The sequence below is a fragment of the Oncorhynchus masou genome, chromosome 13, assembly GCF_036934945.1.
Source record: "Oncorhynchus masou masou isolate Uvic2021 chromosome 13, UVic_Omas_1.1, whole genome shotgun sequence".
Taxonomy (NCBI): Eukaryota; Metazoa; Chordata; class Actinopteri; order Salmoniformes; family Salmonidae; genus Oncorhynchus; species Oncorhynchus masou.
Window position 1 is genome coordinate 56,823,817 of NC_088224.1, and position 143,338 is coordinate 56,967,154.

General features: G+C 44.0%; 7 protein-coding genes and 1 long non-coding RNA gene across 17 annotated transcripts; 6 read left to right on the forward strand and 2 right to left on the reverse strand.

Moving 5' to 3' along the window:
- The first annotated feature begins 4,472 nt into the window (after nt 1–4,472).
- On the forward strand, nt 4,473–43,869 carry LOC135552652 (tumor necrosis factor alpha-induced protein 2-like). Of its 2 annotated transcripts, none has more exons than XM_064984391.1 (13): nt 4,473–4,594; nt 15,265–15,739; nt 15,857–16,083; nt 32,751–33,426; nt 33,749–33,863; nt 34,542–34,652; nt 35,189–35,289; nt 36,172–36,285; nt 36,687–36,822; nt 37,966–38,088; nt 38,287–38,442; nt 39,338–39,459; nt 42,259–43,869. In XM_064984391.1, the coding sequence occupies exons 2-13, from the start codon at nt 15,285–15,287 to the stop codon at nt 42,539–42,541; spliced, it is 2,619 nt and encodes an 872-aa protein (XP_064840463.1). In that variant the 5' UTR covers nt 4,473–4,594; nt 15,265–15,284; the 3' UTR covers nt 42,542–43,869. The 2 variants fall into 2 exon arrangements, with proteins under 2 accessions (XP_064840463.1, XP_064840462.1); XM_064984390.1 differs by lacking the exon at nt 4,473–4,594 and adding an exon at nt 11,334–11,558.
- Nucleotides 43,870–45,641: 1,772 nt separating this feature from the next.
- LOC135552653 (tubulin-specific chaperone cofactor E-like protein) lies at nt 45,642–62,406 on the forward strand. Of its 3 annotated transcripts, none has more exons than XM_064984394.1 (10): nt 45,642–45,719; nt 52,196–52,314; nt 53,228–53,292; nt 56,168–56,405; nt 56,595–56,734; nt 56,930–57,111; nt 57,396–57,652; nt 57,971–58,097; nt 58,852–58,968; nt 59,232–62,406. In XM_064984394.1, the coding sequence occupies exons 4-10, from the start codon at nt 56,195–56,197 to the stop codon at nt 59,614–59,616; spliced, it is 1,419 nt and encodes a 472-aa protein (XP_064840466.1). In that variant the 5' UTR covers nt 45,642–45,719; nt 52,196–52,314; nt 53,228–53,292; nt 56,168–56,194; the 3' UTR covers nt 59,617–62,406. The 3 variants fall into 3 exon arrangements, with proteins under 3 accessions (XP_064840466.1, XP_064840464.1, XP_064840465.1); XM_064984392.1 differs by having other exon boundaries at nt 56,172–56,405; XM_064984393.1 differs by having other exon boundaries at nt 56,232–56,405.
- Nucleotides 46,900–55,182, reverse strand: LOC135552654 (uncharacterized). The gene is made up of 2 exons (XR_010457488.1): nt 54,941–55,182; nt 46,900–47,509 (listed from the first exon to the last, which is right to left on the reverse strand). It is a non-coding gene; the product is annotated as an uncharacterized LOC135552654 (long non-coding RNA).
- Nucleotides 62,407–63,465: 1,059 nt separating the features above from the next.
- LOC135552656 (ubiquitin carboxyl-terminal hydrolase 2-like) lies at nt 63,466–100,744 on the forward strand. 7 transcript variants are annotated; one of them, XM_064984396.1, is made up of 13 exons: nt 63,466–63,734; nt 65,834–65,951; nt 73,149–73,945; nt 95,382–95,432; nt 96,321–96,447; nt 96,579–96,690; nt 97,231–97,341; nt 97,572–97,636; nt 98,170–98,273; nt 98,397–98,556; nt 98,921–99,025; nt 99,125–99,245; nt 100,213–100,744. In XM_064984396.1, the coding sequence occupies exons 3-13, from the start codon at nt 73,193–73,195 to the stop codon at nt 100,295–100,297; spliced, it is 1,794 nt and encodes a 597-aa protein (XP_064840468.1). In that variant the 5' UTR covers nt 63,466–63,734; nt 65,834–65,951; nt 73,149–73,192; the 3' UTR covers nt 100,298–100,744. The 7 variants fall into 7 exon arrangements, with proteins under 7 accessions (XP_064840468.1, XP_064840470.1, XP_064840467.1 ...); XM_064984395.1 differs by lacking the exon at nt 63,466–63,734 and adding an exon at nt 64,745–64,897; XM_064984400.1 differs by lacking the exon at nt 63,466–63,734 and adding an exon at nt 64,745–64,897 and having other exon boundaries at nt 98,400–98,556.
- Nucleotides 100,745–103,357: 2,613 nt separating this feature from the next.
- LOC135552657 (GTPase IMAP family member 8-like) lies at nt 103,358–106,027 on the forward strand. Its single transcript, XM_064984403.1, has 3 exons — nt 103,358–103,621; nt 103,969–104,694; nt 104,862–106,027. The coding sequence occupies exons 1-3, from the start codon at nt 103,594–103,596 to the stop codon at nt 105,422–105,424; spliced, it is 1,317 nt and encodes a 438-aa protein (XP_064840475.1). The 5' UTR covers nt 103,358–103,593; the 3' UTR covers nt 105,425–106,027.
- An 11,386-nt stretch (nt 106,028–117,413) lies between these two features.
- Nucleotides 117,414–121,556, forward strand: LOC135552659 (TLC domain-containing protein 3A-like). Its single transcript, XM_064984405.1, has 5 exons — nt 117,414–117,625; nt 118,295–118,378; nt 120,070–120,286; nt 120,736–120,834; nt 120,961–121,556. The coding sequence occupies exons 1-5, from the start codon at nt 117,507–117,509 to the stop codon at nt 121,258–121,260; spliced, it is 819 nt and encodes a 272-aa protein (XP_064840477.1). The 5' UTR covers nt 117,414–117,506; the 3' UTR covers nt 121,261–121,556.
- A 3-nt stretch (nt 121,557–121,559) lies between these two features.
- Nucleotides 121,560–127,589, reverse strand: LOC135552658 (gem-associated protein 4-like). Its single transcript, XM_064984404.1, has 3 exons — nt 127,498–127,589; nt 127,312–127,402; nt 121,560–124,920 (listed from the first exon to the last, which is right to left on the reverse strand). Exons 2-3 carry the CDS (start codon nt 127,322–127,324, stop codon nt 121,679–121,681), a joined length of 3,255 nt encoding a protein of 1,084 aa, XP_064840476.1. The 5' UTR covers nt 127,325–127,402; nt 127,498–127,589; the 3' UTR covers nt 121,560–121,678.
- An 81-nt stretch (nt 127,590–127,670) lies between these two features.
- Nucleotides 127,671–134,161, forward strand: LOC135552660 (tapasin-related protein-like). Its single transcript, XM_064984406.1, has 8 exons — nt 127,671–127,966; nt 128,147–128,332; nt 128,439–128,717; nt 129,508–129,837; nt 130,120–130,455; nt 132,781–132,879; nt 133,031–133,047; nt 133,712–134,161. The coding sequence occupies exons 1-8, from the start codon at nt 127,921–127,923 to the stop codon at nt 133,724–133,726; spliced, it is 1,308 nt and encodes a 435-aa protein (XP_064840478.1). The 5' UTR covers nt 127,671–127,920; the 3' UTR covers nt 133,727–134,161.
- Nucleotides 134,162–143,338: the final 9,177 nt, after the last annotated feature.

Consider the following 143,338-nt stretch of genomic DNA (forward strand, 5'->3'; position numbering starts at 1 on the left):
TATATATATATATATACATACACTGCTCAAAAAAATAAAGGGAACACTAAAATAACACATCCTAGATCTGACCGAATGAAATATTCTTATTAAATACTTTTTTATTTACATAGTTGAATGTGCTGACAACAAAATCACACAAATTATCAATGGAAATCAAATTTATCAACCCATGGAGGTCTGGATTTGGAGTCACACTCAAAATTAAAGTGGAAAACCACACTACAGGCTGATCCAACTTTGATGTAATGTCCTTAAAGCAAGTCAAAATGAGGCTCAGTAGTGTGTGTGGCCTCCACGTGCCTGTATGACCTCCCTACAACGCCTGGGCATGCTCCTGATGAGGTGGCGGATGGTCTCCTGAGGGATCTCCTCCCAGACCTGGACTAAAGCATCCTCCAACTCCTGGACAGTCTGTGGTGCAACGTGGCTTCGGTGGATGGAGCGAGACATGATGTCCCAGATGTGCTCAATTGGATTCAGGTCTGGGGAACGGGCACGCCAGTCCATAGCATCAATGCCTTCCTCTTGGCGAGCACATGGAGGGCTGTGCGGCCCCCCAAAGAAATGCCACCTCACACCATGACTGACCCACCGCCAAACCGGTCATGCTGGAGGATGTTGCAGGCAGCAGAACGTTCTCCACGGCGTCTCCAGACTCTGTCACGTCTGTCACATGTGCTCAGTGTGAACCTGCTTTCATCTGTGAAGAGCACAGGGCGCCAGTGGCGAATTTGCCAATCTTGGTGTTCTCTGGCATATTTCAAACATCCTGCACGGTGTTGGGCTGTAAGCACAATCCCCACCTGTGGATGTCGGGCCCTCATACCACCCTCATGGAGTCTGTTTCTGACCGTTTGAGCTGACACATGCTCAAACGGGGCGGCAGGGTAGCCTAGTGGTTAGAGCATTCGACTAGTAACCGCAAGGTTGTAAGTTCAAACCCCCGAGCTGACAAGGTACAAATCTGTTGTTCTGCCCCTGAACAGGCAGTTAACCCACTGTTCCTAGGCTGTCATTGAAATTAAGAATTTGTTCTTAACTGACTTGCCTAGTTAAATAAAGGTAAAATAAATAAATAAAATTTGTGGCCTGCAGGGCTCTGGCAGTGCTCCTGCTCCTCCTTGCACAAAGGCGGAGGTAGTGTTCCTGCTGCTGGGTTGTTGCCCTCCTACGGCCTCCTCCACGTCTCCTGATGTACTGGCCTGTCTCCTGGTAGCGCCTCCATGCTCTGGACACTATGCTGACAGACACAGCAAACCTTGCCACAGCTCACATTGATGTGCCATCCTGGATGAGCTGCACTACCTGAGCCACTTGTGTGGGTTGTAGACTCCGTCTCATGCTACCACTAGCGTGAAAGCACCGCCAGCATTCAAAAGTGACCAAAACATCAGCCAGGAAGCATAGGAACTGAGAAGTGGTCTGTGGTCACCACCTGCAGAACCACTCCTTTATTGGGGGTGTCTTGCTAAATGCCTATAATTTCCACCTGTTGTCTATTCCATTTGCACAACAGCATGTGAAATTTATTGTCAATCAGTGTTGCTTCCTAAGTGGACAGTTTGATTCCACAGAAGTGTGATTGACTTGGGAGTTACATTGTGTTGTTTAAGTGTTCCCTTTATTTTTTTTGAGCAGTGTATAGATATATATTAAAAGGGGGAGACATATTGTTGTGATATTCCCAATGATTTTAATGACCATATAGATAAAGCTACAAAGGATATTTTTTATGAAGACCAAGCAGTATTGCTTGGTAGGTTGTCAACTGCCACTCAAAGATGGTTTAGAATAGCTATTAAGGATAATTTAAGGTAACATTTAAGCTGTCAGGAATACCAAGGCATTTTATTTCTTACCAAAATATTTGTATATCTGTAGAGGATTTTCAGTCAGCTAAAGGATAGAAACACAACTGCTTTACTGTACTCCTATGTGCCACCTCAGGTACACCATTAAAAAAAAAAATGTTTTTACACGAGTTTCAACACGGTTCGTAAATGTGTAGATCTCGGTTGGTTGAAATACATTTTGAATTCAATGTTTCCTAGAGTAACTTTGAATCATTATCAGCATAGTGTTTTATAGATTAGAGGCTGTATTTACATGCTGCTGTACCATAGAGAAGGCCCGTGTTTAAAATAAATTAAAAAATGCTATGAGTCGTATTGATAAACAGCGCCCTCTTCTGGCTAAATGTACTGAGTAATTTACAACAACATTACATTTTGGCATGACAGTCTACTCTTTTGACAAACCGGGTGTTTATTTAATTCCATAGGGGTCAACCAATTTACCATCATTGTAAATAGATTGCTATGGTGTGACTGAGTGTAGGTAGATAGATAGTAGCCTATATGATGCTAACTGAAGTGTCAGCCCGAGGATGCATGTAATATCAGAGACAGGTCAGATTTTTCAAGCACCCATAACTTTATCACAGCAATCCTACAGTATGAACTCTTGCTCAATCCAATAATATCGAATCTGACAGACTGTCATGGTTCATTGGAATAACCTGTAGATGGCAGGAGAACACAAGTCAACATTTCCTTTCTCATTATATTAAGGACACCATAGAGTCAGCTTCGGGAACGTCATTAGTAAGATACAACCGCTTACATAGCATTATGGGTACTGTAGTACATCATGCCACATCTCGTTTTAGCTCAGCATCATGCTACGGACGTTAGCCTCAATTTAACAATTTTCTGTTGCTCAAAAACAGCTCCGCTGTTCCAACAGACACAGACCAACCAGGCTCAACACACCTTTGTCTATGTTTGTGAAGTAAACATGACACATTCCACCCGGACATTAAGGACTTCTGGTCTGTAAGGTGCACATTTAGAAATGTCTTCGTGTGTCATGATCATGGAATTAGATGGACTTGTGAAGTGAACTTTCCCCGTTGACATGATGGTTTGGTTTGCATTTAGTCCTTGTAAGGGTTCCTTCCCACAAAATGATTGCCTTTTGTGTCCCTTTGATATTTGAAGTAGAAATTGTGCACAACTATTGCATTTTTAAAAGCCTGTTATATTAATAAATGTGCCCCTTTCATACGAACTACATACATTATTCCTATTTAAAATCAGATTTTTTTAAAATTAAGACTTGCTAAAGTGTCAAAATCCATCATTTTGCATTCTGACTTCTAGGAAGATTTTAACCCACTTAATCTGCAAATTTCTCCCAAGTTTTCACATCATTCTATTTTGTTGCTTTGACAAAAGTCAGTCATTTCTGAAACTGATGTTTTCTTTAATGTGATTAGTGAATAATTTATGTCTACCTCATTTTAAAGTCAACCCTGTAACGTGAACTGAACTCTCGTTTTTATGTGGTGAAACTATTCCTTTTCGAATATATATTTTTTTCTCAAAATAAACATTGACCATCTAACCAAACATTGAACATTTAGTCAAACCATAGAGTAAAAGCTGGTTTAACTATTTTTGTCTGTTCTGGTGTTTTGTGGTGGGGAAATGAGCGGGTCGAACATAAGATGTCAACCCTGTCACCCATAGTTAGACAGGCTGTAAATGTAAAAATAAATAATAAAATAAAAATTGTTAAGCTTAAATTCAATCGCCTCTCCCTGTTGCGCACAACAACCCCCCCCCCCCCCCCCCCCATCGCAAGGGGATTTACCTCTGTTTTATGGTGAAATCATCAACCCTGCTACTTAATAGGCATTTACTATAGTACTAAATGTAACCTCTTGAGATGGGAAAACACTTTTTATGAAGTTGAACATGTGCTCTTCATGACAGAATGCTCAAATGAGAGGAAATCCCCCCCCCCCACTTGACACTACTCAAAAGGTTGACAATTCATGCTCCAAAAGACTAAGGCTATTAAGTGGGCTGGACAAACAGTGTACAGTAAAGGGTTAGAATTCCAAGTGCTTTGTTCCACAGCATCAATACATCCCAAAGTCTCACAGATGCTCAAAGCACATAAACAAACATGGGCCTCAAACAAAGAGCTTTACACATGAACTCTATGACCACATCCGTGTGTAGGTGTGTTCATTGCAGAATACGTTCATAAACAAAGTTCAAAACAACTAGGTGACGGGAGAATACTCCAAAACAAATCCTAGATCCGGTGGATAGGGCATAGGGGGGTTGCCTATGGTAGATTACTTAAAATAGATAATCTCTATGAGGTAGGGGGATTCAATATACATATGGGTCTAAAACAAACAAACAAATTAATAAACTAAATGAAAGTCTAGCCACAATAACCCCCCCCCCCCTCTCCAAAGGCAATTAGTATAATCAGCCTCTCTCCCTGAGGGGCCTGTAGCTCGCTGTGGAGGAGGAGGCAGGGTTGTGGGGGCAAAAATGGGATGGCCCGCTTCCTCAGGAAAAAGCATCTTGCGCTATAGGCAGGAAATGGCCAACGCCAGCCCTGGAGTCCAGACGAGCCTCTGGAACGGAGAAGCAGGCATTACTTATGAGCTGTCGGACCTGCGAGGACACAGCCACTCACACACCCACTTCGACCAGCTACATTGCCTGTGTGGCCAGGGATGCCACTGCTGTGAGAATCACAGGGATCCTCTTTTTAACAGCATAACAAGGTAAGAGCTGGACTCTGGGCACCGGGTGATGCCATTTTAGACTTTTCATCTCAGTTTCATGTTGTCCAGGTGCCCTTGGTTTGGTTGGGCTCCAGTCAGAGCTCTCCTCAGAAGCATGTGTCCTCACCCACTCATAGAGCGCAGGGCTTGGGTTCCGTATTGGTCAGAGCGGAGACCAATGAGAGACCAGTGAGCGGCAGTATTCAGTGGATAACATTCTGTTTGCTTTCTTCAGAGTCATACAGTATATCACTGTTGTTTCATGTAGAGTCTTTATGGAATATTTATGTGTCTGCTGTTGTGTCTCTACTAGGGCCTATAGAATAACATAATTTAAATAGAACTTCCTCCAATATCAGTATTTTGTTATCATGTATTGCAGCACTTATAATACAGACAGGGCTCCAAAGCCTAGTGGATCAGGAAAAGCCATGCATCGATAACTACATGAATATACAGTGCATTTCGGAAAGTATTCAGACCCCTTCCCTTTTTCCACATTTTGTTATGTTACAGTATTATTCTAAAATGGATTAAATGAATAAAAAAATCCTCATCAATCTACACACAACACCCCATAAAGACAAATTGAAAACAGGTTTTTTGTAATGTTTGCTAATTTATACACCTTATATAAGGTCCCACAGTTTACAGTGCATGCCAGAGCAAAAACCAAGCCATGAGGTCGAAGGGATTGTCAGTAGAGCGCAGAGACAAGATTGTGTCAAGGTACAGATCTGGGGAAGGGTACCAAAAAATGTCTGCAGCATTGAAGGTCCCCAAGAACACAGTGGCCTCCATCATTCTTAAATTGAAGAAGTTTGGAACCACCAAAACTCTTCCAAGAGCTGGCCACTGTTAGAGTGTGATTTTGGTTTTGGCTACAAAACATATAGGAATTTAGAATTCCTCTATCTATTTCATGATAAGTTGTAAGTTTATCATTTTTACATTAAATAGATCGAGACCAGTCTTAAAAACAAGTTCAGCATTTATTCTTGATGAGTACTGACCCAAAATACAAAGAACATTACATTTTAAAGAGAGAACATAAAATGAAGTCATCAGTTTCTCACACTCTCTCCGATCCACACAATAGCGCAGTGTCTTCAGGTCTGGAGACTGTCTTCTACTCCCCTCATAAAACAAACATTCCAATCTGTCTAAAATATATCATTTATTCTCCACTAATGGAACATCAAACAAACATTATTATCTGTCTGAAAGGATATATGCCCTCCTTCTCCCTTTTGCAAGGTACAGACAATTAATTTGTTTTACCTACATTTTCGGTCCTAGTTTAACCAAGAACCCACACATTTCATACCATAACATAATAGTATTAAAACGTAATGGTTCTAAAAGAAATGTATACATAATTAATAATTTTAACTATAATTTCCTCCAACACCACCCGGCCAAACTGAGCAATTGGGGGAGAAACGCCTTGGTCAGGGAGGTGACCAAGAACCTGATGGTCACTCTGAAAAGATTCATGGAGTAAAGTACAGAGAGATCCTTGATGAAAACATGCTCCAGAGCGCTCAGGACCTCAGACTGGGGCTCTGGAACATCTAATAGGGTTCACCTTCCAATAGGACAACAACCCTAAGCACACAGCCAAATACAGGTGGGCCAAGCTTGTAGCGTCATACCTAAGCTGTAATCGCTGCCAAAGGTGCTTCAACAAAGTACTGAGTAATTGAGTACTTCAACAAAGTACAAAGTATTTTAATTAAATTTGCAATAAATTCTAAAAGTCTGTTTTTGCTTTGTCATTATGGGGTATTTTTGTGTAGATTGATTAGAAGGGGGGAAAAACAATTGAATCAGTTTTAGAATCCGGCTGTAACGTAACAAAATGTGTAAAAAGTCAAGGGGTCTGATGACCTTCTGAATGCACTGTACATACAGAGCAGATTTGCTTCACTTTAGTCCTAGAAACAGCCCACATAGTGGACTATCCACAGCTGTTCATCTGTTGGCTGTTTTTATCATGTTTTATGGATGAAATGTGAAGAGTGCATTGTGTAATTATTTTTTTACAGAATTTCGTGAGTGAAGCTTTAACTTCGGTGCCGTTTTAATCAATGTTTCAATGGCATGAAAGCCTTGTTTGATGCGGTGTAGCACATTTGAATTACACTGACCGCTGACCACATGTCCAGTGTTGAGGGAGTAGCTGTCTGATGAGTCATTGATGGTTATCTGAGTGTCCTTCAGGGAATCTCTGTTGTCTGTATTGTTTATCGCTGCATGTTCGTGACGCACGCACAGTCACGGGAAATTCTCAATAACCTTTTCTATAAACATTAGAGCGACAATGACAAAGTCTAAAGATGCAACATATGAACAGTAGCTTAATACAAGCCAATGTACAGTGGCCAGTATAAGCCTTCTTGTGAGATGTCTCACAGTGAGGAACCATGCAACCAAGGCCCCCATTAGTCACAGAGGTACACCTAGACAATTACAGTTAGGACAGTTCAAGGGAACAAGACCTGTTGCCACTAAGGTTTTCAACATTGAACGATCTCACCAGTACTTCAAAACTTACCATGTAAAACTTTCTGTCAAGCCTAAGTGATGGTACATGGTGTGATATAACATAATGCTGTAGTCAGTACAGTAACGCAGTAGATATAGCAGTCACAGTACCTTATGAGAGATAATACAATGTTTCCAGGCTATAAAGTGTGTTAAGTGGATAGCAACACCATTAAAATGAGTTGCTTTGTAACGGCAAAACTAGTGGCAACTGAGCTGCCACCAACTCTAAGGAGAATGCCAAGAGTGTGCAAAGCTGTCGTCAATGCAAAATGTGGCTTCTTTGAAGAATCTCAAATATTAAATAGATTTAGATTTGTTTCACACTTTTTTGGTTACTACATGATTCCATATGTGTTATTTCATAGTTTTGATGTCTTCACTATTATTCTACAATGTAGAAAATAGTAAAACAAATAAAGAAAAACCCTTGAATGAGTAGGTGTCCAAACTTTTGACTGGTACTGTTCATTGGGTTTACATTCCAACACAATCCGAACACCAGATCTCAGCTTAGAGGCATTACTTTTCATGGTTTCATTACACAATCATGGTGTTATGAGTCTTTCTATTTTCACGGTGTACTATGACCAGTAAACAAAAGCAAGCAATACAAACGTGACAAACAAAGAGCAACTTAATTGTCAACAACGAAGCCTGCCAAACTAAGGACATCATGGCCATGTTGCCAAGGTCAGCGGAACCAATGTCATGATTACAAAAGAGTTTAACTCAGGAAGGAAAAGCTGAGGCAGAAAGAGAAACATGGGATGTGTGGGAGTACACTGTACATGATTATGTTTGTCACCAAGCCATTACAGCGCACCCTTTGGTGACAAAAATTGTTCTGTGAGATCCTTTTTTATCCTCTTACTCCTACAGTCTACATTACAAATGACTCGCCTGTTGAGTGATAGGCTGGCTACCTTCCTCCTCCGTCCACCTGAATTAGCATTGAATTAGAACACTCTAAACCTCTTCAGGTCAGGGAAGCGAGTTTGACGTCTATCCTCTCCCCAGATGGGTGAATCGTGAAAGCACCAGGATGCTACTTACTGCAGTCAGCGCAAATAAAGGATAACCTTAATTCCTCCTGTGCTGTTGGCTGTGTGTGTTTGAGTGGGACAGGGGACAGATTGATGCACTGAGACTGATGAACCGAGGGCATTCAATAGGGGCCCTTCACTCAGTGAGGGGTGGTAGAGGTGCTCCGAGGGGGCTTCCTGTGGCCCGTGTGGGGCGATCAGCACAGGATGCAGGCAGGCTATGATTGGAGCGCCCCCTGTTGACCCCACACACAGGTGCTGCATTGGGGAATGTTACATAACCATGGCGACAAACAACAAAAATGTCCTGATTGGATTTGTTTTTAGCATCTTATAGCTTATCAGTAGCAAAATGCTACCTGCCCATTTCTGCAGAGTTTGAGAATGTGAAAGTTAACGCAAAAGATGGAACCCTTTTCTAATAACATCATACAATCTTGTTCGTTTAGAAATTCCTCAACCTCAGTGGTAGAACTTCTACAACAAAAAGTATTGAGCAACTCGAACTACCCTCATTCCGTTACTTATCTTCCGCAGTCAGGAATATGACCTGAAGATAACTCCCCATCTAAAACCAAAATAATAGTACATCTGGCCCTTTAGGATCCAACATGAACCAACAGGTCTGCTGGGGGCCGTTGCGAAACCGTTGAAACGCTGCCAAGGTGGACTGTGGTGACAGCTTGGGGAAAAGGATGGAGAGACAGAGAGAGAATGTTGCACTTAACAATGAAGAAGGCAATCTTATGCGTTGCTATTTCCTGTTCCCTAAAGCCTGAAATACACTCCAATTGCAGGCTCCTCCATATAGAAGCCAAGGCACACAGTGAAATAGCCACTCTGTATTCACGGCAGGCCTTAGATGTGCTGCCAGGAGCCATGTTTCCTGTCCCTCTCGCCACCCCCATGGCAATCAACAGGAACAGACCTGACTAGTGGTGTGCTCACAGTGCTTCCACTCAGACAGATCCAATCACTGCTCTGTAATTGATTAGTTCGGTCTGTTTGGGACAGGACGTGCGGGGACTAACTCAATGGAATGCTGAAAAGTGGCAAAGATGATATCTTTCATTCCAACTCTCATCCATGCAGTACTCTCAACCCGCAGACACCAGGCCCGCCATGGAATGAGTTTGACACCCCTGCTATAGTGTATCTTCATGCAACTCATTGGTTCTGACAAATAAGTTATCGTGCACAATGGTATTCCACCATGACTTGGCACTATGTGAGGTGGGGTAACTGAGTACACAACTGTCCAGAACTGCAGGCCAACTGCCTTAGCCAAGGTGACTGGTGGTGCCTCTCATTATACCGGTTCAGAGTCTGTGTCCAGCGGCAGCCCAAGTTAATCAGTATCGCCATCCATTTTCAAAGTCAAAATCCCTAAAAGGTTGTTTGGTGAGTGTTGTGCAAAAAACCACTTATAAGAAACTATTGCTATTCTAAGTGTCCACCAGCTATGGAGAGTAAATATTTGCGATGAATGTGTATTAGACTCTCTGACTTGCCCCCTTGACTTAACCTTGTAGAATGTTAAGATGATTTTCCAGGTCAGCCAGGCTGAAAGGGTTCTCTCTGGACCATCCTTTGTTTATGCATCAATACATCAGTGGCTAAGCTTTACCCAATTGTTTACCGTCCTCTCAGCCTCCCAGGCTCAAACTGATTTCTCAATGTTGATATTGAGTGCCTGAATTTCGAGGAAAACGGGAGTTTATGTCGTCTGGAGTGCTTCGTCCAACACGGCTCCAAACAATGGCGTCCATATTGGCTGCCACAAATGAAATGTATCCCGCCGAGACGCACTCGTACACAACTCCTATTGTCTTTTTGAGAGTGAACTGATTTGTATTTGAGGGACTTCCTCTCAGCGCGTGCTGAGGCCGTTTGTTCTGGACAACTTACAGGCCAGTGAGAGAAGGGCAGAGACAGGGCATTGACCTGTTGAGGAGTGTGCTCCATCCGTTCACAAGGCACAAGGTGAACTTTTACGTTCAATCTTAAAGGATCAGCCCTTTTTCTTTAAATTTTTGCCTAAAATGACATACCCAAATCTAACTGCCTGTAGCTCAGGACCTGAAGCAAGGGCATGCATATTCTTGATACCATTTGAAAGGAAACACTTTGATGTTTGTGGAATTGTTTGTAGGGGAATATAAAACATTAGATCTGGTAAGAGATAAGAGATAACTGCAGATAATACAAAGAAGAGAGATAATACAAAGAAAGAGATAATACAAAGAAAAAACATGCGTTTTTTGTATTTTTTGTACCATCCTCTTTGAAATGCAAAAGAAAGGCCATAATGTATTATTCCAGCCCAGACGCAGTTTAGATTTTGGCCACTAGATGGCAGCAGTGAATGTGCAAAGTTTTAGGCTGATCCAATGAACCATTGCATTGCATCAAGACTGCCCAAATGTGCCTTATTGGTTTATTAATTAATAAATACATAACTGTGCACTTTCCTCAAACAATTGCATGTTATTCTTTCACTGTAATAGCTACTGTAAATTGGACAGCCGCTGTTAGATTAACAAGAATTTAAGCTTTCTGACAATATCAGTCCTGGTAAATTTTCTTGTCACTTCCAATCTCATGCTAATCACATTAGCCTACGTTAGTTCAACTGTCCAGCGTGGGACCCACCAATCCTGTGGAGGTTTTAATGGACATGTTCTTTTGGAAAAATATGTGTAGGGAGCCTGTTAGGATTAAATTCTAACTCTATGGCAACACCTATCCTACAATATCCGTCATTGAATATTGCCATCAATGCTCATCATGATAGGTAGGCTTGCATAACACAATAATGTAATGCATAACACATAACATTTCATACTGCATCTCTTTCGTGAATAAACTATCTACATTCCTAATAAATCATCAGTTGGGATGGTTGCCAGAAGCTCATGATATTGGCTGATCCTGGGTTATAATGTGACAGGTGTAGTGTAGCACTGTAGCACCTAATTGGAAATTCAAGGGGAATCCCATCTGTTTTTTTCTTCCATTACGCGGATGTATACTATTTTAATGGAAACGCGCGGAAAAGACAGAGTGGCATTACAAGTCTGTAAGATAAAACTTAGGAACTTGACTATAACAGCAACTCTGGAGAACTCAGTCGCACAGTTGTCAATGCCTTTGCGTGATGCCAACGCGGCTGCTGCGAGTGACAGCGATAGGCGAGGAGTTTAGAAACCAGCCCACAGAAAATAAAGGGTGGAAGCTTTATTGAACTCTCCGCAGCGCACTGAGCGCAGCAGTCTCTCACCTGACGAGACGACCTTATCTTGGCTCAAGGATTTCACTTTTATTTTGTATTTTTGGTGCATGTTTTTAATAAGCGACTAATCATGAATCATGTAAGTAGATTCACCTGTTGTGTGTTTCTCAGATTGTTATTGGAAACCCATTATGATTTTGTTACTAATAGACTGACACTGATGACATTGACAAATGGCATTAACCTACAAACAGTAATGTCTAGGGAAATGTGATACATTTAGACGTTGTTATTGTATGAATTCGTTTTCAGTGTTGTTATGTTGTGTATGATGAAACATAAAGTGCTGTATTTTGGGGGGTCTTTAATTGAAAGGTTTTTGCAGAGATCATCTCCGATTTTTAGCATTTGTGTTATATTTTTGTGGCAGTAGGCTATGACAAACTCTGGTCTGGGATTAGCTACAGATTGTAATAGTCGACAGTTGAATAATTATTGCACATTATCTGGTGTTACAATCTGTAGCTAATTGAGGCATGTGACTCATTCCTGAATCTCTTGAAAATGCTTGAGTTTCTAAAGAGAGTCATGCTCAGGGTTCTGCGTTAGAGACTAACCTGAACAGTTAATAAGTCATATTTATTCTGAGACAACTCAGGCCGAACCTTTGTCGAATATATATGATTTATTAACTCTCTTTATAAACTCAAGTATTTTCAAGAGATTCATGATTTATTCCTCTGTACTCTCAGGAGAACTGAACTCTAAATGAGCTGACTGTGACATATTTTCTTCCTGCAGAAGAACCCCCCCCCTTTAGATCTGCCCCCCCCTACCCCCATTTAGCTCTGCTCACAGCCAGCCCTGTGTCAGTTAACAATTTACTGCCCTAAATATGTTGAAATAGGGGAAGTGTCATGGAAAAAACACAATCTTAGCAGAGGTCTTGTAGGGCACGCACAGCCGTTATGTGAACTGTTGCAGCTACTGACCAATGCTGATATGATAGTAAACTGCTTTGCTTCATCCTTTAACATTATCCTGATGATTGGCAAGGTATTAGAGCTCATTGTTCATAGCCAACACTGAGATTGGAAGCCTTGATTGAGAGGAAATCTGGTCAATCAAGGACGTTGAGGGGCGAAATCACATGTTGATACATTTTACTTCATAGATGAGGATATAATTGAGAGAAAAAAAAGCAGCCTTTCCAAACTAATCGTACTTAACTCATACAGGTATTTCCTTTGCTGCTAATATGTTTTATTGGATTCACTGACCCATGTTGCCAGTCTCCATAACACTGTCACTCTCAGAACAGCTTCTGTCCTCAAGGAAAGTTATACAAGACCGTATGTTTTTGGGGCCCTTCCAACAATATTGGGCCTGTCCTCTAACCGCTGCCTTCAGTGAGTGGCCTTAGGCCAGAATGGAGCCGCAGCGGAGCCCCTCATATCTGACACATCTTGACGGTAGGCCTGGCCTCTCTGCAGTAGCCTGATGCCCGCTCTCTCCCTTCTGAAGAGACAAGATGTCTGCAGAGAGGGGACTTTGGACCAAGTGAAGTCTTCAATTACACACTATTGTGTTCAGTTCGACAGTTCAAACGTATTCTAAAATGTTAAATAGCTGAAGGTCAAGCCTGAGTGTAGGCCTATTCAAGACATGAGATTAAATAGTGTTATTTGTTGATATGGCTATAAAAAAAGCACATTGGCATCATACATACCCAGCCAATCCAGAAGGACATGATGTACAAGCTTTTGAAGTTTATCTGTGTCAAGAGAGATGAGAACCTCGATAGTGTGTGTTAACGAAACAGAGATGTCTGGCCTGGCTGGTGGGTTGTGCTGTTGGCCTGTTGGAGAGGTGGAGAGGAGGGGACCAAAGGGAACCTGTCCCTTTTGTCTGCTACTTGGTCCTGGACGAGACAGGAAGTGGAGTTAGTCTGGGAAAGTGGTCCCCGTATCTCCCCCAGTGATCTAACCGCTGCTTTCATAATAGCAGCTCTGATTAGGTTATAATTAGAGCAGGAATTGCAGTGTGGCTTTAGTAGCTGAGTAGATGAGGAGGTGTGGGAGAGCACGGGATAAACAACAGGGAGGGCTGTCCACGGGACCACTTGTTACAGCCGCTCTCATAAGCTTATCAGACATCCGTGTCGCTGGTGTCACCGACTGTCTGCAATGCCACATGCTTACGTAACTCGGGTTGTCAACACCACGTTTCATGTTGATATCTGTGAATTTAGAAAGCCATTGTTCATGAGGCTTTGTGTTGACTACCAAAGGTCAAGGATAGGCCTGGCATTTGCTTTGCAGAACTATTCGGTATCTTTTTTGTTTCTTGTCGTTTGCTCACGTGGCGTTTCTGCAAGTCATGACATGGAACCAAATGGACAAGATCTAACTTCATTAGTAAGGGTGTGTAATAACACATTTATAACCCTATTCGGTCACATCTATTGGACTCATATAGCCATTGTATAGGCTAAGTTCATGTTGTGTAAACAAAAGTGAAAGGGTTCACTGTTATATAATATCCCTTGCCACAAACCAGTCATCAGTTGTACATTTCAGTTGTAGCAGTTTTCCTTTGCGCCATGGTTACTTCCCCTCTCTAGACAGGTGTGTCTTTTTCCAAGCCGGCAACCTGGTCTAAATAAGTTCAGCTGTGTATGAAGCTCCTATATAATATCACAATATTCTCAGTGTAGTTCCCCTGACGTTTGGCTCTCTGATTGTACATGGACACCTTGAATGCCCCAGCTACCCACATGGAAAAAGCATCCAGAAGCACTGTCATTCTAAAACACTTAGGGACGCTACAAAACAATAGGTCTTCTTTGGGAATTGAAAATGCCCTGGCCATAATAATTTGTGTAAAGCCATGCACGTTACTGTGAAACATCATAAATCAAGTCATTTTTAAAAATCTAATATGGAATGTGTTTTAGAATATGCTATAAACCAAGCGTACCATTCATAATGTTTGACTTAGATTATAGTTTACCCAGAATTCATCAAGGAATCTTTATTCATTAGAACAAAATCAATACTTTTTATGTTTGTATCGGGTATCAGGAGTAGGAAGGAGAACATTGTAAACTGGTGAGCAGAGGTCTCTAGAGCTTTCAAGTGATCAATTCAGGACTTTCCACTCAAATGTTCTCAGAGGTCACTTTCAATTTCCCCAAAGTAAGGGCACAGAAATAGCGGTCTCCATCATTTTCCCAAAGCTTGTTGAGCACACACATACACATAAGGAGGAAGTGATTCAGCGTTGTCCCTTCCCCTTGTCACCAGACGTAAATATCCCAGGGCTCTCGGTGTGGCAGGAAGACCATGAAGAGGAACAAACATGTTTTATTGAAAAGGGTCAAAGGGCATCAAAGACTGTAGCACATAAACAAGTAGAACACGGATCTGAAACCTAATGAAATAGGCCCAGATCCTGGACCTCAGCCACATGACCATGATAGCATAGCACATCTATTCACAACCGTCTTCCCACCCAAACGGAAGCAAGGTTGGTGTTTCCATGGTGATTCCTGTTTGGGTGGTAAAGGCAGAAGGTTACCTGTTAATGTTTTATCAGATAGACTCTCTCTTTAAAGATGATTAATGATTGCTGATAACCATCCTGTATCTGAACTATCCTATTACCCGGCACAAGGGTGGGGCAATAACTCTGGGTGAACAGATGACTGTTATAGTAAACTGTATATCAGAGTTACTTTAGTAACTATCCTCGTTAGCTGTATCAGACGAAATCTTATTAGGTAGCATCTCTTGGAAGAGGTCCTAAGTAATCATTCCACATCTCTTTCTCTCTCTGTTCCTTAGTTTAAACCCCAAGTGGAAGCATGCCCATCCTCAAGAACCTCCCAGCGCGGCTGAAGGGAGGCAGCAGGGTGAACGGGGAGTTGGAGAACACGCGTGGCGAGCTGATCCTTCGCAAAATGAGCCTGAACCTGAAATCCAGCGCCTTTGAGGAGCCCAGTGGCAATGAGAAATGGGCTCAGGCAAACTCACTCCTGGATGGGGGCGCGCCACGAGACCGTAACCCCTTCGAAGACGAGGAGGATGAGAACGAGGCGAACGAGGAGAGACGTGGCGGGAAGAGTTCGTTCAAGGGCACCCTGGACCGTATCCGAGGCGTCTCCCCGCTGAAGACTCTGGGCAAGCTGGGCAAGGGGCTCCGTATGTCAGGCCGCAGTAAGGGCACTGCCACCCCTTCCCCTCAGGGGTCCGTAGCAAGCACCCCCACCTCAGAGAAGAAGAAGAAGGGCCGACGGAGCTCAGAGGGAAGCTTACTCAGGTACGAGAGGTGTAGAGAAAAGCTGTTGAGGAGTGGTTTAGTAGCGGATGTTGAGCCCAGCCCACATCTCCTATAACATAACCCCTTAACCCTCAATTCCACCTCTTCTCGGCACAGATTTGCAGGGAAGTGCAGGGAGAGCCTTCGCAAGGAAAGCCTGCCCAACGGGGAGCTGTGCTCAGAGAGCGAGGGGGGCGACTCTTCCAGCCGCCGGCTCTCCTTCATGAAGATGGTGGGCCTGGGTAAGCTGAAGAGGGAGTCCGTGGCCGACCACTCGTCTCATGAAGAGGAGGTGGTGGAGGAGGAAGTGGTGGAGGAGGTGAAGCCAAGGGAGCCCCTCTCAGGTAAGGACAGCCCTCAGTGGAGCACTGGGTTACTAAGGGTCGGCCAGTATGCACTGTGATCCACTCTGAATGATTCCAACGGGGGTCTTATGATGACTGTTGATTGGTAACTGAACCAGTAAGGGTATGCTATCCCCCCATTGCATTTGAAGAGATAAGATACTGCTAAAATGCATGGAGATCATGGCCGATAATAACCCAAACAGTTCGTTGATAGTCATGGCCAAGGTTTACTGTACAGTTCAGCTGAGCATTCCATGTTTCACAGGTCTACCATAAAAAAGTGTCAGCCTCCCTTCCAGTAAACAATCAATCCCGCTTATATTCTTCGCAGTGTGCTACTATTTTCACAACAGAGATGATGCTATGAATGTCTCAATGTCTGGGGCTGTTTTTGGACACTTTGGAAACAATGGGAGAAAGATGTCACTGGGATAGAGGAGACCAGGTCCAACTAGGCCCCGGATGAGCGATGCGGTCATCCCCATGCAGGAGGACCAACCTAAGGGTTTCCCACAGAGATATTCGATGTAAGATGTGGCATAGAAAAAAAAGCATAGAACTTGATTCTGTGAGTCTGAATTGAATAATCCAGAGCTTAACGTTCGGGATAGCGTGAGTGCACTCGGTAATGGTGTACCACCATGTCAGCATGGCTAGAGATCAGCTTTCATGTTTAATACCAACAGGATGTGCCTGTCTCTCTGTGTGAAGAGTAAAGGTAAGGCTAAAAGTGGTAGCAACAGCCCCATTTAAACAAAAAAATGTATAAAGAATGTACAAGTCCTTTTAACCAGCTTCACCAACAGCACATAGAAACTGCTGAGAGCTCAGGATCAGACATGTTCACTCTTTATCCTGGCCTTTCACTAAGCAAGCAGTCAAAATACCATCGTATCACACTCAAAATATCACTGAGATGTGTTGTTTACCGGCTGTTGACTTCATGCCTCCATTGATGTGACCCAGAGGACATGTCACACATTCTGAGTCTTTAAATACAGTGGGGAGAACAAGTATTTGATACACTGCCGATTTTGCAGGTTTTCCTACTTACAAAGCATGTAGAGGTCTGTAATTTTTTATCATAGGTACACTTCAACTGTGAGAGATGGAATCTAAAACAAAAATCCAGAAAATCACATTGTATGATTTTTAAGTAATTCATTTGCATTTTATTGCATGACATAAGTATTTGATACATCAGAAAAGCAGAACTTAATATTTGGTACAGAAACCTTTGTTTGCAATTACAGAGATCATACGTTTCCTGTAGTTCTTGACCAGGTGTGCACACACTGCAGCAGGGATTTTGGCCCACTCCTCCATACAGACCTTCTCCAGTTCCTTCAGGTTTTGGGGCTGTTGCTGGGTAACACAGACTTTCAGATCCCTCCAAAGATGTTCTATTGGGTTCAGGTCTGGAGACTGGCTAGGCCACTCCAGGACCTTGAGATGCTTCTTACGGAGCCACTCCTTAGTTGCCCTGGTTGTGTGTTTCGGGTTGTTGTCATGCTGGAAGACCCAGCCACGACCCATCTTCAATGCTCTTACTCAGGGAAGGAGGTTTTTGGCCAAGATCTTGCGATACATGGCCCCATCCATCCTCCCCTCAATACGGTGCAGTCGTCCTGTCCCCTTTGCAGAAAAGCATACCCAAAGAATGATGTTTCCACCTCCATGCTTCACAGTTGGGATGGTGTTCTTGGGGTTGTACTCATCCTTCTTCTTCCTCCAAACATGGCGAGTGGAGTTTAGACCAAAAAGCTCTATTTTTGTCTCATCAGACCACATGACCTTCTCCCATTCCGCCTCTGGATCATCCAGATGGTCATTGGCAAACTTCAGACAGGCCTGGACATGCTCTGGCTTGAGTGCTCTGCAGGATTTTAATCCATGACGGCGTAGTGTGTTACTAATGGCTTTCTTTAAGACTGTGGTCCCAGCTCTTTTCAGGTCATTGACCAGGTCCTGCCGTGTAGTTCTGGGCTGATCCCTCACCTTCCTCATGATCATTGATGCCCCACGAGGTGAGATCTTGCATGGAGCCCCAGACCGAGGGTGATTGACCATCATCTTGAACTTCTTCCATTTTCTAATAATTGCTCCAACTGTTGTTGCCTTCTCACCAGGCTGCTTGCCTATTGTCCTGTAGCCCATCCCAGCCTTGTGCAGGTCTACAATTTTATCCCTGATGTCCTTACAGCCCTCTGGTCTTGGCCTTTGTGGAGAGGTTGGAGTCTGTTTGATTGAGTGTGTGGACAGGTGTCTTTTATACAGGTAACGAGTTCAAACAGGTGCAGTTAATACAGGTAATGAGTGGAGAACAGGAGGGTTTCTTAAAGAAAAACTAATAAGTCTGTGAGAGCCGGAATTCTTACTGGTTGGTAGGTGATCAAATACTTACGTCATGCAATAAAATGTAAATTAATTACTTAAAAATCATACAATGTTATTTTCTGGATTTTTTTTTTCAATTCCGTCTCTCACAGTTGAAGTGTACCTATGATACAAATTACAGATCTCTACATGCTTTGTAAGTAGGAAAACCTGCAAAATCGGCAGTGTATCAAATACTTGTTCTCCCCACTGTAGATGCTGCTTCTCCATGTTCATGCCATTCTACCTGCGCCACTGGGCCCCATGACATATCTGAGACTAGTGAAGCAGGACAGAATGGCCTTATCGCCTTAGAGATTCAGCCATACAGGCTGTCATATCAAAGCTTTACACCATTACACCTCGCCCCGGGGATCCATGCATGAGTGCCGTACGAAGAGAGTGATGAAAGAGGAATCCATGGAGGAGGAATGGGATGCGTGCTCCACTCTGTGTTTCAAACGTGTGTTATTTCATTTCTTGGTTGAAACCCCCCCTCCCCCCTCCCTCCCTCCAGCTGAACCACAGCGAAGAGGCGTTATATTTGTTTATTTGACCGTGTTTGTTAGGGGAAAACACAGCTCTTTCTGGCATTGTTCTCTCAGCTGTCAGCACAAACTGTTGTGCAGCAGAACAGTGACGGTGGTTGTTAGCCCCCTTAAATCACAAAGACATGACCAGTAGGGAACTCTTGTTTCTTTCAGTCATAGCTTGTTAGATTCATTTCCTCATTCTACAAAACTGAAACCTCTACTTTAAAGGTCTTTTCAGGGTTATGTTGAAGCTGGTAAATATTTAACACCATCATTGTCTTCATAAGAAAGGTTGCTGGATCGAATCACCGAGCTGACAAGGTAAAAATCTGCCGTTCTGCCCCTGAACAAGGCAGTTTACCCAATGAATTTCTTCTTAACTGACTTGCTTAGTTAAATAAAACAATTAGGAGAAGATGATTTAAGAGCAGTAGCAGTAACATTCTCACCAGGCCATCCCTCTGTAAAGAGTTGGGCCCTCCTTCAACATGGAACAAGCCTTTGTTCCTTGAGGCTGTTTGTTTCTAGACTGGTCCTTATTAAAAGAGCCAGGAGCTAAGGAAAACAGAACGGACAGTGTATGTTTGCGGACATCAGTACTGTGGCATTCATTCCAGAAAGAAAAACAGTCTGTGCTCGGCTAAGTAAACTGTGTGGCTGTGCTCAGGTATCAGGAAATACCTGAGTAATGGAGAGTGAGTGACTATTCAGACTATTTGCCAACTGTTTCAGACAAATTGAGAGCTACGTTTGAATGATCCCTCAATCAAAGATGCAGTGTGTTGATACCAAATCATTCAAGACAGAATAAAGAAAAGAGAACGCAGTCATGATAGGTATTGAAACTAAGGAAACACATATTCATGGGTGAAACCACAGCACATCTTGCAACCCATCTGTACCTTGAAAGTAAACCAGTTACATAAGTATAGTGTGAAAGGGCACAAAGCCACAGCAACCTCAACACTGCTCCCTGTACCTCCACATGGGATGTCCCCTTCAGTGTTCTTCCAATCAGATAAGTGTGGCAACCAACCTGGCCTCAGGTATTCAGAAAGCTAGAGTCAGATTACAACATATTCTGACCAAGCCCTCAGCCCACAGCCTCCTGTTCCAACCCACTTTCCCCATCATCATCAGCCCTCTCTGGTTACCCAGCTAACATGGCAGTCGTAATCTCTGTGTGTCATACTCCTCTGATTGGCCGGGTGCGTCCGCATTAGGTTGAGTTCACAGCGGTCCAGACGGCATCCGAGAGCGCCTTGATAACAGGGCCATATAGGAGGTGCAGGCCACAGCCTAGTGAATGATTTCCAGGCCTTGCCAAATGACAACCCCAAGGCCCCTGGACCATAAAACTGTAACTAGCTCTGGCTCATGTCCTGCAGTAACTGCTATGAAAACTGTGTCCAGCTCAGTATCCTAGCAACAAATGGCCATGTTAGCCATGATGGAATGCATGCTGCGTCCTCTCATATTCAATAGATGACCTTGAAACACACCAGCTGTAACACAGTCAGTTTCAAGTTTCCGTGTGCCAAAAGTAATATGTGTTTTCATACCTCACTATGGCAGCAAATAGAAAAACAGTATAACGAGCAATCAGTTGGTAAAAAAATAAATAATTAAAACTGGGCAGAGCTGCCTTTTCTGCCGGAGTGACAACCCAGGCAGTGCACTTTTCCTATGATCCGATTAGTGTTTGTTTTGTCAGTGTCAGTTGAATGTCCATAGCAATGAGGAGAAAGGGGAATTTGAGTACAGTGCACTATTGACTCCCAGGATGAGTTAATGTGATCAGTCCCAGCCCTGCCGGGGCATGTGCTGACGGGAGGGAGTGGCTGGGGAGGAGGCCTCTTTGTTTCTGGGCCGCAGCTCACTTCACATGGACGCCATGTCACTCTCCGACCGAGGCCTGGAGGGCTTGCCTGGGACCAAAGGCTTTCTCAGGACATGGCCGGGTCAGGGCCAGGTTTGCTTTGTTGTGGCTGAGTTTAGGATTGTGGAGAAAGGGATGGAAGGAGAGGATAGGAAGGAAAGGGGGGAACAGATTTGACCCAGCTGTGCCTGCAGGAATATGGGGGATTTTGGTGGAGCTTTGGTAAGGTTGTTGGATGCTCCTCTGCTTATTTGATTTTCTGCTTTTGGATCGCACGCACTTAGATGTGAAGGCAGGCAGGCTGCCTCTAGCTTGGTTCCATGTCTGTTTGGCATTGACAACAACCATAGCAGTTGGTTTCACGACAGCACAAACAGATCTGGGACCAGGCTAGGCTTCTTCTGTCTAGATAAAGGCTGAATGGGTACCAGAGAATGGGAGATGAGGTTCTAGAGCTCAGGTGTCCACCTACAGTACCCATAGAAAGCCTGCCTAGGACTGAGGAGGTGGTGGGCGTAGATGGGGGTCTTAGATCTTAGACATGCAGTTTAAGGGGAACATATGATGCTGCTTTGAATTCACTGCAAAGAGAACTGTGGTTTTGCTATCCAGGAAGGAGGCTCATATTTTACTTCATGCTTGACACCCCCGGACAATATAACCCTCTGTGCTGCTAGGCTCTGAGCAACATGACTGGAGATCGTCTCAATGGCAGTTCTGCAGGTGCGTTGATACCCTGCATAATTTGAAAAGAGAGTACACTACATATCCTGCTTCGTCAGTGCTTTTATTTGAGGGAAGAATTTATTTTACTCCCTTTGGGAATAAAAAAGGCCAACATTTCTCCCTAAATTCCTCAAGGTAAAGTTACATAATATGTAAGCCTTTATAGATCCCATAGGCGGCCCTCGCAACATTATACCCTTTGTGGTTTTCACTGAGGAAGGGTGGTGCCACTGCTATACATTAGCTGGGCCTGTTGCTTATGACCGGCTTAGAGGGCAAGTGCCTTGGAACAAAAGACAAGTGTTCCCCTGTTCTGTATAGCTTAGCTAAGCATCTGTGGAACTGCCCATTCCAGGCCAATTTGTGCTTTTAATGACTCCTGGATAGGCCGTCAAATCTCTGTGCAGAGCCCTCAAACATCTGGCAATCCAGTTTTGGTGCATTTTGGGTCTGACCTCTCACCTTAACGTGGTGATTGGGCGCAGGCGGAGCCACGGCGGACTAATCGTCCCAGTGGGTGACAGAGTTACACCCTGTGTGACACGTCACCACCAGCTCCATCATGTGACAGGTAACGCCCAGGCTGAGGGCTCTGTCTGGGGGGAGACACCCATCATGTGGAAGACGGGGTGTCCTCCTAAAGGGAGGAAGAACAGTCATTTTCCACCTCCCACTCTCTTTAAGGGAGATGTGCCTGGCTGCATTGTGTTTTATATTTAGATGTCCTTCCGCTGCGTTGGCAGGCAACTTTGGCCATAATGGAGTGTTGTTGGGGGAGGGGTATCGGCGGAGCCATGGCATCGCTGGGTGCAACTTCTCTTCCTCAAGCGGGACAGGGAAGGATGAGCAAGGCGGCAGGCCGGAAGCGGAGCGCCCCCGCATCCTATAAACGGGCAACTCAGCACTGCAAAGGCTCCTGGAAGCAGTGCGGTTCCCCGAACAGAGAAAGAGAGGGATGGTTATTTACACAGCTGATCTGTGACGCACCATAGCATTGGTGCGATGTGCTTCGTAGGCCTATAAGAGAGAGTCCCCAAAGTGGTGTCATGTCACCGCCCCAGCCCCACACCTCCCTGCCCCTTTTCCTGGGGTCGTTGTGTTCAGTTACCACACCACTGGACTGGAGGAGTAGGAAATTACATCATTTCCTGCCATGCTGCTGGGCTATGCAGGACAACAGCATATGAATTGCTATCCGGCTGCCCAGAGCCACAAATGAGCTATGCAAGCAGATCGGGAGCCTTATTGAGTTTGACACCTAATGCTGAGACACACAGCAGCCCAATCATTAGCAGACAGTAAGAGACATGGCTGACTCCTCCTGGTTCTCATCCGACAGTTTCCTTCTCCTCCAAGTACTATGCTCCAGTTACCTCACTTGGGCTGACCGGTATGCTGAGACAAGCATCTCCAAACACTCTAGGACACAGTGATTCACTACACTAACCCCTCTAATCACATTGTGTAATGACTGTAAATACCAGACCTACCCCCTAGCACTTATCACACAGAATGTGTAAACAACTCTTTGAGTTTTCTTTTGAGTACACTATTGTAACACAATAGCATTCCATGTACAGTTGAAGTCAGAAGTTTACATACACTTAGGTTGGAGTCATTACAACTATTTTTCAACCACCACAAATTTCTTGTTAACAAATTATAGTTTGGGAAAGTTGGTTAGGACATCTACTTTGTGCATGACAAGTATGTTTCTGACAGATTATTTCACTTATAATTCACTGTATCGCAATTCCAGTGGGTCAGAAGTTTACATACACTAAGTTGACTGTGCCTTTAAACAGCTTGGAAAATTCCAGAAAATTATGTCATGGCTTTAGAAGCTTCTGTCAGGCTAATTGACATAATTGGAGCCAATTGGAGGTGTACCTGTGGATGTATTTCAAGGCCTACCTTCAAACTCAGTGCCTCTTTGCTTGACATTATGGAAAATCAAAAGAAATCAACCTAGACCTCGGAAAAATAATTGTAGACCTCCATAAGTCTGGTTCATCCTTGGGAGCAATTTCCAAATGCCTGAAATTGCCACATTCATCTGTACAAACAATAGTACGCAAGTATAAACACCATTGGACCACGCAGCTGTCATTCCGCTCAGGAGATGAATGTACTTTGAGATGAATGTACTTTGGTGCGAAAAGTGCAAATCAATCCCAGAACAACAGCAAAGGACCTTGTGAAGATGCTGGAGGAAACAGGTATAAAAGTATCTATATCCACAGTAAAACGAGTCCTATATCGACATAACCTGAAAGGCCGCTCAGCAAGGAAGAAGCCACTGCTCCAAAACCACCATAAAAAAGCCAGACTACGGTTTGCAACTGCACATGGGGACAAAGATCGTACGTATTGGAGAAATGTCCTCTGGTCTGATGAAACAAAAACAGAACTGTTTGGCCATAATGACCATCATTATGTTTGGAGGAAAAAGGGGGAAGCTTGCAAGCCAAAGAACACCATTCCAACCGTGAAGCACGGGAGTGGCAGCATCATGTTGTGGGGGTGCTTTGCTGCAGGAGGGACTGGTGCACTTCACAAAATAGATGGCATCATGAGGAAGGAAAATGATGTGGATATATTGAAGCAACATCTCAAAACATCAGTCAGGAAGTTAAAGCTTGGTCGCAAATGGGTCTTCCAAATGGACAATGACCCCAAGCATACTTCCAAAGTTGTGTCAAAATGGCTTAAGGACAACAAAGTCTAAGTATTGGAGTGGCCATCACAAAGTACTGACCTCAATCCTATATCAAATTTGTGGGCAGAACAGAAAAAGCGTGTGCGAACAAGGGGGCCTACAAACCTGACTCAGTTACACCAGCTCTGTCAGGAGGAATGGGCTAAAATTCACCCAACTTATTGTTGGAAACCTGTGGAAGGCTACCCAAAATGTTTGACCCAAGTTAAACAATTTAAAGGCAATGCTACCAAATACTAATTGAGTGTATGTAAACTTCTGACCCATTGGGAATGTGATGAACGAAATTTAAGCTGAAATAAATCATTCTAGACTATTGTTCTGACATTTCACATTCTTGAAACAAAGTGGTGATCCTATCTGACCTAAGTCAGGGAATCTTTACTCAGATTAAAATGTCAGGAATTGTGAAAAACTGAGTTTAAATGTATTTGGCTAAGGTGTATCTAAACTTCCGACTTCAACTGTATGCAAGCAAGCATCCAATAGTTTTTTTCAAACTGTAGTTTGTTGCTTTGAATGGAGGGGTTGGCTTTATAAAGGTGTAGTTGTACTCTGATAGCTTGGACCCACAACTAGTTCTCTGTAAGTCATAAAACGGTTTGGTTTATTGGTGCGATAAAACCTGGTAATATATACCTTGACGTGTTCCTTGCCGTATAGAGCTTAGAAGCTTTAAATATGTCTGTATTGAAATATACATAGTGCTAGCTTTATTGCTTTGTAGGTATGATTGGAAAGCTTCCTCCATCCACCTGTTTCAGGTACTGGGAACACTGTCAATGGCTGATCTCTGGATTGGTCAGTTAATAAGCAACTTAGAATGTGAGACCGTTCCCCATTTGTCCTAATGTTCTCTTGAACTTCTGCTATGCTTTTGTTACCCGCCGGGTCCTACCATAGAGTCCCAAGTAGAGCAGCGGTGTAAGGCACTGCATCTCAGTGCTAGAGGTGACACTACAGACACCCTGGTTTGAATCCAGGCTGTATCACAACCGGCCATGTTTGGGAGTGCCGTAGGGCGGCGCACAATTGGCCCAGAGTCGTCTGTATTTGGCCGGTGTAGGCCATCATTGTAAATAAGTATTTGTTCTTACCTGACTTGCCTAGTTAAATAAAGGTTATAAAAATTAAAAAAATGTGGACAGAGGCACTTTTGCCAGCCAAATCTCATAACCGCCAATAAGTTAATCAACATGGGTACTTTGCCATCAGATAAAAACTGACTGAACTTTGGTCTGAAATGTTATCACAGTATACAGTTCATGGGGCCCAGACAAGAAGAGCATTTCAAAGCTCTCTGCTCTAGAAAAGCATCAGTACCTGAAGGGGTGTATTCCTGTAAAAGGATAGCACTTAAGACTGTTTATTGGAATGAACTATGTAAATGAGCCACAGTGTTTTGCACAATCTCCCTAAAAAAGGGTCTGTTCCATTTCACAGTTGCATTCAGTGTGTGAGGTCAAGTGAAAAGGACTCAAGGAGCCTGACAGTATATTAGCCAATTACATTAGGGCGGAAAAACCACAGATTGAATCAAAGCCATAAAGTAGGGCTTGATCTCAGGGGCATCATGCACCCATTGTTTTAGAGGTGTCAGGAAGTATGTGACAAAAGCTTTTTCCTGCAATCTACAGCCATAATCACTATGTAAAAAGAGTATATTTTTGTACATTTGTTATCGAAGCATACCTCTTTGCCCGTTACAATTTCATTTTAATGAGTGTTTTATTCTGACTGTTATAAATCACACATATTAATATACTGCACGAACATGCCTAGGATATTACATCGAAGTTACAACACAGTACATGGGATCATAGCACACATCATCAACACAGGCACATATCATCTCATCCTAATGAATACACAAACATCAAAATATTATCATAAGGTGCCAGATTACATTTAAACCAAGCATTTGTATATCTAAGCATACCTCTTGAGCTGTCTGTACACTTCCTCACTTCTCTCATCAACTCATCCCTGACCATATATATATATAGGGTTTTTCTTTATTTTATCAATACTATCAAAATAACACATATGGAATCATGTATTAACCAAAAAAGTACTAAACAAATCAAAGCCCTTTGCCTTCATGACAGCTTTGCACACGCTTGGCATTCTCTCAACCAGCTTCATGAGGTAGTCACCTAGAATGCATTTCAATTAACAAGTGTGCCTTGTTAAAAGTTCATTTGTGGAATTTCTCTCCTTCTTTAATGCCTTTGAACCAATCGGTTGTGTTGTGACAAGGTAGGGGTGGTTGTAGAGATGGTCGCCTCGCTTCGAGTCCATAGGAAATTATGCTGTATTTTTTTTAATGTATTATTTCTTACACTGTTACCCCAGGAAATCTTACGTTTTTTACATACAACCAGGAAGAACTATTGGATATATGCACATTGTCAACTTACCAACATTAAGACCAGGAATACAACTTTCCCGAAGCGGATCCTCTGTTTGGACCACCACCCAGGACAATAGATCTAATCCCAGAAGCCGACCCAAAACAACGGCGCTGCAGAAAGGGCAGATGGAGCGGACTCCTGGTCAGGCTCCGTAGACGTGCACATCACGTCTCCACTCCCGAATATAATGTCCAGTCTCTTGACAAGGTAGATGAAATTCGAGAAAGGGTTGCCTTCCAGAGAGACATCAGAGATTGTAACATTCTCTGTTTCAAGGAAACATGACTCACTCTGGATATGTTGTCGGAATCGGTTCAGCCACTGGGCTTCTCCATGTATTGCGCCAACAGAGATAAACACCTCTCTGGGAAGAGGAAGGTGCAGGGGTGTATGCTTCATGATTAACAACTCATGGTATAATCATAACATACAGGAACTCATGTCCTTCTGCTCACCCGACCAAGAATTCCTTACAATCAAATGCCGGCCATATTACCTCCCAAGAGAATTCTCGTCAGATATCATCACAGCTGTGTACATTCCCTCTCAATCAAACACCAAGACGGACCTCAAGGAACACTATGTAAACTGGATACCATATATCCTGAGGCTGCATTTATTTTAGCTGGGGATTTTAACAAAGCAAATTTGAGAACAAGGCTACCTAAATTCTATCAGCATATTGACTGCACTACGCGCGGGGGTAATACACTCGATCACTGCTACTCTAACTTCCGCGATGCATACAAAGCCCTCCCACGCCCTCCCGTTGGGCAAATCCGACCACGACGCCATCTTGCTCCTACCATCTTATAGGCAGAAACTCAAACAGGATGTACCAGTGACTAGAACCATTTAACGCTGGTCTGACTAATCGGAATCCACGCATCAAGATTGTTTTGATCACGCCGACTGGGATATGTTCCGGTCAGCTTCAGAGAACAACATTGATCTATACCCTGACTCTGTGAGTGAGTTCATAAAGAAGTGCATTGCAGATGATGCACCCACTGTGACTATTAAAACCTACCCTAACCAGAAACCGTGGATGGATGACGGCATTCGCGCAGAACTGAAAGCGTGAACTACCGCATTTAACCATGGAAAGAGGTCTGGGAATATGGCTGAATATAAACAGTGTAGTTATTCCCTCCGCAAGGCAATCAAACAAGCAAAATGCTGGTACAGGGACAAGGTGGAGTCACAATTCAATGGCTCAGATATGAGATGTATGTGGCAGGGTCTACAGGGAATCACGGACTACAAAATGAAAACCAGCTATGTCATGCTTCCAGACAAACTAAACGCCTTCTTTGCCCGCTTTGAGGATAATACAGTGCCACTGTTGTGGCCCACTAACAAGGACTGGGCCCCCCTCTCCTCCTCCGTGGCCAACCTGAGTAAAATACTTAAACGTGTTAACCCTCGTAAAGGCTGCTGTCCCAGACTGCATCCCTAGCCGCGTCCTCAGAGCATGCGCAGACCAGCTGCGTGGTGTGTTTAAGGACATATTCAATCACTCCCAATCCCAGTCTGCTGTCCCCACATGCTTCAAGATGGCCACCATTGTTCCTGTACCCAAGAAGACAAAGAGAACTGAACTAAATGACTACCGTCCCGTAGTACTCTGTCATCATGAAGTGCTTTGAGAGACTAGTCAAGGATCAAATCACCTCCACCTTACCGGCCACCCTAGACCCACCCAGTTTGCATACCGTCCAAACAGGTCAACAAACGATGCATTCGCCATTACACTGCACACTGCCCTATCCCATCTGGACCAGAGGAATACCTATGTAAGAATTCTGTTCGTTGACTACAGCTCAGCATTCAACACCATAGTACCCCGCCAAGCACATCATCAAGCTGGAGGTCCTGGGTCTCAAACCCGCTCTGTGCATTTGGGTCCTCGACTTTCTGATGGGCCGCTCCCAGCTGTTGAAGGTAGGAAACAACATCTCCACTTCGGTGACCATCAACACTGGGGCTCCACAAGGGTACGTGCTCAGCCCCCTCCTGTACTCCCTGTTCAGCCTACAGGGAGGAGGTGAGGGCACTCAGAATGTGGTGTCAGGAAAACAACCTCTCACTCAACGTTAACATAACAAAGGAGATAATTGTGGACTTCAGGAAACAGCAGAGGGAGTATCCCCCTATCCACATCGAAGGGACAGCAGTAGAGAAGGTGGAAAGTTTTAAGTTCCTTGGCGTACACATCACAGACAAACGGAAATGGTCCACCCATAAAGACAACCTCAGAAGGCTGACAAAATGTGGCTTGTCACCCAAATCCAAATCGCATCACCGGGGGCAAACTACCTGATCTCCATGACACCTACAGCACCCCATGTCACAGGAAGGCCAAAAAGATCATCAAGGACAACAACGACCCGAGCCACCCCCTGTTCATACTCCAGAAGGTGAGGTCAGTACAGATGCATCAAATCTGGGACCGAGAGACTGAAAAACAGCTTCTATCTCAATGCCATCAGACTGCTAAACAGCAATCACTAACTCAGAGAGGCTGCTGCCTACATTGAGACCCAATCACTGGCCACTTTAAGAAATGGATCACTAGTCACTTAAAACAACACCACGTTAAATAATGCCACTTTAATAATGTTTACATATCTTACATTACTCATATCATACGTATGTACTGTATTTTATACCATCTATTGCACCTTGCCTATGCCACTCGGCCATCACTCATCCATATATTTATATGTACATATTCTCATTCACCCCTTTAGATTTGTGTGTATTAGGTAGTTGTTGGGAAATTGTTAGATTACTTGTTAGATATTACTGGACTGTCGGAACTAGAAGCGCAAGCATTTCACTACACTCGCATTAACGTCTGCTAACCATGTGTATGTGACCAATACAATTAGATTTGGTTTGATATGATTTTGATTTGATACAGAAGATAGCCCTATTTGGTAAAAGACCAAGTCCATGTTATGGCAACAACAGCTCAAATAAGCAAAGAGAAATGACAGTCCATCATTACTTTAAGACATGAAGGTCAGTCAATACGGAAAAGATCAAGAACTTTGAAAGTGCAGTTGCAAAACAAATCAAGCGCTATGATTAAACTGGCTCTCATGAGCCAGAAAATGAAGACCCAGAGTTACTTCTGTTGCAGAGGACAAGTTCATTAGAGTTACAAGCCTCAGAAATTGCAGCCCAAATAAATGCTTCCCAGAGTTCAAGTAACAGACACATCTCAACATCAACTGTTCAGAGGAGACTGCGTGAATAAGACCTTCATGGTCGAATTGCTGCAAAGAAACCACTACTAAAGGACATCAATAAGATGGAGAGACTTGCTTGAGCCAAGAAACACGAGCAATGGTCATTAGACTGGTGGAAATCCAAATCTGAGATTTGTGGTTGCAACCGCCGTGTCTTTGTGAGACGCAGAGTATGTGAACGGATGATTTCCGCATGTGTGGTTCCCACCGTGAAGCATGGAGGCGGAGGTGTGATGGTGTGGGGGTGCTTTGCTGGTGACACTGTCAGTGATTTATTTCGAGTTCAAGGCACACTGATTCTGCAGTGATACGCCATTGCATCAGAGTGGCGCTTAGTGAGGCTGTCATTTATTTTTCAACAGGACAGCCAGTCTGTGTAAGGGCTATTTGATCAAGAAGGAGGGTGATGGAGTGCTGCACAACCAACCGACCTCAACGCTATTGAGATGGTTTGGGATGAGTTAGACTGCAGAGTGAAGGAAAAGCAGCCAACAAATGCTCAGCATATGTGGGAACTCCTTCAAGTCTGTTGGTAAAGCATTCCAGGTGGTTCCAAGCTGGTTGAGAGAATGCCAAGAGCGTGCAAAGCTGTCATCAAGGCAAAGGGTGGCTACTTTGGTTACTACATGATTCCATATGTGTTATTTCATAATGTTGATGTCTTCACTATTATTCTACCTTGTAGAAAATAGTAAAAGTAAAGAAAAACCCTAGAATGAGTAGGTGGTTCCAAAATGTTGACTGGTACTGAATGATATATATATATATATATATATATATAGGCCTTTCTTTGATGGCCTAGTTATACCCTAACACAGCAGCGTTAGGACACTCCTGATTTACAGGCCACATCAAGTCACATTAAGCTTCCTTGCAAAGTGTAATTCCTATTGGAATCCAGCCAGAGTTCGGATATCCAACAATTTTAACTTCTAATCACCCGCAACCTGCATTCAGAATGACTGCCAGGTTAGGGAAGATTGAATACTGAGACTATCTCAATCATCTAAACTGGAACAACCATCTCAGTAACGGATGCAATAAGCCCAACTTCTAACAAATTGGATTAGTTTAGAAAAATATATGTTATTTATCTTTGTGTAGCATACAATTATTCAACCAATCAATGCAAAAACACAGATTTTTAAACAAACAATTCTTAAATTCACCCTGCAATAGAGCATGCTGGGAAGATATGATGTACAGGTAGGGTTCTATGTACAACACTTAATGCCTTCCAAAGAACCCTTTTTGCCTTCCAAAGAAAATCATAAGAAATGTTTTGAAAAACTGGACAAATCTGAGCGCGCACATGCCCTTGTATGACGGCTCTACTTTGTTTTATCCTCTAGTTGAGGACCAAAGGGCTTCTTAACAGCTTCTACCCCCAAGCCAAAAGACTCCAGAACAGCTAATCAAAGGGTTACCCAGACCCTCTCTTTTACACTGCTGCTACGCTCTGTTCATTATCTATGCATAATCACTTTAACTCTTCCTACATGTACATATTACCTCAATAACCTCGACTAACTGGTGCCCCCGCACATTGACTCTGTACTGGTACCACCTGTATATCGCCTCGCTATTGTTATTTTACTGCTGCTGTTTAATTATTTGTTACTTTTATTTTTCAATTTTTTTACTTATCCATTTTTTACTTAACACTTTTTTTTCTTAAAACTTCTTAAATCATTGTTGGTTAAGGGCCTGTAAGTAAGCATTTCACTGTAAGGTGAAATGTACCTGTTGTATTCAGTGCATGTGACAAATACAATTGAATGTGATTTGATTTGATTTGACACACAGACTTTTCTGTGAACTGAATCAAAAAGGACTATTAGAGGTAAAGTACGGGCTTGGTCTTGACAGTCAGTCTTGTTGCTCCTCCCAGAGGGCGAGGGGTGATGTCAGAGAGGAGTGTCTGGTGACTTCGATGGGAAATGGTCGACTTCATCACTGGTTTTAGTACTTAATTTAAAAACTTTTTCTCAGACCACTTCAGAGTAAGAGAGGATGAGATCACCTCAATGGGTGAGACTGGACTCTAAAAGTCTGTGTACACTTAATGGATCTCTCTGAAGCCAAGATGGAGTTCCACAAGAAATACAATTTCTCCCACTTTAATGCAAAGCACTGTGTACTTTTATTAAATACTATTCCATAGCTATGCTAGCCGTTAAAGAGGCCTCAAACTGATAGGGAAGCGTCTAAGGAGAGGACAATGAGTGGACACACGATTAGCCATTCTGTGGGAATCTACTGTAGGATGATTTATGTTTGGCACCCACATGTCCCTGATGGGATCTTTTGAAGTGTGCAACTGAAGTCGAGATGAAACTAACCCACCTCCAGAGAGATCGGTCTAACCGTGTCCAATCTGCCCAAAAACAACACGCCAAAAAGGGACAAACAACATCTGTCTCTCAGGCCTGGAGCCTCTGATATGGATAGGACCTGATGTGGGAACCTGTGTAGGAAGTGACACTGTGGCTTAGACTTTAGCTTGACGCGAAAACAAACATAGCTCTTTGACACGTTCAAAGCAAAGAATAGTCATGTTTAATTGAGTGGGTCTTGGATTTCCATTTGACCAGGTCGTGGGTTGTGTACCATAACAGATAGACAGGTGAGAGCCCAGACCTTTCCATTAGGATCATCTCTCCATTATACCTTTTGACTTCATACAGCTGCATTGCCTACGCATGGTTTATCATGTGTTATGTGGAGTTGTATCACGCATTTTCCTCCTCTCTCCTTTAGTTCTAGAAATTCTGCAGCTGGTGACTAAGAGAGACCTGTTCCTGGCTGACACACACATCCTGGAGCTGGAGCAGGAGTGTAACGAGGCGGCCGCAGCGACCCTGCCCTCATCGCCAGCAGGTGGTGCTGTCCTAGAGGACCTCAACAGCCCCGGGAGCAAAGACGGCGGCAGGCGCAAAGCCAAAGACGTGGAGCTGCTGTACGAAGCCCTGCAGAAGGAGCTGTGGGCGGTGGTGCGTGAGTCACTCCGCTCCCCAACCGCGGGGCCCAACCTGGGGCTGGTGGTGCAGGTGCTGCAGCAGGAGGAGCAGGCGGACCGGGACTGGGCGCAGGGTGAGGGGGCGCTCCCCGGATGCCCCAGACCCAGGCAGCTGAAGCAGCAGTGGAAGGAGGCGTTGGCGGAGGCAGCAAACGGGAGCCTTCCCCAGAGGAACGAGGCCCGGGGCGGGGAGCTGGCGGACTACCTGGACAGGGTGCGGACCCGGGTGGTGGAGGACCTGGGGGCGGCCAAGAGGAACGTGGTGCCAGTGTACCCAGAGGAGTATGAACCCTTCCAGGTGTACCTACAGAGCTACCACCAGGCTGTAGCCCGCAGACTGCAGAGCATCACAGACGACCAGCTGCTGATTACTGATATCTACTCTCTGCTGGACTGGTTCTACAACATCTATAACAAGTGGGTATCCATCCATTCAATAATTGCGTATTGCAACATGTGGTTTTATGCATATCAGATTCTGGAAGTAGCAGAATTGCATGAAAAACAAGAATGCTAAATGTCAGGTTGTAAAGAACTTGCACAACTTGTCAGAAATGTTTAATTTCATTTTCACTGCATGCTTTCACTGTAACGCATGTTACAAGGTAGTGTAACGTTATTGTCCATAATACTGTACATAAATACTGTCAATTATACTTCACATAAACAATCGTTTATTAGTTAAGTGTTACTGTATGAGTATGCCACTGACTCTATCCTCCTACTGTAATCGCTCCAGGGATGTCCTAGGAACAGTCAGCATGACAATGCCCTTCAACAGGTCCAAGCTGGGGCCACTGTTGCCCTCGGAGACCGTGGACAAACTGGAGCTGGACTGCCTCAACTCCGTCAGGGTAAGGGCCGAACCATCCACCCCACAACCCCCACCTCCCCCTTCATTTGGTGCGCCCCGTGTCTCCCTACCGGCCTAAGGAAAGGGTGCACCTATGGTCCTTCCTGTCCACCTTAAGGGAGGGCTATCACTCCGACCAGTGCAGCCAATCAGTGCACGGCGTCTCAGGGTCAGCCCATGGGTTTTCCTGTCTGCAACGGCCACCACACAATAGAAGCCAGACAACAGGCCATTTAGCTTAGGTCATTATCAGGTCCAAGTAGGCTAGAACACTCTTGTATGTGTATTCCAGTCAGTGTTTGAGATGGAGGATCCACGTAGGTAGATATGATAGTCCACAAGTAAATCCTGCAGTGGAAAAAGTGAACAGGGGTTATTGGCAGCGTGGCCTGTCGGCTGGCAATCACTCAGCTGGGTCAAGCAACAATGGGAGGAAACCTTAACTTAAAATACAGGGGGGTATTTACAAGGGGTTAGCTATTACTGGTGATATACTATATATCATAACAAACGAAGTCAGATTTACAGTATTGTATTATCTGTGATTCTATACCTTTTTCCATCTTGATGTCTTGATGGCATCAATTGGAAATATTTTGATGGTTTGTGGCTGAAGAGCTCACAGTGGTTCAGTGCATGGTTGAGTTGTGTCTGACCGCACGGTCTGGTTGCGTTTCAGGAGAAGGTGACCACAGAGCTGTCTCAGGTGCTGGACGAGGAGGAGAAGCGTTGGATGGAGACGCTGCACATCGAGGAGTATCAGATCACACTAGCTCGCACCGTCATCCAGGTACGCACACGCACGCATACACACACAAACACCAGGAGCTTATGTAAATAACTGATTTCTTCCCCTGATTTTGATGAGGCCGATGGTTTTGTATTGCACGCTAAATGTGGTCACTTTGTATTTTGAGGATAAGCTCATCCATCTGGTGGAGCAGAGAAAACATTCCTCAAGCAGCAGCCAAAGTCAATACAGACACTTCCCTTAGAACTCCATCACAACTCACTGTTTTAGAGTCACTTCACTGGCCTCTAGTGGCCGTGATTGATACTAACACCTTCTCTACATCATCGTCATTCATGCGTCAGTTCATGTTTCACAGATGCGGTGGAAGAGAAAAAGAAAGCGTCTGTTAGCACTTCACACATAATACACATTTGCCAATGTAACATCGTGTGTGTGTGTGTGTGTGTGTGTGTGTGTGTGTGTGTGTGTGTGTGTGTGTGTGTGTGTGTGTGTGTGTGTGTGTGTGTGTGTGTGTGTGTGTGTGTGTGTGTGTGTGTGTGTGTGTGTGTGTGTGTGTGTGTGTGTGTTTGCAGAGGCTGCAGGTAGATCTTGAACAGTCGGCTGCCATCAACAGAAACCTGGGTTCCCGTGTGGCTCAGTGCAGTCTGAATGGTCTAGCTGACTTTCTGTACAGGTGAGAGGACCACACACTGTAGTAGGCCTAGGACACACTGTATCATTCCATATGACATACTAAGGCCTATAAAAAACTATATCATTCCATATGACATACTAAGGCCTAGAACACACTGTATCATTCTATATGGCATACTAAGGCCTAGAACACACTGTATCATTCCATATGGCATACTAAGGCCTAGAACACACTGTATCATTCCATATGACATACTAAGGCCTAGAACACACTGTATCATTCCATATGGCATACTAAGGCCTAGAACACACTGTATCATTCCATATGGCATACTAAGGCCTAGAACACACTGTATCATTCTATATGGCATACTAAGGCCTAGAACACACTGTATCATTCCATATGGCATACTAAGGCCTAGAACACACTGTATCATTCCATATGGCATACTAAGGCCTAGAACACACTGTATCATTCATTATATGGCATACTAAGGCCTAGAACACACTGTATCATTCCATATGGCATACTAAGGCCTAGAACACACTGTATCATTCCATATGGCATACTAAGGCCTAGAACACACTGTATCATTCTATATGGCATACTAAGGCCTAGAACACACTGTATCATTCCATATGGCATACTAAGGCCTAGAACACACTGTATCATTCCATATGGCATACTAAGGCCTAGAACACACTGTATCATTCTATATGGCATACTAAGGCCTAAAACAAAGTCTCTGTCATCCTTCATAGAATGACACAGGGCCAAACCTATAGTCTCCTCACTGCCAGCAACATTTTATTGTGGAATAATTCTAGAATATATCAACTGGAACCAACCAGTTCAGCTGGAATATGGAAAGGAACATCTCTATGAGACATTCTAATACTGTTAATACTGCTTAACTTTCAGCTTCCAAAGGAAAGTGGAGATGTTCCACGAGTGTCTGGTCAACATGGTTGGGGATAACGAGGACGGATATGTCTCCAAGACCATCGCCCTGGTCAACTGCTGTCCCCCTTTCAGGTAGGACTGTTGTAGCAGGAGTAGCCTGCATTGTGTTATAGTAGGTCTATGCTGCAAAACGCAGCATCGTTTCGATATTTTTTAAGTTATATATATTGAAAACTGGATTGCAGACATGCAACTTTATCAACAATGGACTAATAAAACAAATACCAACATTTTATTTTTGGGTGGAGTTTTTTTTAAACTACTCTACTCAAAAAAACAGATTTTAGTATTTTGTCCATTAGTCCACTGTTAATACAGTCGCCCAAAATGGTGCATATCAGCCATCAAGTTTTCAAGTACAGAGCAAAAACTGTCGCGATTATGTGTTTTGTATCATAGTATTCCTTAAAACATGCATAAATCATGTAAGTGTACAATGTACTCATTAGTCTGCTGTGACTGTGTGTGTGCAGGGGTTTTGTCCAGCGCTGTGTGCAGTGCGACCCTGCCATCAGTGAGGACTCAGCCAGGCGAGCAAACACTTCCCTGGACCGAATAGTCAACCAGGGAGTGAAGGTGCTGAGCGACAGACTGTATGAGCGCATAAGGGTAAGTGTTCTTAACACACACACGCACGCAGGCGAACACACACACCACACCACATACACACACTCACACAAAGGATCCATAAACACACCCATGATCACAGCTTTCCAAAAGAACATGTAAACAACCTCAAATGCGCACACACACACACACACACACACACACACACACACACACACACACACACACACACACACACACACACACACACACACACACACACACACACACACACACAGCTATGTCTTACTATACTTGTGAGGCCTTTTTGGGGACCAACAATTGATTCCTATTCAAAATCCTGTTTTCCCTAACCCCTAACCCTAAACCTCAACCCTAAAACGAACCCTTACCCTAACCTTAAACCTAACCTTAACCCCCAACCCTATTCCCTAAACCTAACCCCTAACCCTAATTCTAGCCCTAACCCTAATTCTTACCCTAACCCAAAACCTAACACACGAACCTAAAATAGCCTTCCTGTCCTCACTTCTCTGAATTGTAGTTGGTTTACTATTCTTATGATGACTCCTGGTACTCACAAAAATAGTGAAACGTTTGCACCCCCCCCACCCACAAACACACACACACACACAGACACACACCCTCAAGCGTCCCTCTGTCTGCCAAGTGTCCCAGAATATAAAGCACATCTTATCAGTGTTCTCCTCATGGCTTGCCCTCAAAGTTCTCAGGGATGTGCTGAGGAACTGAGGCCCTAAAATAGACGCTCCAATGTGACAAACATGGTTAAATAAGATTAGATTGGCAGCATGCCACATAGTTACTGGCAGGCTATGAAGTTCCACTCCTCTTCAGTAGCCGCCATAGAGACGGGCATTGCCAGTCCTCCAGAGGCACAGAGCCGCATGTCGCATCCTCTTGACCGAGCTGGGGCTTTTTATGCTGTTGTCGTCGGGTAGGAAGTCACAATCTATGGAATTCTTGGTCCAAATGGCCCACACATCCTGATAGGAAGACACAACTCCAGTCGGACAGTGTAGTTATGCATCAAACAAGGATCTGACTCAGGTAACGTGGCCGTCTCCACACCCACATCTCTCTGCCTCCTTGTCTTCTTCATTCTCTCACCATTTTCCTGTCTCTCTCGCTCCCTCACATTTTCCCTCTCCTGGCCATATTTAGCCCTTCTTTGACAAGCTGGTGAAGAGGAAGTGGCTGAACAACACAGAGACCTATGAGCAAATCGAGTCCCATATTAAGGAACACTTCAAGAAGTTCCGCAGGGTGGACAGCCCACCCTATCAGGTACATGGCAGAGACGCAGCAAGTAGGAGCCATGTAAACATGGAGAGGTGCTAAGGTCCTCTGGCACAATGTACACTAATAACTCAAAGTTCTGGTACTGTTTTTAATTCGAAGCAACATGTTTTTTTTTAATCAATTGACTGAATGGATGATTGGTTGATAGAATGGATGAATCAATCTTTATCCTTCTTCTCCCAGGTCCTGGTGGGAGAGGTGCATAGAAGGGTTCTGATGGAATACCTGCGCTCCATCATGAGGGGGAGGATCATCTGCACGTCACTCAGAATGAGGAAGAGGATGGCGGGGCGACTGCGCGACGAGGGCAAGCAGATCGAAGTGCTCTTCAAAGATCTGGTGAGCCATTCTAGAACAACTGTATTAGAGAAGCGTAGTCAGAGCAACAGTGCTGCCTGTGACATGATGCAACGAACAGTGTGTGTGTGTGTGAGTGTGTGTGTTTGCACTCACGAGTGTGTGCTCATTAATCACATTTGACTGGTATGTGGCCTGTCTGTGAGGGTTACTAAAACAACTCCGGATGAGTTCAAACAAAGGAGACAAGTGAAGAATGGATACTGTAGCCGAGATAGAGATGGATGATCAGACAGGCCATATGCACAAGTGGGCAATCACCTCACCCCAGCCCACTCCCTATCCTTCCCTGTGGCGTCCGCCCCTTGCTCTAGATAAAACATCCGTTTGTCACCTCTCTGGACAACAGGATAGCGTTGTTTACAGACGAGTGGTCTGGCATCCTGCCCTGAGCTTTAGAAGCCCTGACCGGGTCGAGTGGAGGACCAGGATGGACCTCTGGTCGACCACACGGTTTAGTCTTCTCAGTATAACAGGGTCCCTATGATGCTCAGGTAATTGAGTTTGCACGAAGAATACTGTCGCTGTACTTCTAACCTTTGGTGTTTTGGGTCTATGTTATCTGATGGTTCCCTCTAGTCAAACGAATGTGTGAACATCACCAATCTAGTTGTAACCATTAAGACTTGAAACCACGTAATCTAGTTCTGGGTTTAATCCGTTGCCAAGATTTTAGATTCAAAGGCTTTGAGTCAGAGAATAGCCAGTTGACCTGTCATGAGCTGCAGAGGTATTTGAACATGAATAGCCCTGTTTAGACGGTTGTATCCTCATCTGTGCTGTGTAGAGGATCTGTTCTGATCACATCTCTCAATTCAATTCAATTCTCTCTCTCTCTCTCTCTCTCTCTCTCTCTCTCTCTATCTCTCCCCTTTAGGAATCTCCCTCCTCCTGGCTGGACAGTGCTATCCCACACCTCTCTGAGATCATCCTCCTGGAAGACATCCCCTCCATCCAAATGGAGGTGGGGGTCCTGGTGAGGGAGTTCCCAGACATTCGGTAAGGAACACAGGAGGCAGCGATCATCTATGCGGAATGACAGTCATATTTTCAGGACTTCCATCGAGCCACACGATCACCAACATTTCCAAAAGCTCAGGTTGACTGAAACACCCCAAAACAAACATGGCTACTGTTCTGTCTTGATTGTGGATGGCAAATGAGGGACTTGTTAAAAGCAAACAAGAGCTGAGTCATTTCCTTATTTTTATGGGGAGCTGTTTGGCTGTCGCTGGCGCACATGAAAGGATGGGGGGGGGTCTTGTCCGTTTGTCCGTCTCGGGTCCTGGGCGAAGACGAAGCAAAAACACGGACTTCCTGCCCAGGCGTGACATGGTAGCTGTGTAGCATAACCTGGCGTTGGCAGCCGGCTACTAAAGAGTCCCGTAGGAACACACAGGCGTGAGGAGGCAGTCCTCAATGGAATCTTTTTCTAAATTAAGATTTGTCTCCATCCTTAACTCATAACAGACCCACATGTATTGTTTGGAATCTTGACTTGGATCTGGTGAATGCTAACCGTTGCCCTCTGGGTTCTCCCAGTTCCTTTTGAAAACAGGAACTGTAACGTACAATCCTTGACATATTGTAAGTATGTTAAATACCTCTGTAAAGTACACACCTGATGTTTGCAACTGTGCCAGGCATTGACCCTTCAGAGTCTCATACTATCCTGTATACTATGTAGAATAATACCCTCAGTGGGTTTATGGCATCATTCGCTCCAAAGACCAATTGCAATCAACTGGTTTCATGTAACTGCTAGTTAAGCCTCCGTAGTAGCTAACAGGAAAATAAAGTTTATATTCAGGTTTCCCGGAAGCCAAGAAGCCCACCACTTTATCGTTGTATTCTTTTGGGTGATAGTCACTGGTCATGGTGGGAATTGAGTTTAGGCTCCATCATCAAAATCAAATCAAGTGTTATTGGTCACATACACATATTTTGCAGATGCTATCGCTGTTGTAGAGAAATGATAATGTTCCTAGCTTCAACTGTGCAGTAATACCTAACAATACAAAAAGACACACGCAAATCCCCCCCAAAAAATTAAGTAAGGAATTGAGAAATATTAGACGAGCAATGTCGTTGTCCGGAATATAAATATAAATGTATATGATAGTGTTTGTAGACAATATGGACGGTATATGAATAGAAAAGGTGTGTACAGCAGTAGTTATATAGGATGAGCCTTGACTAGAATACAGTATATACATATGAAGTGGGTAAAACAGTATGTAAATATTGTTAAAGTGACCAATGTTCAATGACTATGTACATAGGGCAGCAGTGTCTAAGGTGCAGGGTTGAGTACGGGTGGTAGCCGATAAGTAGCAGTGACTAAAGTTCAGGGCAGGGTATTGGGCGGAGGCCGGCTAGTGGTGAATACTTAACAGTCTGATGATGGCCTGGAGATAGAAGATGGACTGTCTCCACCTTCTAGATGGTAGCAGGGGTGAACAGGCCATGGCTCGGGTGGCTGATGTCCTTGTTGATCTTCTTGGCCTTCCTGAGACACTGGGTGCTGTAGATGTCTTGGAAGGCAGGAAGTGTGCCCCCGGTAATGCGTTGGACTGACTTCACTACCCTCTGGAGAACTCTGTGGTTGTGGATGGTACAGTTGCCATACCAGGCGGTGATACAGCCCGACAGGATGCTCTCAATGGTGCATCTGTAGAATTTATTCAACCTCTTGAAGTTGAAGACGCACTGTTGCACCTTCTTCACCACACTTTCTGTGTGGATGGACAATTTCAGGTGGTCAGTGATGTGCCTGCCGAGGAACTTGAAGCGTTTCACCCTCTCCACTGCGGCCCTGTCAATGTGGATGGGGCCGTGCTCCCTCTGCTGTCTCCTGAAGTCCACGATTATCTCCTTCATTTTGCACCATTTCGCCAGGGCCCTCATTTCCTCCCTGTAGGCTGTCTCATCATTGTTGGAAATCAGGCTCAACACTTTTGTGTCGTCTGCAAACTTGATGGTTGACTTGGAGACATGCGCGACCACGCAGTCATGGGTGAACAGGAAGTACAGGAGGGGCTGAGCACGCACCCTTGTGGCGCCCCCGTGTTGAGGATCAGCGTAGCGGAGGTGTTGTTGCCTATTTTCACCACCTGGGGTCGGCCCGTCGGGAAGTCCAGGACCCAGTTGCACAGGGAGGGTTTCAGACCCAGGGCCCCAAACTTAGTGATTAGCTTGGAGGGCACTATGGTGTTGAAGGTAGTGGGTCTAGGGTGTCAGGTAAGGTGGAGTTACTACCGTCCTAGGGCTAGGGCTGCTTTTAGTCTTCAGAGCTGGTTGTCATTCAGCCTCGTGCTGCTGCTCAGCTTGTGTCGCCACAGACAGGAAGCGGCATCAGAGCAGCTCCTGTTTTCCTGCAGGGAGATTTCCAGAGGCCAAGGTGTCGAATCGAAGGACAGTCAGGCACCCTCGAACAGGGACAGATGTTTTATTCATTTTGTGTGTGTGTGTTTGTAAGTGTGTGAGCCAACCATTGGGAATGTTCTCTAACTAACTGTATTTTGTAAACTCTTTTGTCCAATTTTCCTTAGTGACTTGCCTCAGGGCCGACTGCCCTCTCTATAATGTATTTTCATGATTCTCTTTATTCCTACCCTTATCATGTCCTTGTGATGGTTGACTCTGCCATTGCAATGATGCAAGATACACTCTTCTCAATTCAACTCAATCTTTATTGGCTAGATGTGGCCTATATGACATCTTTGTTGCATATCAATTTTTTTTGGAAGATCAAAACATGAACTAGACTAAGCCGTCTTTCTCCTCCTCTGTTTGCAGGAAGAAACATGTGTCGGCCATCTTGAACATCCGGGGGATGACTCGGCAGACGGAGCGCCAGGAGATCCTGAATATCGTGAAGGACATTGAGAACAGTGACATACTGACACGGCTGTCCCGCGACCGTGCCCTCTTCTCCGAGGTGCCCGTCACATCCGAGGTGCACTGCCTGAACTTGGGCCTGAGCCGCATCGCCCTCACTGCCTCCTCCTGCTTCTCCAGCCTGAGACCACGCCGCACCAAGAGGGCCCCGGTCAGAGAGGCGTACGACGACATGCTCTAACGGCCCCAACCGCTCTGGAAACGTTCTGATGAATCAAGCAGACAGACAGCTGTTTAACAGCAAGTCACAATGGAGCTCGTTGTCAAGTTCTGCACATGGTGCCGATACCAGGGGCAGACAGCACAACACATTGAGGAAGTGGAACAACACATGGAAAGAATAGCCATGTTGTGACCTTTCACCTTTCACAGCCACCTAGATAAAGAAAGTGTGACGGCTGTTTCCCTTGTGAGCGATATGCCTCGTCCTTGCTCATCTAGAGAAAGACTGGGGAAGAGCTTTCATAAGTGCAAATTTAAAAAGTCCAATTTAAAAGAACTTTGTGGACTTGAATCTCTGTGGTTTGTTGGTATTGACTCCTTTTGACAAAGGGCAGTGGAAAGAGACACAAGCAACATATTGGGGAAGATTCTTAATGCTGCACATACTGTATGTGACTATGAGGGTTACATAGGAACTATGGTTTAAATCAGTACTACTGATAAAGAGCACTGTTTGGAAAAAATAAATCAAAATGTCACATATAATCCCATAACGTGCTGACATTGATATGGGTAAAGTTGGAGTCTGTTTTATAGTTGCACACGATAAAGGCTCGATCTAAGGTACTACATCATTTTTATTATCTATCATCTCTGTGCTGATTTTCATTGTATTTAAAATAGTTTATTTTCATTTTGTGATATACAGTATATGGGCTAATGTATGTTGAGCAACTCAAGAGATGATTGAAGCCTGTGTGAATGGATGACATCATAACAAGCCTATTTATGTACCAACCAATGAACGTATTTATTGACGTGTGGTTTGATTGTCTTGTAATCAATGTCAAACTCTAAATCCCAGTCAAACGAATGTATAGTCATTTCAAGCATGTGTTTTCTCCAGGTTTTGTCAAATGCTGAGACCCTGACTAAAATAATCTGACAGCCATCATTGAAGATTAAGACAAAGATTATTTTCAGATGTGTACTTTTACCTCTGTAAATGAAACAGTTAATAATTACTGTTATTCATGATTGTTGATCATTTAGATATTGTAATCCTCAGATAATTAGATTGATACTTAGATTGTTAGTCATGATTGATGCACCTTTTTATTTTATTTTAATTAGCCATATTATTATTCTTTTTTTTACCAACAAGCAGATATTGTAGACTGAGACTACTCCACCTGTTCTTTGGTCACACACTGATTTAAAACGTTTCATCGGTTCACCCTGCCTGTGATGTTCCATAATTGAACAGCTGGATGCAGTAATTGATCTACCTTGAAATTGTACATAAATCATTGAATTAAATGAGAATAAACGACAACAGAGATCAAATATTTTGGCTTTGTTTTAAATGACCATTAAGGATGGGATATTGATGGGACCTCACTCTCAAATCATCTCAGTGTTTTGAAGGACCTGCTGTTCACTTTCCTTTATTTCATTGATGAGAGAGGGTTAAACCAATCATGTAACGTTTTCATTGACAGAGCTGAGCTGACAACTTCTGGGTAACCAACCTGAATGGAAAACAAGGTTCACAGACAGATCTTACCATGCGCCGTCTGGATGGAGCCATCTGCTGTAGCTGTTTTCTGGCACCTAACTACAGGGTCAGAAAGCTACAGCACAACTGTTGTGTGTATGTCTGCATCTATTTGTGTTTTACAATGCAATTTCTTTCTGTTTTGTTTTCCACCCATCCACCCAAAGAGTCCCCAGGGGTGTTACAGAGACGAGACTCAGGCTTGGTTTCCGAAAGAAAACAGCAGGGAGGGTCATATGGGTATGTGGTGTATTTGGGCAACGTGGAAAAAGTGCTTGGTCGGTTCAGGAGTATAGGACTTCTAATAATGCTTACAGAGAAGCTATTTTTCAGTAAACAGAGCTTTCCTGTTGTCCAACTAGGTGGCAAAATCAAATGTTTAGTTGAGCCAAATGTACACCACTCAGTATGGAGAAAACTTCCTGTAGTCGTTTTTTCCCCAAGAAGCTTTTCTGTTACACTTTCATGTAAGGTAACAACATGAATTTCCCTTAACGAAAACAAAATCAACAGCAACCATTTGAGCCTGCAGTGTGTTTAGTACACAGTGGTGGCCCTCCAGGCCCTGGCTCTCTTCTACTCCACCAGGGTGTTCAATCTTCCCTCAGAGCATTTTGTATTATTCTTTACATAAATCCGAGACACTCCATTTAGTACGATATGCTACGTTTCACATGGGGTGTAGTAATTTGTGGAATTTCATCATCCATTTCGTATGATATGTTACAAATTACAATTCGTATATGTTACGATTTTGCTAAAGTTAAAAATGTTACGAATTTGCAAAACCTACAATATGTTACGAATAGTTAGGGGAAGGGTTAGCTAACATGTTAAGTAGGTGTAAAGTAGCTAAAAAGTATTAAAGAGTTGAAAAGTTGGTCAAATTTGAACATGCACCCTTTAGGTTGCTAGACGTTTGCGTTATACATCCACCCCGACCAACCATCCTCCTTTCAATTTTTACCTCAAGTAGCCATCTGCCTTATTTAACCATACCAAAAATAACATACAGTATCAAAACTAATATACTAATTTGAGTGCCGCGAATATACATTTACTATGTTACGTCTAGTATGAAACTAGGCTAGGATGTTCAGTACAGATGGCGCCAGTCCAGTGACAGTAGAGACAGCGCCTCTTCGGATTGAACCAAAACAACAAGCTTCTCTACCAGGAGAGTGCGGTGCAGGACAGGACAAGGTGATTGCCAGTCAGGGGAATTTCAGTCACACTTGTCATGAACAAGTGAATGTACTAGCTTTTGCCCAGTCAAAGTCATCAAACTTAATTCATAATTTGTATTTGTATGCAACAGCAAGAAGAGAAGGAAGTATATATCTGAACACATTTGTAGCAGACATAGATGCAACATATTTCGTCAGCAAACTGATTGTCAAGCCTTTCCATCATTACCAGTGTTAAATCTCGTCAGCTATAGTAGCATTACCTGACTGTAAATGGGTTATTATTACCAATTATGCATTCAAAGACATAGTATACTGTTCAAAGCTGCGCATCCACGATCTAAGGAAAATATCCAGACGTTTCATTAAGCCACGTCATTTCCGGGATGAGAGGGGGGGGCAATGACAGCTGGATCAACAACAAGACATTTACACAGAGTAGGTCAATAAAGGTGAGTTTGGAAATGCGAAAATATTACATGTATGTCAATTGCTTTTGGATTATATCTAGCTAATGCAATCGTATTATGACAATAGTATTTGTGTCATGTTGATGCATTGTCTTTACATTGGGTCATTCAATGATGCTGAGTGTGGAGTCTGGACCAGTCTGACCATTCGTAGAGGAGAAGATGCAATGTAACGTTTTGGTTAGCTGATCTAGTTTGCTAATCGTACTAGTGTAATCGTGATAAATTGTCAGATTGCAAACCACTGATCCTGCAGATAACTAGCAGATGAAAGCTACAGTCAAATTGTACAGAATGATTATGTGTAACGTTTATGAAATAACGTTGTAAACATCCTCGACGTTTATCCTAGCTATAAAACACGTTCACGCTTGACATCTTTATTTTCTAACGTAGCGTTTTCCGTTCACGGTTCTTGTTTCGTGTTCTTTTTCGTGCTCGAGTCCATTTGCACGTAATTGTCCCTGGTATGATTGGCATATTATTAGCTAGCTCTCTGCAGTACTCATTATGTACATTTGCTGTACTGTAGTACTAGCTAGTATATAAAATAATTAATTTGAGCAAAATATTAGCTAGATAGCTATTCTCACAGAATGAGTGACAGGTATTTGGCATGGATTGCACAAACATAATGTTTGGCTTGACAATGACAGAAATGTAATTGGCAATAGCACAAACAGATCTGAGACCAGACTAACTATTCTCCCAACCTATTTTATGACCATAGCTTTTTAACAGAGGTTCAGATATGTAATTTGGTCCTTCTATTCCCTCTATTCTGAAGCTAACAGCACCATATTATGGAGAGTTTATGTGCCACTTGATATTCAGAGCCAAGCTATTCATAAAACATGATCAAATGTCAGTGACATCACCGAGGCCAGGTTTCCCAATTGGTGGCCCGCTGGTCATTTTATTTGGCCCCTCAATTTTTCTGTGCAAAATGTCCAACAATTTTTTTCAATGTTGGACATAAAAGACTGAAAGTACCAGCAAATCAGCCCAGAGTGATTTTAATTTTGTAAATCTGTTCCAAAGTATTGCCACGCATAATAGAGAGATACAGCATGTGATTGTATGCAAGGTTTGAAACGATTATGTTTTAGTTGTGACGCACTTCGGCGTAGTGGGTGCGGAGTCAGGCGCAGGAGGCAGAAGGTACAGAACAATGCTTTAATCTCCGGAACAGAGAAAATAGTACACGCTAATACAGGGCGCACATTAATGACCGGCCCAAAACCAGGACCTAACCAGTCCGGAGAAAAACAAAACTGGTGTAACCAGGTGTAAGACAGGTGTAAACAGGTGTAAGACAAAACCAACAGAAAAGGGATGTAAACTGGCTAACGTAGTGCTTCAGCACAAAGTAGTACCTGACAATAACATACAGTATGCCTACAACTGAGTAAGAAGCATTCTAACTGGCAGCTAGTAGACCGGTGACGACGACCGCTGCCCGAACAGGAAGAGGAGCCACCTTCGGTGGGAGTCGTGACAGTACCCCACCCTGACAGGAGCCGCGCGCCGACACCGGCCTCGAGGGCGACCCGGAGGGCGAGGCGCAGGGTGATCCGGATGGAGGCGATGGAAATCCCTCAACAGTGACAGATCCAAGATGTCCCCCACCGGTACCCAGCACCTCTCCTCCGGACCGTACCCTTCCCAGTTCACGAGGTACTGCAGGCCCCTCACTCCACCCCTCGATGTCCAGAGAGGGCGGAGGGATCTCTGGCACCTCACCTTCCTGCAGGGGACCAGCTTCCACCGGCCTGAGGAGAGACATGAAACGAGGGGTTAATACGACAATAGGAAGGGAGTTGTAATCAATAACACACCTCGTTTATCCTCCTCAGGACATTGAAGGGCCCCATACACTGCGGCCCCAGCTTCCAGCAGGGAAAGCGGAGGGGCAGGTTTCGGGTCGAGAGCCAGACCCTGTCCCCCGGTGCGAACACGGGGGCCTCACTGCAGTGGCGGTCATCGCTCCTCTTCTGCCATCCACCGGCTTGCTTGAGGGATTCCTGGACGGCCCTCCAGGTCTCCTGAAAGCTGCACCCATTCCTCCCCCGCAGGAGCCTTGGTCTGACTCTGATGCCACGGTGCTAGGACCGGCTGGTAGCCCAACACGCATTGAAATGGTGACACGTTCGTGGAGGAGTGGCGGAGTGAGTTCTGGGCCAACTCCGCCCATGGGACGTACCTCGCCCATTCTCCTGGTCGGTCCTGGCAAAACGAGCGCAGAAACCTACCCACCTCCTGGTTCACTCTCTCCACCTGCCCATTACTCTCGGGGTGATAACCAGAGGTCAAGCTGACCGAGACCCCCAAAACGCTCCATAAACGCCCTCCACACTCGGGATGTGAACTGGGGACCCTGATCAGAGACGATGTCCTCCAGCACCTTGTAGTGCCGGAAGAAGTGGGTAAATAGGGCCTCCGCAGTCTGTAGGGCCGTAGGGAGACCGGGCAACAGGAGGAGACGGCAGGACAACTGTCCTCGCCACACCAGGATGACCCGAAGAGGGTAGTGTGTGAGCCCCCGAATCAATTGATCTCGAACACCAAGCGGCGCGTACTTACGACCTGTAGGACACTGTGGATGCGCTGGTTCCAACCGTAATGCCGGCTCAATGTCCGTGTCTACCTCCCATACCACCAGTGCCACCAGTTTAGAAGCTGGAAGGATGGGAGTAGAATCGATGGGCCGATCCTCCGTGTCATAGAGACGGAACAGCGCGTCAGCCTTCGTGTTCAGGGAACCTGGTCTGTACGAGATCCTAAACCTAAATCTGGTGAAAAACATAGCCCACCTTGCCTGACACGGATTCAGTCTCCTCGCTGACCGATATTCTCCAGATTACTGTGGTCAGTCCAGATGAGGAAAGGGTGCTTAGCCCCCTCAAGCCAGTGTCTCCACACCTTCAGGGCCTTTACCACAGCTAACAACTCCCGGTCCCCCACATCATAGTTTCGCTCCACCGGACCGAGCTTCTTCGAAAAGAAAGTGCAGGGGCGGAGCTTCGGTGGTGTACCCGAGCGCTGTGATAGCATGGCTCCAGCCTCGGACGCGTCCACCTCCACTATGAACGCTTAAGTGTGGTCCGGGTGCACCAACACGGGAGCATCAGTGAACAGCGCCTTCAACCGACTGAAGGCTCTGTGACAGGGGGATTGTGTGATAAACCTCCAGGTAAACGCTGTGCTTCCCAGGAGTCACGTGTACCCATTGTCACAGGAGACGTTGGCTATGAAGACCTATGTCACGGAATCTCTGGGACAGGGGAACATTCGGCCCTCCACGTCACCCGTGGCACCGATGGAAACTCCCATACACCTGCCCCCACTTCAGCAGTGAGGTAATGGGAGCCGCCACCTGGCCAAAACCCCGGATAAACCTCCTGTAGTAATTGGCAAACCCTAAAAACCGCTGCACCTCCTTTACCGTGGTTGGAGTCGGCCAATTACGCACGGCCTTAACGCAGTCACACTCCATCACCACCCCCAAGGTAGAAATGCGATAACCCAGGAAGGAGACGGTTCGTTTGGAGAACACACACTTCTCAGCCTTAACGTATAGGTCATGCTCCAGCAGTCGACCAAGCACCTTGCTCACCAGAGACACAAGCACGGCGCGTGTGGCGGAATTGATCAGGATATCATCGATATATACCACCACGCCCTGCCCGTGCAGGTCCCTGAGAATTTCGTCTACAAAGGATTAAAAGACGGCTGGAGCATTCTTTAACCCATACGTCATGACAAGGTACTCATAATGGCCAGATGTGGTACTAAACACGGTTTTCCACTCACCTCCCTCCCGAATACGCACCAGATTATACTTCTGAGGTCCAGTTTCGTGAAAAAACGTGCTCCGTGAAATGATTCCACCGCTGTAGCGATGAAAGGTAGCGGGTAACTAAACCCCACTGGGATGGAATTGAGACCTCGATAATCAATGCATGGATGCAGACCGCCCTCCTTTTTTCACAAAAAAAGAAACTCGAGAAGACGGGTGACGTGGAGGGCCGAATGTTCCCCTGTCCCAGGGATTCCGTGACATAGGTCTTCATAGCCAACGTCTCCTGTGACAATGGGTACACGTGACTCCTGGGAAGCACAGCGTTTACCTGGAGGTTTATCGCACAATCCCCCTGTCGATGAGGTGGTAATTTGGTCGCCCTCTTCTTACAGAAGGCGATAGCCAAATCAGCATACTCAGAGGGAATGCGCACAGTGGAAACCTGGTCTGGACTCTCCACCGACGTGGCACCGATGGAAACTCCCATACACCTACCTGAACACTCCTCTGACCACCCCTGGAGAACCCCCTGTTTCCACAAAATCCTGGGATTGTGACTGGCCAGCCAGGGAACCCCCAGCACCACTGGAAACGCAGGAGAATCGATAAGGAACAGACTAATCTGCTCCCTATGATCGCCCTGCGTTACCATGTCCAGTGGAACCGTGGCCTCCCTGGCCAGCCCTGACCCTAACGGTTGGCTATCTAAGGAGTGCACGGGGAAGGGTGGATCTATCGGCACCAGCGGAATCCCCAGCTTACGGGCGAGTCCGCGATCCATAAAGTTCCCAGCTGCGCCTGAATCGACTAGCGCCTTATGCTGGAGAGAGGGAGAAAATTCAAGAAGAAAAAAATACAAACATGTGACCAACAGGGGGCTCTGGGTGAGTTTGATGCTGACTCACATGGGGTGACCGAGAAGTGTTCTGCCTGCCCTCTCGACTCCCAGACGGGCTCCTCCAGCACCGGTCGGAAGTGTGTCCTTTCCGACCACAGCTGGTGCGGGAGGAGCCTCCTCACGGCCCGGAAACGGCGGGTGAACTCTGGATAGTGATCCCTCGCTGAGTCTGGACCATTCCAAACAGCGTTGGCCCACTCCAGGGCTCGGCCCGTCAGGCAGGAGACAAGGACGTTCACACTCTCCTCGCCCGAGGGAGTCTGCCTCATGGTAGCCAAGTACAACTCGAGCTGGAGTAAAAACCCCTGGGACCCAGCTGCCGCTCCATCGTACTCCCTCGGGGGCGCAAGACGTAGTGCGCTGGAGTCGGGTGCCGCCGGAGGATTGGGGTGACTCGTCGGAGGAGCTGGAGGTGGGGAGACCACTCCTCTCCCATCGGTCCATTCGCTCCATCATCTGCTCCATCGCTGACCCAATTTGATAGAGGATGGACGTATGATGGAGGACGCGCTCCTCCATCGATGGAAGGGGGGTGGCCGCTGCTCCTGCTGACTCCATTCGATGGTGCAGGCTTCTGTGACGCACTTAGGCGTAGTGGGTGCGGAGTCAGGCGCAGAAGGTACAGAACAATGCTTTAATCTCCGGGAAAGAGAAAATAGTACACGCCAATACAGGGCGCACATAAACCTAACCAGTCCGGAGAAAAAAAGAAAAAAAAGGCACTACCACACACAAACACAGAGGGAAAAATAAGCCCGCACAAAGAGCATACGGGCCTTACCGGCTTAAATAGCCCAACTAAAAACCTAAACAAGAAACAGGTGTAACCAATAAGACAAAACCAATAGAAAAGGGAAAAGGGATCGGTGGCAGCTAGTAGACCGGTGACGACGACCGCCGAGCGCCGCCCGAACAGGAAGAGGAGCCTCCTTCGGTGGGAGTCGTGACATTAGTCAAATATTATATCTGTTTGGGATTGTTTCTGTCAATTTGCAGTCTACAAATGATTTGTAATGATGTTCCGGTCCCTTGACCATCCGCCCAATAACAAATCGGCCGGCGGGCAGAGTTTGGGTGATGATCCCTGAACTAGGCTATAACCTACTCAAACTAATATAGTTAGTAGGCCTAGGCCAGTTTACCATCTGAATTCCTTTTCATGCAGATATTTATTTGACCTGCTCCTCAAAGTTATGCTTTAACAAGTCAACAATGCATATATATTTATGTAGATTTCTTTAATGTCATTTGAATATCATGCCTAACTGCATATGGTGTCACGCCCTGACCTTAGTATTCTTTGTTTTCTTTATTGTTTTGGTTAGGTCAGGGTGTGACATGGGTGATGAATGTGTTTTTGTACTGTCTAGGGGTTTTGTAGGTTTATGGGGTCGTTTACTATCTAGGTGTTTATGTATGTCTATGGTTGCCTAGATTGGTTCTCAATTAGAGGCAGCTGTTTTTCATTGTCTCTAATTGGGAACCATATTTAGGCAGCCATCTTCTTTGGGTATTTTGTGGGTTATTGTCTATTTCTATGTGATGTTGCATGTTTGCACTCAGTTTTGATAGAGGTCACGGTCATTTTGTTATTTTGTTTGTTATTTTGTTTGTTATTTTGTTTGTTATTTTGTTATTTTGTTTGTTTAGTGTACTTTGTGTTTTTTCGTCTTTCATTAAAAAATATGTATTCACATCACGCTGCGCTTTGGTCTCCTCACTACGACGATCGTGACATATGGTTTGTTTTGATTCCAGTGTCTACTCTCACGTGGTGCCTGCGTGTCCCTCCTGTTCAACTAGCAGCCGCTCACTGGAGAGAAGTCTGAAGGAGGAGGGCTCAGCCTCTCTTCCCCTGTCCAGCCAGCCACTATGGAGTAAGCATTGAGACTGATAGAGATATCATCTTTATAAATGTCCCATTATGGCGTCTGTGTGCGCACAGGCAGCGCCATCACAGAGATCAAGGAGCCAGATATTTAATCAGCTGTATCAATCAAAAATGGGTGAGGACAGGAAGCCCAGTGGTCGGCAGTGGGAGAGCATGGACCGAGATGGAACCGGGCCGACATTCTGCTGATTTTCTCATTGAAGAAAAGCCCAATCTCAATACAGTTTAAAGTTCACCTAAACTAGAATCTGTTGTGAACAGAGTGCACTAAGCTTTGTAGACTTGACCCTTTAATTAAAAAAAAGTCATTGTTTACAAGGAGTGCAATGGCAAATTGAGTTATTGCACAGTGTTCAAAGGAGGTGTTCCCTAATTGAATTATGCAAATACATGATTGAATGCGTCACTAGGATCTCTCTAGCTTGTGCTTGGCTCTGCCCACCTCCTTGCTTGTTCTGCCCACTATGCTTAATTTGCTCCCATTGGAAATTTGATTTTGGGTTAGTTATAAATATCTTTGGTTCCACTGAGGCATCTCTATTTTGAAGTAGTCCATTTTGGCAAAAACAACTGAAAGGGGGCATACTGCCACCTAGAGTGTGTTTTGAATGCACAGGTGTGAAACCAAAGTTTAGGGATTTACTGCCGCCTACAGTTATGGAATGTTTGGATACAATCGTGATCCTTCCTTAACCCATATGAAGTCCCACCCAGTTGACTACTTTAAAATGGTGTAAGCACTCAATGGCACTGTCCATGCCAAAGCAGGTTTATCCATCTAGAGTCAAACTATGGGAGTAAGAGAGATTTGTACTTCCTTTTATAGTAATTTTACTTGCAAGTCCGTCCCACCAGCACATGACTTGTCCTTAATTCCAAAAACTGTGTTCCTCTGACAGGCCTTCTCTGCAGAAACCCACAATGAGCTGTGATAGTGGATTGGTGGAGAGGAACATTGCTGGAGGTAAGACACTTAGCCTACAGAGCACACTTGTTCCTGTATTGTCATTGTACTTTATACTACCTATTGTTTTCCTCACACTCATGTATGTTAAGGACATAATTTTAATCATATTAGTCAATAGCCTAGTAATAACAACGTGTCAGTTTTGTACAATGATAAGTATATTATGGATACTGTAATCTATCATTTCCTTTTATGGTTGTTGTAATATAACAGATATATAGGAAAATTCCACTGTTTAAGAACACGTCATCATAGAGAATATTTCTATAGCATTTCATTGCCGTTCTCTTGTACTTATCAACATGACACTGTGGAACATAAAACATTTACACGCAGTGACGACCATAAACACGGACTTAGAAACAAAGAGTATACAACAGGAGTTGAAATAAATAAGCAAAAGTGGGAAAGTGTTTACTGTGACCTACACCTGCCGGTGAAGTACTTTAATTTGATACTATAACTTTCATTTCAGTAAAACCTCAACATTATTTACGTAGCCAGCAGCAGATGATGGTTTATCTAGGGCAACCTGAGAGGCGTTCAAAAATGTGTTTTGTTTTTTTCACAGTTGAATATCGTTCTTTTTTTAATCTTTTTTTGTTGTCGAAATTTCACCACTTGACAACCTCATTCATCATCTCCAGCACCACCCCATTATCAACATATTTGAAAATGACATTTTTTATGTTTTGTAGTCAAACACTACTAACATTTGCCTGGTCATAGTTGTTTAAAATCACATGATGCACACCAGATGATGTCATCAGTGTTTCCAGATTATGTCAAACTTTGCCTGCTCAGTTGGTTAAACATGAAATATTATGGCCAAAGAGCAGAAGTCTATCCACTTTTTCAATTCATTAATTTTTGGTCTCGAGTACATAAAAAGAGAATCACCGGGAGAGGCCTACCCTTTCCTCAGGCGTTCAGAGGGCTTTAAAGTTTAAATGGCAAAGTCTCACTGCGTTTTACTGATAAGGACTTTAGGACAGACGACTCCCTCCGTCACTCCCTTCTTTAGTATTATCACTGAGGCTCCTTTTCCCTCTTAAAGGGAAATACATATTCAAATACCAATAATTATGCTCTGTCTGTTTTGTGTCCAAGGCATTTATATCAAGCAGTATCAACTGACTGACCATGTAAAATAGTAACTGTTTTAAAAAATAAATAAAAATCGAACCTTTATTTAGCTAGGCAAGTCGGTTAAGAACAAATTCTTATTTACAATGACAGCCTACAGGGATACAGTGGGTTAACTGCCTTGTTCAAGGCCAGAATGACAGATTTTTACCTTGTCAACTCAGGGATTCTATCCAGCAACCTTTCGGTTACTGGCCCAACACTCTAACCACTAGGCTACCTGCCACCCCATAATCGAGTTGATCTAATCTGTTAACATGCCTGATTGAAATACTGCAGCTGAAAATGGAATGTGTCGTATGTGAATAGTATACTTTTCAGTGAAGACTGGTATGTATTGTAAAGTGCATTTGGAAAGTATAGAAACCGCTATTCTTAAATGTATTATATCATTTTTTTCCGTCATCAATCTACACACAATACCCCATAATGACAAAGCGAAAACAGGTTTTTAGAAATGTTTGCAAATGTTTAAATGTAAACAACAGAAATACCTTACATTACATAAGTATTCAGACCCTTTGCTACGGGACTTGAAATTGAGCTCAGGTGCATCCTGTTTCCATTGATCATCCTTGAGATGTTTCTAAAACTTGATTGGAGTCCACCTGTGGTAAATTCAATTGATTGAACATGATTTGGAAAGGCACACACCTGTCTATATAAGGTCCCACAGCTGACAGTGCATGTCAGAAAAAAAACCAAGCCATGAGGTCGAAGGAATTGTCCGTAGTGCTCCGAGACAGGATTGTGAGGAGTGGCCAGACGGAAGCCACTCCTCAGTAAAAGGCACATGACAGCCCACTTGGAGTTTGGCACCTAACTCTCAGACCATGAGAAACAAGATTCTCGGGCCTGATGAAACCAAGATTGAACTATTTGGCCTGAATGCCAAATGTCACGTTTGGAGGAAACCTTGCACCATTCCTACGTTGAAGCATGGTGGTGGCAGCACCATGCTGTGGGGATGTTTTTCAGTGGCAGGGACTGGGAGACTAGTCAGGATCGAGGGAAAGATGAACAGAGCAAAGTACAGAGAGATCCTTAATGAAAACCTGCTCCAGAGCACTCAGGACCTCAGACTGGGGTGAAGGTTCACCTTCCAACAGGACAACGACCCTAAGCACAAAGCCAAGACAGTGCATGGATGGCTTCTGAACAAGTCTTTGAATGTCCTTGAGTGGCCCAGCCAGAGCCCGGACTTGAACCGGATCGAAAATCTCTGGAGACACCTGAAAATAGCTGTGCAGCGATGCTCCCCATCCAACCTGACAGAGCTTGAGAGGATCTGCAGAGAAGAATGGGAGAAACTCCCCAAATACAGGTGTGCCAAGCTTGTAGTATGATAGCCAAGAAGACTCGAGGCTGTAATCTCTGCCGAAGGTGCTTCAACAAAGTACTCAGTAAAGGGTCTAACTACTTATATAAATGTGATATTTCAGTTTTGAATTTTTAATATAATACAATGTCTAAACCTGTTTTTGCTTTGTCATTATGGGGTATTGTGTGTATATTGATGAAAAACAACAATTCAATTCATTTTAGAATAAGGCTATAACGTAACAAAATGTGGAAAAAGTCAAGAGGTCTGAATACTTTCAGAATGCACTGTATGACCATAACTGTTTAGAAGGGGAAACAGGTCAGGCTAATGTCAGTGATGGCCGAGCCCCTCCGAGGGATTGGATGTGGGCGTGAAGGTGAATGACTTCCACTATTGTCTCAGCCAGCTGACCCTGCCAAGCTAACCTCTATGAGTGTTTGGCTCTTTTACCACTTCGGCGACCCAGCCGACCCAGACGGGATGTGGGAAAGTGGGGCCGTGGATCCACCCGAGGAGGAGGGCCGCACCTTCATGCAGGTTCTCAGCGAGAAGTACAGCCCGGAGAACTTCCCGTACCGCCGAGGGCCCGGCATGGGCGTGGTGGTAGTGCCAATTCTCCCACAAGGCTCACCCATGAAAGGTGAGGTCTTCGATATGATCCATCCACAGTTTTACCCATTTGAACCCTGTTTTAAAAATGCCATTGGCATCCCTGAGTAGGTTCCTTCCTCTTCAGCAGCTCAGTTAGGATGATGATGAGGATTTTGATGATTGAGCGGTGGTATAGATAGGCCTGGTTTCCTCAAGTTATTCTGCTCTCTCTCTCCAGATCGTTTGAACCTCCCCAGTGTGCTCGTCCTGGCTGGCTGTGGAATCAGCCATGCGGGAGAGCAGAGAGAGATCGCAGCCTTCTGTGCCCACGTGATGGAGCTTGACTTGTCCCACAACAAGCTCCAGGACTGGCATGAGGTGGGTAGACTCAACTAGGGTACTCTGCCAAGATGGGAAACATTGAGTACAAGAATTGGGTACATTTCATAGTAACTTTGTACAAGAATTCCTCTACCAGTATGCAATCTCACCCATATCCTTGTAGCTATTTACATGTATGCATGAATCATTATATTGAGGATGTCACACTAAGTTTGAAGCCACTCCTTTCAGATCAGTAAGATTGTGTCAAACATCCCCAATCTGGACTTCCTCAACCTGAGCTCCAACCCGCTAAGTGAGGTTGTCTTGGAGCCTAGCGGTGCTAAGGCCTTTGCCCGAGTCCGACGCCTGGTCCTCAACAACACTCAAGTGTCCTGGAACACGGTGCTCGTACTAACACGGGAGATGCCTGAGTAAGATCAACCTTGATGCTACACTGCTATTGAACACCTTTTAAAAAAAAAATCAAAGTCAACTTCTGATTGTTCACTTCTCAAGAGAGAGAAATGTGTTTTCCCAAGCCAGTGAGAGGGATTTTGTGTCCTTCTCGAGTATTGTGGATTGGAGAGAGTAGTGAGTGGTCATCTGTTATGAGGTCCAGGTTTCAGGCAGCTAACAGTACATTACAGTAGAAGCATTAAGAAAAGTTAATGGTCTCTATACTGAGCCTTGTGTTGCTCCCTGCCCTGCCCGCCAGGCTGGAAGAGCTGTTCCTGTGCCTTAATGAGTACACCACCGTGTCAGCCTCTACTGTGCCCTGCCCCACACTGCGCCTGCTGCACATCACTGACAACAACCTGCAGGACTGGGCCGAGGTGCGCAAGATTGGCCCTATGTTCCCCGGCTTGGAAACTCTGGTCATGTCCAACTGCAACCTGAGCTCCATTCAGGACTCCGAAGAAATGCTGCGACGCCTCTTCCCCAACCTACGCAGCATCAATCTGCACAACTCAGGTATCAACCAGAGCCTTCACTGGAAACTGTCCTTGGACTCCTTTCAGTTCTTGAGATTGATATTTGAAGTTTACCCAACATCCTGATCGCTAACACCCCTCTACTTTCTCTGTGGTATCTATCTATCTATCTATCTATCTATCTATCTATCTATCTATCTAGCTAGCTAGCTAGCTAGATAGATACCTAGCTAGCTAGCTAGTGTCAGAGCCGGGGCACAAATGTAAAGATCATTCTGTTTGACTGTTTATGGAAATGTGTTTAATAAGGTGTATGTGCGTGGGTGTGTGGTCACCTATGCGTCTCTGTGTGTGCCAGCTCTTAACCGATGGGAGGACATAGAGAAGCTGAACCAGTTTCCTAAACTGGAAGATGTGAGGCTTCAGGGAATTCCCTTACTGCAGACCTATACCAACACAGAGCGTCGGAGCCTCATGGTATCACAGTAAGTTTCTCTGGGAGCTACTGGCTGAGTGAGGCAACCACACAGACCTCAACACACAAATAGTGGAAAGATCTCATTTTTATCTGAGTACGGTTACATGCACACAATAATGTGAGAATTGTGGAATGTCAGATGAATATAGTAGTTTGAATAATAATGTTTACATGCTTTGCTGGAAATAACAATTTCCCTAACAACCCTGTTTCCATGGACACATTTGAAATCAGGCTGCCTGATGGGACTCTGATCAGTGCAGAACATCGCCAATCGAAATAAACATTCTACCACAGCAACCATGTTGTTTTTGGGAAGCAATTCTCATCCGAAGGTCGGACATGTACATTTTGTATGTAAAAACTACTTCTAAGACGGATACGTTAATTTGTTCCGAACTCACCTCACTCGCTCCGATGCGGGAGACTCACTCTGCTGGTGCTGGCACGTGTGCAGATCAAAGACACCGCTGGAACGCCAATTAAGTTGTTTATATGTCCTAATAATTAGAAAGATTAGTCAGAAAAACAGGTGTATTTATCAGTGTATGCTTACTTCGATTTTGTCCTTCAGCCAATTATGCTAAACAGAGTAAGCTGTTTACATGACTATTGCCTACTGCCATAATCAGTTTAATATCAAATTATTCCTCTGCATGTAAACGTACTCACTGTGACATTGCGTTGACACACACACACACAATACTGCAACAGTGCCATATATCTCTAGATAGTGAAAAGCTCACCCTTTATCCTCGCAGCCTGCCCTCTGTATCTTCGCTCAATGGCAGTGTGGTGACGGATGGGGAGAGAGAGGACTCCGAGAGGTTCTTCATCCGTTACCATGTCGACTACCCAGAGGAGGAGCTACCTTACAGGTATACCACACTATGCTACTCCTTTAACTGATCCAATGAGACTGCATATATCCATTCAATAGAATTTGGCACGTACTTTACTGGCTTAATTGTAGTATCAGGTGCCTATTAAAATGTGCACATTCAAAATAAAATCTTCATGTTCGTTAAAAATAATGACTGTAACCTCACCTAACCGTAATGTTAAATAACTTAGTCTAGATGACTGTGGTATATTTAGTATGATTGTGTGTTGCTAAACCCGTCTATACCTGCCGTTCTAGGTACCACTGCCTGGTGACCAAATACGGGAAGCTGGAACCCTTGGCTGAGATCGACCTTCGACCCCGCTGCCACGCCAAGGTGGAGGTGCACTGCGAGGACAAGGTGGCGGAGGTGAGTATCCGCCTGGACCAGACTGTGGCCGAGCTGAAGAAACAGCTGAGGACAGTGGTGCAGCTGTCGGCCAATCAGATGCGTCTTTACTACATCGACAAGGAGTGTGTCTTTGGGCCGGAGGAGATGAAGTACCACACCAGAGCCCTCCACTCCTACAGTATCCAGGATGGGGACGAACTCCTGGTGGTGCCTAAAGCTGGCCGGGGGACTACCACCACTGCCAAACCACTATCAAACCTTAACTCCAAAACCTTAACTCCCCCGCCATAGAAATAGAATTACTAGAACGGTCCACCTATCATGGCGCATTGATTTGAAGGGGCGCAGTTCTAGTAATTATATTTCTATGCTTATACCCTTCCCCATCCTAATCTTGTCTGAAGAGCTCCCTGCACCCCTCCTTTCGCCCGTCCTATGTTCTACATTCAGTGTGGGACACACTATCAGGAATAACAGCGACTCTGACTCTGATTCTGACTGGCTTTGTTGTGTTTCACCTCACTGCACCACACATGCACACACACACCAACTAATCACAACAAATTTGTCTTGTATGCTGCCCTCTAAAGGTGTGCATATTCTGTGTGACTGAGTCCCCTCTTCGTATTGGTGTAGCACCTCTGCCCTTCACTCCTAAAAGGTATTATCTTCAGGGGAGGAGCACAGGAGATATTGCAGAGTACAACCAGTGTATCTTTTATCTTTAAAACAATCAATCTCCCCTTTGCATACCCTGTGGTATGCAGAGGATGTTGATTAAAGGATATGGTATACTGCTGTGCCACAGACTCTGTTTTGAGTGTACTAGGGTGACTGTACTGTAGCTAATGGAAGTCTTCATTGCGCTGTGTCATTCCACTTCCTCACAAGACCGAGCCATAGTTTTTGATGGGTTATTCTAAGTTAGGTTTAGTTATTCTAAGTAGTGTTCAGTGAGATTAGTATTTTTGGAGGATACTTCTTATTCAAACTCAAATCACCTTGAGTTTTCAAATTGGCTTTCTTTGGCCAGTTGTACCGTAGTGTTTTTAGGCTATTGATGCCTCTGGCTGAAAAAATGGATGTACCATATAGTGCTGCATGACAATGTCCTTTGCGAAGTATGTTTTTATGTAGTGTGTGTTCAGGATTTTTTGCATTCGTGTGGATCCTTCCACTGTCGGGGACCGTCAGTACACGTTAGGTCTAGGTTACGTTTGAACACCTATTGACACGTTTGCTTCTGTGCCAGAGCCACAGTATTTTAGGTCTATTGCAGACAAGAGGCTTTGTGTGTTCACCAAAGATTTGTATGAACTCTTGTGTACTATTCATTGCATTGTTGACGCATTTTCCTTGCGTGTAGAGGCTCATGCTTGGTGTTATTTTTGTCATCGCGGGGGCGAAGGTCACTAGGTCAGTAGCTGGGACAGTAGAACTAAGGCATTGCTTGGTACTTCACAGCTGAGGGCCACCGCCACTTTAAATCCCAATTTCCACGCTGCTTGTTTCCCTGGAATTGACAGAATTTGTCAGTTTTATGTCATTGTCTGATTTGGAAGACAGTAAAGTATTGGAAGATGCACTTAGCAGAGTTAGACCTCTCAAAAGATTGAACGTTAGACCATAGCAATATATTTTATACTGCTTGTTGTATTTATTTTGCCATTGCATAGTAATACGCAGTAAGGGTCCATTAGGCCTAATCTTTTTATGTGTCCTAGACCGCTTCCCTTGGTTAGTGAACCCATGCTTTAATGGAGTCAGCATGCACTAGCAGGCACACTTAATGCACGAATGTTACGACTGTGAGGGGCACTGTGTAAAGGGATAAAGATGTAATCAAATATAAAGGAATAAAACATTCATTTGAATCTGGAGTCGTGGCTCCATGTACATTTAGATAATGCCATAGGCCTATATGTAATGGCTTCCCATGGTTTCTGAAGTATTGTTTTAGTGTAGGCAGTAGGCACCACTGCTTAGTGTGATAATTGAGAGTGGCACAGTACAGTAATTTAAAGGAAAATTGAATCCGCTATTGGCTAATGGCACGCGACAGTCATCTGAGCCTGTAACCATTGCTTCCTGGGCGTGCAGTTCTTACTGCAATGTTTTTGTTCCACTTTCATCAGCTTAAACATTGCACATTTTGAAGGATTCTGAATCAAGTTATCAACTTAAATCTGCTAGAGTTTGACATGTTTGAAGTGCAAAAATGTGTAATACATTTTGATGGATTTATTTTTGTGTGATGTGCTTTCCCTCGTAGTGTCAGCACACACTGAATTGGTGCACTAGTTACGTTCAGGATCGGTATGTTTTAGTGTGAAGGACCTGTCTTTGATCTATTCCATGTCACCACCTCACTCTTGTCTGGCTTTAATAGCCAATGCTTTAGAATTCATTCATGTGTTATTTGCTCCGGAGTAGTAAAAATATTTATCGTTGTTGTGGGTCAGTGCCTATCCTGAACTGCAAATTATTTATAAAGCCATTATGCAGGTCCACAATAATCAGGAGCAGTACATATATCTCCTGCTGTTGTGTTGTAGGTATGAAACCTTCTGCTTATTCAACCTAACCCAGTGTATTCTCATCATTGTGTAAAATGTGGGAAGAAGAAGAAAGGAATACTTAACGTAATGTACCACTTACTGTTTTATTGAAGGGAATGGGTTTACGTGTGGCAAAATAATCTGAACATTTCAACCATTACAGGCTAGGTAAACTGGGCAGCTAGCTCCATCGAAATTAGCGTGATGCTAAACACCTGATATATGTGTGTTCCATGAGTTCAACCAGTATAGAGAATGTTTTCTGATTGTCTGCCTCCTGGATGTAACAGTGCTGTACAAATGTGCTTACGACAGTACATGCAAATGTTTAGAAAAGGTATATATGTGTGGCATAAATATAAGTATGGAACATGGATCATTCAATGATGGCTTTATGAGTTTACATGATCGAATGCAACTTGAATGGTAAATGAGCAGACAGATGTAATTCCTCTGAACTCCATATTACTTACCTGTGTAGAGAAAGATGCATACAAAAATAAACAGTAGTGTTCTTTCTACAGTGCAGCGTTCAATTATTCTACTGTTGCTTTGATTGTGAGATGTTGGAAGACATTGATCTTGTCTATGCAGTCATTGCTATCAGCCTCTGTTTTGTAAGGCTGGCTTATTATGAAGCTGTCTGTGGTATTGTTTTCCCATTATTTTATTTTCCAATGCATTGGTGGAAGTTACAAAACAAATGGCCCCATTTCAGCACAAATACCTTGCAACACTATAAATCCAAATCAATGTGGCACATTTTTTTTAGGGCATGGGACTTATAGAGGTGCTGCTATAATAATGTTAAAGATTATGCTGGCTTCTAAACCATTATTTTCATAAGAGGCAGGGCAGGTGATACAACGTTCAATGACACAGATTGTAGATGTATGATTTGTATTATGTGAATTATCTGTGTCCCCCTGCTGAATTACAAAAAAAGACAATTGGTTGCTGCAGTGTGAGTAACTAGAATGCAAATAACTGAATTATTCTCATCAGCGTTGGTAGCTGTGAAACAAACTAAAGGAATTGTAACCAAGGGACACACATGCACCTTTTAATTTAACTCATTGACTCTTGCATTAAACATGTATTAAATATTGTATGGTGCTGGGTGTGTGAATTATGTGGTATTACTGAATTCCAAATCAAACATTTTGAAGTGTCAACCACTATCTTTAGCCATGACATATATGAAAATGCGTGGTTATGTGACCAGATGGATTGTGGAAAAGCTTTGTTGTGACGTAACAGGCACTCATTATGACACAACACTGCCCTCTTCCGGAATTGTCGTTTTTCTAACTGGATTATTTTCCCCAGCCGTGTGTGGTCATGGCCACAAACAGCAAAAAAAGGAAAGGCAAGCGACGGGAGTCAGAGTCTAGAACTCAACGGGACGCAAGGGGAGTTGTGATAAATATAGAATTGTTTGCAACCAGTTGTGTAAGCAATGTCAGATCATATGTGAATGTGAGTGTGTGGATCTGAATCAGTGTGGGGGGTCTGCTTGCTGTTTACGTCCGTCACTAAGGTGAACGTGTGGGAGGCGGTCCTCTGGTTTTACGTTCGTGGACAAGAATAAACCAATCCACGGCAGCTATTTGCTGAACCAACGTCACAGTTAAAGAGAAACGTCCGTTACTTGGTCAGCTAAAAAAACTATTGAAACGCAAAGGCAGTGATGGCGAAAAGTATCTAGCTATTTTAATCTGTCAAATGTTATCGGTTCAGCATACCGATATTCAAAACTGTGGTCTAACGACGCCGATAGACTAGCTAGAAACCACTTTGGGGACGCTCTGCCAGCGGGACTGACAGTAGACGGGATGATCTCGGACTGGGGTGAGTGAATAATGCAGTGGCCAGTAGCTGCAGGCAAACCTTGATCAGTTGCTTTGATGCCGCTCGGATAGTTTATCTAAAATGTGTATGCTTCATATGTGTATGCTTCATCTCTTAATATGAATGCATCTAAGCTAAAACCGGTGGTCTTGAGTCACATTCAGGTGCTTAGCTATAAAAAATAAAAAAACTCTGCCCCCCCACCCCCCTTTTTTTTTTATAACGGCCGCGCTCTGACTAGTTCGCGTGCACGCTCTGCTAACAAGGTAGCCTAGCTAGCCAACTTGCCTGCCATGGGAGTGGTGCGAGGTTCCAACCAACTGCTGCAGTATATAATTTTGGGGAGCTGCTAGCTCCGAGTGTATCAACCGTTAGTCCTTCATCCACTGCAAATGCACAACCATGAATCGAGATCATTCATGAATTGCTTTAGAAGCTTAAAGCAACTTCTGGCTGACTTTGTAGTTCGGTGTCATAGAGACTTGCTCTCATTGAATTTGGCGCTGACAGTAGCTGGCTGTAATGTCACTGCTTCCTCGCCCCCGTACACCCACGCCCATCCCTGCACTCGAAGTAGCTGTCAGCTCAGGGTTTTCATCACTTTCAACTATCCATTATGTGATATGCATTTCAAACCAGACTGTAATATTGCAGGTGAACTACCCCCCATTTTAAAAATAGGCCTAACACAAATTATGACAAAAGCTGCCTGTTTGTATCCAAATGGTGTCATACACCCATTATAGTAGAAGTATAATTTATATTTTTAATATAAAACTAGCCATGGTTAGTAGATATTAACGATATTTTTATTAGTCTTTTTCCACTTTTGGATGACATTTATGGGGACATTTCACTGACTACCATTCCTTGTAGGTTTACAATGAAAACACCTTTAGATAACAGAGAGAGCACATCCCGGTGGTTGCTGCTGGCCTACATTGCATGGCCTATTCATGGCCTATAAAAAAAAAACGTAATGCCAGTGAGTGTTGAGTGACCTGTGGAGGTCACAGGCAACTGCTATATTTACCATCTCTGTAACTTGATCTCTGGCATTCTGGATCGCTGTGCTCATACAATCCCTCCCTGGCTCCTTTCACTCAGAGGCTACAGCCTCCAATACAGCAGCCTACTCTGGCCGTCCGCTGGATACGCCACTGGTGAGCCTCTCCACCAATTGACACGTTGTTTCCCTTTTACAAGGGGTACCTTTCTGGTATTTTCCCTGACAATCATTGTGTGTGGTGTTGGTTGTTTGAACCCTAGGCTTACTGGGAGTTTTTTTGTCTTCATTTTGCTTATCCCATATTTTGTTTTGTTAAAGAGACAAGGGATAACGTTTCTCAGAAAATCATCTTGAGACCTATTTATTCATTGGTAATTGTCTGTTGGCTGTGCTAGGCCTATTCGTTGAACTTCATTGGCTGTGCCAGGGTTGTGGGGACGCAGGTCTGTTGGTATGGTGTGTTTGGACCATATTGGGACGCAAGCTCTGGATTATTAAGATTTTCAACAAGTACAGTATTTCCGAAACAGGACTTTAAATAGGCAGGGGGACATCTTTTTCTTTCCTGAAACCACATTTTCAAGGAAGATCATTTTTTTGTGGATTTGACAATAAGCACTGAAGAATAGTCGACAGTCGTTATGCTTTTTACATTTTCTTTTATAGATTAACCTAAAATACTGACAACTTGCTGACTGGAGACCTGTAGTGAATGATCACTTGGACCTATTTCTGTGCCTGTCAAGTGATGCAGTTGATGAGGAGGCATGAGGTGTAGCCTAGGCTACTGTAGGCTACCGGTAGATTGTTTTGTTATGGGATGTTTTGCTCCTCCCATAAAGCAGTGTTGTTTTAATTAAATTCCTTGAATTCTGTGTAAATTGAAGAGGATAATTGGACATGATCAAACCAGTAATGTTAGAAAATGTATGTTCTCATGGCTCAACATCGATCTGCTAGCCTCATGGCAGTGGTATCCAACAAAGTCCATGTTAGCGAGACTGCAAATCCATTACCGTAGTCATTGTTTTGTCCGGGTAATATCCTCATGGCTGTGTCTGTCATTTGATGTGTCTCTGTCTCCACACAGGTCTGATCAGTGAGAGATCCCTGTGACTGTGAATGGGTCTGTGAAATACATTAGGATGAGCGGGCTCCACTCCATCGCTGCCTGCGTGGACTGAGAGACACCGCCCTATACACAGCAGGTGATCATAACTGAATAAACACACGTGCACACGCCTGCATACACACGGTCAGCAATCAGCGTGCATCTCACAAACACGATGAGAGGCAGCACTTTCTCAAGGACTGATGGTACTTTGGGAGTGAAAAACATGTTCAAAGAATGCAGTGGCTCCGACGCTCACACAGACACGAGGCTTAAACTGGCAATCAGCAGCTGCTACATCCATTTGTGGACTTCTAAATGAATGATATGTACCCATTGATTCTTGAAGAATATAACTTATAAATGCCTCATGAGGTCAGCTCAACTGTCATGCCCCATCAGGACCCAAAATATAAGCTTGTTTGTAAACAAAGTAAATGTAAACAAACAGTTTATACTGCAGCCTCCAAACACGGTTAAAACTATATTTGAGAGTGTTTTTTGAGAGTGGTTACATCCAACCCCACTTCTCAGCTTTTTGCCGAAACAGGGGCGAGGAAGACGCTTTGTTATTGTTTCTACTGCTGATTGCCTCTTTAAAAAGAGACAACGTTTGATTTTACCCTTTTCCTATAAGTATTCAGTACAGAACAACATTTCACACAGTGGCACAGAGCACGGATTGATGGTGTTTAAAATAGTAATGATGTCTAATTGAGCTATTCTTTAGGACAGTGAATAAGGAACGAAGTCACTTACAGCAGACATTGGGAGCGTCAATCACGCACACATACTGCCCTTTCTGAGGTTACTTTGAGCTAATGCTCTCATCTGAGTTACAAACAGAAGAAAGGGGTTGTTGTTAATTGTGCTATAACTGAGTAGGCCTATCTCTCTTCTGATCGGATGATATCAGAGTATAATTTTTAGTGTATGGTAGAATGTTAAAAAAAAGCTAATTTAACCAATTGCATAATCAGTGTTATTCGGTGAGCTGGGTGCACTTCAGAAGGACAGAAAATGGAGCTAATGTGTGAACGCTTGTTCACTCAACAAACTTTGCTCACGGGAGCTGAATATCTAAAAAAAAATGTGTTGAGGCGAATTACAAATTCATGTTTGCCTTTGGAAGGTATGTTGTTTCAGCTAGATTATATGCCCAAATGTTTAGCAAACTCACAACCCTATTGCCGCTGGTTTCCTAACGATCGTACGTTGAATCAACAAACTCAGCTTGAAGTGAGCTGAATTTGAACAAGCTTGTTGAGTAAAATTACAAATGTATGTTTGCTCAAAACCACGTCCGTCATTGTCATATTTCCCAGCATGCTCTATTGCAGGTTGATTTTAAGAGTTGTTTATTTCAATACCTGTATTTTTGAGTGTACATTCATTGGTTTAGTAATCTTATGCAACACAAACATAAATAACATAAATTTTTATAAACTTATCCAATCTGTTAGGAATTTGACTTTTTGCACCCGTTACTGTTTGAGTTTATATGATTTAGGGGGTCTCAATAATCAGTTTACCCTACCCTGGCAGTCATTCTCAATGCAGGTTGCGGGCGATTAAAAGCTTCAATAATAATGTGGCATGTTTTCTAGGTTGCCACTGGGCAAACATGGGTTGAAGCAATGTTGTTTCAATGTAATTGGTCAATGTATTGTGACATGGAGTCAACATAGAAAATACATTGGATATGAAAAAATGTAATAACTACTGTACTGTTTTCATCTCATTTCAACCAGCGTTGTAAACATTGTTATTAGGGTAAAACTTACATTTAAACATATTGACTTAACCTGACTAACAGGTTGTTGCATCAATATAATTTCAACATAATTATCAGAACTATGTATACATTGAAATTGTGTTGAAAATTTCACATAGAAACCTAAAACATATTTTTCATCCTATATTCAATATATAGTACACTGTTGCAATGGACTCGACAAGGTGTCGAAAGCGATCCACAGGATTGCTCGCCCATGTTAACTCCAATATTTCCCACAGTTGTGTCAAGATGGCTGGATGTCCTTTGGGTAGTGTACCATTCTTGATACACACTGGAAACTGTTGAGTGTGAAACACCCAGCAGCGTTGCAGTTCTTGACACAAACTGATGCGTCTGGTACCTACTACCATACCCCGTTCAAAGGCACTTCAATCTTTTGTCTTTTCCATTCACACTCAGAATGGCACAGATACACAATCGATGTCTCAATTGTCTCAAGGCTTAAAAATCCTTCTTTAACCTGCCTCCTCCCCTTCAGCTACACAGATTGAAGTGGATTTAACAATTGACATCAATAAAGGATCATAGCTTTCACCTGGTCAGTCTATTTCATGGAAAGAGCAGGTGTTCATAATGTTTTGTACGCTCAGTTTATATTGGGTGGTGAGATTATGTTGAATTTTAGATTAGACATATTTTATTTGAACTTGTTTCAATGTTGATAGTCAAATGGTATGTTTGAATCAACTCAATTGTTTCAACGTCATGCTATCAACCTAAATGAAGACTTACATTGAAATAAAATGTGAAGACACAGTCCAACGATTTCTTCCTGAACAGGGACTCCTACTGGTATATGAGGGGTATTGCACTTCAGTGTGAACTTGTCCACCATCCAGATGCCAACCTCCTATGTGCCCTGCTTGGCTTTTGGAATAAGCTGTGCTATTGTCAGCTGAGATATGACGTCAACACAATTATACATTGGTCAGCTTCCATACTCATTTGCATTGACTACCTAAATAGCGTTGAAAGTAACTAACTTTTCTTACATGTAACCTTTATTTAACTAGGCAAGTCAGTTAAGAACTAATTCTTACACAAGCTGTATGTGAAAGTAAATTTGGGGTTAGGTTGGGTTTATGTAGGCTACATTAACATCTGATCTGCCCACCAAAGGACACCATGATTTCAACATGTAGCTAGGTACTTTCATTCATCCATGGCTGATTGGATCTTTGGAAGTTTAGAACTAGTTACCATTAGCCCTATAAATAGGATACCAAATGTATTGTATTGATAACACTTTTACAGTGTCATATTTTTTGGGGTGAGGGGGGTGATTTCCATTTTTTGTGATTATTTTTTTTATCTGCTGAAAGTTGCTTCATGGTTATCGAGTCGAAGGAGGATCAGTTCAACTGTTATTCCATTCTGATTGATATAGATTTTCAAATAAGCTTTTACAATTGTTATTAATAGTGTTGTTTTTTTCTAATTAAAGTATTTGTATCCTTATCTTTCAAAATGATAACTGGTTTGCCGTGTATTCGTTTTGTGAGGGCTGCAAGGTGTTTACCAGGTTTGTTTGCCATTAAATGGTGTGCTTTATTTGAGTTTGTAGTTGTTGGCTCTCTTCAAAAGCAAAAGATCATAAGCCTGCTTAAGTTCAGAAATTGTATTTTCTTTACCATGTAAAGATTTTTTTAATGGTATTTTTTTAAGATAGTGATTTCTAACTCAGATTTAACTTTTGCCGAGTAAGAGATTATCATTCCCCTAATGCAACGGCTTTAAAGCCTCCCAACTCGTGTTGGCTAATCTCTGTCCTCTATGTCTACATTTGTAATGGTAAAGGTCTTTATTTTTTTTGTTTGTGTATTTTAATACATTTTGGGTCTTGAAGATGCGCTCTGTTCATTCTCCATATTCTGTCACTAAGCATATTTTCTGTTGGTGTAATTAAGCATGATACAGAGGAATGATCCGGTATCACTATATCATGGATCTTTAGATCCCAATGTGTGTTGAGTGCATTTTGTTTTTAAATGTAGCTCATTCTTGAATAGCTTTTCTTACTTTGAGGGGGGGGGGGGAGCACTAGTCTTTTGTAGTTGGGAATTATAGTAATCTCTGGGTGTCCTGTAGGGGTAACCTTTCAACTTTTCAATGTTATTTAGGTAGTCTACGTAAATGAGTATGGAAGCTGATCAATGTCTAAATGTGTTGGCATGATAGCTCAGCTGAGCATCTGGATGGTAGACTAGTTCTCACTGAAATGCATTACCCCTCATATATACCAGTAGATGTTGGACTGCGGCTTCACGTTTTATTTCAATCTTTATTTAGGTTGCTATAGCGTGACATTGAAACAATGATGTGGATTCAAACAAACCATTTTACTATCAATGCTGAGAAAAAGGTCACATGAAATATGTCTAATCAAATATGAAATTCAACATTGTTTCAACCAATCAATTGAATATAGGATGAAAAAGGTTTGTCAAAGAAATTTCAACGTATACATAGTTCTGATGATTATGTTGAGATTATATTGATGTAGCAACAAGTCAATGTATTTAAGTTGAAGTTTTACCCTAATTTCAATGTTTACAACGCTGGTTGAAATGAGATAAACAGCACTTATTAACTTTTCTCAAATTTGATATTTGTATTGTATTGTCATAAACAATTTAATTTTACACTGAGAAATATGCAAATATGGTAGAATAAATTCTCAAGGTGAATTGTATGTTTGCTCAACCCAAAATTAAAAATTGAGTGAACATACACTTCAAATTCAGAATGTATGCTGGTTCAGCTATATGCCCAAATGTTGAGCAAACTCACAATCCTATTGCAGCTGGTTGCCTTACAATTGTACGTTGAATCAATTTTTTTTTTTTTTTTTGTGCATAGAGTTGTGATGTAGACTAAGTTGGCATGGACAGTTTGGTGCGATTGCCGGTGGGCCGAGTTAGGGCTTTGGCGTCAGTGAGGCACCTCACAGACGCTAGTCTCTTATCTGCTCACATTTCAGGGTAAATATAGCTCCCCCCTAAGATCCAGGCAACAGGGTACATTACGTGCTCTGATTTCCAACAGTATTCCCAATAGCATTTGGTTTTGTAAGATGACCAATATATATATATATACAGTGGGGCAAAAAAGTATTTAGTGAGCCACCAATTGTGCAAGTTCTCCAACTTAAAAAGATGAGAGAGGCCTGTAATTTTCATCATAGGTACACTTCAACTATGACAGACAAAATTAGGGGGAAAAATCCAGAAAATCACATTGTAGGATTTTTAATGAATTTATTTGCAAATTATGGTGGAAATATATACAGTACCAGTCAAACGTCTGGACACACCTACTCATTCAAGGGTTTTTCTTTATTTTTACTATTTCCTACATTTGTCGAATAATAGTGAAGACATCAAAACTATGAAATAACACATATGGAATCAAGTAGTAACCAAAAACGATTATTGAGTAGCCGTCCTTTGCCTTGATGACAGCTTTGCACACGCTTGGCATTCTCTCTGAGAGATCAAAAGAACACAGTTACACTGTGATAAGTGGAAGAAGTAGGAATGGACAGACTGTGGGAAAGGGTGGCTCAGTGTGAGGTTTCAGAGTTTAGGCCCTATTCAATTATATAGCCTACACCTGCTTGGGAATCACTGGATTTTACAGGTAAAGATGGTAACAGAAATATATCCTCTTCGGCAATAAACTTGGATTAGGCCTATAGTCTTTTCAATCTATCTGCCCTTTCTGTATGCTCAAGTAGAGTCCCATCTACTGGACCCTAGGCGATAGCTAGACACACCTTTGTATTTCTGCAGGGCAAGGGAATCAGGAAGTCAATGGGATCAGTGCAACACCTGCTTTCCTGTTTAGACACTGAGATTGTGTGGCAGTCAAATGGTGCTTGTTGCCATGTAGTCATGGAAACCCCCGTTTAACAGAGCCTTTGGGGAGGCTGAAACGCAGGGCAACTAGCATATTTGTGTGTTTTTGGTTTGAGAAATGAATAACATAATAGTGCTGTGCTACCGCCATCTTACAAATCCCATGTCCATTTAGTCTGTATTCCCCATGGATGTTGTTTGCGTTTTCCCATTTGAAGTGACGCCGCCAGGCTAGCCTGAACTTGTCTCAGTCAAGGCCCTCATTTTTTGGGACGAGACACCTGCAGCAGCCTAAATGGTGTGTATGTTTATAATGAGGGCAATTCGTAATGGGTGGGAGTAGGAGTCAGGGATTACAAGTACAAGCACTCTCTCGGGTTTGTACATTTAGATAGACATGGACAGGTTTGCCTTGGTAGTGCAAACTGGCACTGTCGCTGTTGTTTGGTAGAGTGGTGGAAGTAGTGTTCTATGTTTGTTATCACCTGTTTTCTGCCTATTTAAACAACACACTAAGAGAGGTTGACTTGAAAACATTCATCCCAGCGAAAACAGAGAATCACAAACAAGCTACATTATGTCTGCGTACTCTAGGACCTAGGGGTGTTATAGTACTGCTGTTTTATTTAGGGGGGGTGGGGGGGACAAAACAATAGTGATGCAGACTACAGTATATTGACTTGAGATACTGGCCCATGTTTATCAGCTGTGTACCTTTACAGTCCAGCCATCTTTGCGCAGGATATAGGCGAAATGGTAGGGTGCATAAGCAGAGGCCTCTTATACCCACAGTGGGGTTTTGGTAAGAGCCTAAGCAAGGCTCGGTTGGGCATGGCCTAGCTAAGCTAACCTAGCAGTAGTATTCCGGCTGGGTCTAGCTAGCTGCACAAAGCTGTATGTCTTGGCCTGGCTCCAGTGCTCTGTCTATTCCAGATCCATATGCTGAATTATTGATATATATATATATATATATATATATATATATATATATGAAAGAGAGAGAGAAGCCTCCCCCACTGAACCCAACACGGATCGACAACACCAGATACTTTTATTTATTCAGACGCTGCACTGCCTGTCTCTCCTCAGGAACAGACTGTGCCACCAGAAACATTTGGGTGCTTCGCTTAGGTGCTTCTCCCATTACAGGATTCCCAGGGGGCGCGTTCAGCCGGCAACAATGTTGTGCAACCCGTCGATACGACAGTATATCACATTATCAAGCATGACGTTCCAGTTGGTTGCGTAAACAGTGTTTCAGGGTTCTACTTCAGGATGAATACTGATGACACAGTTGATATTGTGTAATGTGTTCCAAAGAGGGTCACATAACGTTGCTTGTCAAATATCTGCATCCTGTACACAAGTACAACCTCAGGCTCGAGCAATGAGCCATGGTACAGTGTATTCAGCCCGTTGATAAATAGTGCACCCGTATCCTACCTCTCTCGTGATCAGACAAGACTAACCCATAAAAACTAAGATGGAACCGATATGATATAAAATATACAATTAAATTTGGTGGTTATAAATATTCAAATGTTGCTAAATAAGTTTTCATTTTTGGAAATTAAGTTTTTCCCGCTCACAGTCTGAAAATAGAAACACACTGATTTCTGTTCTTTCTCTTGTCTTGTAGTCGATGCGGTCTTCCACTGCATCACCCGTGGCTGAGAATCCAGCATGTCTCGCGTCTCCACCACCGCCAAGCGTTACACCGGCTCCTCATATACCAGTGCCTATAGCTCCTATGGCTCCTCCCTGACGCCCTCCTCCCTCAGCTCCTACACCTCCGACCGGGACAGGCTGACCTCCTACAGGAGCAACGCTGCCTCCTCCTCGGGCTACTCCTCCTCCAGCTACCTGAGCAGCGCCGCCAGCCGCGCCCGCAACTACAGCACCTCCTCTGAGCTCGACCGGGGCCGGCCCATCCCCCGCACTGACCTCCTGAGCAGCAGCAGCCGGCGCAGCGAGAGCCTGAGCCGCACCCCGGTGAAGACCTATGGCTTGTCGGGCCTGAGCGGCGGCTCCGGTTACACTGGCTACAGCAGCTACTCCTCGTCCACCACGCCCAGCCGCTCCAGCTACCTCTCCTCGTCACCCGGGGCCTCCAGCATCTCTCTCAGCCGCCGGAGGTCGTCGAGTCAGAGTGACCTGACGCGGGACCTGTCGTCCCTGGGCCTCACCGAGCCCACGTCCCCCTCCTCCTCCTCCTCCAGCGCCCTGAGGGGTTACCGGAGCAGGGCCAGCGATGTGGCCAACTCCTACAACAGCAGCCTGCAGAGCTCCAGCTATGGCCTGTCCCACAGCGCCACGCAGGAGGCCTTGAGCAGCAGCAACCTAAAGAGCGGTGGTGGTAGCCGCTTCACCTCCTCCTATGAGAGGAGCGACAGCAGCAGCAATGGACGATCCAGCTCCCCCACCAGGGACTCCCTGGTAAGACCAGTGTTCTTCTGTTTGCTCAACTGTTTTGCTGTGATCTTAGATTTAGCCTCTCAGGCTACTGACATGGCAGACTGACACCATGTGGGGGCACTCATGGTCAGTACAGATGCTCTGCACAGTTACTGTACAGTACTAAGATCCTGTGTTGGGGAACACTGTCACTCACTACACAGTATAAAATAGGCATTACACAATTGTCACAGTATTCATTCATTCGTACAGTATTGAATTAGAAAATGCATCTATGTCAGCTAACTATATTAGGTCTATTTCCTATAAGAAAGGAAATTAATCTCACAGAGACAAGAACATGCTTAACAAAATCTCCATGCCCCTGTATGTAAGATTGTAAACATTCCTGTTGCCATAGCTCTCATAAGGTCCTCAGAAATTAAATTTCTCTCTATGATGATGAATCAGGAAGTTCCTCAGTGAGTCCATAGCTATAGCCTGGTACCAGATCTGTTTTTGCTGTATTGCCAACTCCTATGGGTCCTGCATGTTTGACGTGACAATGCTATGTTTCCATGAACTTGTCCAGTGACTTAAAAAAATGTAGATAAAATAGATTCATTTAACTATTGTGTGTCGTTAAAAAGAGCTGGATGTAATGATGTCATACCAACAACAAAAAATGACCCGTTTAGGCAAATTGCGCATTTTATAAATTGTCGACAGCCTGTATGACATCCCCCCTATCATGTCTCAGGTAGACCGCAAAAGCCAGCATGGATAGAATGCAATAATTTACTAATATTTGCCATATTCTAATAATTCTTATGTGCCAACGTATCGCCACGGTTCGTGCCATGGTGAGACTTGCACTCCCGTAGATCTGTAATAATTGGATGGTGAAACTTGCCAGCCAACCAGAAAAGCAAGGCGAAGCAATTCAGGCCTTGAAAGTCAGGATTGAAAGTCCCGGGTGGCGCAGTGGTCTAAGGCACTGCATCGCAGTTCTAGCTGTGCCACCAGAGACTCTGGGTTCGAGCCCAGGCGTGTGCACCGTCACATGGGTCTCCCGGTTGCGGGATCAAACCCGGGTCTGTAGTGACGCCTCAAGTACTCAGGAGGCCTCGCATGGAGAGTAATGACATCTGCGGGAGTGGCTGGCCTGGCTATCCTCCTCTCCCTCTCCTTAGAGAGCAGAGTGTGAATTAACTCAGTTATGGGATTAGCCCTGATTGCTGACCACTGTGGGAAGGAGAAGGAGGAGAACATTTGTTTCACAACCAGCCAAGCTGATCTCTTTGACAAGGCTGTGTTGTTGTTACAGGGCTGCTTTCGCAAACATCTATCATAATTAGCGTCAGGCTCAGGCAGGTAAAGAGGCTGTTGATGTGCTGTAATGAAACTCTTCAGTGAAGGATGCATTGAGGCTAACGGTTGTTTGCCACCATGTCTACATTACTGAAGCCACTCAAAGGTTGTATGGAATCGTCTCCGTAATTAACAGTTATCAATCAATGAGGGAATGAATCTCCTGGACTTGGAACAGTGGAACTGGGTTGCCTATTGGACCAAGAGGTTCAGATTTTGTAATTAATGTCACGAGAGGATTTTGTGAGCCCTGTGCTCGAATGTTCTCATCAAGTAATTTTAATTATCCTTCCTAATTCTCATAATGTTCCACCCGGACTGGTTTAGAGCAGGGAGTTTATACAATAAATCCCCTTACTATGACAGGAGAGTAGCCAGAGCAGGTGAAGTAAGGGCTAGGGGGGCATGTATAACTGTGATTGCGTTGTATGCGGGTTTGATTTCGTAGATATGGGCTGATAGTTCAACCGACTCTAGAAGTTCAACTTGCCAAAGAGGTTTCTAACCGCAAGGGTCTTTCCTGGTTAAATAAAGATCAGCATAAATAAATATCTGCGCTGAATCTTCATCCTGACTGTCAGGCATCCCTGTTGGCTGAGTCACAATGTTCTGTCAGCTCATCCCTGTTGGCTGAGTCACAATGTTCTGTCAGCTCATCCCTGTTGGCTGAGTCACAATGTTCTGTCAGCTCATCCCTGTTGGCTGAGTCACAATGTTCTGTCAGCTCATCCCTGTTGGCTGAGTCACAATGTTCTGTCAGCTCATCCCTGTTGGCTGAGTCACAATGTTCTGTCAGCTCATCCCTGTTGGCTGAGTCACAATGTTCTGTCAGCTCATCCCTGTTGGCTGAGTCACAATGTTCTGTCAGGCATCCCTGTTGGCTGAGTCACAATGTTCTGTCAGCTCATCCCTGTTGGCTGAGTCACAATGTTCTGTCAGCTCATCCCTGTTGGCTGAGTCACAATGTTCTGTCAGGCATCCCTGTTGGCTGAGTCACAATGTTCTGTCAGCTCATCCCTGTTGGCTGAGTCACAATGTTCTGTCAGCTCATCCCTGTTGGCTGAGTCACAATGTTCTGTCAGCTCATCCCTGTTGGCTGAGTCACAATGTTCTGTCAGCTCATCCCTGTTGGCTGAGTCAAAATATTCTGTCAGCTCATCCCTGTTGGCTGAGTCACAATATTCTGTCAGGCATCCCTGTTGGCTGAGTCACAATGTTCTGTCAGCTCATCCCTGTTGGCTGAGTCACAATGTTCTGTCAGCTCATCCCTGTTGGCTGAGTCACAATATTCTGTCAGCTCATCCCTGTTGGCTGAGTCACAATGTTCTGTCAGCTCATCCCTGTTGGCTGAGTCACAATGTTCTGTCAGCTCATCCCTGTTGGCTGAGTCACAATGTTCTGTCAGCTCATCCCTGTTGGCTGAGTCAATATTCTGTCAGGCATCCCTGTTGGCTGAGTCACAATGTTCTGTCAGCTCATCCCTGTTGGCTGAGTCACAATGTTCTGTCAGCTCATCCCTGTTGGCTGAGTCACAATGTTCTGTCAGCTCATCCCTGTTGGCTGAGTCACAATATTCTGTCAGGCATCCCTGTTGGCTGAGTCACAATATTCTGTCAGCTCATCCCTGTTGGCTGAGTCACAATATTCTGTCAGCTCATCCCTGTTGGCTGAGTCACAATATTCTGTCAGCTCATCCCTGTTGGCTGAGTCACAATATTCTGTCAGGCATCCCTGTTGGCTGAGTCACAATGTTCTGTCAGCTCATCCCTGTTGGCTGAGTCACAATGTTCTGTCAGCTCATCCCTGTTGGCTGAGTCACAATATTCTGTCAGGCATCCCTGTTGGCTGAGTCACAATGTTCTGTCAGCTCATCCAGTCCAATGGTTAGGAGGAGTTTTTATGGAGTCATGTTTTAAGGAATGTGTTGGATTATGACTCAGTGAGACCAGTAGGACCAGCAGCTCCTCATCAGAGCAGCTCTCTCCCAGGCTGAGTGCTGGAAGGTCAGGATGGAAGAAGAGAGGTTGTGTAGGTCAAGTACACTGCTGTATTGATCATTCTAGGAAGACTGATTTTCGGCCCCTCCCTGCCCGCTCTCAAAGACATCTAATTATTCACCTCTCTCTCATTGATTAACAAGATGTTGTGTTTTACACAAGCACCAAAAGACAACTGGCCTAGCTGCTTACTTTAACCAGGTTTCCATCCATTAATTACCTGATGCATGACAAAAGTCACGACAGGGCTGATGGAAACAGGACATTCCGGTACAATTTAATAATTGTTGATAAACAATTTGTTCGCTCGACGTGGTGGGATCTTTTTGTCTTTAAAATAAATAATGCGAGAAATTAAGGTGGACACATATTGCGCACATATTGATATAATAAGCACCATATCGAAGTAAACTTGAGCTGTGTTGGAATACTCATACTAACCACACTAACTGTACTATTTGTGACGTGAATTGAGTATATTGTATGTTTATTGGTCATAGTATGGATATAGTTAGTATGCCAAAAGTTCCCGGATGTCATACTAAATTGACCAAAATATGAAGTATACACGCAGAGGACACTATTTCCGTACTTTATGGCCCATAATGCAATTCTTCAGGAAATGGGCGTGGCTTCGCATCGTTTTCAGATTTGAAGAAAATGGCGGCAAATATGTAGTCGAAGTTGAGCAATGTAAAAAAAGTAATGACTTTTTTCAAATAAGTTACCTTACACGTTATATTGGCTGACAATTTGTTAGCTACAGTTTTGAAGTCGGAAGTTTACATATACCTTAGCCAAATACATTTAAACTCAGTTTTTCACATTTCCTGACATTTAATCCTAGTAAAAACTCCCTGTCTTAGGTCAGTTAGGATCACCACTTTATTTTAAGAATGTGAAATGTCAGAATAATAGTAGAGTGTGGCTCAGTCGGTAGAGCATGGCGCTTGCAACGCCAAGCGTCGTGGGTTCGATTCCCGCTGGGGCCACCCATATGTAAAAGTAGTGGCCCCAGCCGACTTGTAAGTCGCTTTGGACAAAAGCGTCTGCTAAATGGGATATATTTTTTATATATATTTCTTTCATCACATTCCCAATGGGTCAGAAGTTTACATGCAGGCAATTAGTATTTGGTAGCATTGCCTTTAAATTGTTTAACTTGGGTCATACGTTTCCGGTAGCCTTTCACAAGCTTTCCACAATAAGTTGGGTGAATTTTGGCCCATTCCTTCTGACAGAACAGGTGTAACTGAGTCAGGATTGTAGGCCTCTTTGCTCGCACATGTTTTTTCAGTTCTGCCCACACATTTTCCATAGGATTTGAGGTCAGGGCTTTGTGATGGCCACTCCAATACCTTGACTTTGTTGTCCTTAAGCCATTTTGCCACAACTTTGGAAGTATGCTTGGGGTCAATGTTCATTTGGAAGACCCATTTGCGACCAAGCTTTAACTTCCTGACTGATGTTTTGAGATGTTGCCTCAATATATCTACATCATTTCCCTTCCTCATGGTGCCATCTATTTTGTGAAGTGCACCAGTCCCTCCTGCAGCAAAGCACCCCCACAACATGATGCTGCCACCCCCGTGCTTCACGGTTGGGATGGTGTTCTTCGGCTTGCAAGCCTCCTCCAAACATAACGATGGTCATTATGGCCAAACAGTTCTATTTTTGTTTCATTAGACTAGAGGACATTTCTCGAAAAAGTACAATCTTTGTCCCCATATGCAGTTGCAAACCATAGTCTGTTTCTTTATGGCGGTTTTGGAGCAGTGGCTTCTTCCTTGCTGATCTTCCTTGCTGAGCGGCCTTTCAGGTTATGTCGATATAGTACTCGTTTTACTGTGGATACTTTTGTACCTGTTTCCTCCAGCATCTTCACAAGGTCCTTTGCTGTTGTTCTGGGATTGATTTGCACTTTTCGCACCAAAGTACGTTCATCTCTAGGAAACAGAACGCATCTCCTTCCTGAGCGGTATGACGACTGCTTGGTCCCATGGTGTTTATACTTGCGTACTATTGTTTGTATAGAGGAACGTGGTACCTTCAGGCATTTGGACATTTCTGCCAAGTATGAACCAGACTTATGGAGGTCTACAAAAATAAATTCTAAGTTCTTGTCAGATTTCAAATCAAATGTATTTATGTAGCCCTTCTTACATCAGCTGATATATCAACGTGCTGTACACAAACCAGCCTAAAACCCCAAACAGCAACCAATGCAGGTGTAGAAGCACGGAGGATAGGAAAAACTTCCTAGAAAGACCAAAACCTAGGAAGAAACCTAGAGAGGAACCAGGTTATGAGGGGTGGCCAGTCCTCTTCTGGCTGTGCTGAGTGGAGATTATAACAGAACATGACCAAGATGTTCAAATGTTCATAAATGACCAGCATGGTCAAATAATAATAATCACAGTAGTTGTCGAGTGTGCAACAGGTCAGCACCTCAGGAGTAAATGTCAGTTGGCTTTTCATAGCCGATCATTGAAAGTAACTCTACCGCTCCTGCTGTCTCCAGAGAGTTGAAAACAGCAGGTAGGGACAGGTAGCACGTCCGGTGAACAGGTCAGGGTTCCTTAGCCGCAGGCAGAACAGTTGAAACTGGAGCAGCAGCAATCTTTTGATTTTCCCATGATGTCAAGCAAAGAGGCACTGAGTTTTAAGGTAGGCCTTGAAATACAACCACAGGTACACCTCCAATTGACTCATGATCCTAAACGAGGTCCTAAACGATATCTTAACCGCCATTGATAAGAAACAATACTGTGCAGCCGTATTCATTGACCTGGCCAAGGCTTTCGACTCTGTCAATCACCACATCCTCATCGGCAGACTTGATAGCCTTGGTTTCTCAAATGATTGCCTCGCCTGGTTCACCAAGGCTGAGATGTCATTTACAAAATAGCCTCCAATACCCTATTCAATAAATTGGATGCAGTCTATCACAGTGCCATCCATTTTGTCACCAAAGCCCCATATACTACCCACCATTGCGACCTGTACGCTCTCGTTGGCTGGCCCTCGCTTAATAATCGTCGCCAAACCCACTAACTCCAGGTCATCTACAAGACCCTGCCAGGTAAAGTCCCCCCTTATCACAGCTCGCTGGTATCCATAGCAACACCCACTTGTAGCATGCGCTCCAGCAGGTAAATCTCTCTGGTCACCCCCAAAACCATTTCTTCCTTTGGCTGCATCTCCTTCCAGTTCTCTGCTGCCAATGACTGGAATGAACTACACAAATCTCTGAAACTGGAAACACATCTCCCTCACTAGCTTTAAGCACCAGCTGTCAGAGCAGCTCACAGATTACTGCACCTGTACATAGCCCATCTATAATTTAGCCCAAACAACTACCTCTCCCCCTGCTGTATTTATTTATTTATTTTGCTCCTTTGCACCCCATTATTTCTATCTCTACTTTGCACATTCTTCTACTGCACATCTACCATTCCAGTGTTTTACTATATTGTATTTACTTCGCCACCATGGCCTTTTCTTTTGCCTTTACCTCCCTTATCTCACCTCATTTGCTCACATTGTATATAGACTTATTTTCTACTGTATTATTGACTGTATGTTTGTTTTACTCCATGTGTAACTCTGTGTTGTTGTATGTGTCGAACTGCTTTGCTTTATCTTGGCCAGGTCACAATTGTAAATGAGAACTTGCCCACCTGGTTAAATAAAGGTGAAATAAAATAAATAAATAAAAATGATGTCAATTAGCCTATCAGAAGCTTCTAAAGCCATGACATAATTTTCTGGAATTTACCAAGTTGTTTAAAGGCACAGTCAACTTAGTGCATGTAAACTTCTGACCCACTGGAATTGTGATACAGTGAATTATAAGTGAAATAATCTGTCTGTAAACAATTTTTGGAAAAATTACTTGTGTCATGCACAAAGTAGATATCCTAACCAACTTGCCAAAACTATAGTTTGTTAACAAGAAATTTGTGGAGTGGTTGAAAAACGAGTTTTAATGACTCCAACCTAAGTGTATGTAAACTTCCGACTTCAACTGTACTTTGTCCAAAAGAACCACATAGCATATCATTACAGCAGTATGTACCGGTATGTTGTTAACTAGCTACCTAATGTTAGTTGGCTACTTATACTTCAAACTTGCCAGTGTATTAACGATAGGCTGTCTAACTAACTACCCAATGTTTATTGACTTGGTTATTCCCGTCATTATTAGCTTAGCTAAATGGTATTGTCTTCGTGCGTTCCCAATGGATATTCGGGTGCTTTCGTAAATTCGCTCTGGCTATCTACTCCAATTTCAGAGGACTCTCGTCTGAGTGTGCCAGAGCACGGAATAATTCATTTGCGAGCGCTCAACACCCGTTGAATATGGCTGATGTCAGTAAATGTCGGCAAAAAAGCGTCATTAAATTGTCTACATATTGTCTACATACCACCACAGACCTAGGTTGGCACTAAAACCGCACTCAATGAGCTGTATTCCGCTATAAGTAAACAGGAACACGCTCATCCAGTGGCGGCTCTCCTAGTGGCCGGGGACATTAATGCTGGGAAACTTAAATCAGTTTTACCTATTTTCTATCAGCATGTTAAATGTGCAACCAGAGGGAAAACAATTTGAGATCACCTTTACTCCACACACAGAGACACGTACAAAGCTCTCCCTCGCCCTCCATTTGGTAAATCTGACCATAACTCTATCCTCCTGATTCCTGCTTACAAGTAAACATTAAAGCAGGAAGCACCAGTCACTCAGTCTATAAAGTAGTGGTCAGATGAAGCAGATGCTAAACTACATTACTGTTTTGCTAACACAGGCTGGAATATATTCCGGGATTCTTACGAAGGCATTGAGGAGAACACCACATCAGTCACTGGCTTTATCAATAAGTGCATTTAGGACGTCGTCCCCACAGTGACTGTACGTACATACCCCAACCAGAAGCCATGGATTACAGGCAACATTCGCATTGAGCTTAACTGTAGAGCTGCCGCTTTCAAGGAGCGGGACTCTAACCCGAAAGCTTATTAGAAATCCTGCTATGCCCTCCGAACCATCAAACACGCAAAGCGTCAATACAGGAATAAGATTGAATCATACTGCATCCGCTCCGACGCTCGTCGGATGTGGCAGGGCTTGCAAACTATTGCAGACTACAAAGGGAAGCATAGCCAAGAGCTGCCCAGTGACACGAGCCTACCAGACGAACTGAATAACTTCTATGCTCGCTTCGAGGCAAGTAACACTGAAACATGCATGAGAGCATCAGCTGTTCTGGATGACTGTGTGATCACACTCTCCGCAGCCGATGTGAGTAAGACCTTTAAACAGGTCAACATTCACAAGGCCGTTGGGCCAGACGGATTGCCAGGACGTGTACTCTGAGCATGCGCTGACCAACTGGCAAGTGTCTTCACTGACATTTTCAACCTCTCCCTGTCTGAGTCTGTAATACCAACTTGTTTCAAGCAGACCACCATAGTCCCTGTGCCCAAGAACACTAAGGTAACCTGCCTAAATGAGTACCGACCCGTAGCACGTCTGTAGCCATGAAATGCTTTGAAAGGTTGGTCATGGCTCACATCAACACCATTATCCCAGAAACCCTAGACCCACTCCAATTTGTATATCGCACCAACAGATCCACAGATGATCCACAGATGATGCAATCTCTATTGCAGTCGCCCTTTAAGTGATATCAACAGACAATTGACTTACTACCCTGAGACAAGGCTGAGTATAGCCCACAAAGATCTCTCCCCACCACACGAGCCTTAGGGGTCGCAAAACCGGACCGGATGATTACATCAATAACTCAACCCACCCAAGGGAATTGAGTATAGTGAAAAAAGCCTGGCATGACAAGATGCGCTCTGGTAGCGACAGAATGGGAGAGTGCGAGCAAAATAGTGGCTCGGCCCCCGTAATAAGATTCCTCGTGGAGAGTAGGGTGGTTCGTCACTCCAGTGCCTTGCTGTTCACCTTTGCACCCTTGGGCCAGACTACACTCAATCGTAGGACCTGCTGAAGAGATGAGTCTTCAGTAAAGACTTATCGGTTGAGACTGAGTCTGCTTCTCTCACATGGATCTGCAGACCATTCCATAAAAGAGGAGCTCTAAAGGGGAAAGCCCTGCCTCCAGCTGTTTGCTTCGAAATTCTAGGAGCAATAAGGAATCTTATTGACCGTAGCATACGTGTAGGTATGTACGGCAGGAACAAGTTAGAGAGATAAGTACAAGCAAGTCCATACAATGCTTTGTAGGTTAACAGTCAAACCTTAAGATCAGCCCTAGCCTTAATAGAAAGACAGTAGAGAGGCTCGCACAGGAATAATACTGTAAGATCAAAGTTTGGGGTTCTAGTCACGATTCTAGCAGCTGCATTTTACACAAGCGGAAGTTTTAGTGCCTTTTTTTAGTGCCTTATCCAGGTAGCCGGAGAAAAAAAAGCATGGATTAGTTTTTCTGCATCATTTCTGGACAAAGTTTCAGATTTTTGCAATATTTACAAAGATGGAAAAAAGCTGGTCTTGAAATATTTTTTTCATATGTTCCTCAAAAGAGAGATCAGGGTCCAGACTCAGAGTAACAACGAGATCCTTCACAGATACTGATTCAAAGGTAAACTCAATGTATTCGGCTGTGATGATGCCTAGTCAACTGAAGCCGTTCCTAATTAAGAGCGTCAGAAGTGGGTAGGATGACGAGTGATTGGGTGCCACCTCCTCTGACTGTTAGCAAGCAGCATTGTAAAATAGGCCTCCATGCCTATTATACTGCGCGTCCTTGGGAGTCGATCCACATAAGCCTACTGCGTGGGATTCGTGTTCAGCCTCACAATGCTGATTGACCGACGAACCATGGGAAAACATTATGAAGGAATTTCCAGTTTTGTGACCCCATCCTGATCTTACATCATGCCATTTTATGTCATCCAGCCAGGCACGGCCAGGCAAATGGTTTAATCCTAAAGCTCAGTGCTGCCTGCTCCAGCTGTTGCACACTACCCAGTGCCCTGGGTTGTATTCATTAAGGCACACTATAGCAAAATGTTCTGCAACGGAAAAAAATAAAATGAACGTTTCTTATCGGTCATGTTCAGGTACTCCCTCCCTAATTCAGTTAGTTTTCTTCCATTTGGAGCATAATACAACCCCAATACACAGCTCCTAGTTACAACGAACAATGGCATCGACATTAGAAGTGGCACTGAGAATAATAGCTCAGTTATTTTCACCAAATCCCATAAACTCATTTTCAATGCCAAATCACTGGTGTGGTGGAATCTAACTCCAAACTCCCCCGTGGCAGTGGTCCTAGAAATAGCCCTGGCAGTAAAGTCAACTCCATCATCCTATCTCTTTACCCCGGGGCGAGCTGCCTGGCACAGTCCTGAACAGAGTAATAATAACGCTGTGTAGTGCTACACCTTCATGCACAGCCTACTGTTCTGTCTTCATCCTGTACTATAGTCTGGGGTGGAAAAGCCTGGGCTTTAAAAACCTAGCTTTTAGGCTACTTCTCTATCACCCTTAGCGCTAAGTTTGAGTTACATAGGCCTACTGTGTTCTATAATCCGCATAGCAACCCATTTCCCTTTACCTCAGAGGGCTAGGAGGAGTTTTGGGTGGCTGAATTAGTGGCCAGGTCATTACAACAGGTACTAACACACTTTCAGAACCATTGCACAACTCCTGTCAGATGGGACCCCCGGCTTCCCATTATGTGTCCGCAACTCTGCATAAGTGATGCCAGCCTATCACACGTGGCGGAACCAACAATATTTTGCATGTCTGCCACCTTGTTCAGTTCGATACAGTAGCATAATGCTTTGCTGAAAATGTGACGCCAGTCTGGTCTGTGTGAGAGCTTTAATACTGAGCCCCCTGGAAAACAATTACCCAGAACTCATTAGGCATTGTATTAATTCTGAGGAGTTTAGAGGGCTGGATCGTGAGAAATAGGTCTACCATTCAGCAAGCTGCCCATGATGTCAAACAGTAGCCTAACGTTCACACTGCTCAACGTCCACATCTGGTTGGCTGTTGAATTTAAAGCCCTTGGGGAGTGGATTCAAACAGTTCAGTGTGTAGCCAAACTGTATCTCTGTACTCTACTTGGCACTGAGAACAGCAGGCCTTTTGATGTTGGTATTTTAAGTGCAACGATGACCATTCAGAGCGTTTTCCTCCGTTCCGTTCCAGTCAGTGCCCGCAGAATAATGAGTAGCCTAAATATTTACATTTACATTTAAGTCAACAGAAACACAAAGTCCTTTCCATTAATGTTGTGTTCTGTATTTGAGTGACTGTTGGGTTTAGCCTAGTTTCAGAACTTTGAAAGGTAGCATAAACCATGGTATTACTTTCCTTTTGGTTGTGCTAACCAATTTGGGCGTTTACTTAAACAAATTAATCTCCTTGACATGCCCTTATCTAGGAAATGTGGTTGCCAGATGTTCATTGATCAAATGTGTAATGATTTGCCTAGCTAACCAGGTCTTTATCTCAGAAGTCAAAATACAAAAATGGATTTCTTTGTCGTGTTTTGTAGTTTGCTATCCTTTAGGCTCTGTGTTTTCTTGCATCTCCCCTCAAGGTGGGATTGTTTTACACACACACACACACACACACACACACACACACACACACACACACACGCTCAGCCTGGTGAGTAATGGAATGTGTTCCTTGGCTGTTTGTTGTGTACACATGCTAGGTCACAAGACTGAGCCGAGGACATACTGCTCTCTCTCTCTCTTTCCCATTTAGCCTACACATCACCTCAATGAAACCCAGTATGTACAACAATATACCTCTCCTCTTGACTCACATTCATGTTTTGATTATTTTATTGAACCTTTATTTATCAAGGTTAGTCTCATTTGAGATCAAATCTATGTTTCAAAAGAGTCCTGGTTCAGACAAGACAGTAGTTGTAGGGGGAACAAATGTTTCAGACAAATATCAGACATAACAACTTACAGACCTAGACACCATAAACAGAATGTGGTCGTAGACGACACATACATTACAGCAACAGACGCAATGCTCACGGCTTTTAATAAAGTTAGTCCGGTACAATTTAGCTCAGAATAGCATGAGTCACGTCACAGCCAGCGATGCTTTTGGTAGGACATGTGGATTTTAACGTCAGATTCCTTCGAGATCAGAAGCACAATTACAGAGGAAGACATTTCGAAAGCCCAAAGGCTAAAGAAGTAGCTGTGGCAGCATGAAAGCAGTTTTGGTTCATTAACCCATAATCTATGGCAGTGTTGTTATATTTTAGTAGACCTATCTAGTAGATCATTTCATATGGAATCGAGGCAATAGTCTAGGTAGCCTATAGGTAGACAGGTCTCCTTGCAGCGGTCTGCGGTTCGCGCTAGGCCTAATGCTACTCTCTGCAGCCGTTATCCGACTCTGACTGAGGCTGACTTGACTTGATGGCTGACGAGGTTTTAGAACCACTTCATATCGTCTCCTGTTTACCGATCCCCTTTCTTGGCAGACCGCTGTTCTATGTGTGACTGGTATGGGGAAATGTCATTCTGATCTCCTCAAATGTAATAGGCAACATCATTGCAAATACAATTAGCTGTGTCAGGGACTCTGTACTTTTCCAATGCCTATGCCATTTGTTAGGTTTTAAGAGAGGTGGGGAACTTGAAATGGAGCGATGGAATTCTAGCTGCCTAAAGACATCTGTATTTTCCCACTCACTTTTTGAGTCCTAATGAATCGGGGTATTTTTAGACTTTGAGCAAGAGGGGTGAGCAACAAGATTGAGTGTTGAAGCCTGTAAACAAGCAAACCTGTTTGTCTCTCATAAGGTGAGAGTTCAGAACTAACAGTGCTAAATGTTTATTACAGAGGGTGTCAAGTCAGCACTTTTCATTTTTATTGATTAACAGCAAATTGACAATGGTTTGTCAATTAATCCTATTTGTTCCATGTTCTACCCTACAATCTGTTTTTACCATGTTGTAAAACCTCACCTTTTGTACTTCTCACCTTTTGGTACAGAATGTAGCTCAAATATATTAGGCCTACCATATTCTCTTTCAGCAGAATTTTCACATTGCAGAGAAGGAGCTCTTCTTTACTAGGAATTTACAAAAAAGGCTTGATCCCGATGTTTCTCCCCATCTGCCACAACGAACAGAAGAGCCATACTCTAGGCATCACAGTTTGACCTTCAAAATAGCCTGAAAACCTCATGCTGTGGCTGAGTTGCAGGTGTCAGAATTAACAGTCTTCCTCTGTGAAGCTATCTACAGTTGAAGTCGGAAGTTTACATACACTTAGGTTGGAGTCATTAAAACTCGTTTTTCAACCACTCCACAAATGTCTTGTTAACAAACTATAGTTTTAGTAAGTTGGTTAGGACATCTACTTTGTGCATGACACAAGTAATTTTTCCAGCAATTGTTTACAGACAGATTATTTCACTTAATATTCTCTGTATCACAATTCCAGTTTGTCAGAAGTTTACATACACTAAGTTTACTGTACCTTTAAACAGCTTGGAAAATTCCAGAAAATGATGTCATGGCTTTAGAAGCTTCTGATAAGCTTATTGACATCATTTGAGTCAATTGGAGGTGTACCTGTGGATGTATTTCAAGGCCTACCATCAAACTCAGTGCCTCTTTGCTTGACATCATGGGAAAATCAAAAGAAATCAGCCAAGACCACAGAAAAAAAATTGTAGACCTCAACAAGTCTGGTCCATCCTTGGGAGCAAAATCCAAACAATAGCAAAGGACCTTGTGAAGATGCTGGAGGAAACAGGTACAAAAGTATCTATGTCCACAGTAAAACGAGTCCTACAGTGGGACAAAAAAGTATTTAGTCAGCCACCAATTGTGCAAGTTCTCCCACTTAAAAAGATGAGAGGCCTGTAATTTATCATAGGTACACTTCAACTATGACAGACAAAATGAGAAAACAAAATCCAGAAAATCACATTGTAGGATTTTTTATTTGCAAATGATGGTGGAAAATAAGTATTTGGTCACCTACAAACAAGCATGATGTCTGGCTCTCACAGACCTGTAACTTATTCTTTAAGAGGCTCCTCTGTCCTCCACTCATTACCTGTATTAATGGCACCTGTTTGAACTTGTTATCAGTATAAAAGACACCTGTCCACAACCTCAAACAGTCACACTCCAAACTCCACTATAGCCAAGACCAAAGAGCTGTCAAAGGACACCAGAAACAAAATTGTAGACCTGCACCAGGCTGGGAAGATGGAATCTGCAATGGGTAAGCAGCTTGGTTTGAAGAAATCAACTGTGGGAGCAATTATTAGGAAATGGAAGACATACAAGACCACTGATTATCTCCCTCGATCTGGGGCTCCACGCAAGATCTCACCCCGTGGGGTCAAAATGATCACAAGAACGGTGAGCAGAAATCCCAGAACCACACAGGGGGACCTAGTGAATGACCTGCAGAGAGCTGGGACCAAAGTAACGAAGCCTACCATCAGGAACACACTACGCCGCCAGGGACTCAAATCCTGCAGTGCCAGATGTGTCCCCCTGCTTAATCCAGTACATGTCCAGGCCCGTCTGAAGTTTGCTAGAGCGCATTTGGATAATCCAGAAGACGATTGGGAGAATGTCATATGGTCAGATGAAACCAAAATATAACTTTTTGGTAAAAACTCAACTCGTCATGTTTGGAGGACAAAGAATGCTGAGTTGCATCCAAATAACACCATACCTACTGTGATGCATGGGAGTGGAAACATCATGCTTTTGGGCTGTTTTTCTGCAAAGGGACAAGGACGACTGATCCGTGTAAAGGAACGAATGAATGGGGCCATGTATCGTGAGATTTTGAAACGTGGCTGGGTCTTTTAGCATGACAATGATCCCAAACACACCGCCCGGGCAACGAAGGAGTGGATTCGTAAGACGCATTTCAATGTCCTGGCGTAGCCTAGCCTGTCTCCAGATCTCAACCCCATAGAAAATCTTTGGAGGGAGTTGAAAGTCCGTGTTGCCCAGCAACAGCCCCAAAATATCACTGCTCTAGAGGAGATCTGCATGGAGGAATGGGCCAAAATACCAGCAACAGTGTGTGAAAACCTTGTGAAGACTTACAGAAAAGTTTTGACCTCATTTATTGCCAACAAAGGGTATATAACAAAGTATTGAGAAACTTTTGTTATTGACCAAATACTTATTTTCCACCATAATTTGCAAATAAATTCATTAAAGATCCTACAATGTGATTTTCTGGATTTTTCTCATTTTGTCTGTCATAGTTGAAGTGTACCTATGATGAAAATTACAGGCCTCTCTCATCTTTTTAAGTGGGAGAACTTGCACAATTGGTGGCTGACTAAATACTTTTTTGCCCCACTTTATATCGACATAACCTGAAAGGCCGCTTAGCAACGAAGAAGCCACTGCTCCAAAACCATCATAAAAAATCCAGACTACGGTTTTCAACTGCACATGGGGACAAATATCGTACTTTTTGGATAAATGTCCTCTGGTCTGGTGAAACAAAAATAGAACTGTTAGGTCATAATGACCATCGTTGTGTTTGAAGGGAAAAGGGGATGCTTGCAAGCTAAATAACACCATCCCAACCGTGAAGCACAGGGGTGGCAGCATCATGTTGTGGGGGGTGCTTTGCTGCAGTGGGGACTGAAAAAGTGTGTGTGAACAAGGAGGCCTACTAACCTGACTCAGTTACACCAGCTCTGTCAAGAGGAATGGACCAAAATTCACCCAATTTATTGTGGGAAGCTTGTGGAAGACTATGCAAAACGTTTTACCCAAGTTAAACAGTTTAAAGGCAATGCTACCAAATACTAATTGAGTGTATGTAAACTTCTGACCCACAGGGTTGGCAGGGTAGCCTAGTGTTTAGAGTGTTGGACTAGTAACTGAAAGGTTGCAAGTTTGAATCCCAGAGCTGACAAGGTACAAATCTGTCATTCTGCCCCTGAACAGGCAGTTAACCAGCTGTTCCAAGGCCGTCATTGAAAATAGGAATTTGTTCTTAACTGACTTGCCTAGTAAAATAAAGGTAAAATTAAATATAATGAACAAAAAAAAGCTGAAAGAAATCATTATCTCTACTATTATTCTGACATTTCACATTCTTAAAATAAAGTGGTGATCCTAATTTACCTAAAACATGGAATTTTTACTAGGATTAAATGTCAGGAATTGTGCAAAAACCGTTTAAATGTATTTGGCTAAGGTGTATGTAAACTTCCGACTTCAACTGTATGACGAGATGTATTATTACAGCCATGGTCAATAGCCTAACAGATTATGAGCTTGTAGGACAGTAGTAGTAGCCTACTCTCCCCAACACGATATACTTGTACTCCTCTGAAATGTAGTTCTGCGTTGAATGAATGGGTCTCACGCTGAGTAGCCCTTCAGAAAAGCCTTATTCGACCGTGAATGTGTTGTATCTCTGCTTGATGTATGGACAACGGGAATTAATGTTCCACGGGTGTCCTCGGAAGCACCATTCGAGTAATAAGCATAAGCGTAATTCGTAGAAATGTGAATGGACCACTCTGATGGTGTTTGACGTCGGAGAGGTTTGTGGCAGCGGCTGACGTCTGTAGTACTAAACCGAAAAGAGGCGTGTCTTCGGGGTTGTAAAAACGATGGAGATGCAGTGGTCATTGACTTCTCAAACAGTCCGGTGATTGATATACTGCACGAGTGAAATTGTTCTGATTTGCGTATACTCAAGGTCTTCGATTTCTGAAATATATAGGGGAGAAAAAAATACCTTGCTCAGTCTGTTTTCATTGCGAAACTATTTCATTCATGTATTGTTTATGTGTTTTTTCATGATATCAGGAGTGTCAGTCTGGTATATATCGCTTGTAAATCGAGTGTAGATTAGATGAATGGCTCGGTTTTTCATGACAACCGCAAAAAGGAAACGAACAAGCTCGAGCAAAAATACTGACATATATTCGTAACGTAGGCTACACTTTCATACAAAGATCCTGCGACATAGAATATCAGGAGAACGAGCGCAACTCCTGGTGAATCAAGAGCGCACCGGCTCTATCTGCCTGATACCGGCAGAGCATCAGAACACACCGGTAGCCGACTGTATCAGACAGTCATCATGCCCAGCATGAGACAGTCATACACGGTGACCGTACCCGAAGAACCCCCGGCCTCGGTTTTCCCGTTCTTGAAGCAAGAGATGCGGCGGAAAAGCTCGAGCGTGTCTGGCTCGGTGCTGGTGTCAACCTTTGTAGGACTTCTCATTAATCAAGCCAAGGTAAAACATTAAAAAAAAACAAGAAAGGATATATTAGCACCAAGATAAACTATCGAATGTTTGTCTGCGAATTAGTTACAGTAATATATATGTGTTGTTAATCAATAAGGATCTAGGATTGATGTTGCGTTTCCTGGATGAAAATCACTAGGGGTTCTTCTACACGGCATTGACAGCGATATAGCATTGCAGTCACTCTAGCAGTAGCCTAAACCCCGCTAAACCTCTGTGGAGGATCAGTATTCTGGCAGGTTATTAGACTAGTTATACAATCTCAAATTAATCTCACTCCATAGCAGGCCTTTGATACATTATATTACATAGCATAGGCCTGTATCAGAATATATTTAGAATGGGGTTTTGTATTCTTTTTTTATTATACAACATCTGTAATATCGTATGGGACAATATGTCCCACCCTCTCGCTATTTTTATCCATAATTACATGTCCATAGAGAGAAACAAATCAAGGTACAATTGTTGATCAAGGGGTCTATTTTCAGACTGATGTTGAAATCATCTGACATGGGCTAATGGTGTTTATGGCTCTAGCAGTGACTGGAAAACCCGTTGGTCAACAGTCACCCACTGTAGTCTAATGATTGACTATTTTATTACAACCTTCAACGTTGCCACTTCATTGATCATCTTCAATAATCGGGGTTCCTCCTAGAGAGAGTGCATTGAACGTTTCAGGGAAACAAACGCAATAGAAGGAGCAGAGCGGAATGACTGAAAGCGCCTGGCTACTCTATGGCTCCCAGGTTTCGCTCTCATGAGGCGAAAGCCTGTGGCAGACGCTAGTATCTGGCGATCACAATGAAGAGTTTTTTTTTTTTTTTTTCTTCTCGCTTGTCCCTCAAATGTTTTATCTATGGCTCATATTAGGTCTTATCAGGCTTTTCTATAACCTGTTTTGGGAACGTGTTGCTATTGTTTCAGTGCATTATCTTGGTCTTGAATAGTCTTGAGAGACAAGTGGATGTAAATATCAATTGATTAAGCTGGCCCATGACTTGTCCATCCATGACTGGTCCATGACTGGTCAGTCACTCCATGTGAAGACAGTTGGTGGGTCGCTGTTGTTGTTGTCCCCCAGCAGGGGCCAGGCACAGGGAGGTAAGAACATGCTGTTCTCCATCTCCAGCAGCCGTCAACACAACTCCGCTGCCAGCTAATGATTATAGCGCATTCCATGGAGCAAGGTGGAACCGTGTCAGGCAGGCCAGACCTACTCAACCCATTCAGGGCTCAACTTGTACCTGTTTCATCACGAGATAGTTCAGCTCAGTATCGATGTCAGTGACGGCCAAGGGCCACGGAACCCAAAACAGCAAAACAACAGATAACATTTAAATCAAATGTCTCGGATTGATAGTGTGGTGGCAGTAATTGTGTTATGTGTAAATGCATTCCGAGTGCAAGGCAATTCATTAATCGGTCTCTGTGTTACGTGAAAACAAGGCCCACTTTTGTATCTGTAGATGGAATGACTGTAGACGAGAGATTGGACTACTGTAGCTACAGTTTGAACCAAACACGGCCTACTACCGAATGGCCCCCATCATGGATTGGAGTAATGGATGTGCCTGGGCATGTTTTAACGCTCCACATAACCTGGTCCTAGAAGTGTTCTGGCATGACAATAGGAGTTGGCAAGACAGCATGGGACCTGCACGGCTAGCATTCAGACAGAGACTACAATATTGGTCCTTTTGTACAGATATTCTTCATTTGTTGCTGTCACACAACGCAGGCTGGGAGCAGCACAGGGTCAGTATACAGGGATATTGAAGCCGGTAACGCTGCCTGTTCTGCAAATTTCACTGCAGGCAGCTCGGGGGGTTTGAACCGGCAACCTTTTCCGATCACAAGGTGATTAGTGCACTTCTATGATGATTAACAGCAGTGGGCTTCTTGCATGTGCCGGGGCTTGTCACACCACTGTGAAGACTAAGAGTTCTATAACTAAGTTTATCATCAAAGGTTAATGAATAAGACATTTTCATAATGGGGGACACGGATTCATCTGTTGCTAGTCCAAAGAAGAACACTGGTCGGTCAGTCAGTTCATCAGTATGTCACACTAAAGCTCTTGCCAGATGTTGTGAGTGTGACCAAGTGCGTTTGTCATATTGTCCTCTAGCTTGTTCATGTAAAAATAGCGTTCCCTGGGAGAGAGGCTGTCAGGATGACTTCTGCAGTGACAGTCACACCGCTCTGACAGCAACCAGCCAATGGGAACGCGTCAGCCAGTTCTGAAGGAAAGGTGCTATTTTGGGCTCTGATGATATTACTCAGCAAAGTACGGCACATGGTGACGTCATGGGGCTCATTCCGGAAAACTCTTCTGGAGGTGAAAAGCTGTGTGAGTTTGTTATGAGCATTATCCAGTATGATCCTTGCCTTGCAGCGCCCTAATAATCTGCCCTTCCTCGTGAAGTGTAGCCTACACTCGCACACTACTTGCCACAAATGTAAAAGCATTGGATTTGTGTGGGCTACAAAATAAATCATACCAGTCAATTCCTTTCAAATGAAGGGAAGTGAACAAGTGAGCACGAGGGTGAAAATTAGATATATTGTCTCGGACAGTAGGAACCAACCCACTACAAGGAACTGACTGTATACCGATAACTGACAACAGGAAATGTTTTGTTCATGTGGTCGCGGACTAATAAATCACTTTATTTTACGTTGGAATTGACAAAGAAGGATTTAGATAATCCTGAGTTAATTAAACTGTTGGATGGGTTTTTCTATCCTGTTGGGAAAGGGGGACAGATGGCGTTGGGTTATTTATGTAATAGTAAAACGCTACAGCCCGTCCCAAGTTTGTGTTCTCATAACTGGAACACACTGTCTGGTTGAACTCCCAGACACCAGGAGCACATGGGTGTGTGTCTGTTTTTCACTGTGTGTCCTGTGGTGATTGGTCACTCCTGCGGTCATGGGGAGAGACTAGGGAGGGAGGCTATATGAGCCAGCCCGGAACAGAACATGCAGGTGAGGGTTGTTGGAGAGCTTCAGTCAGGGTCACTTCAGTGTTATATTGAAGTCCACTGGAAGCTGGATTGGGTTCCCTCTCCTGTTCCCCAGCAGCGCTGTGCTCTACATCAACCCATAAAAGCATAATTGTGTCAGGTTTTTGGCCTGTCTAGACTCTGCGTGAACTGTACTCTACCTATCCCAGTCTCTCTTCCTCCTGGTCTAAATGTGGGGCCTGTATCATTGTGATGGGGCCTTGTGTTCACTTATGTTCAAAGTACGAGGCATAAATAATTGATTGTAGCATTTCTACAGAGGCCTTAAGGCACAACACATTTCATTCCATATTAAAGAGATATGTACTTCATGTAAAGTTTTGTCCACAGTCATATTGATGCTTTGGTAATTATTTCCATTACTACTCAATTATAAAACGACTGAACTTTATATAATTAAACTGCAGTGACGTCAGTCATGTTATTTTCTACAAAGCCCTTATTCTACATTCCTAGACAGTTATCCACTTTTAAAGCCTTTTTAAAGATGTTTCAGTTGTGTCGGGAACGCTGCACATCTGAGGTGGTGCGTACGGCGTGATTCCCCCTGTATTGAAACAGGAACAGGCTAATGTTCGACAAAGAATATGTCCATCTTTACATCTTACAGCGTTTCTAGTCGCCTAACCTACAGTAGAACCGCCCCTGTTTTCCGAGCATGGCCCCCCCCCCCCCCATGTTTATCGCACACGTCCTTCCACCGTAGGGCCATTTCGAGATCACATTCTCTCACGTGCTTTTGTCGTAAATGGTTTTCCTTGTGGTGTTCTTCTCCTCCCCAGAACTCCAAGAGCACCCAGGGCCTGGTGGGCCTACGGAACTTGGGAAATACCGTAAGTAGTGGCCTGGGTGCACACAGACATATTTCTACTATATTTAGGCCTCTATTCATGTGCGTTGTGTAATAAATGTGGAATACTGTCAGTGTACCGAAAACGTAGTGTATTCCACATGTCCTATCCTCTGCCATCGGCTTAAGGGCTGTGTTTTGATATCACAAACACTTTCTCTTAGCTAGTCTATTTCCATTAGCTGAGATGATTTGCCATGCCATCTCATGGCTCTACAAACAGGAGGGGAGGGGACAGGGGAGGGGGGCATTTGCCAGGCAACAGGGAGAAGGATGGGTCCCGAAATAAACTGTCTACTTGCACAGTAACCTTATCAGAGTGTTTCTGCTGCACTCTGTACCGGCTGGGGGACTTGACTGTCTCTCACTCTCTCTATCCCTTCTACCTTTCATTCACTCAGCCCGCTGTTCCTTGTTTTCCCCATGCAAGCATGTGTAACGTTAATTGTTCATATAACTAGGCAAGTCAGTTAAGAACAAATTCTTATTTACAATGACGGCCTAGGAACAGTGGGTTAACTGCCCCTGAACAAGACAGATTGTCAGCTCGGGGATTCGATCTATCAACCTTGCGGTTACTGTCCCAACGCTCTAACCACTAGGCTACCTGCCACTCCATGCATGCATGTATGTAACAAACAAATATCTAAAAATAACTTCAGCAGACACGATTTCACCTCTGCACATTTGTCTTCAACATTGAAACCGTAAATGTCAAATTATTGTGTATGCAGGAAATTAAAAATATATATATTTCTCAACAATCTCGATATTGAAGCTGTAACTTCCTGCACCACAAACAGCATGGTAGTGTGTGTGTTAAACCTCTTCTAAAGACTGTGTGTGTGTGTGTGTGTGTGTGTCTCTACAGTGCTTCATGAACTCCATCCTGCAGTGTCTCAGCAACACGCACAACCTCCGGGACTACTGTCTGCACAACTCCCACCGACGCGACCTTAACAAAAACAGCCGCACCAACACTGGGGCCCTCATGGAGGGTGAGACAGCTAGCCTAAGTCCCCTGCAGTCAATGAATGCTGAACATAGTATTTACCAGCCAGTCCCCCATTTTACAATGTCTACCCCTATTCCGAGGGAATCTGATCTATCTTCCTGGTTGTGCTTCTAGAATTTGCCAAGCTCCTCCAGACCATGTGGACGTCCTCGAGCAGCGAGGCAGTCGGCCCCTCAGAATTCAAAACTCAGATCCAGAGATACGCCCCCCGATTTGTGGGATACAAGTATGTGTTGTTCCTCAACTAGCTATTCACCAAGGCTACCTGTGAAATGGCACCCTATTCCCCATGTAGTGCACTACTTTTGACCAGAGCCCTATGGCACCCTATTCCCTATATAGTGCACTACTTTTGACAACATCAGAGCCCTATGGGCCTTAGTGTAACATGTGTGCACTTTATACAGATGTAGGATCTTAATTTGAGCCAGTTTGCTACAGCAGGAAAACAATTCTGCCGCAACAGGTAATGTGAATTATTGTGTGGATTATAATTAACAGACATTTTTGTAGAGGTTGATACATTTTTCGTAAGGGCAAATCAAGTCAGAAATTTCAAAGTGGAAATGACAAACTTCAGAAGCGTTTTTAAAACTTCAAATGCACTGCAAGTTTGCCATTTCCTAAGATCCTACATCTGTAGGGAATAGGTTGCCATTTCAGAGGCACTCCGAATCCAATACCTTTTGTATCAGTAATGGTATATTGTAGATGATTTTCCAATGCGTAAAAAAACGGTGTTGTCTGTCTGTGTCCTTCCCTCCAGCCAACAGGATGCCCAGGAGTTCCTGCGCTTCCTGCTGGACGGGCTGCACAACGAGGTAAACCGGGTCACGGTGCGGCCGCGGGGCAGCTCGGAGGACTTTGACCACCTGCCGTGAGTGTCTCCTGCTCTTTCTCTCTCCGTGAACGACCGTGGGACTACGGTCAAGAGAATGTTAACTGGGAGAGTAGGACAAAGCCAGGGCTAGAGCATGTCCCATATTATTAGTACGCATCAGTGGGTGTGGAGGCGTGACGCCTCGTGGGTTTACACGAGGGGAGGGCGTGGGAGCAGTGAGCATGAATACTGACACACCCTCTCCTGTCCGGTCGTCCCTCCCACAGTGACCGAGAGAAAGGGGATAGAATGTGGAGCAAGTACCTGGAGAGAGAGGACAGCAAAGTAGTGGGTAAGGGCATCAACACCCACAGGGGTTGAGTAACGCTTCTGTGCTGTTAATAAATTGTGTTTCCTGGTCATGTGTAGTCTATTGATTGATGTCGTGCATGTGTGAGCAGGTTGGCATTTATTGTCATGAATCTTTCCCTGGGGGCAGCTCTGCAGAGTGGTCACTAGCTGGCACTGCCACAAAGTCAAATGTTATGTTCCGTTTTTTGAACCTTAATGTTAACCACATCACTAACCTTGATGCCTAACCTTAAATGAAGACCAAAAAGCAACTTTTTGTTATCATACATTTTTATGATATAACTAGGCAATTTTGACTTTGCAGCTGGCCCATCTAGCGGAAATTGCTCAGTTTTGCCTCCAGGGCAAAATTCATGGCAAGCAACATCAATCTGCCGTGCATGCATGTGTGTCTGTCTGTGTGTGTGTGTGTGTGTGTGTGTGTGTGTGTGTGTGTGTGTGTGTGTGTGTGTGTGTGTGTGTGTGTGTGTGTGAGGGGGTAGTAATGGTCCCTTTCTGCCCTGCCCTCCACAGACCTGTTTGTGGGTCAGCTGAAGAGCTCGTTGACATGCAGCACATGTGGATACTGCTCCACTGTCTTTGACCCCTTCTGGGATCTCTCGCTACCCATCGCCAAGGTCAGTGTCGACAATGCACACCAGCTTCTTCCCCACAGTATTGCACATTCACCGTTCACCAGACCCACATACAGTCCCGGCGTTTTGATGTCGCCTAAATGTGCCGTGTGTCTATGTGTCAAGAAGGGCTACGGAGAAGTGAGTCTGATGGACTGCGTGAGTCTCTTCACCAAAGAGGATGTGCTCGACGGAGATGAAAAACCAACGTGCTACAGGTGTAAAGCCAGAAGAAGATGCACAAAGAAGTTCACTGTACAGAAATTCCCCAAGATCTTAGTGCTTCGTATCCTTTCTCAAGCCGCTCATATTTGTGGGCTCCGTTTGTCTGATAGTACTCTATCCCATTAGATGTCATAGAGGAGAGAGGAGTTGGCTGACGCCTGGTCCCAGACCTGTGCTTATGCCAACACATCATGCATGAGACAATTGTAGTCCGAGGAGTTGGTTATGGTTCAACTAAAACACACAGACCTGGGACCAGCCTAGAAGTGCTCTCTGTTACTGTAGAGGCTTGCCTATGTGTTAATGTATGTATGTCAACCTTTATGTGAAACCCACCCAAGGTTCCATATGAAGCCCCCGTCTCTGTGTATTTACAGACACTTCCTCCCTACACTGATTTTTCCTTAACCCACCTACGTGTCCAGATCTGAAACGCTTCTCTGAAGCGCGGAGAACCAGCAAACTGTCCACATTTGTCAACTTCCCCATGGAGAAACTGGACCTCAGGGAGTTTGCCTCGGAAAACAGCAGTGAGTACCATCGTCTGTCGGGTAGAATCGTCCGTCGAGATACCACAGTGGCGTTCTACTAATTCCTCTCTTTCCCCTGTCCCTTTCCCCCCCCCACAGTAAATGCAGTTTATAACCTGTACGCAGTGTCCAATCACTCAGGCACGACCATGGGCGGCCACTACACAGCGTACTGTCGCAACCCCACCTCGGGAGAATGGTACACATTCAATGACTCCAGGTATGTCTTTCCCTCTCCCTTTATGACACTACACTACCCACAAGGCTCTGCTAGCAAACCATACTGCTCAGAACTGAGCTCATTTGCGTTGAATCGACTGGAAATCTTAGAACACTGGAAATTCTCCTGTTTAGAACATTCGAGCACTCTTCCACCTCACTGCATACATCTGAAATGGCACCCTGTTCCCTTTATAGTGCACTACTTTTATCACTAATCTGGTCAACAGTAGTGCACCACTTTATACAGTAGGAAATAGGATGATGTTTAGAATGGACCACCACAGTGTAGGACCTCTGTGTAACAAATGATCTGCTGGGCCTCATGTTGAGTGCTAGAGCAGAGACTGTCAGGGAGAGGACATGAAGAGCCTGTGTCCATCTGTCTGTCGGTCTGTCCTGCTTGCTGGCTACATACCATTCACCCAGAGCTACTTGCTTTCTTAATAACAGTACCTCCCCTAAATTCTGTCTAGTGTGCAGTAGCCTACCTCCTCCCTCTCTCCGCCTCCCCCTCTCTTCTCCTCGCTCTCTCACCTCTCTCCCACTCATTGCCACGTGAGAGCCTATCTGCTTCTCTCTCTCTCTCCCAGCAGCTACCTGTGTCTTCTTTCCCTGCTCCTCCGCTCTCATTCATTATGCAGTTCTCTCTCTCCTGTTTTTTCTCTCCTTTTCCTCCTTTAACCTTCTCTATGCTTAATGCACAGTATGATAGTACCCACGCAAGGTTACTCTAAAAACTCTCTGCCCGTAAAACGAGTACCTTTTGTTAGAAAACAACCGTCTGAATACACCATCCATTTTCATGGTTTTGTGACATAATAGTGGAAGGGAGCCTCAATATGGCTGTTCCCAGTTCAACATAATTGCATTTTTTCAATGATATTGTCAATTCGTTGCACTGTTAGGACTGTCAACAACATTACAGCTCATTCACATGCATCCCCTCTTCCTCTCTCCCCTCACAGAGTATCGCCAATGTCCTCCAGCCAAGTGCGCAGCAGTGACGCCTACGTGCTGTTCTACGAGCTGGCCTCCTCCTCGCGGATGTGAGGGCCTCCCGGAGGAGGAGGTGGAGGGCACTGCGGGCGGGAGGAGGAGGAAGTGGAGGGCACTGCGGGCGGGAGGAGGAGGAGGTGGAAGGCACTGCGGGCGGCAGGCGGGAGGAGGCGGAGGGCACTGCGGGCGGGAGGAGTAGGAGGGCAAAGCCAGGCCCTTTAGGACTACACATCCACAAGAGGCTACTTCTCCCCCCTCCCCAACTCCATCCACAACAGAGAGAGGCTACTTCTCCCCCCTCACCAACTCCATCCACAACAGAGAGAGGCTACTTCTCCCCCTCCCTAACTCCATCCACAACAGAGAGAGGCTACTTCTCCCCCTCCTCAACTCCATCCACAACAGAGAGAGGCTACTTCTCCCCCTCCCCAACTCCATCCACAACAGAGAGAGGCTACTTCTCCCCCTCCTCAACTCCATCCACAACAGAGAGGCTACTTCTCCCCCTCCTCAACTCCATCCACAACCCTTCTCCCCCTCCCCAACTCCATCCACAACAGAGAGAGGCTACTTCTCCCCCTCCCCAACTCCATCCACAACAGAGAGAGCTACTACTCCCCCTCCCCAACTCCATCCAAAACAGAGAGGCTACTACTCCCCCTCCCCAACTCCATCCACAACAGAGAGAGGCTACTTCTCCCCCTCCCCAACTCCATCCACAACAGAGAGAGGCTACTACTCCCCCCTCCCCAACTCCATCCACAACAGAGAGAGGCTACTACTCCCCCCTCCCCAACTCCATCCACAACAGAGAGAGGCTACTTCTACTGCTGGACGTCCACCCTCAGACTATGGAAACACTACAGGAATCTGTCATCTTTGCAGTTGCCGTTCAACCCAGCCCTCCTCACTCTCTTTTCTCTGCCACATCGCTCTCTCTCTGCTCTTGGAGAGCAGGGTGGTCGGAGGAGTCGGCCTGTGCTTGTGTGGTGCGTGTGTGTGTGTGTGTGTGTGTGTGTGTGTGTGTGTGTGTGTCTCAGAGAGTATGTGTGTTAGGTTAAGACAGGGGAGCATCACCAGGCAATAAAAACCAATCGTCTCCGAAGTCCCTCTCAATGCACTGCAACAAACCAAACTCTCGTCCCGACCGCACCTTCTTCTCTTCTTGTTCGAGATCGCCTCAATATTAAAAGACATTGTTTAAATTTTTGTTTTTTGATTTTCTTGTTGATTTTTGTATTGGTATTACCACCATCATCACGGTGGAAGATTAACTGAACTGTGTTACTGCGGCAGCGCCCCCTGCTGACAGGTTGGAGTAGAACAATATGGAGCCGTCAGAAAGTCTTCTTACCACACCGCTCACACAAACCTGAGTGCCCCCCCCCCTGCCGACACACTGCAATGTCTCATCCCAGTTTCTCTGTTCAGCTGTGTACAGTACTACTCTGTCCTCTCACTGCTGCTCTCTCTCTGTCTCTCTCTCTCTCCTTGTCCTGCATCTTCCTCTCTGAAGGTGGGGGGCAGGTTGTCCTCTTGAGAGTGCTACGTGTTCAGAGGATGCCCTGTACCTTGTGTTATTTTCTTCAGTGTGGCTGCGACTGATGTTTTAAAGCGCTGTGAATGAAAGGACGATCCCGTAGGAAATCACACTATTGATCCCAATCTTGTCCGTATGGATTTGTTCATCCTCAATTGTCATGCCACTGAACAACACGGGAAGAATGTTTTCACACAAAAAAAAACATATCTGTATATTTTTATATTCTGATGCAATATAGAGAATGTACTATTACAGTGGTGCTGAAAAGACCTGTTAGTGTTTTCAGTTCATTTAACAGGTGAATGAGAAAGGCTCTTAATTATGCTTACAGGTGACTTACATGTGATACGAGTCATACTTTTTAACAGTGGCAGTCAAAACACGTGAATTTATTATATATATATATATATATATAAATTAATAAAAAACTAAAAAAAACTGTGGCTTTTAGTTTCGTATTTTGTGTTGTTTATGTTCAGTCAGTTATGGGTTTTATATTTTTCCATTACAGACATGAGTCTAACAATGTGCTGCCAAGGCACATAACCCTTACATAGCCTGGATGCTTGTGTACGTATTTAAGAAATATTGACGTTATTAAACAACTTGCTTTTTATTTGGATGGCTAGTTGAGCAAACAGATCTTCACATATATATTTGATTATCACCATCTACATCATATAGGCACCCCTTGTTGCGGCTTTAAATGGTCGAAGACCGTGGTTGCAATGGTTTATGGGTTAGAGCATAGTGTCAACAACACCAGGTCTATGGGTTAAATTCCCGCTTGGTTAACATACTGAATGTGTATCACTTTCAATCTTGACCGTGCTGTAATCTCATTCACCAAACACTTCCTCCCATTGCTCGTAATCAAAGATACCGCTTAACTTCCCCGTTCAGCTGCTATACACAATTATCCCGGGGACGAGGTTACCAGTTCTGTTGCTCTGGATAAAAGGGTCTGCTAATCGTGTTAGTAACAAACCACCAAGCTCATCCAATGCTGTATGTCCACTTGATTGGCATGTATTCTAAAAGGATTTCCCTGTATTGAGACTCCCCCCCCAGCCATTCAACACTTTGTTTATGGGAATCCCAGACTTGCCTCCTGGACTGAGGTGTTGTTCCCTTAGCTGAGACCTATTTCTGTAGCCTATGGATGTCACTGTCCTGCCGAGGGCTGATGCCGTGTAAGTACAACACCCAGGAATAATACTGCTCACTTTGCCCCCTGGTTACAATGGATGACATCACTCAACAGAGAATAACTGGGAGGTAAGAATGACTCATTCATAAAGACATAATGGGAAATACATTTTCACCTCTTGTTTGCTTTGAGTCTACAGTATATCAGTAAACACACTGAGTACCCTCCCCCCCCGCCCAGAACAGCCTCAATTCATCATTCGACATAAATAAGAGATCATAGCTTTCACCTGGAAAGAACAGGTGCTCATAATGTTTTGTACACTCAGTGTATTTTGGCTTGAATCAACACACGTATGACACGCCTGGTTGGTTGCATATTAACTAGAATGACTTCTGAAGAACTCTGAAGAGTAATTTGGAACTGTTATGAATGCCTTGGGCATGACTAGTCTACAATACCACTTATCATAGGGAGGGTTTGTTATACTAATCAATGGGTACTTTTGAAGCAAATGGGAGGTACCTTCTTCACAATGTAGCAGGCTAGGGAAGAGAAGAGATGTGTTATCGCCAGAACGTAAGTCACAGGAGCATGGAGTTGGCTGTCGCAATCTACTGCACTTCTCAATCGTAACATAAAGAGTGGCACCTTCAAATGGCAGCTCACAGTTCAACCACTCTTGGTAAGTCTTTTGACTGTTTTTCTGTTCTTGTATCATTAATAGTGCCACACTTGCATGAGCTATAATTATAAACTGGGTGTTTCAAGCCCTGTATGCTGATTGGATTTCTGGCCAAAACCAGAAATACAAAACATAGAATACAAAACATAGAATGCCCATCCCAACTCACGCCCTGACCAAACTAAAACAGAGAAATCAAAAAGGAACTTAAGGTCAGGACCTGACAATATACCACACCTCCTCGGGCCTTATTTCTTAATAAGATCATGTGTTGTTACTCAATGAAATGAAAGCATGAATAGATATAAAATACGTTTGAGGTGTGTTTAACTCTAACTCCATATTAGGTCAAGACCCATGTATTTCAAAGCGGATCCTGCTTTTACTTGGAGAGAGACTGAGTGGAAAGAGCTCAGTGGGGAACACCATCTTGGGCAAGAGGGAATTTGACACAGAGATAATGACAACTCACAGCTCTAAGAGGAAGGGCACTGTTGCAGGAAGACAGGTGACTGTGGTGGACACTCCTGGATGGTACGTGGGGAGCAGCACCCCTGGCAGAGTGGCACAGGAGCTGGGACGAGCCCTGTCCCTCTGTTCCCTGGGGCCCCATGCCATCCTCCTAGTGGTCTCTGCCATAGGGGACTTCAGTCAGGGAGAATGGAGGGCCATGGAGGAGCACCTGAGGCAGATCCAGGCCCCTATCTGGCAGCGAGCTATAGTGCTCCTCACCCACGGAACTGAGATACCAAGAAGAACCTCCGCTGAGGAACACATCCGAGGGAAGGGCAAGAGTCTCCTGTGGCTTGTGGAGAGGTGTGGGAACAAGTTCCATGTTCTGGACAGCCACGCCAGGGACAAAGAGGTTCAGGTCCAATTGCTGTTGGAGAAGATTGATAAGATGGATGAGATAAATAGGCGTCCAAGGGAAATACAGGAGAGGTTGTACACCCAGGTGAGAGAGAGCTTGAGGATGGGAGGATGGAAACAGCAGGGAGAGGACATGGAAATGCTTGTCATGCAGGACATGAGGACAAGGCAGAACCAGCGGGTCACAGCAGTGGTACCCATAGGTAAGTGCTCTGCTCTCACAAGGCTCAATGATGAGCTGGGGTGTAAACTTGCATGTTTGTGGCAAAGGTTAAAGAATACCATTGCAAATAGAGAACATTGGGCTACTTAGTAGCATTGTATAACTGCACAGGCTGTATTCAGATGTTTTTGTTTATTTTTCTGACAGAGACATCTAAATGTAGGCCAGCTGCGTTTGGCCTTGTGCTGCTGGGAAGAAGATGTTCTGGGAAGAGTTCAGCAGGAAATACCATTCTTGGCAGAAGAGAGTTTGGTAGTGGCAAAAGAACAGTCCATTGTGTGGTGGGACAGGGAGAGGTGGGAGGGAGGACAGTCATGGTGGTGGACACTCCTGGTTGGAGTCTCTACGGTCTGTCCAACCCGAAGCAGGTCAGACTGGAGATGAGAGGCAGTGCATCCCTGTGCCCCTATGGGGTAGTTTGTACATTCCTCTTGGCCATACCAGTTGACTCCTTCACAGAGAAAGATAGGTGTGCTGTGGAGACATACCTGAGTGTTTTGGGTGAGGGGGTATGGAGAAGCACCATGGTGCTTTTCACCTATGGTGATGAGTTAAGAGGCAGAACCATTGAGGAGCACATTGAGGAGACTGGAGAGCCCCTCCGTGGGCTGCTGGGGAAGTGTTCTCACAGGTACCATGTCTTAGATAACAATATTAAGGGCGATCTAACCCAGGTTGTCGAGCTGTTGCAGATGGTAGAGCAGTTGTAGACACTGGATCATTCACCTCTGCGGATAACACCCTGTTATATAAAATGTTTGAAATTATACATTGATGTAATTTGCGCCAAATTATTTAAAGTAAGTTCTTGTATGGCCTTATCTAAAACAAAATGTTTATGTTCCTCTGTATCCAGTCAAATCATTTAAAGGTCAACTGCAGCCAAAAATGGGGTTTATTATATATTTCCACACCATGAGGTTGGAATAATACTGTGAAATAGTGAAAATTAGGATAATGTCCTTTCAGTGTAAGAGTTGTTTGATAAAACCACCTGAAACTTCTGTTTGTTTTGGTGGGATTTAGTTTTGGTCTTTCCATGGTGACATCACCATGCTGTAATTTGACATTCCTTGATTAGACTATATTTGAATGAAAACAGATTATATTAATTAAATCATGATTGGCTTGATTAAGTTACCAATGTCAGATGGAGCCAGCTCAGGAATACTTACTTTTCCCCTTTTGATAAGAAATGATCCTACTGTATTAAGTCTGTATTAAGTTTTTATTAATGTAATAAATACATTGGAAATGAAAAGTAAGTCAACCAACAACACAAGCTTTACATTAATAAATATGTGTCGAGTAAATTGCCACAGTAGATTCTCTCTTGTAAACGAGGAAATACCTACTATCAATTTCAACGGAATTGTCTGCTGTTCCCACATGCTTCAAGAGGGCCACCATTGTTCCTGTTCCCCAAAAAGCTAAGGTAACTGAGCTAAACGACTACCACCCCGTAGCACTCACTTCCGTCATCTTGAAATGCTTTGAGAGACTAGTCAAGGACCACATCACCTCCACCCTACCTGACACCCTAGATCCACTTCAATTTGCTTACCGCCCAAATAGGTCCACAGACGACGCAATCGCAACCACACTGCACACTGCCCTAGCCCATCTGGACAAGAGGAATACCTATCGACTACAGCTCAGCATTTAACACCATAGTACCCTCCAAACTCGTCATCCCTGGGGCTCGACCCCGCCCTGTTCAACTGGGTACTGGACTTCCTGACGGTCCATCCCCAGGTAGTGAGGGTAGGTAACAACATCTCCACCCCACTGATCCTCAACACTGGGGCCCCACAAGGGTGTGTTCTGAGCCCTCTCCTGTACTCCCTGTTCACCCACGACTGCGTGGCCATGCACGCATCCAACTTAATCATCAAGTTTGCAGACGACACTACAGTGGTAGGCTTGATTACCAACAACGATGAGACGGCCTACAGGGAGGAGGTGAGGGCCCTCGGAGTGTGGTGTCAGGACAATAACCACACTCAACGTCAACAAAACAAAGGAGATGATTGTGGACTTCAGGAAACAGCAGAGGGAGTACCCCCCCCCCTATCCACATCGACGGGGCAGTAGTGGAGAGGGTATTAAGGTAAGTTCCTCGGCGTACACATCACGGACAAACTGAATTGGTCCACCCACAACGACAGCGTGGTGAAAAGGGCACAGCAGCGCCATTTCAACCTCAGGAGGCTGAAGAAATTTGGCTTGTCACCAAAAGCACTCACAAACTTCTACAGATGTACAATCGAGAGCATCCTGTCGGGCTGTATCACCGCCTGGTACGGCAACTGCTCCTCATAGAAACTGATGAAAATTGTTGTAAAAAATGTATCACTAGCCACTTTAAACAATGCCACTTAATATAATGTTTACATACCCTACATTACTCATCTCATATGTATATACTGTACTCGATACCATCTACTGCATCTTGCCTATTCCGTTCTGTACCATCACTCATTCATATATCTTTATGTACATATTCTTTATCCCTTTACACTTGTGTGCATAAGGTAGTAGTTGTGGAATTGTTAGGTTAGATTACTCGTTGGTTATTACTGCATTGTCGGAACTAGAAGCACAAGCATTTCGCTACACTTGCATTAACATCTGCTAACCACGTGTATGTGACAAATAAAATTTGATTTGATTTGATTCCTGATCATTGCTGGTTGAAAATACAATCTACACAGGATTTTCTAATTAGCAGGTTTGCATGGGCGGGAGTTTCGGGTTTCCATAGTGACATCCCCATGTGTTAAATTGGTTAATAGCGTACCGCAGTATGAGACATAATACTAACTAATAAGTAAAATTCTAGTACTACCCAGTACTGAAGGAAGTCCCGCTTTCGCGAGAATCCCATGTGGCTTCGGCCTTAGGGACAAGTGACCCTAGTGGTGAATGTACCCTAACATTTGAACTCCTGTTTACATTTATAATAATCCAGCCAATCTCAATTGATTGGATGTAATCGTCTCATTCAATTTCATAAATTCAATTGTCAAACATACCTTTTCAGGTTCTTCCAAGTAAATGAGACATTTTAAACTTTTCCATATTAATCTAGTTGAAGCAACACTTTCAGGTTAATTAAAGTTTACATAATGACTAAGTTGGATGACAGGTCAGTAGAACTCATTGAAGTCGCTGACCAAATGAATGATGAGAGAACTCAGGTGAGGCAGATGGAAATATTGATTTCTAAGCAAGCGGAGGAAATCTCATCACTGAATCTCTCATACTCACGACCTCGATCTGCAAACCATGACAGATAAGTATGAGACAGACAGGAGCAAGTATGACACTCACGTGTCCAAAATCAGTAGTCTAAGCGCTCAAGTGGACTCTGCAATGGAGCAGAATACCACCCGTAGATATAATCTGGTGGAATTCCAGAATGCTCACATGCTACAGCGTGACGACCCAACCAAGCAACCAGAGCCCGGCACTCAAAAGAGTGAAGACGATAGAAGGTTTCAGACCTTGCATCCCTCATGTGTCCCTCAGTCTTCTCCTCTTGGTCATTTGGCACTGAGCAATATGCTCCTCTTTGCCAACAAAGCCAAAGCTTGGCTTCTCCTCTTGGCCTTTTGGCCCCAATTTCCCCAAAGGATGAAGCCAACCCTCTCCACCCACTTGACGCGGAAACGCCTTGACAAACTCGTCAAAAATTTCCCCACCTTTGACCTCATTCCAGGACAGCCAAACGATACTGAGACGTTCCTAGTTGACATAGAGGACGTATTGGAATGCTATCCGAACACTACGGGTTCTATAAGGGTTTACCTGTTAAAGCAAATGTCGAATAAACACGTGACAAGGTTCATTCGTCTCTACAACAGCAACAAGTGCTAAACAAGTGCACCCGCTCATTTGGGAAGAAATGTAATTACGAGTTGAAGTCCCCCCCCCCCCCCCCCCCACCAACGGTTGGTGTTGGTATCCGAGGTACAAATGAAGAGATCGGACCCTTTGTACGAGTTGTCAGCGGCCGCATTGTTATGAGAAGGGCTGTAACCTTTCAACCAAATCTCCTGGTGTTTGTGCTTTAAAAACGCTCAGTGGCTGTCGAGGTCTGTCAGTTACCATCGCGTCTGCGTGTGGCAACCTCTTCAGTACCTGTGAACTGAGACGAGGATATCTGTCTGTGATATTGCAAAGTGTTACACCAGTGGGAGTCATTGTGTCACTTGCTAAACTGATGCCATGAGTATCATTGTAAGGGGTCACAGTCCCCCACAAAGTGGAAAATGTACACTCTGTACATTTTGCTGAGGCGGCCGCAGTGCTTGCAGATGTGTCTAAAGGGCAAGAGAAGTTCATCTCAACTAGCGTATTACACGACTTCAACCGGAGATAACCTGAGAACACATCTAAGATATTATGGAGGTGTACCACACTAGTTGTAACAGAAGTCCAGTGGACGTTCCACCTCCAAAACAATGGTAAAAATAGTCATGCCTTGCCATGTGTAGGTTCAACTACAGTACAACTAGTACAATGCTCTAATCATGTGTTCCTGTAGGATAATATTTCAGAATAAATCAGTAGGACAACTGGTCCCCTTGAGTACCAGTATCAATGCCAGCACAGTCAGTCCAGTCACAATCAGTAAGGTTAGAGACCTCACAAGTCTAATTGCTATTGATAACAGCGACAGAGGAGTTACTAGTCACTCAGATTGAAACACGTGTAAGGGAATCTCCAGAACAATCTTCTGATGGTTAACACACATGCCACTAATAAATAGAACCCTCCATTCAGGAGGAATGTTATTAGAAGTCATGAACCATGATCACACCGCGTACGATTGGTTCAGAGCTTATAGAGTACAGTACTTTCGTTGTGAGGTTAGCTCCTCTGTGGAGGACATAGCTATGAAATAGACTCCTTCATATCTATCACCACTACAATGGTGTAAGACACATCGACGTGTAGTAAAACTACTACAGGTCCCCTTAACACGTCTTGAGGTCGACATCAATTCTTACTGACCTCCAGGCATTGACCTGGAAATTATCTGATGACATCAGACTCATTCTGAATAGGTTGCAGTCTAACCGGATACTTGGGTTTCTTTCCCTTGGTATGTGCGCTTGTGTAAGCACAAACGCCAATGTACAACGGAACATTTAATAAGGATTTATGCTCGGATCACTGAAGGGTCAGAACAAAATACCAGCCTTCGTAAAGTTGAAAGGTTACTCTTAGGCCTTTTGACTCTACAGCTACAGTACTCACCAGTTTCTCCACAGAGGTCCATAGGTCATCCCTGTAGACTGCCCAAAGCTGGTGCATTACAGCTGTAGACTTATCATGTAGTTATCGACTTAGGATAGTGCCCTAATCAACACCCTAGATTTACACAATGCCATGATAGGGTCATTTTGCCAAGACCTTGGACAACCTTAGATATCTCTGTTTTTTAAATATTTTGGTTAGGTCTGGGTGTGACTACGGTGATTATGCTATTTTTTGTATTGTCTAGGATTTTTGTATGTCTAGGGTTGTTGTAGGTCTAGGGGTTGTTGTATTTCTATGTTGGCCTGATATGGTTCACAATCAGAGACAGCTGTTTATCGTTGTCTCTGATTGGGGATCATATTTAGGCAGCCATTTCCCTTTTGTGTTTCGTGGGATCTTGTCTGTGTAGTTGCCTGTCAGCACTTGTATAGCTTCATGGTTCCGTTTGTTCAGTGTTCATTCTTTAAATAAAATAGAATGTACACATACCACACTGCGCCTTGGTCCGATCCTTAAAACGAATGTGACAGCCGTAAATAGAATACAGTCCAATTAAAAGGTGTGATAACTACATTTTGTATGTCTTTTTTTATGTTTTCATTCCTTTCAGTTTAATTTCCTTTGACACTTTGGAAGAGCCATAAACAAGCTCCCCATACAACCATTACTTAGTGGCACAATGCCGCTCATTTGGGAAGAAATGTAATTACAGTTGAAGTCTGAAGTTTACATACACTTAGGTTGGAGTCATTAAAACTTGTTTTTCAACCACTCCACAAATTTCTTGTTGACAAACTATAGTTTTGGTAAGTCGGTTAGGACATCTACTTTGTGCAATGACACAAGTAATTTTTCCAACAACTGTTTAAAGTCAGATTATTTCACTTAAAATTCACTGTATCACAAATTATATAACAGCTTGGAAAATTCCAGTAAATGATGTCATGGCTTTAGAAGCTCCTGATAGGCTAATTGACATAATTTGTGTAGAGTTAGGGTTAGTACCTGTTGATGTATTTCAAGGCCTACCTTCAAACTCAGTGCCTATTTGCTTGACATCATGGGAAAATCAAAAGAAATCAGCCAAGACCTCAGAAAAATAATTATAGACCTCCACAAGTCTGGTTCGTCCTTGGGAGCAATTTCCAAACGCCTGAAGGTACCACGTTCATCTGTACAACCAATAGTATGCAAGTATAAACACCATGGGACCACGCAGCCGTCATACCGCTCAGGAAGGAGACGCGCTCTCTCCTAGAGATGAACGTACTTTGGTGCAAAAGGTACAAATCAATCCCAGAATAACAGCAAAGGCCCCTGTAAAGATGCTGGAGGGAACAGGAATAAAAAAAAGAAGCCACTGCTCCAAAACAGCCATAAAAATTCCAGACTACGGTTTGCAACGCACATTGGGACAAAAGTCGTACTTTTTGGAGAAATGTCCACTGGTCTGATTAAACAAAAATAGAACTGTTTGGCCATAACGACCATCGTTATGTTTGGAGGGAAAAGGGGGGAGGGCTTGCAAGCCTCGTTATATTTGGAGGAGGCTTGCAAGCCGAAGACACCATCCCAACCGTGAAGCACGGGGGTGGCAGCATCATGTTGTGGTGGTGCTTTGCTGCAGGAGGGACTGGTGCACTTCACAAAATAGATGGCATCACGAGGCAGGACAATTATGTGGATATATTGAAGCAACATCTCAAGACATCAGTCAGGAAGTGGTCACAATTGGGTCTTCCAAATGGACAATGACCCCAAGCATACTTCCAAAGTTGTGGAAAAATGACGTAAGGACAACAAAGTCAAGGTATTGGAGTGGCCAACACAAAGCCCTGACCTCAATCCTATAGACAATGTGTGGTCAGAACTGAAAACGTGTGTGCAAGCAAGGAGGCCTACAAACCTGACTCAGTTACACCAGCTCTGTCAGGAGGAATGGGCCTAAAAAATACAAATACATTTATTTTACCTTTATTTAACTAGGCAAGTCAGTTAAGAACCAATTCGTATTTTCAATGACGGCCTAGGAACAGTTATTCTGACATTTCACATTCTTAAAATAAAGTTGTGATCCTAACTTAATTAAACTGCCTTTTTCGTCAGCATGCACGGCTAGCAAATGACCACCCATAAATCGTAGGGGTGGTCATTTGATTAGTTGTTCAGCAGTCTTATGGCTTGGGGGTAAAAGCTGTTAAGGAGCCTTTTGGTCCTAGACTTGGCGCTCCGGTACCGCTTGCCATGTGGTAGAAGAAAGAACAGTCTATGACTTGGGTGACTGGAGTCTTTGACAATGTTTTTGGCCTCCCTCTGACACTGCCTAGTATATACTGTAGGTCCTGGATGTCAGGAAGCTTGGCCCCAGTGATGTAATGGGCCGTACACACTACCCTTTGTAGCGCCTTATGGTCAGATGCCGAGCATTTGCCATACCAGGCGGGGATGCAACCGGTCAAGATACTCTCGATGGTGCAGCTATAGAACTTTATCCCATTATCCATGCCGTGAAATTGAACAGTACAAGCGAAACCTTTCATCCCTGAATTGAGGAACGTTTCGAAGCCATACCCCTCATTCGCCACCCTGGCGCAAACATTTAGCATGGCATCGTTATGACTTGAAGGGAGGAAACATGATTGTTCGGAAGGTCTGGAGAAGGAGAGAGAAGTTTGTGTTTCTGGAAGAACAAAGACCTTGGTGGGAGAGAAATTCTTTTTAGCTTTTATATTTTGTATTATTTCTAACAGCAGTTATTCTGAAGATTTACACAAATACTGTTATGTTAAAAACTATTGTCTATATTTAACGAAACACACTTTATATGCTATTGGAATTACTCAATAGATTCTGTAGAATATAAATGGTCTCTTGTACTGATTTAATACGGAGTGCTGGTGACTCCTTACTCCACCCACCCCATTCATTGCAATGCAATCCAATACACCATATACAAAATACATACGGCCATAGAGAAAAATATGTGACTACATGTTTCAGCTAGAGAGGGTGGAAATTATTCAGTAAGGTCTCTACTAACCAAATGTTTCGTTTTTTAGGGGAACTGTGTCGTAAATATCCAGCAGCACCCCATACTCCGCCTATTCCATTCCCCCAATGCAATACACTACATATGAAATACAAATTGGGTTATAGAGAAAAATCTATTCTTTGTGCAGAAGTAAAAGTGGGGTTGGAAGTAGTCAGTAAGGACTGTAGAATCTATATCTGGTGTCATTTCACGTGCACTACTTTTGACTAGGGCCCCTGGTGAGAGGAGAAGAAATGGGAGTACAGGAGGAGGAGAGAGGAGAGGAATCATTTGTTCTGACATTACTCTGAAAGGTGATTTGGCCTTTTTTTATGCCCCTACTGTACCACTTCCATTGCTTTTAGCTAGTAGTGGCTAAAGTTAGCTGGAGTTTCTAGTATCTGTTTAAATAATAACTTGATTTCATCACGACTACTGAAGAGAATCAATGAATTAGAAATTCTAATATCACACCCGTAACCACAGTACTGTAAGGCTGTCAGTCTGGTCCAGCCAGTATGGAACGTTGCAACGGAACAGGATTCGTCGAGGTCCGGCAAACCGTGCCAATATGTCCTCCAAACACCGGCTTCAAGGGCATTATCACTTTTCTACAACGGGTTACCAACATACTTAAATAATTATTGAAACATTTTCATTAAAACTTTATTTTGATTAATTTACTCATACTATTTCATCCTTCCACAACATATAGTCCCGACACAAATCTAGGGTTGCTAGAGACGCGACCCAGTCGTTCAGTCTTTTTGTTCTATATCTATGGACTCAACCCAGTCGTTCAGTCTTTCTGTTCTATATCTATGGACACGACCCAGTCATTCATTCTAAATGTTCTATTGCCATACTGGCTGGCAACGTTCTTATCTCTTGCTTGCTAGCTAGCCAACTACGGCTAACTTACTGTCATGTCAAACAGTGCAGACAGAATAACAGCAAAGTAGCTGCATTTGCATTTGTTTAAACTGTTTTCTAGTCACATTTACAGTGCCTTGCGAAAGTATTCGGCCCCCTTGAACTTTGCAACCTTTTGCCACATTTCAGGCTTCAAACATAAAGATATAAAACTGTATTTTTTTGTGAAGAATCAACAACAAGTGGGACACAATCATGAAGTGGAACGACATTTATTGGATATTTCAAACTTTTTTAACAAATCAAAAACTGAAAAATTGGGCGTGCAAAATTATTCAGCCCCCTTAAGTTAATACTTTGTAGCGCCACCTTTTGCTGCGATTACAGCTGTAAGTGGCTTGGGGTATGTCTCTATCAGTTTTGCCCATCGAGAGACTGAAATGTTTTCCCATTCCTCCTTGCAAAACAGCTCGAGCTCAGTGAGGTTGGATGGAGAGCATTTGTGAACAGCAGTTTTCAGTTCTTTCCACAGATTCTCGATTGGATTCAGGTCTGGACTTTGACTTGGCCATTCTAACACCTGGATATGTTTATTTTTGAACCATTCCATTGTAGATTTTGCTTTATGTTTTGGATCATTGTCTTGTTGGAAGACAAATCTCCGTCCCAGTCTCAGGTCTTTTGCAGACTCCATCAGGTTTTCTTCCAGAATGGTCCTGTATTTGGCTCCATCCATCTTCCCATCAATTTTAACCATCTTCCCTGTCCCTGCTGAAGAAAAGCAGGCCCAAACCATGATGCTGCCACCACCATGTTTGACAGTGGGGATGGTGTGTTCAGGGTGATTAGCTGTGTTGCTTTTACGCCAAACATAACGTTTTGCATTGTTGCCAAAAAGTTCAATTTTGGTTTCATCTGACCAGAGCACCTTCTTCCACATGTTTGGTGTGTCTCCCAGGTGGCTTGTGGCAAACTTTAAACAACACTTTTTATGGATATCTTTAAGAAATGGCTTTCTTCCATAAAGGCCAGATTTGTGCAATATACGACTGATTATTGTCCTATGGACAGAGTCTCCCACCTCAGCTGTAGATCTCTGCAGTTCATCCAGAGTGATCATGGGCCTCTTGGCTGCATCTCTGATCAGTCTTCTTCTTGTATGAGCTGAAAGTTTAGAGGGACGCCAGGTCTTGGTAGATTTGCAGTGGTCTGATACTCCTTCCATTTCAATATTATCGCTTGCACAGTGCTCCTTGGGATGTTTAAAGCTTGGGAAATCTTTTTGTATCCAAATCCGGCTTTAAACTTCTTCACAACAGTATCTCGGACCTGCCTGGTGTGTTCCTTGTTCTTCATGATGCTCTCTGCGCTTTTAACGGACCTCTGAGACTATCACAGTGCAGGTGCATTTATACGGAGACTTGATTACACACAGGTGGATTGTATTTATCATCATTAGTCATTTAGGTCAACATTGGATCATTCAGAGATCCTCACTGAACTTCTGGAGAGAGTTTGCTGCACTGAAAGTAAAGGGGCTGAATAATTTTGCACGCCCAATTTTTCAGTTTTTGATTTGTTAAAAAAGTTTGAAATATCCAATAAATGTAGTTCCACTTCATGATTGTGTCCCACTTGTTGATTCTTCACAAAAAAGTACAGTTTTATATCTTTATGTTTGAAGCCTGAAATGTGGTAAAAGGTCGCAAAGTTCAAGGGGGCCGAATACTTTCGCAAGGCACTGTATTTGGATACATCCATAATAAGCTGATGAGGCGAGATTTCGTCTAGCATAGAAAATGTGCTCACTAGTCAGGACACTGTTGTTCAGAGGAGCTAGCCAAAAACACAGCTACAGATACACAATCACTTCAAACTGAAGCTGGAAAGACTATATATCCATAAAAATGATGCCAGTTGAATCATGACTTAGACTGGCTCAGAAATGGCACCTGCCTGTCTCGTCCCGAATCACGACACGTTCATTAATATGGGACAGCAGGAGATGGAATTTGAATATTGAAACAATGTTGCAAATATCGGAGAGACAGATAGCAAGGATTATACAAATCTCCTCTGTTGAAAACTAAATGTTTGTCTAAAAAAAAGTGAGATAATGTCTAGATGCTTTTTATAGTGGAGATAACGTTTATAAATTGCTTGGCTGACGAGACAATGCGCAGTCAGATGGAACAGAGTCATAGATTTAGCTGGCGGCAATTTGTGGAATAGACACTGGCTGGAATGCGGTTTTAACCAATCAGCATTCAGGATTACACCCACCAGTTGTATAAATTCTATTATTCTACAGGAGAGGTGATGGAGCCTGAAGGTCTGGAGGGGAGATAGGAATAGGAGAGGAATGTGGAGAGGATGGGAGGAGAGAGGAAAATGAGGGAGGGGAGGAGAGAGAACAGAGGGGAGGCGAGAGTATAGGAGTTCTGCGTTTCTGGAAGAACAAGGCAATGGAATGGAGTCCAAAGTCTGCCCCTGACCAGTCTACTATCTGGTCCGTCTTCTCTACAGTCTAATGACAGGCTCTAGTGGCCTAACCTCGGACCTCTTATAGTGTAAGGTTTCTTGTGTAAAAAGGTACCATAAGGGTGAAATGATCATAGTGCAAAAGTATTTTCAAAGCACAAAAAAAATCATAATAGTCTGGACATAGGGCTCTGGTCAAACGTAGTGCACTATATTGGGAATAGTGCCATTTGGGTGGCAGCCTGTGAATTCCTTAAGGTATCTTGTGTAAGATGGTACTTTGTGTACAAGTATGCAAAATATGTTGTTGGCTTGAGGATATGTTGCTTAAAACACTTCTTAGTCTCCCATGAAAATGACATCAGATATAGATTCTACAGACCTTACCGAGTAGCTCCAACCCAACTTTAACCTCAGCACAAATAATAGTTTTTTCTCTTTAACCAAATGATTTCCATATACTGCGTATTGCACATGTCAAACTCATTCCACGCAGGGCTGAGGGTCTTCGGGTTTTTACTCCTCCCCTGTACTTGATTGATGAATTAATTAGTAAGGAACTTCCCTCACCTGGTTGTCTTGGTCCAAATTGAAAGGAAACACTAAAACCCAGCAGATACTAGGCCCTCCGTGGAATGAGTTTGACACCCCTGGTGTATTGCATCGGGGGTAATGAAAATGAAATAAGCTGAGTACGAAGTGCTGCTGGATATTTAGACCACAGGGCCCCTAAAGATAATATATGGTTAGTAGAGACCCTAATAATAAGTACTTCCAACCCCTTTTTTATCTCTGAACATTTTTTTTTTTTACATCCAATTATTGTATACCAGTCTCAACATATATTTTTTTAAATTAGTAATTTTTTTCATAAATTCCTTGTTATATTTGTTTATTAGCATAATACAAATGGCCACTGATTCATTTTAATATATTTTTAAATCTACATTACAATGTTTAGAAATGAGGGCTTTTATTTTGAAGGTTTCCTCGTTGAAAAACAGGAAAGTCTCTGCACATTATTTTAATAGTAGCTGAATTTAAAACGCTCAGCTACTATTAATTTGCATCTGCAACGTGAAAGTTCTCTTCCTGCTTCCTCGCACTTTGACCTTGAGGCGGGTTAATGCGAGTGTATCATGTTTATGTTAGCTTGGGGCACTGCATTTTTCCCGGGATTGTTCTTCATATCCTGGAAAGTGCTTAAATCAGTTTTCAAAAGCTGGAATGATGCAGATGTGTTTGTGGTCAGCGAAAGGTAGGCTTTATTACAGTAATATTTACATATGCATAACCTTGCTAGTTGTTGTCCTTGAATGACTTCACTAGTAACTGACAACAGTTATTTCAGTGAGCATATGTCTAGTTATATCAAAACAACTCCGGAGATCAATCTATCAGGACTGAACCACAACCTGGATTTACAGGAGACATTGAATTAGTCGATTCTCCTTTAAACCCAGGAGAAATCCAACTTGAAATTCACCAGCTTTTCAAGCTTAATAATGTCAAAATACGTTCGGTACTTACCAAATAATGGAGTTTCACTGAGCAACTGTCGTCATCACAGCCGCCACGGCCGATAGACTTCCAAAATAGGTCTAAATAAGAAGTTACATGTAACCGAAAAAATGCCTTATCTGAAAATAATCCATTGTTTTTCCATTGTATTTGGCCCATCCAAGTGTGGATGGGCCAAATACCTCTTCTGTACCCCCTGCAATATTTGTAATATCATTATAATACACAAAATATAGCCTATCTATAAATATACAATCACTGAAATATAGCCTATATTGTCTACTTAACCCTTTAACTGGCATGCCAATAAATAAAAATGTGTTTATTTTAAATTAATATCAGAACAAATGAATAACCAATTGTGTGCACTTTCATAGCCTCATCATATATCCCATCTCTTTGCAAGGTTGGTGTCCTCCATCCATGCCACTCTGGCTACTATTGTTGGGTTCATAATTGCTACTGCCTCCAGTGATGTGATGTATGACAGGTAAGAATGTATATTTTGATTATTGCCATCAAACCAGCAATCGTCACTTGTCGTGATTGAGTCATCTCCTCCCCTCTCCTCTGAGTGAGAATTACCAGTGGTACTTTTGTTTGCCGGCTGAATGCACTACCCCCGGTGCCATAAAAACAAGCTTTTGGGGGCAGAGGCAGTAGTACACTCAGATACAAGACTGACCTGTATACGTCCCCATCACTAGAGTGATCTCTAGAGATCAATCCCCCCCATCTTAACACTGTGGTCAATTTACACAACCATTCCCAATTATCATATTCTCATTATCAGCAGGGGTTTGCTGTGTTTATTTCCTTAGTGACTGAAACTGTATCTCAAATATTCATAGTACTCTATACATGATCATCTCATACCAAACACAGGTTATAGATTAGAATAGGTAGGCTTCTAAGTGCACTGTGCACTAGTATTAGTATTATATAGCCTTATAAGCCTACAAATATCTGACTAGTCAGCTGGCATTGATGATCAGTTTATGATGTAGTTTGTTACCGCTCAAGAATTACATTTTATAATTAGGGCCCTGCGTTTGGGTTAATCATGTCACATGACCTAGATTTTCCTGCCTTTTCCTGAAATGAGAATTACACCAAAAATTAAAGCAATTGTCTAAGGATGGTTCTGGACCATCTGACATAAAAAGGGGTCAGTTTGTTGAAAAAGTTTTAAAGGTCACGAACAGTCAAATCATGTGTTCATGAAATGTGATGATACTTGGATGAAAACAGATCAAAGTATGAAAAATGACTGTTGCTTCCACAATGATAAAGTTACTGGTCGATCCCCTACCCTGTGTCATAAGTACCGTCTTGTAACCAACATCAAAGAAGGCTTGTTTGCAGATGGCCATGGTTTATATAGCGAGATGGCAACTCGACTGGTGCCAAAATGTCACTGTAGGGTCTCGGCAAACAGAATTAAAAGTTGACCCTATTAATCTATGGCAAAGATACTTATGTTTCCCCTTTCATCTGTCTGGGGTTAGCTATTTATTGGTTACCTAGGTCTTCTGCCAGCATGGAACAAAAGGGGGGGTGAGGCGGTTGTTCAAAACTCCCAACGCCATTGTCAGGTCAACACCTGTCAGTGCTGCTGTGAACCGCCTCACAAGAGACGTGCCAAATGGAAGATGGATAAAAAATGTTTGACATCATCGATGCAATTTCAGTGTTTGATTTGCTTTGTTTATCACCAAATTTGCTTGATGATTTTACTGCAACACTTCATCCAAGTTGCTTGACATGGGTGTTTCAAAGAGCTGTCACTCAAGGCGAGCTCATGAATATATGCTCCCCGCCCACTCAGCCTGTCTTTCTCAAAATGTTGAGTATTTTTATCCAAAGCAAATATTTAATGGGTGATTTATTTTAGTAACTCAAAAGGTTATTTTACATGGGAATCAGAATGACTGTTCGGGACCTTTTTAAAATAAATGTTCAAATCCAGGTCATGTGACATGATTAACCAAAACACAGGGACCTATTTATAATACTTTACTCAAAGCTCCAAAGTTGCATTTGCTGGAGGAAGAGGATTCTGTGATTTTTATAAGGATGAAGTAACATTTATTTTTGTTTCGCACAACAACAAAAAAATTGAGTGTAAGTACTTACTTTCCTCATGATCCTAATGTACCGGTATGTCACCATCTTCTTTAGGCACAGACTGACCAATGAATTTGTGTGGTTTGGCGCTCCTTACATGGCGTTTGATATTTACGCCATGTATCTGAGTAACTACCACTGTCAAAAGTTAAAAGGGCACGAGGCGTACAGAAAGCACTCCCTCCTTACCATCAAGCTGTTCCTCCTCCGGCATCCCCTGCTGGTTGTCCATCACATGGTCCTCCTCACGGTCTTCATGCCCACCATTCTGGTGAGGAAGGATCACAAACATTACTGGACCGTAACGTTATGTGTTACAACGGCAGTTGAAATTTGTCATTATAAACTGGTTTGTTCAAGCCCTGAATGCTGATTGGCTGACAGCCATGGTGTATCAGACCGTATACCACGGGTATGACATTTATTTATACTGCTCTAATTACGTTGTTAACCAACCTATAATAAGGCACTTCAGCGGTTTGTGGTATTTGGCCAATATACGGCTAAGGCCTGTATCTAGGCACTCTGCGTTGTGTCGTGCTTAAGAACTGCCCTTAGCCATGGTTTATTGGCCATATACCACACCCCCGCAGGCCTTATTGCTTAACTATAGTCCAGTTTCTGTTATTGAGAATCTGCCGTGTCATCCTCAAAAGCTGACTGTGCTCATTTCTCAGTAAGTTAGTGTTTAATATTCATATAGTGCTGTTTTTTTCTCAGTTCCTTAGGACTGGTCTAGGTGGAGACTTCTTCATTGGCTGTTTCTTCATGGCAGAATTCAGCACTCCCTTTGTCTCGTTAGGAAAGGTTCTGATCCAGGTAAAGCCACACCCAGATTCATAAACCCCTTTGTTTTTGTTGTGCTTTCGGAAGACTGAGCATATTATTAAGTGTACTATAACTCACTGTACAATCAGTAAACGTTTCCTATATTTTCCTCTCTAGTTGGGACTAGAGGACTCATGGCTTCACAGAGTCAACGGTGTGATGGTTCTGCTGAGTTTCTTCACCTGCCGTATCCTGCTCTTTCCCTACATGTACTGGGTGTATGGTCAGCAGTACACCATTCCCTTCCACAAAGTGCCTTTCCATCTACCGCTCCACTGTAACTTAGCCAACCTATCCATACTGGCACCTCAAATCTACTGGTTTGTGCTTCTGTGTCACAAGGCATATCGCCTCTACCTGCGTCAGACTAGGTCAAAGGGTCAACTTGCTCACAAAGATGGCTCAAAAACAGATTAGAGTTGCCATCTAATTCTATGGTTAGCAACATGTAATATCAATTATGCTTCTTTTGCTGCTGGTCTTCCATGCTATGAATTAGCAGTTATTTCAATCCTTCCCTCTGAAGGAACAGTCTGTGTGGAATTTAGGACCTGCAACTGCCTATCACTACAAAATAACCAGTAGTTATCAAAATTCTCAGGGGTCAGTGTGTTATACTGTCTGTACTACTACAGACTACAGAATATTTAGTGATTTATCAGGATAACTTTCCACCCCAAACTATTGTTTGATTAATAAACGATTGAAAGACATGCAATGTCAGTTTTTTTTATTCAAAATAAAAATAAGTCTTTTCAACACAAGGTCAGAACACATTTTTATTTGAGGCTGGAAACATTAAACCCTCATTCAAGTGTTGTCTGAAAAAAGTACATCATCCCGAAGACGACAGCTGAGCAATTTTCTGATGCAACACGGCCTTCATCTCGGCGCTCTCCAGGTTGTCTGTGATGGTGGTGAAGAAGTGGCGAGTGTTCTCGATCTCCAGGTGGGAGCTGCTGCTGGGGTGTGTGGCCAGCACTGCCTCGTAGTGGGTCAGGATCTCCAGGGCACACAGGAACAGAGACTCGCACTGCCCGCCGGGCATCATCACCTGAACGTGCTGAACATGACAGAAGAGCTGGCTCAGTACAAACAGCACCTCCTGGCTGGCAGTGGTGGTAGCTGCCCTCTCTACCTTTGAGTCTTTGGGTGAGGTGTTGGAGGAAGACGGCAACAGCTTTCCCCTCAGGGAGTCTATGACTTCTCTCATGGCGCTGGCATACAGCAGCCCCACGTGGGCCCAGCCCTGGCCGGGCAGCCAGTCTTTGCAGCTGGAGCCGCAGAGCAGCTGGAGGACACGCAGCAGTAGCACGGACAGACGCAGCTCGCAGGAGAACGGCCGCAGGTCCAGCAGTGGGAGAAAGTCCACGTACTCCAGTGAGTAAGGCACGTGGAGACGACCTGAGCGGAGCAGCTCTCGCATTGCTCTCAGCAGCCTGCCCCACTCGGCGACGGTGCACCAGGGTAGGGTCTGTGTCACTGCCACCAGCAGGCCTTTGCTGAACATGTTGACATCGTCGGGCCGGTGCTGGTCCAGAGCCAGAGAGGTCAGCATGGTGTTCTGAACCTCGTCAGAGAGAGCGCAGCACTCCATCCACGCCAGCAGCCCTGTGCCCTGCCCATACTGGGCCAACTTTAGGCCAGACCACTCCTGCTCCGGCAGCTCGCACACAGCCAACAGTGAGGACGGCACCTCGTTTTTGAAGTGATCCCCCCACACTACCTTCAGATGGAAGCGAACAGTCCAGTCCAGGGCCTCCACTTTATTGTAGAGCCAGAAGAGGGCTCTGGACCAGGTGTTGGGGGCTGAGGCCACCTCCCGTCCCACCACCTTGCCCAGTGCAGTCAGCACAGTGACGAGCATCTCCTTGGACTCCGTGGATAAGTGACAGGGTGCGCCCTCTACAGGAAGCTCCCAGCACCTGCAGCCCTCGTTCAGAATCTGGCAGAGGACGTAGAGGAGGGGGAATGGGGAGCAGTTCATGATCCAGTGTGGAGATGGATCCTGGGATTCCAGAGAAAAGGCAGAGTGGAGCAAACGCAAGCACAGGTCCAGGCTGCAGGTGCTATAGCCAGAGGAGGGGGAGAGGTGAGGCAGGACGAAGGCACACACAACCTCTTCAGGGTGCAGGAAACTCTGGCCTCGCTCTAAGCTCTCCGAAATGCTCGGCTGCATAAGTGCAACCAGGAAGTGCAGGAACTGGTCCTCCTCCTTTGCCGAGGACAGTTTAGTCATGGCAGTATCTTGAAGACAGCTGCACAGTAAGCTCCCCGCAGAGCTGCCCGTCCCCTCTGTGCAACCGGGGGCACCACCCCTCAGCCCTGAGAGCTGCTGGAGTATGTTGGAGAGGAGGCTGTGGGCCCCATGGTTCACCACCGCCAGATGGCAGCACCGACGCAGGGTGGCCTCGGGGTTCTGAAAGGCCACGCGGGCTATGGCGGCCACGGCCAAGCTGAGGTTGTTCTGCACCGCTCCCCCCTGGATGATGCAGTTGAACGTCATGTTGAGCTCCTCACTAAAGCCCTCCATCACAGCCAGGGGCAGAGAGCCCTGGAGACCCCTCTTGGAGCAGGTTAACATTTCCGCTAATGTTGTGTTTTTCTCAGTTAAGGGGAGCTCTGCGAAAATGTTCACAATAATGTCCTTCAACTTTCTGCAGTGCCCTACTTCACTATCCATTTGGCACTTTGCAATGAGAGTGGAGACTAATTTCATGACAATATCCTTTCGCTGGAATGCGTTTTTGTTTCTCTCCAGACAGCTGATCCACTCCTCCATGCTCAGGGACCAGCTCAATTCAGTGGCAAATAGCATAGTGAAATCTTGGAAGCCCTCCAAGCGGTGGTTAATGATGGCTACAGCAATGTGGGCCATTTCCCCAGCGTTGCTCTCTGTGTCGGGGAAGGACAGTGAGACAAACAAGCCTCTCAAAGTGCTGTGCACGTTGTTCAGTGTCTGCTGCTCACCCTCATCCATGGACCGTTCCTCTAGGGACTCGAGCACTCTGGCCAGACTGTTTTTCAAACGGCGTGTCAAGTCACTGGGGTCACCGCTGTCTGTCATCTCCAGCAGCCCTCTCTTCTCCCAGGCCTGAGTGAGCTGTGAGACCGTCTGCAGGGCTTGCATTAGTGTCATTCCACAGGGTTTAAATGGAGAGGGTGTGTGGGCTGCCTTCAGGTCACTGCGGGCCTCGCTTATCACCTGGACCAGGTCAAACTTCTCTATCCCAGCATGCCTCTTTCTGACAGTCACCGTACTGGTCAGGCTCTGAAGTTGTACCTCAGCTGGGAGAATGATAGCTTGGTCTATCAGATGTGAGGTGTAGAGGGAGTCGAGGCAGTTGGATAGGGCACGGTAGCAAAGGTCAGAGGTGCTCAGATGCTCTTTCAACTCCTCCAGAGCATGAAAAAGAATGGACAGCACATCAGTGGTGGACGATGGTGATGTTGAGGTGTCTGGGTCTGATTTGAACCTCTTGGCAGCCTGAGGTGAAAGGCCGGTGGTGTTGGTGAGGCTGGTCCACCGGTTAGTAAAGACCTTATCTAGGTCGTCCTCCTCTTGCCTTCCCCACCTGCCCTTCCACAGCTCCCACCACACCTCCAGCAGGACGCGGACATCCTCCTCAGTGCTGTTTCGGGTAACGTGTCGAACTAGCTGCCCCAGCTCTGCACTCAGGTGGGCCGATGGGAGGCAAAGCAGCAGCTGGGCGTAGATCTGAGAGAAGCCTGTCAACTTGACCAGCTCAAACAGCACTATGCGGTTAATGTCAGGTAGGCTGTTCTGCAGAGAGAAGAATGGATTCTCCCTCCAGCCGATTTCCATGTCTTCTTCGCTCTCCTTCCCCAGTAATTTGCTCCATAAGACGCAGATGATTTTCTTCTTCCAGCGGACACTGCTCAGACAGCTATCTCGCTCCTGCCCACAAATTTCTCTGACAGCCTGTAGAATTGGGTGGCCAACCTTACTCCAGTCCTCCTTCTGCAGGGCACTGAGTGATGCTGGCTGGCACAATCTGTTGGCCAACAGAAAGCCTCCCTGGAGAATGGCAGTCTTCTCACAGCTCAGCCAGGAATCTGAAAGTACAAGCAGAAGAGTGAGAACGAATGAACACAAGTAGACTAGAGAGTAGTTAGTTCAGTACAGAAACCAGGTTGCCAGGGCCAAGGGTAAATCCATTTGAATGTAATCACTTTGACAGCATCCCCTTTGTTAAAAAAAAAATGTATTACTTTGCATACATGTAACCTAATGGCAAAACATTCCAGGGATAAAGGAGCCCAAAGTTGACCCATTTTGCAAACCCCACTATACCATGAGACATCCATGTCTTCATCACCGGAAAATATAAATCATATCAAACTCAACCGTTTAAAAGCTTCCAAATAGCGTTGCAAGCTTCCGTTGAGACACATGTTCTTGGATACAGGGTGTGTGTCATTTCAATCATAGAAATAGAATTGACCTATTCTTCAGACCATTGAAATTTGACCTTCAACTTACCACCACAAAAGATGTCCGCTGATCCGCCCATATTCAAATGTCAACTGAAATGCGCTATGCCTATAATTTCTCCCCCCATGTGGAAGCTAGGTGAATTGCAACGGCACGAGGCTGCATTGAAAACAAAATCTCCCCCTCCACTGCATCCCATTTCCCCGTAACATGGCAGAGACTTGCCCTTGGAGCCTTTACTTTAGGTTTTGGTCCACCAGCTTCAAACAGATGTAGAAACAATGTTTTTCTATTAGAAAATTCACACGATTTAGATGGTACAATGATTCCCTACACTATTCAGTGCTTGTTTTTTTTTTAATTGAGCGACAGTGTAGAATATTAGCAACCCAAAAATGACAGAGTGATTTCTACATTGGCCACATGACACGATTTCCACTCGACAGCTTTCCCATTTTGACATTGGATGCCTCTCAGGTAGAAGAAATCAATAGGTGAATATCACAACACTGGAAGGTAAGTAATACTGTGACACACCATCATTCCACTATTACTGCAGATATTATGGACATTTTTTTAAATTACAATGCAGTTTTTTAAAATAAAAATTCTGTGTGGCACCTTTAAATGGTCACATCTATTCTATTATCTATGATGAGTAACAGTAATATAAACCAGTCCTTTATTCCCATTCAAGTCAACATTCTCTTATGTGTGGACTCCCAACCATCTTTGTGGTACCATTTGAAAGTTGAAATTTTAACTTAGTACATTTATCAGCCAAAACATGACACCCACCCTGTATTCAAGAGCATGTTGTGTCTCAACCTATGGCAGTCAAAATACAACCTCAGATTATTTAAAATAGGGTCTAAGGTACAACATACAGTACCAGTCAAAAGTTGACACCTACTCATTCAAGGGTTTTTCTTTATTTTTACTATTTTCTTCATTGTAATAACACATGGAATCATGTAGTAACCAAAAAAAGTGTTAAACAAATCAAAATGGTTTATTTGAGGTTCTTCAGAGTAGCCACCATTTGCCGTGACAGCTCTTGGTATTCTCTCAACCAGCTTAATGAAGTCGTCACCTGGAATGCATTTCAATGAACTGGTGTGCTTTGTTAAAAGTTCATTTGTGGAATTGTTTTCCTTCTTAATGTGTTTGAGCCAATCAGTTGTTGTTACAAGGTAAGAGTGGTACACTGAAGCTAGCTCTATTTGGTAAAAGACCAAGTCCATTTTATGACAAGAACAGCTCAAATAAACAAAGGGAAATGGCAGTACATCATTACTTTAAGACATGAAAGTCAGTCAATCCAGAACATTTCAATAACTTTGAAAGTTTCTTCAAGTGCAGTCACACCTGGACTTGAACCTGATCTAACATCTCTGGAGAGACCTGAAAATAGCTGTGCAGCAACGCTACCCATCCAACCTGACAGAGATTGAGAGGATCTGTAGAGAAGCCAAGCTTGTAGCGTCATACCCAAGAAGGCTCAAGGCTGTAATCGCTGCCAAAAGGTGCTTCAACAAAGTACTGAGTAAAATGTCTGAATACTTACGTAAATGTGATATCAGTTTCTTATTTGTAATACATTTATAAGGCTCTTTTCGCTTTGTCCTTATGGGGTATTGTGTGTGGATAAGGGAAAATAAATCAATTTTATAATATGGCTGTAACAACAACAAAAAATGGTATGGTTAGGTTTGCAAAATCGGTCAAATTTGAGCACATTTATCTATAATGTTTATCCATTCAGGTCCAAAAAAAAAAACGTTCTGCGTACTTCTACAAATGGGCAAATATGTATGAAAGGTTTAGTTCAAATCAAAAGGGGTCCTGTCAAAAAGTGATTCAAATGGTTTTACCCCAACACATCGCAACACATTTCACTACAGGTACCACTGACAGTAAATAATGTGTCAGTGTCAGCTCGCTAGTTATACAGCTAACATGTTTATAGCTATAAACAAAGCACATGCATTCAACTTTAATCTCATAGCTACCTTGAGTCATCATTGTGTTTCGGTGAGGTGCAGTTCAGTCTTCAATGTGCACCTGGTCATCCACGCCGGACCCAACAGCACGCCAAGCCAACTTCAACGAAGAACACGTGCACATTTTTGTTCATTTAATTATTATACTGATTTATAATAAAAAAAGAGACAAGTTAGATGTAAATATCTACTTACTTTCCAAGACGATACGACAAGAAACCAATCAAATAAATGTGTTGAACTTTTTTTCGACCATTCAAAACAACTCATCGGACGTCCGCATCAACGTCACGTGGGCGGGATTTTTTTTATTGAAGAACGACGAAATGTATTTTCGTGACTTTACAGCGCCACTCGTGGTATGGATGTATGGGGGGGGGGGGGTGTATGTTCAGTTGCAGTTTTTAACAGTTTCTTCCTCATTCACATATTATCTGATGATATTTAGTTTACTATTACAAGCCATTGTAAAAATCTAACGTTAACTTGTCTTACAGGCAGCTGCACGAGCAGATTCTATTTTTTTCACTTGCGTCAAATTGCCGAAATGAAAGTGAAAGTTCTTTGGAGTCGAATGGCACAGGGAAAGACATCTCCGGGAGACAGTTTTGTAACATTATGCGTTTAAACGTCAATATTGTTATCTGTTTATTTCTCTGTGCAGGTAGGCTACCCTATGAACTATTTTTGCGAGTATTTTTCATTCCCCAGACGGTTTCACGCGTGCTGTGTTCATTCAGAGTTCTTATGAATGGACTATTTGTTAGCCTCCAATTATGATTGGCATTTTGACATGACATTTTAAACTCATTGTGATTATTCTACTTATTCATCTATTTGACAGAGGTGCCAGGCATCCAGTCTTTACAACAGGTGCCTTGGCTGCCTTGTATGCTGGTGGATGAACTTGTAAAGTTCAATGATGAGGGACATGCTGAAACCCAGTATCAACACAGAAACGCTGGGCTGCAGTTTGGTCATCCAGGGGACAGTGCATTGAACCCTAATGCCATCACCTTCCTTGTTACAGGTGAATGAGAGAAACAGCTAAACAAATGTCAGATTTGGTTATGTTTTCTACGCTGGTGTTTGGTGTTCCAACACTGAGAGGTGCTCTTCAAACCATGTGTGTTCAGGCTCTAAGGTGGACATGAGGAAGTACATTGAAGGAGCAGTAGTGGAGCACCAGCTGCAGTGTGAGATCCGCAGGTACAGCACAGAGGGTATCCAGGTGCGTTGGCCAGGTTTAGGAGCCCAGGATCACGATATCTGGTTCACCAGCACCTTACGGCACACCGACGGCCTCTTCGTCATCACCAGCTTCCTCAGACATACCCCTGCCACACCCACACCTGGCCAGGCAGACTACCGCAACTGGGCCGCCATCGCAGACAGAGAGATGTTAACCACCTCAAGTAATTCAAACTTTTGATTCCGTCTATTTGTTGTGCAGTAGATCTCATGTCAAACTCATTCCAGGAGGGCCGAGGGTCTGCGAGTTTTCTCTGAACACTTTATTTAAAAAAAACGTTTATTTAGCTGGTCAGTTAAGAATAAATTCTTAATTACAATGACGTCCAAACCCTAACCCGGACGACGCTGGGACAATTTTGCTCCCAATCACAGACGGTTGTGATAAAGCCTGGAATCGAACCAGGGTCTGTAGTGACGCCTCTAGCACTGACATGTGCTAGACCGCTGCACCACTTGGGAGCCCAAAACTTGATTGATCAATTCAGCTCACTCATTAGCAAGGAACTCCACTCACCTAGTCTAGGCCTTAATTTAAAGGATGAACCAAAAACCTGCAGACACTCGGCCCTCTGTGCAATGAGTTTGACACCCCTGCAGTAGATGTAGTCTGTACTCTGGTCCAGTGCTTCCCATTCCTGGTCTTTTGAGCCTAGCCCTAACACCTGATTCTAATCAAATGCTTGATAAATTGATTATTTGACTGTATTAGTGCTAGGGCAACAAACAAAAATGTACACCCCTTGGTGTCCCCTGAAACAGGATTGGGAAGCACTGCTCTCGTCTGTAGCATGTGTCAGTGGAGGCTGCTGAGGGGAAGACTATGTCACACACAACAGAATAAGTCCCAAGCTATAACCTCCCTTTTTTTCTCCAAATTCCTCCCTCTCCCTCCTCTTCAACCCATGCCCCCCTTCCTGCCCTGCCTTGGCTGTGACCTGTGTCTGTGTGTAGCTGCGATGCTAGTCTTCACCCGCACTCCCTCTGTGTGGGTGGGCCTAATGAAGCAACAGAGCCTGCATTGTCAGTTTGACGTGGACCACAAGGCAGTCGACCTGACAGTGGAATGGCGTTTGCAACGACGCGGCGAACGGACCACGCTCTTCAGCCACTCCAGACGCTCGGGCCAAAGGGAGGGGGGCGGGGTGGAGCTTAAGGGCATCGGTAGGGGCGACGCATCCCTGACGCTCCCCCTCACCAAGCAGAGCAGCGAGGGGACGTATGTCTGCCTTGTCTCGGTGCCTCCGCTGTTTGGCAGCCATGAAATCGCTCTGAACATCATGGGTAAGGTGGAAGGGTTAGGGGTCACGGGACATGAGGCAGATGCATTTAATTGTTGAAACTTTGCTCACTCATTTGCGCTATCATTGAAAATTGAAAGGATAAACAAATTACTTTTATTATCACTACCTGATATGGTATACACATGTATGAATATGTACATATCTATGACATGATAACCATAACAACCAATTAAAGGTGCCATAGACTAGCCATTTTGATCACCTGGTATATACCGCCAACATCCTCATTGTAATGCCAGTCATTTCTGACATGGTCCCTCAGAGCCTCCTCGCGTGTCCTTGAACGTGGACTCTGTCATCTCCATGGTGGAAACGGAGAAACAGAAGGTGGTGTGTGGGGCAGAGGGCTACTACCCCCTGGACGTGGAGATGGAGTGGTTCAGGGAGCCCAGTGGTGGAGGTGGAGGCCTCCTACCAGAGAAGCTGGACACTGTCCTGTACTCCAGCCACCGCCACCACCAGGACGGGACCTACTCTCTGTCGGCCTTCTTCCTGCTCCACGCTTCCATGCATGACTCGAGCTCCAAGTACTTCTGCAGGGTGTCTCACAGCTCCCTGCGCATGCCCATCCGCAAGAGTTTCACCCTCATCGTCACAGGTTAGGTGGTTTAGGAACTTTTCGTGAAGTCTTCAAGTAAAGGTCGTTTTCTCAGGCACAACTGAGTACCTTACAACCCAGTCTGATTACGTACAGTGATACAGTATGTGTTCATACAAATTTCTGCAGATTTACAGAAGCATATTTTAAATATACAGTTGAAGTCTGACGTTTACATACACTTAGGTTGGAGTCATTAAAACTCATTTTTCTACCACTCCACAAATTTCTTGTTAACAAACTATAGTTTTGGCAAGTCGATTAGGACATCTACTTTGTGCATGACACAAGTAATTTTTCCAACAATTGTTTACAGACAGATTATTTCACTTATAATTCACTGTATCACAATTCCAGTGGGTCAGAAGTTTACATACACTAAGTTTTGACTGTGCCTTTAAACAGCTTTAAAAAATTCCAGAAAATGATGTCATGGCTTTAGAAGCTTCAATTTGGTTAATTGACTTCAATTGGAGGTGTACCTGTGGATATATTTCAAGGCCTACCTTCAAACTCACTGCCTCTAAACTTTAAAAACAGCAAGGATCTCAGAAAAAAAATTGTAGACCTCTGCAAGTCTGGTTCATCCTTGGGAGCAATTTCCAAATGCCTGACGGTACCACGTTCATCTGTACAAACAATAGTATGCAAGTATAAACACCATGGGACCATGCAGTCGTCATACCGCTCGGGAAGGAGACGCGTTCTGTCTCCTAGAGATGAACGTACTTTGGTGCGAAAAGTGCAAATCAATCCCAGAACAACAGCAAAGGACCTTGTGAAGATACTGGAGGAAACATTTACAAAGGTATCTATATCCTCAGTAAAACAAGTACTATATTGATATAACTAGAAAGGCCACTCAGCAAGGAAGAAGCCACTGCTCCAAAACCGCCATAAAAAAGCCAGACTATGGTTTGCTACCGCACATGGGGACAAATACTGTCCTTTTTGGAGAAATGTCCTCTGGTCTGATTAAACAAAAATGGCCATGGAGACCATCGTTATGTTTGGAGGAAAAAGGGGGAGGCTTGCAAGCCGAAGAACACAATCCCAACCGTGAAGCATGGGGGTGACAGCATTATGTTGTGGGGGAGCTTTGCTGCAGGATGGGCTTGTGCACTTCACAAACTAAATGTCATCATGGGGCAGGAAAATGATGTGGATATATTGAAGCGACATCTCAAGACATCAGTCAGGAAGTTAAAGCTTGGTCGTAAATGGTTCTTCCAAATAGACAATGACCCCAAGCATACTTCCAAAGTTGTGGCAAAATGATTTAAGGACAACAAAGTCAAGGTATTGGAGTGGCCAACACAAAGCCCTGACATCAATCCTATATCAAATTTGTGGGCAGAAATTAAAAAGTGTGAGCGAGCAAGGAGGCCTACAAACCTGACTCAGTTACACCAGCTCTGTCAGGAGGAATGGGCCAAAATTCACCCAACTTATTGTGGGAAGCTTGTGAAAGGCTACCGGAAACATATGACCCAAGTTAAACATTTTAAAGGCAATGCTACCAAATACTAATTGAGTGTATGTAAACTTCTTACCCACTGGGAATGGGATGAAAGAAATAAAAGCTGAAAGAAATCATTCTCTCTATTATTATTCTGACATTTCACATTCTTAAAATGAAGTGGTGATCCTAACTGACCTAAGAGAGGGAATTTTTATTGGGATTAAATCATTAATTAAGTCAGGAATTGTGAAAAACTGAGTTTAAATGTATTTGGCTAAGGTGTATGTAAACCTCCGACTTCAGCTGTACACAGTTGAGTGAAGTTGCCTGGATGTCCTTTGGGTGGTCGAACATTCTTGATACATACGGGAAACTGATGAGCATGAAAAACATAGCACCATTACAGATGTTCACACAAACCGGTGTGCCTGGCACCTACTAACATACCACGTTCAAAGGCACTTAAATATTTTGCCTTGCCCATTCACCCTCTGAATGGCACACATACATAATCCATGTATCAATTGTCTCAAGGCTTTAGAATCCTTCTTTAACCTGTCTCACCCCCTTCATCTACACTGATTGATGTGGATTTAACAAGTGACATCAATAAGGGATCATAGACTGACCAGGTGAATCCAGGTCAAGGCTATGTCAAGCAGGTGTTCTTAAGGTTTTGTATACTCCGTGTATATCGTCTTCAGAGGATATTGATCCAAACACGTACTATACTGTATGCAGCACCAATTCATGGCCACTTGATGGCAGCCCCAATACATACAATACTGTAGTATGCTTTGAGAGGAGAACATGCCACAAAAACTGCATTGACTGATAAAACTTTGGATGTTGTGTTTTATCAGAGGTTGACAGTTGGAACTGGCTGTGGTTGTTCTTTGGCTGTGGATTCATCCTGGTCATGGTGGCCACTTTGTGTGTGATGCTACCCCGCCTGAGCTCAGGTGAGCGTCTCTCGTTCACCACGACTCTGTCCTTTACCTTTTCGTCATTGCCAGGTTCAGTTTGTTAACGAGTTCACCCAATTGAGATATCGCTAATTGTTGTTTGCTTGCTAGGACAACCTTTTGAACATGTACTGTTTTTCTTTCACAGCAAGAACAACAAACAAGGTGGGTACATCTTCATACATAACGCGGGTGTGTGCGTTTCAAGTGTTATCGGTCATATATACGGGATACACATGGTATACATCATCAAATGAAATACTTACTTGCAGATTTCGTCTCGACAATGCAACAACCATAAGAAATAATACAATATAAGAATATGAATATAAAGTAAATGGCAGTAGAATACAATAAACATTTTAGCATAAGTATAATACCGGAAGGCAAACTATATAGTCCAATATTTACACGTGTATTGGAGAAGGAGGGAGAAGTGTTTAAGCTGTTTGGTAGCAGCAGTTGTGATGTGTGTGTAGAATGAATGTAGGGTTGTCACGATACCAGCGTTGCGATACTCCGAGGTATCGTGGCAAGGAAACAAAACATGAAGCAGACTAAATGTCTTGGTGGAAAACAGTCCTAATGTTGGAAACAAGCAGCCTTATGTTGTCGCCCAGAATCACATGTTTCTTTAACAAGCTATAACACACAACATTTTACATGAAGTAGTCTGCTTTGTGTTTTCCTTTTTGCCATGGAGAATCAGGTTTTGTAGTATCGCAATACTGGTATCGTGACAACCCAACATGACTGTATACGTGTGGGTGAGAGAACGAGAGAAAGACTTCCCTGCTCATTGTGTGTGTACTGTATCTCTCCTGTTCAGAGAAAGCCCTACTGAGAGAACATGCCAGAGTGGTTCGAGCTGATCACCATGGATACAGACAGTCCATTCCTACCCTCCTTCTTCACCTCCTTCTCTTCATCTCAGTACTTCTCTAACAGGAGGTTTATTTTGGGAATGTGGGTATAGTGTGTGTCCATCAAGTCATTTGATATGGGGTAATGTTTCTTCTGATTCTCCCATTATAAAGTACAGTAAATGTAGAAAGATTGATCATGTGTTTTTCATTATTTGGGAACGAGGGACTATCCCACAAGGTCAGAGTACTGCTCTATGATAATACCACTCTTAATTTTGCTATAACAAATAATTGACATGGAATAATGATTTTCTTTTAGAAAAATGCATGATCATGTTTGATATGAAAATATGCACTCAGAAATGTATTTGTTTGAAGTTATTGTTTTCATTAATTTCCTGTATTTAATAGTTGCTGTTGTTTTGACTGTTTTCGCTCTAGAGAGTTCTACTAAGTCAGCGGGTCAGAGAGAGTGTGTGTGATGTCAAATCCAATCAAGCTTTATGTATACAGCACATTTCCGTCATGGAATGCAACGCAATGTGCTTCTAAGGAAGAAAACAAATAAAAACAATGAAAATAAAAACTGAAATATTTACGACACAAGAGGATAAAAACAAGAGGATTAAAACAGAAAGAATATCAATGAAAACTGAAACAATATAAAGCACCCTAGGGAAAAGCAATGCTAAAAATGTGTTTTAAGATCTCTTTTGAATATGTCCACAGATTTGGCCCCCCGTGGATTCTCTGGCAGGCTATTCCAGAGGCTGGGGGCATAATAACTGAATGCTGCCTCTCCATGCCTCTTGGTCCTAGGCATTGGGATAGTTAAAAGGCCAGTGTCAGAGAACCTGAGGGACCTACTGGGAACATAACTTAAAAGCATGTCTGACATGTATTGGGGTGGACAATCATGGGATGATTTAAAAACCAATAGAAGAATCTTAACATTAATTCTAAAACTCATAGGGAGCCAGTGCAGAGGCCTTAAAACCTGTGTAATATGTGCTCTCCCTCTGGTCGTGGTCAGTACCCGTGATGCAGCATTCTGTATGTTTAGCTGTTGACCAATGGCTTTCTTGGGCAGACTAGACAGGAGAGCATTACAGAAGTCAGGCCTGCTTGTAATAAAGGCATGGATGAATCTTTATGTATTAGCCTGCGAGAGAAATGGCCGCACCTTGGCAATGTTCCTCAGGTGGTAAAAAGCTATTTTGGTCACATTCCTAATGTGTGATTCGAAATTGAGTTCAGAATTTAAAATGGCGCCTAGGTTTTTAACCTGATGTTTTGTCTTTATTGCCCATGAAATTAAAATGTGAGGCCAGATTCTCTCTGTATGCTTTGGCTCCAACAATAGGTACCTCGGTCTTGACTTAGCTGGAGGTTAGCTGAAGTTGTGAGCCATCCAAGTCTTTAAATCACTAATACAGTCTAATAATATATCTTTGGAGCTAAAATACTTTGGTGCAGCAGAAATGTAAAGTTGTGTATCGTCTGTGTAGCAGTGAAATGCATCGCTGGGCTTTCTGATAACGCTGCCAAGAGGCTGTCCGTTTGGATGTGTCCTTTTTCATCCTTACTGGAGCTCTAGCATCAATGGTTGCCCTTCATTTCCTATCAACGTTGTCAACTAAATCCTACAGTAGGACTGCAGAATAGGTGATGGAGTATTGTTCATGCACTCAATAAAATCTGTAGCAACTTCAGAGTTTTTAAATAGCGTTCCTTAATAATGCGTTCCATATTACCCTGTTCTATGGTCAACAGGGTAGTAAAACAATCCACTGTGGTGATCTGATAAAGCAACATCAACAATAGAGGATATGTCAATAGAAAGCCCCTTGGTAATAACCAGGTCCAGAGTATGGCTGTGGTTATTGGTGGGCCCAGTAACATGTTAGATACAGTCCATAGAGCTCAAAAGATTCATCAATTCAATGGCCTTGGAGTCAGTCTCTTTGTCAACATGAATATTAAAATCACCCAAAACAATGATTTGATCATAGCTCTCAAGGACAAATAGACAATAGTTTAGAGAAATCTGTAAAGAAAGTGAGGCAGTGTTTTGGTGGCCTATACAGAGTTATGGCAAAGCACTGGTGGCTGACATTTAAGAAGTATAGCATCAAACGAAGTTGCCAACGAAATGTCCTTACAGCTGATGGCATTAGTAAAAATAGAGGCTGTCCCCCCCACCATTTTCCCTTTTCTGATGGAGTATGAAAAGCTGTAGTTCGATGCATTTGACACGCAATTGTCTGTCTTCTGCTGAAAACCAATCTGTTTCCTAGCTGGAAGCCTCATAGGCTTTGGAGTATTCTTGGTTATAAGGTCTTTAGTACCCTACAAATGGAGAAATACTGTGCCAAAACCCTATCTCTCAGTTGCTACATAGTCAAGTATACCATAAACCAGGGTACTCAAGTACTATTTGAGAAGTTCTGGTCATACATATTTCCGAGGTGGCAAAGGTCAGGACGGATAATGTAATTTATTGGCGTAGTAACAAACTCCCACCTCTCAACCAATGCGACCCCAAACTGCACAGCCCTCTTCTTGGCGGAGAGAAAATGTTGCCGTTTTAAAGCTAATTTCCTGCAATTGTATGCGTTCTTCAATGTCTTATGTGTGGTTGTATGATACCGGGGGTCGATGCCCAAAACACAGAAAGTGTTAATTATTTATTTTTTACTCGGGACGTGCGGTCCGTATTGACCCCCGTCCTGAGTCCGGATCCAGTCCGCGGTCCACCAGGTGAGTATGGAAACCATAAACACTTCACACTGGAATGGCAGCTGTTCTCAAAGGGTACATTGTACACCCCTCACCATCACCCTCTCTTACACTTATTCGACCCCTCATTCATTAGCCTGCTTTTCCACTTTCAAGCTTATATATATACTCAAGTGAACCTCCCATATTCTGCCATTCACCAAGGCATTGAAGAGATGTCCCATATCCCATCCAGAAAATGACTTGATTCTTCAGTGTTTCATGCCACTGCAAGGATGGTGGGTCTTGAGAAGCAGAGCTCCCCACCCGAGCACTTCATTTCGCCCAAGAGTAGATGCTCAGTGGCTGGCTTTGGGTCTACAGTCAACAGACAGGCATGCACTCCAGAGCTGTCCAGTGGAGTACATGCCAATGCCCTGCTACTGAAAATGCCAAGCCATACCTCTGGACTCTAGTGTTGGCACATGGGGAGAAGTGTGGCTCTGGAGAGGCTATCATCACAGAGCAGAGCCAGTGTAAAGCTGCGTGCCTGGTGGGTCAGAAGTCAGCTGAGGGCCAGGGGTTGCTCCGCTCTGACACACAGCCCAGCTCAGAGCTCCACAAGTGGAAAGGGCTGTAATGGGATCAGGAGGCTCAAGGATGCACAGAGTAGACCCACTGGTAGTTCTAACTAAGCATCTGCTTCCTGTAAACTATGTTGATGCACAACCTGGGGTCAGGATTGGTTGTGGTCCAGCTCTATTATAGTCAACTATTGTTGTGGGTTAGATATTTAGTCCCTCAGATGGACTCCATTGAATATAAACTGAGAAAATGAAGAGACAGATATGGATGGTAACTTCCCTTTAGTAAATGTTTCCAGATGAGTTTCGGAGATATAGTCCTTCATCAAAGGGATTGTCAAAAAAATCCAGGTTGTAGCAGGTGTATTTGCAAAAAATGATTCATGCCATTTGCTGAAAAGCATGTTCCTCTTTTTGAAACTGAGAACTGTTTGAGCCCCTGGAGTGATGATGAATTGAAAATGTGTCTGGCTCAAAGAAATGATGTAAAAGAAGTGGCAAACAAGTCCGGCTGCTCAGCTGATTTTTTGGCATACTGTAAATTGAGAAATGACAAAACCCAATGGAAAAATACTTTGGAGTAGCTTCAATGATATCACGGGCAGAAAACCCAATTAATCTCCAACGTTCATTGAAGTTGATGGGTGTAACAAAAGCTTTCGATATTGCCAATCATTTAAATTACTATTTCACTAGTAAATTGGAGAAACTCAGATGTGAAATGACAACATTGAACAGTGAACCATCATATTTTTGTATAAAATATCTAATAATGAAATAGAAGGATTGTTATTTTGAATTTGGTCAAGTTAGTGAGAGAGGTGGAAAAACTATGGTTATCCATCAATAATGATGAGCCACCAGGTATAGACAACCTTTTTTCTATTTTATTTTTTATTTCAACTTTATTTAACCAGGTAGGCTAGTTGAGAACAAGTTCTCATTTACAACTGCGACCTGGCCAAGATAAAGCATAGCAGTGTGAACAGACAACACAGAGTTACACATGGAGTAAACAATAAACAAGTCAATAACACAGTAGAAAAAAAGAGTGTATATACATTGTGTGCAAAAGGCATGAGGAGGTAGGCAAATGATTACAATTTTGCAGATTAACACTGGAGTGATAAATGATCAGATGGTCATGTACAGGTAGAGATATTGGTGTGCAAAAGAGCAGAAAAGTAAATAAATCAAAACAGTATGGGGATGAGGTAGGTAAAATTGGGTGGGCTATTTACCGATAAGACTATGTACAGCTGCAGCGATCGGTTAGCTGCTCAGATAGCTGATGTTTGAAGTTGGTGAGGGAGATAAAAGTCTCCAACTTCAGCAATTTTTGCAATTTGTTCCAGTCACAGGCAGCAGAGAACTGGAACGAAAGGCGGCCAAATGAGGTGTTGGCTTTAGGGATGATCAGTGAGATACACCTGCTGGAGCGCGTGCTACGGGTGGGTGTTGCCATCGTGACCAGTGAACTGAGATAAGGCGGAGCTTTACCTAGCATGGACTTGTAGATGACCTGGAACCAGTGGGTCTGGCGATGAATATGTAGCGAGGGCCAGCCGACTAGAGCATACAGGTCGCAGTGGTGGGTGGTATAAGGTGCTTTAGTGACAAAACGGATGGCACTGTGATAAACTGCATCCAGTTTGCTGAGTAGAGTGTTGGAAGCTATTTTGTAGATGACGTCGCCGAAGTCGAGGATCGGTAGGATAGTCAGTTTTACTAGGGTAAGTGAGTGAAGGAGGCTTTGTTGCGAAATAGAAAGCCGACTCTAGATTTGATTTTCGATTGGAGATGTTTGATATGAGTCTGGAAGGAGAGTTTACAGTGTAGTCAGACACCTAGGTACTTATAGATGTCCACATATTCAAGGTCGGAACCATCCAGGGTGGTGATACTAGTCAGGCGTGCGGGTGCAGGCAGCGAACGGTTGAAAAGCATGGTTTTACTAGCGTTTAAGAGCAGTTAGAGGCCACGGAAGGAGACTTGTATGGCATTGAAGCTCGTTTGGAGGTTAGATAGCACAGTGTCCAAGGACGGGCCGGAAGTATATAGAATGGTGTCGTCTGCGTAGAGGTGGATCAGGGAATCGCCCGCAGCAAGAGCAACATCATTGATATATACAGAGAAAAGAGTCGGCCCGAGAATTTAACCCTGTGGCACCCCCATAGAGACTGCCAGAGGACCGGACAGCATGCCCTCCGATTTGACACACTGAACTCTGTCTGCAAAGTAGTTGGAGAACCAGGCAAGGCAGTCATCAGAAAAACCGAGGCTACTGAGTATGCTGATCAGAATATGGTGATTGACAGAGTCGAAAGCCTTGGCAAGGTCGATGAAGACGGCTGCACTGTACTGTCTTTTATCGATGGCCGTTATGATATCATTTAGTACCTTGAGCGTGGCTGAGGTGCACCCGTGACCGGCTCGGAAACCAGATTGCACAGCGGAGAAGGTACGGTGTGATTCGAGATGGTCAGTGACCTGTTTGTTGACTTGGCTTTCGAAGACCTTAGATAGGCAGGGCAGGATGGATATAGGTCTGTAACAGTTTGGGTCCAGGGTGTCTCCCCCTTTGAAGAGGGATGACTTCGGCAGCTTTCCAATCCTTAGGGATCTCAGACGATATGAAAGAGAGGTTGAACAGGCTGGTAATAGGGGTTGCGACAGTGGCGGCGGATAGTTTCAGAAATAGAGGGTCCAGATTGTCAAGCCCAGCTGATTTGTACGGGTCCAGGTTTTGCAGCTCTTTCAGAACATCTGCTATCTGGATTTGGGTAAAGGAGAACCTGGAGAGGCTTGGGCGAGTAGCTGCGGGGGGGGGGGCGGAGCTGTTGGCCGAGGTTGGAGTAGCCAGGCGGAAGGCATGGCCAGCTGTTGAGAAATGCTTGTTGAAGTTTTCGATAATCATGGATTTATCGGTGGTGACCGTGTCACCTAGCTTCAGTGCAGTGGGCAGCTGGGAGGAGGTGCTCTTGTTCTCCATGGACTTCACAGTGTCCCAGAACGTTTTGGAGTTGGAGCTACAGGATGCAAATTTCTGCCTGAAGAAGCTGGCCTTAGCTTTCCTGACTGACTGTGTGTATTGGTTCCTGACTTCCCTGAACAGTTGCATATCGCGGGGACTATTCGATGCTATTGCAGTCCGCCACAGGATGTTTTTGTACTGGTCGAGGGCAGTCAGGTCTGGAGTGAACCAAGGGCTATATCTGTTCTTAGTTCTGCATTTTTTGAACGGAGCATGCTTATCTAAAATGGTGAGGAAGTTACTTTTAAAGAATGACCAGGCATCCTCAACTGACGGGATGAGGTCAATGTCCTTCCAGGATACCCGGGCCAGGTCGATTAGAAAGGCCTGCTCACAGAAGTGTTTTAGAGAGCGTTTGACAGCGTTTCCGGTTCCGGGTTGGAGCGAGCGGTCGCATCTACACTTCGGTCCGCAGGTAGTATAACCTTTCATTACATTTTCATTACATTTCATTATAGTACAACGGTTTGATTTGTCTAATCTTAGCAATTTCTTCCTAGCTAGCTACATAGCCGTCTTTGTATCAAAGATAATTGCGTAATTATCGTATTGGTCGTCCTAACGTAGTCTACACTGCTATCTGCCCAGCAGCTAGCTAAGCAACTAGCTAACGTCTAAGACAATTGTGTAGTCTAGAGCGATTTTCTAGGTTAGCTAGCCAGCTATTGTCGTTCTTTTAACGACGTAACGCAATCAACACTGCTAGCTAGCCAGCTGCCCCCGAATAGCAGCACTGTAGAAACTATTACAGTACAACGGTTTGATTTGTTTGATCGTAGCTAGCTAGCTACATAGCCGTCTTTGTATCTAAGACAATTGTGTAGTCAAGAGCGATTTTCTAGGTTAGCTAGCCAGCTATTGTCGTTTTTTAACGCAACGTAACGCAATCAACACTGCTAGCTAGCCAGCTAGCCCCGACTAGCAGCACTGCAGAAACTATTACAGTACAACGGTTTGATTTGTTTGATCGTAGCTAGCTAGCTACATAGCCGTCTTTGTATCTAAGACAATTGTGTAGTCTAGAGCGATTTTCTAGGTTAGCTAGCCAGCTATTGTCGTTCTTTTAACGTAGCGGGCAATCAACACTGCTAGCTAGCCAGCTAGCCCCGAATAGCAGCACTGTAGAAACTATTACAGTACAACGGTTTGATTTGTTTGATCGTAGCTAGCTAGCTACATAGCCGTCTTTGTATCTAAGACAATTGTGTAGTCTAGAGCGATTTTCTAGGTTAGCTAGCCAGCATTGTCGTTCTTTTAGCAAAGGGCGTAACGCAATCAACACTGCTAGCTAGCCAGCTAGCCCCGACTAGCAGCACTGCAGAAACTATTACAGTACAACGGTTTGATTTGTTTGATCGTAGCTAGCTAGCTACATAGCCGTCTTTGTATCTAAGACAATTGTGTAGTCTAGAGCGATTTTCTAGGTTAGCTAGCCAGCTATTGTCGTTCTTTTAACGTAACGTAACGCAATCATCACTGCTAGCTAGCCAGCTAGCCCCCGACTAGCAGCACTGCAGAAACTATTACAGTACAACGGTTTGATTTGTTTGATCGTAGCTAGCTAGCTACATAGCCGTCTTTGTATCTAAGACAATTGTGTAGTCTAGTGGATTTTCTAGGTTAGCTAGCCAGCTATTGTCGTTCTTTTAACGTAAAGCAATCAACACTGCTAGCTAGCTGCTAGCCCCCAAATAGCAGCACTGTAGAAACTATTACACTGACGGAACGACTTGATTAGTGTAGCAGTCAACATCGCAGCCACTGCCAGTAGCCTACAAAGTAAAAATAACGCAGCCACTGCCAGCTAGCCTACTCCAGCAGTACTGTATCATTTCAATCATTTTAGTCAATAAGATTCTTGGTACGTATGCTTAACTTTCTGAACCAGACGTGTAGTCCACTTGTCATTCCAATCTCCTTTGCATTAGCGTAGCCTCTTCTGTAGCCTGTCAACTATGTGTCTATCTATCCCTGTTCTCTCCTCTCTGCACAGACCATACAAACGCTCCACACCTTTGCGTGGCTGGCTACCACCTAATCTGGTGGGCGCGACCCACGTGGAGTTCCAGGTCTCCGGTAGCCTCTGGAGGTGCCGATCTGCGGCCAACAAGGCAGAGTTCATCTCAGCCTATGCCTCCCTCCCAGTCCCTCGACTTCTTTGGCGGAAACATGGATCACCACAGATAACACTGCTACTCCTACTGCTCTCTCTTCGTCCGCGTGTTTACGGGATCCTCATCTCTCCCAAGTGGTCATTCTCTCTTTCTCCCCTTACCCATCTGTCTATTGCCTCCTTTGAATTTCATGCTGTCACAGTTACCAGCCCTTTCAAGCTTAACATCCTTATCATTTATCGCCCTCCAGGTTCCCTCGGAGAGTTCATCAATGAGCTTGATGCCTTGATAAGCTCCTTTCCTGACAGACGGCTCATCTCTCACAGTCCTGGGCGACTTTAACCTCCCCACGTATTATTTTTTGACTCATTTCTCTGCCTCCTTCTTTCCACTCCTCTCCTCTTTTGACCTCACCCTCTCACCTTCCCCCCTACTCACAAGGCAGGCAATGTCGACCTCATCTTTACTAGATGCTGTTCTTCCGCTAACCTCATTGCAACTCCCCTCCAAGTCTCCGACCACTACCTTGTATCCTTTTCCCTCTCGCTCTCATCCAACACTTCCCACACTGCCCCTACTCGGATGGTATCGCGCCGTCCCAAGCTCTCTCCCCCCTACTCTCTCCTCTTCCATCCTATCATCTCTTCCCTCACATACCTTCTCCAACCTATCTCCTGATTCTGCCTCCTCAACCCTCCTCTCTTCCCTTTCTGCATCCTTTGACTCTCTATGTCCCCTATCCTCCAGGGGCTCGGTCCTCCCTCCCGCTCCGTGGCTCACGACTCATTGCGAAGCTCACAGAACAGAGCTCCGGGCACGGAAAAAATGGTGCTTTGCCTCCCTGCGGACCTGGCATCCTTTCACTCCCTCCTCTCTACATTTTCCTCCTCTGTCTCTGCTGCTAAAGCCACTTTCTACCACTCTAAATTCCAAGCATCTGCCTCTAACCCTAGGAAGCTCTTTGCCACCTTCTCCTCCTCCTGAATCCTCCTCCCCCTCCCCCCCTCCTCCCTCTCTGCAGATGACTTCGTCAACCATTTTGAAAAGAAGGTCGACGACATCCGATCCTCGTTGCTAAGTCAAGGACACCGCTGGTTCTGCTCACACTGCCCTACCCTGTGCTCTGACCTCTTTCTCCCC

Coding starts and splice junctions, on each gene's coding strand:
- LOC135552652 (XM_064984391.1), top strand. CDS start 15,285: ATGCCCATCCTCAAGAACCTCCCAGCGCGGCTGAAGGGAGGCAGCAGG. Junction 35,290..36,171: donor CTAGCTGACTTTCTGTACAG/GTGAGAGGACCA, acceptor CTTAACTTTCAG/CTTCCAAAGGAAAGTGGAGA. Junction 38,089..38,286: donor TGGACAGCCCACCCTATCAG/GTACATGGCAGA, acceptor TTCTTCTCCCAG/GTCCTGGTGGGAGAGGTGCA.
- LOC135552653 (XM_064984392.1), top strand. Junction 57,112..57,395: donor CTAACACGGGAGATGCCTGA/GTAAGATCAACC, acceptor CCTGCCCGCCAG/GCTGGAAGAGCTGTTCCTGT. Junction 57,653..57,970: donor CATCAATCTGCACAACTCAG/GTATCAACCAGA, acceptor TGTGTGTGCCAG/CTCTTAACCGATGGGAGGAC.
- LOC135552656 (XM_064984396.1), top strand. CDS start 73,193: ATGTCTCGCGTCTCCACCACCGCCAAGCGTTACACCGGCTCCTCATAT. Junction 95,433..96,320: donor TACGGAACTTGGGAAATACC/GTAAGTAGTGGC, acceptor GTGTCTCTACAG/TGCTTCATGAACTCCATCCT. Junction 99,026..99,124: donor GTTTGCCTCGGAAAACAGCA/GTGAGTACCATC, acceptor CCCCCCCCACAG/TAAATGCAGTTTATAACCTG.
- LOC135552657 (XM_064984403.1), top strand. CDS start 103,594: ATGGCAGCTCACAGTTCAACCACTCTTG. Junction 103,622..103,968: donor TCACAGTTCAACCACTCTTG/GTAAGTCTTTTG, acceptor ACTCCATATTAG/GTCAAGACCCATGTATTTCA. Junction 104,695..104,861: donor CACAGCAGTGGTACCCATAG/GTAAGTGCTCTG, acceptor TTTTTCTGACAG/AGACATCTAAATGTAGGCCA.
- LOC135552659 (XM_064984405.1), top strand. CDS start 117,507: ATGTTTATGTTAGCTTGGGGCACTGCATTTTTCCCGGGATTGTTCTTC. Junction 117,626..118,294: donor GTGTTTGTGGTCAGCGAAAG/GTAGGCTTTATT, acceptor TCTCTTTGCAAG/GTTGGTGTCCTCCATCCATG. Junction 120,287..120,735: donor TCTTCATGCCCACCATTCTG/GTGAGGAAGGAT, acceptor TTTTTTTCTCAG/TTCCTTAGGACTGGTCTAGG.
- LOC135552660 (XM_064984406.1), top strand. CDS start 127,921: ATGCGTTTAAACGTCAATATTGTTATCTGTTTATTTCTCTGTGCAG. Junction 127,967..128,146: donor CTGTTTATTTCTCTGTGCAG/GTAGGCTACCCT, acceptor TCTATTTGACAG/AGGTGCCAGGCATCCAGTCT. Junction 129,838..130,119: donor AATCGCTCTGAACATCATGG/GTAAGGTGGAAG, acceptor ATGGTCCCTCAG/AGCCTCCTCGCGTGTCCTTG.